The sequence below is a fragment of the Leucoraja erinacea genome, chromosome 23 (assembly GCF_028641065.1).
Source record: "Leucoraja erinacea ecotype New England chromosome 23, Leri_hhj_1, whole genome shotgun sequence".
NCBI lineage: Eukaryota > Metazoa > Chordata > Chondrichthyes > Rajiformes > Rajidae > Leucoraja > Leucoraja erinaceus.
In genome coordinates, this window is record NC_073399.1 from 8,905,798 (window position 1) to 9,040,000 (window position 134,203).

Sequence of the window (134,203 nt, forward strand, 5' to 3'; positions counted from 1 at the left end):
TCTTGAAAGCATCCAGAGAATTGGCTTCCACCACCTTCTGAGGCAGAGAATTCCACAGTTTCACAACTCTCTGGGTGAAAAAGTATTTTCTCATCTCCGTTCTAAATGGCCTACCCCTTATTCTTAAACTGTGTGAACCCCTGGCTCTGGACTCCCCCAACATCGGGAACATGTTTCTGCCTCTAGCGTGACCAAGGAGGAAGTAGTCCAGGGTGGGTGTTGGGAGGAGTGACAGAGGGTGGGCGGGGGGGGGGAGGGAGATGGTGGCGGAGTACGCGCCTGATCTCATACCTTCCTCCGTGACCTGCAGGCGTTGAATCAGCCACTCGAACACACGTCGCTCCCTGCAAGGAGAAATTGCAGTCACCTCCTGAGGGCAATCCAACCGCATGAGCCGTACGTCAGATCGAGGTCAAGCTGAACGTCACTGGCTTGCCTGGAGTCTTCCGAGTTGTAGAGCATGGAATCAGACCCCTCGGCCTATCCATCCCTGCTAGCCATGGACCTTCCTAAGCTAGCCCCGAGTAGACAATAGACAATACGTGCAGGAGTAGGCCATTTGGCCCTTCGTCTTTTTCGTCGAGTGGACTATCTTGCTCGCTATAGGATCTTTGATGAGGACGTCGCTGTTGAGGGAAGGAACGGAGGACCCGACGTGGGGTGGAAGAGCCGTGAAGTGGGGGGGTTGGTGGGTGGGGGGGGTGGGTGGGTTTAGAATAATGGAGTCCCAACGTGTGGGAGGGGGAAGAACAAAGGGGAATTTGTAACTTTTGTAAACGCCCTTTATAGGTGACTGTTTGTATACCTTGGCAAGAATTTCACTGAGACTTGTCACATTTGACAATAAAGAATTGTATTCGTTTCACTCACACAAGGAAGATCGCCAAGGAGATAAGATCAGGGACTTGTGCGTGTTGGAGTTTGTATGTTGTATAAGGCCCGTGAATTTTAAACCGGGTAACCTAGCAACAGGCCGAGCTAATCCAAGGATGAGGTTGCTCTGAGCTGATTGTGCTTCATCCTGGGAGGGGCCTGAGGGGGGGGGGGGGGGGGGGGGGCAGGAGGCGTCGAAGTGGCCTGTGTGTGGGGGGTGGATCGGAGCGGCGGGCACAGCCAGGACCCCTGATAAGAGAGCGGGGTCAAAACCTCTCCGACACAAGGCCCTCATGGCTGATCATCCACAATAAGTATCCCGTTCCTGCCTTCCTCTCCCATATCCCTCGTGACTCCGCTATCTTTAAGAGCACTTTAGAGCCCTTATAGTACCTGCCTCAGCTACTTCCTCTGGCAAATGTTCCATGTATCCAACACCCTCTGTGTGAAACCGGGGCGGCACAGTGGCGCAGCGGTAGAGTTGCTCCCTTACACCGCTTGTTGTGCTGCAGACCCGGGTTCGATCCCGACTATGGGTGCTGTCTGTGCGGAGTTTGTACGTCCTCCCCCATGACCTGCGTGGGTTTTCTCCCGAGATCTTCGGTTTCCTCCCACACTCCAAAGACGTGCAGGTTTGTAGGTTAAATGGCTTGGTAAATGTCAAAAATGTCCCTAGGTTGTGCAGGATAGTGGTTAGTGTGCGGGGATCGCTGGTCGGCGCGGACTCGGTGGGCTGAACTGAACTAAATAGTTGCCTATCAGGTCCTGCTAAATCTTTCCCCTGTCACCTTAAGTCCTCGCCCACTAGTTCTTTTTTCCCATTTCCTGGGGAAAAGACTCTGTGCATTCACCCCATCTATTACCATCATTATTTTATAGATCACTCTACAGGCTTCTGCGTCCCAGCTCTCAAGTCCCAGCCCGCTCAACCTCTCCCTGTTGCTCAGGCCTTCGAGCCCTGGCAACATCTTCCGTAAATCTTCCTTGCACTCTTTCCCAGCTTAACGGAATCTTTCCCGCTGTCTTCTTGAAGCTTTGCAATCCATCTTTGGCACCACGTGGTCTTACCTGTGATGGCGTGAGGAATGGTGGTGATCATCAGCCTCTGTGTTTGCGTCTTGATCCCGTTCCCAGGGTCTTGCATCTCGATGATCAGCGGCTCGATCTGCGGAGAGGAGGGAGGATCAGAGCACAAGTCGAAGCACAACGCGAATCACAACTGCAGCTGAACGAGACCCGTCATCCAGCCTCAGACACCAGTGATTCACATGGGGCGGAAATCCCGGGGGGGGGACACGTCCCCGCTCTGTTTTGACAGGTGGGGGACATCCCCCCCCACGGGTGACCAGCGAGGTTGGGTGTCGGACGGGAGCTGTGCCCCCAGGCCCACAGCCAGCGCAGGGAAGCAGCGCTAAACCCAGCTCAACTCTGCCTGTCCCGCCAGGTTAACCTAGAGCCCTGCCTGGACTTGCGAGAAATATGTCCAGTGCGGAGAAGCAGCGCTGATGTCCCGTCAGTCCAGGCAGGGCTGTAGTTAACCCGGCGAGACAGGCAGAGTTGAGCTGCATTTAGCACTGGTATGAGCCTCCGAAGCCTTAACATGTTTGTGTGCGCGCATACGCGCGCGGCCGCCAAAAAATTGAGTCTCCCCCGTCCCCTCCATATTTTGATAGTGATTTCCGTGCCTGCCAGTGAACGAGCGCTACTTTCCCGAGATAGACACAATGAGCTGCAGTAACACAGCGGGACAGGCGGCATCTCAGGAGCGAAGGAACGGGTGACGTTTCGGGTCGAGGCCCTTCTTCAGACTGAGAGTCAGGACACACCGCTGACTGCAGGAAATGTTTCTCTGGATTAGCAGACCAGGCAATAGACAATAGACAATAGGTGCAGGAGTAGGCAATTTGGCCCCTCAAGCCAGCACCGCCATTCAATGTGATCAACCCTAATCAGTACCCGTTCCTGCCTTCTCCCCATATCCACTGTCTCCGCTATTTTTAAGAGCCCTATCTAGCTCTCTCTTGAAAGTATCCAGAGAACCGGCCTCCACCGCCCTCTGAAGCAGAGAATTCCACAGACTCACCACTCTGTGTGAAAAGGTATTTCCTCATCTCTGTTCTAAATGGCCTACCCCTTATTCTTAAACTGTGGCCCCCAACATCTGGACTCCCCGAACATGTTTCCTGCCTCCAGCGTGTCCAAACCCTTAATAATCTTATATGTTTCAATAAGAATAGTAAGATTAAACGAGTACTTACCAGTATGAAGTTTGATCTGTATTTTATGAGGAGTTACGGTGAGGGATTAAGTGAAGAACCCAGCAGGTACTGCGCATGCGGCATACTTCGAAGCAGCGGTGTGAAATCACAGAATAGACACAATATTTGAAGTAAGATAGTAAAGATCACGAGACATCAGTTTATTAGTTTGATCTGTATAATGAGGGTGGGAGCGGCGGGCACTTAATCCCTCACCGTAACTCCTCATAAAATACAGATCAAACTTCATACTGGTAAGTACTCGTTTAATCTTACTATTTTACTTCGGAGTCACGTGAGTGATTCCGTGAAGACTTCAAAGGTCTGTGATTTCAAACCGTGTAACAGTTTTTATTCACTCACTGCCGAAGTTTATGAGGGAGGAAGTGTTATCGTAATCAACCAGTGGATCTGCTTTCAAAAGAAACAGAAAGGTATTTGTTAACAATAACAACATAAAAGAGCTCCTCTGAGCTTAAATTAATATTGCAGTTTGTAATATTCTCCTGCAAATTAAATCAGGTTTATCAACGGTTTATAATAAAAAATGTTCTGAACGCCGTTCCCTTGACCATTCTGCTGTATTGAAAATGTGGTCAACCGGGATGTCCTATGTCCATTCGTTCAGCCGCTGATACCAATGCTGCCCTAGTGGAATGGGATTAAATGTATTATTATCTATTCCGGCAGCTTTCAGTACCTGTTTGAGAGCCACCTTGGAGTGGTTTGGCTCGTACCCGTCTTGGGTTACTGTGGTTGACCCCATAGGCTTTCCTCTCCCTCTAAGATTGGGGGTTGTGTCTATATATAGTAGTAGATGGTCACCACACTCAACCTGGACTCTGGTGGGTAGGCCCGGGAATCCCACCAGTGAATTGGGCGTTTCTGGTCCATATAGCCATATAGCGCTCACGACTACAGCACGGAAAACACAGGCGATCTCGACCCTACTAGTTCGTGCCGAACTCATAATCTCGCCTAGTCCCATATACCTGCGAGTTAGATTTTACCAGACCTAAATATGAACGTGATGCGTCTGGGGTAATCACCATGTATCCAGTCTGGTTTATGGAGTGTGACCGGACTCTTTGAGCGTGTGTACGAGAGCCATAAGCATGAGCGTTTTTTAAAACATAGATTAAGCAAGCTGAGGGATCTGGCTGGTGCCATTCTCTGAGATATGTCAATATCACACCAATATCCCATACATGGGTATATACCTGGGTGTTTGGGGCTTATATTATAGTTGCCCTTCATAAGTTTACCTTCAGTGGATGGGATCCCATGCTCTGCTGACATGCTGTTTTAGATAAGCAGATAAGGCGCTCCATGCTGTATTTACGGCACTGTAACTCACCTTTTAGTCATGGTGTAGATGTTCCAGGAACTCCAATACATCAGTGGTTGAATAGTTTGTTGTCCCTGCGTCGTGGCAGTATTTTACCCATGTTAGCTTTTAGTGACTGTTCGCAGGGATGCCGACATGGTGGTAATGGTTCCTTTGGATAATCCCAGTCCCTGGTAAGGTCTATTCAAAACCTGCACCCAGGAGTTTGATGTTTCCCTGGCATGGGTGGCTTGTGCCTGATACTGGGTTGAGTCAGCAACCATGGTCCACTAGGGAAATCCATAGGTGACTCGCCCACCGTGTCGTGATGAACTGGGAACCATGGCTGTGTAGGCCGGTCGGGCACGTTCAATATCTCGGAGACAGATCCCATCTGTATTGCGAAGTGCCCGTCTGATGAGGCAGAAGGGAGGAAGGCAAAGCAGAAATTCCCCCTTCCAGCGTATAGGCATCTATCGCTGCTGCCTCTAATCTGGTTCCTAAGTCACATACATGGGTTACTGGTGATTCCGTCTTGTGCAACCAAATTGATATCTGGCTTTCAAACTGCTTAATAACTTTAGCAGATATTTTGGGTTTGACATCTATTCAATGTAATCATAAATTTTACCCCGTGACATGGTGTCTCCCACTGTGTTCTAGCTTCCTAGGACATAGGCAGCTGATAGTTAAAATGTCTTTTGACACACCATTGCCAGATTTGTTTGACCAATTTGTTGCACAATAATGATTATTATGCTCCCCATATGGTTGATATAAGCCACCACCACCATAGTATTATCAAATCCGTAACCACATATGTACGTGCTGCATTTGAAATGCATATGCTTTTTAGCCCAATAGGCGATCACCAATCCCAAATAGTTGATGCCCGGTATGTGTAGTAACGATGTTTGTGAATTGGTCCATCTGTTACCTGTGCTGGATATGGAGTTTAGTTGCTCCCCAGCCTAAAGTACTGGCATCGGTTTTTAATAACCAAGTTGGGATTGGTGATGATAATAGGGCTGAAAACTATGCCAAATATATGTCTGCCCACCACCTTAATTGTGATATAGCTTCAGTGGGTACATTCATGATTTGATTATAGTGACCCAAGTACCTTGGCAAAGTAACAGTCATATGGACGGAATTATTATTGAAGCCCAGATAATCCTTGGTAGTTAACGCTTCAATTCTGGTTTATCTGGGCATGGGATAAACCTCAGCTTTAGGTAGCTGTTTCGTAGCTAGAACTGCTGCCACAGCTAATTCCTTTGTTTCCCCTAATATGAGGATATCATCCAATATATGCCATGATTATGCTTGTTTTCTTAATATTTTCATGGCCATTTATAATAGTTTAGGGCTGAGGTTAGACCATAGGGAATGCTATATGCTCCCATGGTTGCCCTAACCGGGATATCCATTATCCAGGTAAAATTTTTTAGGTATCTATAATGATCCTAGTGTATGGGTATAAGATAGTTAGCATCTTCCATATCAATGCTCCCCATAGGTATCCTTGGGAGATCAGATGTCTGGCAGTGACAAAAACCTGTCTCCATCTTAAAGTGTATATACTCAACAGATTTATTTAGTGATATTAGATCAATGATGATGTTACATTCACCATCTTTTGTAGTTTTGGTGAATATATTCGATACAAATTCCAATTGCTCATGTTTACTCCCATGATCCGTTTAGTAATGAGCCTTTCTAGTTCAGCTTGACCTTCTCACTTCTCTTTTCTTAGAGGGAGAAAATGCCCTTTGGGCGCATTGCTGAACTGGCGGTAATATGCCCAATTTGAATTCGTTTTTATCCTCTAAGACTGTTGAGTATATTTTAGTTATTTGTGACAGCATCCCATGCTTTATCCACAAGTGTAAATGCCCCCCCACGCAGTTAGTAGAACACCCTTGTTTAGTGTAAACTGGGAGGAACCAGACTACCTACCTCCATGTTTGTTGTTTTTTCATGAAGGCGTAGTTTGCTGGTATGCTGGTGCTGTCGGTGGGGCGGCGCATCTTCCCACGGCTCCGCTCTGGGCCCCGTCTAAAAAGAACTTTGGGGGTAATGTGAAGCGGTCGCCAGGCTTTCACCAGTCCTTGTTTGATATCGCTGGTGGATGCCGAGGGGTGCTGCCAGCTGGGTGTTGGATGCGATGTCCTGCTCGTTCCATGGCCTGCCTTCATGAGGCGCACAGGTTTAGCTGCCTCTCTTCCCGCAGCAGCGGTTTGCATAGCCCCATATATTTGGGGTTGCGGGCAGGTCTATATGCACCATAGTTCAGTCGAGTATCCCAAATTTGGGAACATCTTAGGCGTCAGCACCCTGGTAGTGCAATGGGATAGTCTCATCCTGGGAGAGTATAATCCGTGGAAAAAGGCGAGCAAAGGCGGCGGTAACATCTTGACCCTTCTGTAGAATTCGCTGCTTGTCTGCGAGTCTGCTGACCCAGCTGCCTGCGGATTTGCCTCTGGAAATGCCTGCTCCTGCAGGGCTTTTGTTGGGAAGATGGTCGCGTGGAGGAGCCATGTAGTGGCCCACGACACCCAGTAGCTCTTCCTGATCCTGCTCCCCTGGCATACTGCTGTTCTCGTCCGCCTGCCCAGCGTTTAAGCCAGCCCAGCCCTGGCCTCCTTAGCTAGCCTCAAAAGAGGGAGCAAAAGGGTGTGCTAAATTGGAGGAGGCATAGCTCAAACTCCGCTGTTGCATCAATCCCTCGACAAGGGAGATGGCTAGTGCAATAGCACTGGGGTAGGAGTCAGCTCCCTTGGCATTCAGCCAGTGCCCCTTTTCTCCTGGAGGTGAACTCCATGACCTCCTCTGGCTTGGGGAGACAGACATACTTATTTTTGCCTTCTCCAACCTGTTCCAGTTTTGGAGGAAGTTGGCTCCTGTAGAACCTGTAAATTGGGAAGATTTTTCTCTTACCTGCATGTAGAGGCTGCCTGCCGTTTTCCAGGCGGCATTGTGGCGGTTCCCGGGCGGTGATTCTCCTAGTCAGGAGTCTGCAGGGCTGCCGGTCGGGTTTTTAAACTTCCCGCCGGTTCGCTGCTGTTACCAAACAGCTGTTCAGCGGACCGGCATTAGCGCAGCTCCTTGCAGCGGTCCGCAGCGTTTGCGGTCCGGGTAGCGCTTTTTCCCCGTCCACTGTCGGCTCCACGCTGGAGTCGAAACGGGGCCGCTCACCATGCCTCTCTACTTTGCTCCCCCTGGAGCAAAAACCACAAGGCCCGATTAAGGTAAGTACTTACCTCACGTTCCTTGGATGCGGGAGCTAGCCCGACTCCCGCTGGCCGCGTTCTGCACAGCTGTGCGTAATGCCGCATGCACAGTACCTGCTGGGTTCTTCACGGAATCACTCACGTGACTCCGAAGTAAAATCCCTCTCATCCTTCTAAACGGCCTTGTAGCCAGTCCGGCCACGGGGCACATTCCTACCACAACCAGAGAGCTCTTGATGGCCCTTGGGAATATCCTCCACCAGACTTTGCTGGCTTTACCTTGCATCAAACGCCATTCCCTTATCATGTATCTGTACACTGCAAATGGACCAATTGTAATCACGTATTGTCTTGCCACTGACTGGTTAGCCCGCAACAAAAAGCTTCTCACTGTACCTCGGTACACATGACAGCAAACTAAACTGGCCGACCAGCAAAAGCAGACCATGCAGTCTACGGCTGGGATGCAATGAACCGAATAAACTGGCTGCAGGGAGAGAGAGGGAGAGAGAGAGAGGTCAGATCGGTACGATACAATACAATAGAGTTTTATTTATCCTATTGATTGGAAAGGATTGGGGGATGTGCAAAGATTGGGAATGGTGGTGGGTGAAGGGGGGGGGGGGTGGGGGGGGTGGAGGGTGAGGGTAGTCTGTCTACCCCACGACAGAAGGGGGGAGGAGATGTACAGTTTGATGTACAGACACAGGGAAGAAGGATCTCCTGTGGCGTTCTGTGCTGCATCTTTGGTGGAACCAGTCGAATACTGAAGGTGCTCCTCAGGTTGACCAGTGTGTCAAATCAAGTCAAGTTTATTCGTCACGTACACATACGAGATGTGCAGTGAAATGAAAAGTGACAATGCTCGCGGACTGTGCAAAAAAAACTACAAAACAGAATAGAACAGAATCACATATTACATATTTGTGGGAGGAAAAAAACAGAAAAAAACAGCTATTTTAAAAAGACACCGCACAACAGTAAATTGATACATTAAAGTTAGTCCCTGGTGAGATAGGAGTTTACAGTCCTAATGGCCTCTGGGAAAAAACTCCTTCTCGTCCTCTCCGTTTTCACAGCATGGCAACGGAGGTGTTTGCCTGACCGTAACAGCTGGAACAGTCCGTTGCTGGGGTGGAAGGGGTCTCCCATGATCTTGTTGGCTCTGGAGTTGCACCTTCTGATGTATAGTTCCTGCAGGGTGGGCAGGTGTAGTTCCCATAGTGTGCGTTCGGCCGAACGCACTACTCTCTGCAGAGCCTTCTTGTCCCGGGCAGAGCAGGTCCCAAACCAAATTGTGATGTTTCCGAACAAGATGCTTTCCACAGCCGCTGAGTAGAATCACTGGAGGATTATGGAGGGAGCGAGCTGTATTGTCCAGGATGCTCCTGCAGTTTGAGGAGCATCCTCCCCGCCAAGGCCCCCCAGACGGAGCCAGTGGTGGTCACACCATCAGCTGGAACAGCACCAGCTCCCCTAGTCATCCAGAGCAAGGGGAAGAAACAGGCCGCTCTTGTCTGGGACCGCTCTCCGTTCCTTCATTACACCACCCTATTTCACCATTTGCTTGTGCAGAACCAGATACTGAATTGAACTTGAACTTGAACTTGAACTTGGTCGCACCACAGGCGCTGAGGATTGCAAAACATTCTCAGAAATTACTCTGAATGAGGAACTGACTCATGATTATTATTATTAAGATCATGTGATAGGAGCAGAATTAGGCCATTCGGCCCATCAAGTCTACTCCACCATTCAATCATGGCTGTTCCATCTCTCCCTCCCCAACCCAATTCTCCTGCCTTCTCCCCATAACCTCTGACACCCATACTTATCAGGAATCTGGTTATCTCTGCCATAAAAATATCCACTGATTTGGCCTCCACAGCCTTCTGTGGCAAGGAATTCCAGAGATTTACCACCCTCTGATTAAAGAAATTCCTCCTCATCCTCTTCCTAAAAGAATGTCCTTTAATTCTGAGGCTGTGACCTCTGGTCCTAGACTCTCCCACTAGTGGAGACATCCTCTCCACATCCACTCTACCCAAGCCTGTTATTGTTGTTTGTTTTTATATGTACATATAGGTGTATATGTGTTGTGTGTGTGTGTGTGTGTGTGTGTGTGTGTGTGTGTGTGTGTGTGTGTGTGTGTGTGTGTGTGTGTGTGTGTGTGTGTGTGTGTGTGTGTGTGTGTGTGTGTGTGTTTATGTGTGTGTGTGTGTGTGTGTGTGTGTGTGTGTGTGTGTGTGTGTGTGTGTGTGTGTGTGTGTGTGTGTGTTAATGTGTGTATATGTGTATGTGTGTATATGTGTATGTGTGTGTGTGTGTGTGTGTATATGTGTGTATGTGTGTGTATGTGTGTGTGGGTGGTTATATATACACACACTGAACTTTTTTTTCTCGGACGCCATGGGCATATTGGGCCGAAGGGCCTGTTTCTGTGCTGTATGACTATGATTGCGTGACTGTATGATGCTAAATGCAATGAGAGACTGGTGAGAAGGTGGGTGGGCAGAGTGACGAGATGAAAAGCCAGGGAGGGGGGCAAAGATGAGGAGATGCTTGTGGTATCCACAAGGCTGCAGAGGCAAAGTCAGTGGAAATGGTTATGGCAGAGATAGATAGATTCTTGATTAATACCGGTGTCAAGGGTGAAGGGGAGGAGGCAGGAGAATGGGGATTGAGAGGGAGAGAAAGATCAGCCATGATGGAATGGCGGAGTAGACTTGATGGGCTGAATGGCCTATTTGTGCTCCTATCTCTTATGAGCTTATCGGCGGGGTGCTGTGACCAAACCAAGCTGGAAGATGCCGAAAAAACCCACCCACAGCAGTGAAAGGCCTGGATTTCACTGGATAACTCTCAGAGCCAGCACACTCTCAAAGGTTAACACAAAATTCTGGAGTAACTCAACAGGACGGGCAGCATCTCGGGAGGGAAGGAATGGGTGACATTTCGGGTCGAGACTCTTCTTCAGACTTCTCAAGAAGGGTCTCGACCCAAAACGTCACCCGATCCTTCTCTCCAGAGATGCTGCCCGTCTCGTTGAGTTACTCCAGCTTTATGTGTCTATATTCTGGACAAATTCTTGATCAGAACAGGTGTCAAGGGGTTATGGAGAGAAGGCAGGAAAATTGGATTATGAGGCAAAAGAATCAGCCATGATTGAATGGCGGAGTAGACTCGATGGGCCGAATGGCCTAATTCTACTCCTATAACTAGTGAGCATGTGACGTTTCAGGTCGGGACCCTTCTTCACACTGATGCCGGCTTTATTGTTATTCAGTGACGAGGAAACATCAGCTGAATGCTAAGACGATGGGCTCGATGCAGCGGCCAATCTCTCCGGAGGCCGACTTCATTACCCAGCTGAGGATCGCCTGGGTGATTTTGAGGATGAGCGTAATTAAAGGCTGCGAGTTCCTGTTTGACATCTCCGCTCGTCGTTCCCCCATCCGAGGAATAAAATAATTGTCAGGTGGCTGCGATTACAGAGTGAAACAAAGTACTGGGCCAGAACGCCACCAACCAGCTGAGACTCGGTGAAACTAATTGGACACAGACCGGTCGCATCATGTAACAAAACGTCAGCCCTCCCCCACTGGGAGTTTGACCTCCTGTTCCAAACTGCTTCCCCACCAGCGACCGTGACAATGGCGAACTTCCTGTGGAGGTCTCGGCAGAGGCAGCAAGCCGTGTAGTGTACCAGCAGTTATAGACGGTGCCAAGGCAGTCACGCAGAGATACAGGGACAAGTCCGCTGCCAAGTCCCACTGTGATCAGGGAGGGGGAGGGGGGGGGGATAGATTGTCCTGATCCTAGCCAGGAATTTAGAGTCATATCGAGTGACACAGCGTGGAAACAGGCCCTTCGGCCCAACTTGCCCATACTGGCCAACAATGTCCCAGCCACACTCGTCCCACCTGCCTGCGCTTGGTCCATAATCCTCCAAACCTGTCCTATCCATGTACCTGGTTAAGAAGGAACTACAGGTGCTGGAAAATCGAAGGTAGACAAAAGTGCTGGAGAAACTCAGCGGGTGCGGCAGCATCTATGGAGCGAAGGAAACAGGCAAAGTTTCCGGCCGAAACCCTTCCTCAGACTGAAGAAGGGTTTCAGCCCGAAACGCTGCCTATTTCCTTCGCTCCATAGATGCTGCTGCACCCGCTGAGTTTCTCCAGCACTTTTGTCTACTATCCATGTACCTGTCCAACTGTTTCTTAAACGATGGATAGTCCCAGCCTCAACTACCTCTTCCGGCAGCCTGTTTCATACACCCATCACCCTCCGTGTGAAAACGTTACCTCTCGGATTCCTATTAAATCTTTTCACCTTCACCTTGAACCTATGTCCTCTGGTCCTCGATTCCCATATCATCGTTCCTTACAATGCTACGTAAGACAGTGATCGCAACTTCTACTGAAGTGTGGATGGCCGTTGGCTCGCGAGGAGCTCATCCGTCCTTTGACAGGTCTTGTTTGTGTTCCTGCTGGGGGTCCACAGCCCCCTCCTCACCTGGCAAACCAGGTGGGGGAGACGGTTTAGTCGCCAACTATGCACCAGGTAGTCTTGGAGTGGAGTTTATAGTCCGATCATTGCTACATATAACCGTGTGTGGGAGTGTGGATTCTAAAGTTGCAGAAATGTGCAAGTTTGCCCCAGGGATGCTGTGCATCAAACAACTTTGACTGGCTTTGTGCAATGTTGCACTTTGATGATACCAAACGGCTGTGGTATTTTCATGCAGCTGCCCCAGTGTTGAAAGGAGGTGATGAAATCTACGGAACCGAGACCCCAGCAGCATGGAACCCGCCTGTAAAAATAAACCCGCTTCGACTCCGGGTACTGGTTGTAAATGATAGGAGGAGGAGGAGGAGGAGGAGGAGGAGGAAGATAGGATGAAGAGGAGGAATAAGACTGAGATGAGGAAAAACCTTTTCCCACCCAGAGAGTTGTGAATCTGTGGAATTCTCTGCCACAGAAGGCAGTGGAGGCCAATTCACTGGATGTTTTCAAGAGAGAGTTGGACAAAAGACAAAAGACAATAGGTGCAGGAGGAGGCCATTTGGCCCTTCGAGCCAGCACCGCCATTCAATGTAATCATGGCTGATCATCCACAATCAGCACCCCGTTCCTGCCTTCTCCCCATATCCCTTGAATTCACTACCTTTAAGAGCTGTATCTAGCTCTCTCTTGAAAGCATCCAGAGAACTGGCCTCCACTGAGGCAGAGAATTCCACAGACTCACAACTCTGTGTGTGAAAAAGTGTTTCCTCATCTCCGTTTTAAATGGCTTACCCCAGAGATGCTGCCTGTCCCTCTGAGTTACTCCAGCTTATTGAGTCTTATCTAGTTTAGTTTAGTTTAGAAGTACAGCGTTGAAACAGGCCCTTTGGTCCACGCCGACCAGCGATCACCTGTACACTAGTACTTTCCTACACACTAGGGACAATTTACCTAAGCTAATTACCCTAAAAAAACTGCACATCTTTGGAGTATTCTATGGGAGGAAACCAGAGCACCCGGCGAAAACCCATGCAGGTCACGGGGAGAACATACAAACTCTGTACAGGCAACGCCCATAGTCGGGATCGAACCCGGATCTCTGGCGCTGTGAGGCGGCAATTCTTAATACCCTCCAGCGCAAGGGACCTGGGTTCGATCCTGACTACAGATGCTGTCTGTATGGAGTTTGCACGTTCTCCCTGTGACCGAGTGGGTCTTCTCCGGGTGCCCTGGTTTCCTCCAACATTCCAAAGACGTGCAGGTTTGCAGGTAAATTGGTTTCTGTGAATTGCCCAGAGCGTATAGGATAGAACTAGGGTATGGGGCGATCGCTGGTCGGCGCGGACGCGGTGGGCCAAAGGACCCGTATCTCTAAACTAAACTAACCTGAAGATGCTGCCTGGGTTACTCCAGCACTCTGCACAAGATTCCAGCATCTGCAATTCCTTTTGTCTAAGTAAACCCTTGATATTTCCATATCACCAAGTGTGGAGAGTTGACATGACAAACAACAATTTCTGAATGAGGAAAATGACATACCAGATTATAAGATCATATGGAAAAAAATGTTATTCAGCAATAACCAACGATAGCTAAAATAAAAATTAGATTGCTTTAAATTTCTAACAGTACAATTATAGAATATCAAACAGGGGAGGCAATTCCAAGCTCGCTGTTTAAAATGTAAAGCTATTCATAAACCACTGGAAGCCTCATCAATTTTCCATTCAATATTGTTTGTGCTCTATTAGATTCAAACCTGGTAACCGTTCTAGTACTCAGAATAGGATTTTTATAAAACCGTTCATTAATACAGCAATCTTGTGAATTCTTCCTTGGGTCCCTTGGTCCATGTCTTATCTCAATTTGGTCATCGAGTAGCTGATTTAGAAACTAACCTCGCTATCAATTTATTTTTACCTTCTCCATTCTAAATGCCAGCTGTACTTCAATCAGTAGCATTCGAGCCTCTGAATCACAAGGGGAGATTGGACTTGGATTGCTTTCTCTGGAGCATCAGATACTGAGTGGAGACCTGACAGCATTTTATAGCAAAGATACTAGAGCGGAACAAGATGGTCGACTCCTGCAAAATCCAATGGACTGACGTGTAGTACGCAACGGAGCGGGACGTCTGCCATTTTAGTAGGTTTATAGAGCTATGAGACGCACAAATAGGATAGAGCCAGGTAGACACAAAACGCTGGAGTAACTCAGCAGGTCAGGCAGCATCGATAGAGCCAGAGCCCCCCCCAGGGTGGAATGTCAAAGATCGGAGGGACGAGCTTTAAGGTGAGAGGGGCAAAGTTTAAAGGAGATGTGTGGGGCAGCTTTATTTTTTACACAGACAGTGGTGGGTGCCTGGAACGTGCTGCCAGAGGTGGTGGTGGAGGCATTTCAGAGGCTCATAGATGGGCTCACAGATGGATACCTGCAGGCAGAGGAGTAGCATCGTTCCGCAAGGACATTGTGGGCTGAAGGGCCTGTACTGTTCAATGTTCCTTGAGATTGAAGACTCGTGGCTTCACCTTTTCTTTGTCGATTCTTTCTTTTAAGGAAAACTACTTGCACGAGAAGCTCAATCACAAATGGGATTTTGTCATCAGTGGGATAGTCTAACAGCATCTTGTTCAGTGGGGACATTATGGGCTGAAGGGCCTGTTCCTGCGCTGTAGCATGCTGCTATGTTTTGTAAAAGTTTACATTTGACAAATTTGGGGCAGGATTTTGTTTTCTGAAAGGCAAGTAAGGGTGAGGGTTTCACCGGCAGGCTTGTGCCTCACGAAGGAAAGGTCTTAACAATCATGACATGAATAATAATGCGAATTAATATCATGAGAAATAAAACAGGAGAATAACGGCAGTGCAATAATGTGGGCGGCAAGGTGGCGCAGCGGGTAGAGCTGCTGTCTCACAGCGCCAGAGACCCGGCTTCAGTCCTGACTACGGCTGCTGTCTGTACAGAGTTTGTACGTTCTCCCCATGACCCCATGGGTTTTCTCCGGGTGCTCCGGTTTCCTCCCGCACTCCAAAGACGTGCAGGTTTGTAGGCTAATTGGCTTCAGTAAAATTGTAAATTATCCCTAGTGTGTGTAGGATCGTGCTGGTGTACGGGGATCGCTGGTCTGCACGGACTCGGTGGGCCAAATGGCATGTTTCCGCGCTGCATCTCTGAACTCTAAAATAAATCTAAATGCAGTAAAGAACGAACAGTTGGAAGATGGACACAAAATGCTGGAGTAACTCAGCAGGACAGGTAGCATCTCTGGAGAGAAGAAACGGGTGACGTTTTGGGACTGACGAAGGGTCTCGACCCAAAACATCACCCATTCCTTCTCTCCAGAGATGCTACCTGTCCTGCTGAGTTACTCCAGCATTTTGTGTCTATCTTTGGTTTAAACCCGTATATGCAGCTCCTTCATTAAAAAATATCTTTTTCACCCAGAGAGTTGTGAATTAGTGGAATTCTCTGCCACAGAAGGCAGTGGAGGCCAATTCACTGGATGAATTTAAAAGAGAGTTAGATAGAGCTCTAGGGGCTAGCAGAATCAAGGGATATGTGGAGAAGGCAGGAACGGGGTACTGATTGTGGATGATCAGTCATGATCACAATGAATGGTGGTGCTGGCTCGAAGGGCCAAATGGCCTCATAGAAACATAGAAAATAGGTGCAGGAGTAGGCCATTCGGCCCTTCGAGCCTGCACCGCCATTCAATGTGATCATGGCTGATCATCCAACTCAGTATCCTGTACCTGCGTTCTCTCCATACCCCCTGATCCCTTTAGCCACAAGGGCCACATCTAACTCCCTCTTAAATATAGCCAATGAACTGGCCTCAACTACCTTCTGCGGGAGAGAATTCCAGAGATTCACCACTCTCTGTGTGAAAAACGTTTTCCTCATCTCGGTCCTAAAAGATTTCCCCCTTATCCTTAAACTATGACCCCTTGTTCTGGACTTCCCCAACATCGGGACCAATCTTCCTGCATCTAGCCTGTCCAACCCCTTAAGAATGTTGTAAGTTTCTATCCCCCTTCAATCTTCTAAATTCTAGCGAGTACAAACCGAATCTATCCAGTATTTCTTCATATGAAAGTCCTGACATCCCAGGAATCAGTCTGGTGAACCTTCTCTGTACTCCCTCTATGGCAAGAATGTCTTTCCTCAGATTAGGAGACCAAAACTGTACGCAATCCTCCAGGTGTGGTCTCACCAAGACCCTATACAACTGCAGTAGAACCTCCCTGCTCCTATACTCAAACCCTTTTGCTATGAATGCTAACATACCATTCGCCTTCTTCACTGCCTGCTGCACCTGCATGCCTACTTTTAATGACTGGTGTACCATGACACCCAGGTCTCGTTGCATCTCCCCCTTTCCAAATCGGTCACCATTCAGATAATAATCTACTTTCCTGTTTTTGCCACCAAAGTGGATAACCTCACATTTATCCACATTATACTGCATCTGCCATGCATTTGCCCACTCACCCAGCCTATCCAAGTCACCTTGCAGCCTCCTAGCATCCTCCTCACAGCTAACACTGCCCCCCAGCTTCGTGTCATCCGCAAACTTGGAGATGTTGCATTCAATTCCCTCGTCCAAATCATTAATATATATCGTAAATAGCTGGGGTCCCAGAACTGAGCCTTGCGGTACCCCACTAGTCACTGCCTGCCATTGTGAAAAGGACCCGTTTACTCCTACTCTTTGCATCATCCTGCATCTTACTCATCCTGCATCTATTTTCTATGTTTCTATATACGAACTGTTGGAAAAACTTGTGGCATGGTGGCGCAGCGGTAGAGTTGCTGCCTTACAGTGCTTACAGCGCCAGAGACCCGAGTTCGATCCTAATGTTTGTAGGCTAATAGGCTTGGGTTTGTATACTTGGTATAAGTGTAAATTGTCCCTAGTGTGTGTCGGCTTGTGTTAATGTGCGGGGACCGCTGGTCGGCGCAGACTCGGTGGGCCGAAAGGCTTGTATTTCCGTGCTGTATCTCTGATCTAAACTAAAGTCGACGGGAATCTGTAGAGGGGTCGGGACTCCCTTCGTCGGGACCGAGCGTGCCCGCAGGCACACCTCCGACTTGTAAAACGTAGGAGGAATCAAAAGAGAACAGTCGCCGACAACTCGTTCAATTCCGCCCACTCCCTGCGTGTCAAAGATGTAGCCAGGACCACCAGCATGAGTCATTCTTTTTGCTACATAGAACACTCCTCGCTCCAAACCTAAGGGGAAAAATACAAAGTGCTGAAGTGACGCGGTGCGTCAGGCAGTAACTACAGAAATAACTGGTTGAAATGCTGGTTTAAAACGAAGATCGACACAAAAAGCTGGCGTTAACTCAAGAAGGGTCTCGACCTGAAACGTCACCCATTCCTTCTCCCCAGAGACACAGTTTAAGAATAAGCGGTAAGCCATTTAGAACGGAGACAAGGAAACACTTTTTCACACAGAGTTGTGAGTCTGTGGATTGGCCGGTTCTCTGGATACTTTCAAGAGAGAGCTAGATAGGGCTCTTAAAAATAGCAGAGTCAGGGGATATGGGGAGACGGCAAGAATGGGGTACTGATAAGGGATGATCAGCCATGATCACATTGAATGGCGGTGCTGGCTCGAAGGGCCGAATGGCCTACTCCTGCACTTATTGTCTATTGTCTCCAATGAGGCAGATAGGAGGTCAGGACTGCTCTCTAGCAGGTGAGAAGATGGTTCAGCTGCCCAATAACAGCTGGGAAGAAGCTGGGATATTTTCAAGAGAGAGTTAGATTTAGCTCTTAGGGCTAAAGGAATCGAGGGATATGGGGAAAAGCAGGAATGGGGTACTTATTTTAAGATGTCCAGCTATAATTATATTGAATGGCGGTCCTGGCTCGAAGGGCTGAATGGCCTACTCCTGATTATGTTTCTAAGAAACTCCCTGCTGAATCTGGAGATGTGTTTTTTCATGATCATAAGATCATAAATGATAGGAGTAGAATTGGGCCATTTGGCCCATCAAGTCTACACTGTCGTACACAAAAATGCTGGAGAAGCTCAGCGAGTGCAGCAGCATCTATGGAGCGAAGGAAATAGGCAATGTTTCGGGCCAAAACCCTTCTTCAGCCCTCCAAAAATGAAGAAAGTCTACACTGCCATTCATTCATGGCTGATCTATCTCTTCCTCCAAACTCCATTCTCCTGCCTTCTCCCCATAATCTCTGACACTCGTAATAATCAAGAATCTATCTATCTTTGCCATGAATATATCCACTGACTTTGCCTCCACAGTCTTCTGTGCGAATAAATGCCACAGATTCACCTCCCTATGACTAAAGAAATTCCTCCTCACCTCCTTCCTAACAGAACGTCCTTTAATTCTGAGGCTGTGACCTCTAGTCCTAGACTCTCCCACTAGTGGAAACATCCTGTCCACATCCACTCTATCCAGGCCCTTCACTATTCTAACTTCTGTACCTCTTGCTTGATGGGAGAGGGGGACAGAGGGAGTGTCTGGCCACCCTCTTGACAAAAGAACAGATTCTCCTGGACGTACCTTTTACCCCACCTGCCCCCCCATTCAGCAAGTCAACCTCTGTCAATTCCACCAGCTCCAACGAGACCTCGCTACCAGCCTCAGCATCCTTTCCTCACCCCTCCACCTTTCCTGCTTTCTGTGAAGGGGACCACTGTCTCTCTGTGACTCCTGGGTCCGTTCACCCCCTTCTTAGCCATTCATCTCTGTCCTCCAACGCTCTCCCCAGCAAAACCTGTCCGATCACCAAGATAGACACAATAAACAATAGACAATGGACAATAGGTGCAGGAGTAGGCCATTCGGCCCTTCGAGCCAGCATCGCAATTCAATGTGAACATGGCTGATCATCCCCAATCAGTACCCCGTTCCTGCCTTCTCCCCATATCCCCTGACTTTTAAGAGCCCTATCTAGCTCTCTCTTGAAAGCATCCAGAGAACCTGCCTCCACTGCCCTCTGAGGCAGAGAATTCCAGACTCACAACTCTCTGTGAGAAAAAGTGTTTCCTCGTCTCCGTTCTAAATGGCTTATTCTTCAACTGTGGCCCCTGGTCCTGGACACCCCCAACATCAGGAACACGTTTCCTGCCAATTTACACGTTTTACCGAATCCTTGGCGTGTGGGAGGAAAAGGAAGATCTCGGAGAAAAAACCTAGGCAGGCCACGGGGAGAACGTGCAAACTCCGTATAGACAGCACCCGTAGTCAGGATCGAAGCGGGGTCTCTGGCGCTGTCAGGCAGCAGCTCTACCACTGCGCCATCGTGCCGCCCTGCTGTCTATGTGGAGTTTGCACGTTCTCTCTGTGAGAGAAGGGTTTCCTCTGGGTGCTGCAGTTTCCTACCTATGCCTCTCATTATTTGATATGCAACTTTCCAGCGCCTCCACATCCTCCCTGCAGTGGGACGACCAGAGAACTGCACGCAATATTCCAAATGTGGTCGAACCAAAAGTCCTATTGATAGCCATTTTCAATAGCTGGGAGCGCTCAACCTGAATTGGACTCTGGGCTTGATTTTTACTGCCCACGCACACAAAACACCGGCGGCAAAGGCGATCCAGAAGCGGCAAAGGAGGAGAGAATATTAACGGTAGATCAGGCTGAGTTGGATTGTTGGGACTGGAAGGGTAGACATCTATTCACTGATGAAACTAATCTCCAGTGGGTATAGACTATTTACACAAAATGACCGAAATAAAAACAGAAAACTCTGTAAACAACGACTTAACATTGTATGGCAGACATGGTTACTGAACGGAATGGGGTACAACGTTGCAAGGCGGGCTGTTAAAAAAAAGTGCCCCGTCTCGAAATGTTATAATTGGTATTCTTTAATGTATTATTTCCAGAATCTGTCAGTTGTCACCTCTGCTTTTGACATCCACGGATTCGGACCGCTTCGGGTATTAGATGCCCTGTCACTTTCAATACAGTTAAATCCATGGACGGGATAAAGTGTTGAGAGGAGTTTGTCTCCTTCGCGCTTGTCGCCCCACGCAAACTCCGGGTTTTGATCGCCGCTTTCGTCGGATTTCTGACATCTAATTAGATTGAAACGCGTAAATAATCGAGGAATTAAATACATCCAGGAGCGCGGGGGGGGTTATTTGTAACAAAGCCCCCAACAAAATCCACAAACTGAAAATTAACTGCGATTCCCAGGTTTTTAAGACATTCCCGTTTATAACTGGGCTGGGTGGAGAAAACACATTTATTCGGTGTACAGAATGACCCTGTTTTTTGTATTGAAATTAATTTGCTAAACAAGTCCACAGAACGAGTAAACAAATCCTGATTAAGACTTGCGGGTGATACTGTGTGTGTGTGTGTGTGAGAGTGAGAGTGAGAGAGAGAGAGAGAGCGAGAGAAATGCATGTTTTGCGACTCGTTTTTACAAAGAAAAGATGTTCATCTTTGTTCAGATTGAAACAATTTGCACTTGTGGAGAAATCTCCGTTTGCCGAGGCAGCCCGCGGTTTGATTCTTTCTACCTGGGCGCTTTCCACATGTTAAATGGGCGAGCTGTGGAGTTGCTGTTGTAATTCACCGGCCTTACCTTCCGCAAGAAGGCCATTCGTGGCCGGAATTGTTGTCCCTGGGTGAAGCTTTTCACTGTCATCTTGTCCGCCGCCTTGTTACAGGAGCAGCGGCTCTCGCCGTGAAATGTATCCGAGTGTTTGGTGTTGCAGGCGTGCGCGCCCCCGCTCCCTGCGCGCCCCGCCCCCCCCCCCCCGCCCCAGCCCCCGCTCCCTGAGCGCGCCCCCGCCCCCGCCCGCGCGTCCTCGTTACCCCGGCAACCGCGGCCCGGGCACCCGGCGAGCTGTCAGTCAGCGCATTCGCGGACACCCAGTTAACGCGGATGCACAAAGCACGAATGCAGGAAGCGCGGAACTATTAACCTACAAACCCGCACGTCTTTGGGATGTGGGAAGAAACCGGAGCACCCGGAGGAAACCCACACGGTCATAGGGAGAACGTGCAAACTCCACACAGGTCAGGATTGACCCCGGGTCTCTGGCGCGGTGAGGCAGCAGCTCTACCCTCTGCGCCAGTGTGCCACCCACATAGGTCGCACTGCATACTTTAGCTTACACTATTATACTCTAGATATCTAGTATATCTATTATATATTTAGAGTTGTTGCATTAATGTGCCGGTAAAGCTGCAGCAAGTAAAACATTAATTGTTCCATTCCTGGTGCACATCGTGTCTCTCGAAATTACCTGGTGAGTTTTTCTCAGCCTGGATACTAAAATATGATCAAGGGAGAGATGAATCTGTAGTGGTTTTCATGATGGGTAGGAGTGTGGTTGATAAACACCTTGAAGTGTTTATCATGCTTACTGGAATAAAACAAGAGTGTTTCAGCAGTGAAGTTCCATTCACTAAAGATTGTTAAGGGCTTGGACACACTAGAGGCAGGAAACATGTTCCCGATGTTGTGGGAGTCCAGAACCAGGGGTCACCGTTTAAGAATAAGGAGTAAGCCATTTAGAATGGAGATGAGGAAACACTTTTTCTCACAGAGAGTGGTGAGTCTGTGAAATTCTCTGCCTCAAAGGGCGGTGGAGGCAGGTTCTCTGGATGCTTTCAAGAGAGAGCTAGATAGGGCTCTTAAAAATAGCGGCGTCAGGGGATATGGGGAGAAGGCAGGAACGTGGGTACTGATTGGGGATGATCAGCCATGATCACATTGAATGGCGGTGCTGGCTCGAAGGGCCAAATGACCTACTCCTGCATCTATTGTCTATTGTCTATTGTCTAAAAGGAATTGGTCTGGAAATGATCCAAAGGAGACGGACTTGATGTCTCAAAGATACAATTTGAATTATTGTCACCGCGGAGAAGAAAGAGGGAGAGATTGGACTTTATTGCCTTCCATCATAGTGAGGAATGTGGGGAGCCGCTGTGATGGATGTTTATGTTAACATCTATTTTATGTGGTTGTGTGTCTTACTGCCTCTCACTTGGCGTGGCTGTATGGTAACTCGAAATTCACTGTACCTTATGGTACATGTGACAATAAACCCATTTAGAATCTTGAATGTGACACGTAATGATCACATTGAATGGCGGTGCTGGCTCGAAGGACCGAATGGCCAACTCCTGCACCTATTGTCTATTGTCATAAGTCACAGTGAAACTTTTTGCCTGCACAACCAAGGTATGCAACGAGTCGCCACATAAAGGCCGCCGACAAGGTTACAAAATTAGCCCATGCCCAGTCCACTTTTGTCCTCCCCTCTCCCGTCTGTCCCCCACGCCCGATCCTCCATGGTTCTTCACTACATCACTCTTGCCGGACTATTTCTACAATCTCGTTTTACTGTCCAGTATTCCTGAGCCACGGAACCCAAGCTGGAGCTGCTTCTATACTGATGATGATCGAGGAGGAAGCGTTGCTGCCAAGTTGTACTGATTGCGGTCTGTTGAGGATCCAGTTACACAGGGATCAAGCAGGGACCCAGTATCTTGGGAGTTTTTGCACGCATGTTGTGGTTATTAATTTTCTGAATTATTGGTTACTATTTATTATCTAAGTGTATTCTTCCCATGGATTGTCACCTTGTCATGGTGGAGAAGCTTGTGTGGGCCTGAGATCCTGAGAGCGATGCCGTCTGGAGCTATGCTCCTGGTAGGGCCACCCATGCCGGTAAGGTCGAGGGGGAAGTCTCTGACAAAGAGCAATCCAACCAAGACCTCAACGGTGGAACAGGCGGAGGACGATGGCTGACTTTAGTGGAGCGTCACAACGGCTGGGAAGGCGGATGAAGGCTGCAGCAGAAAAGGGTCCCCGGTCGTCTTGGACTCCATGCCACTGGATCCTGACCCAGATCTATCAAGGATCGTGTGGTGGCTATCTGTGCACCAGTCTCCCCACGTTAAACAAAGTCACGCACAGGCATCCTCCATATAGGGAATAGCACCCTAGAGACACCCATGCTCAGCCATGACCGAAGGAGGCCCCAGAAGATGTGTATTACATTCATGTGCCTGATTTGCTGCTGCAAGAATGTTATTGTTTTGTTGTCAATACATATGACGATTTGCCACACTCGACTCCTAATCTTGCATTTTGCACATCATGACCTTTAGAGTAATACACTAGAGAAAGATACTAACAAAACTCCAATGAGACAGACATGTAGAAATTGTATACTTTGCGAAAGATAGACACAAAATGCTGGAGTAGCTCAGCGGGACGCAGCATCACTGGAGAGAAGGAATGGGTGACGTTTCGGGTCAAGACCCTTCTTAAGACGAGTGTCAGGAAAGGGGAACGAGAGATAGAGACGAGGATGTCGAGAGATTTGGAACTAATGAATGAATACTTTGCCATTTGCCAATTCATTAGTTGTGCCTGACATATTTCATTACCTCCTGTGGTGACATTTCTGTCTGATCTCATCTGTGAAATGTTTCATTTCCTGGTTACTTTTCCATGGAGAATAAACATATCCTTCCTTTTAAACTTAGACTGTATAAAATCTCAGTGTGGCCTATTAAGAGATTGTTCTGTCTTCGTAATTATCCTCTCTGCCAATTAACAGATTTCTTTGTTTATAACTGAATATTTTCTCTGGCAGAATCTCTTTTCAATATAGGGGAACTTGAATCTAGCATTAATAGTAATAATAAATACTTTATTGATCCCCTCAGGGAAATTCAGATGCTAAAAAGCCAACAACCAACAAACCCACACATTCAGAACAAAAGCAGACAAAAATACATAAAATACAATATGGACAATACATGAAAGACCAAATAATTAACTATTAAAAATGCAAAGCATCCCCCTACAGCCTAGCAGTCAATATTAGAAAATCTAATGGCTGCAGGGGTGAAGGATCTCCTGAACCGCTCCGTTCTACAGCGCAGGGAGAGGAGCCTGTTGTTGCTCCGTGTGCTCTTTTGACCCTCCAGAATTTCATGGAGGAGGTGCCCGGAGCACTATAACTGCTGTAGGAAGGAACTGCAGGTGCTGGTTTAAACCAAAGATAGACACAAAGGGACAGGCAGCATCTCTGGGGAGAAGGAATAGGTGATGTTTTGGGTTGAGACCCTTCTTCAGACTAAAGAAGATATGTCATGGGGTAGACTGACTCCCCTCCCCCCCCCCCCCCCCTCCTGCCCCCTCCTCAATCTTTGCACATTCGCAATTATTTCCACTCGTCACTTTAATTTCATGTTTCATGTATCCTGTGTTTTATGACTGTTTGCAGACTAATTTCCCTCCTGGGATAAATAAAGTTTTATTGTATTGCATTGTAAGTGCTGGAGTAACTCAGCGGGTCAGGAGGGAAATGGATAAACGGCATTTCGGGTCGGGAACCTTCTTCATACTGAAGACCAAACATTATTAACATTTATCATTTGACTTGCCACAACAAGACTACTGTTGAAGAACATATAGTAGTATAACTCGTTATCACCTAGCCCACAGCCAACAATGAACCATTGTGGGCTCTACCCGTGATCATCGTAACCTTTTAACTTTTTTACATATCTTTCATTCATTTGTTCTATGTCGCCGTCTATATCTGTTGTTTCCTTTTCCACTGGGATAGGCAGCATTTCTGGAGAGAAGGAATGGGTGCCGTTTTGGGTCGAGACCCTTCCTCAGACTGAAAGTCACAGGAAAAGGAAACGAGAGATATAGACGATGACGTGGAGAGATATAGCACAAATTACTTAAAGTTATGCCAAAAAGTAACATTGATAGAGGAAGCAGGTCATTGTTAGCTGTAGCTAGGTGAGAACGAGAAGGTGGTGTGACTTGGGTGGGGGAGGGATGGAGAGAGAGGGAATGCAGGGGTTACTTGAAGTTAGATAAATCAATATTGATACCACTGGGCTGCAAGATGCCCAAGCGAAATATGAGATGCTGTTCCTCCAATTTGCATTTAGCCTCACTCTGACAATGGAGGCTAATAGTAACCAGGACAGAAAGATCAGTGTGGGAATGGGAGGGGGATTAAAGTGTTTGGCAACTGGGAGATCAGGTAGGTCCAGGCGGACTGAGTGCCAGAACAGGATTTATACATGTGTAAGAAAAAACTGTAGATGCTGGTTTAAATCGAAGATAGACACAAAATGCTGGAGTAACTCAGCGGGACAGGCAGCATCGCTGGAGAGAAGGAATGGGTGACATTTTGGCTCAAACTAAACTAAACCATACAAAATGTCCATTGGTGTTCGGTGCTGTGATAACATTGTGGTTAGGGTTGTGGACTGTGGTTCAAGCACTTGATGGTTGACGGGAAGAATCTGTTCTTGTACTCTAGAATTTGACTTTAGAATCCTCTCAACAGCTGGAGCGCAGTCCTGACCTCTCATCCACCTCATTGGAGACTTTTGAACTTTCTTAATTGGACTTAATCGGACTTCACAGTCATAGAGTGATACAGTGTGGAAACAGGCCCAACTTGCCCACACCAGGCAACAATGTCTCAGCTACACTAGTCCCACTTGCCTGAGCTTGGCCCATATCCCTTGCAGTCTTTGCTCATGTGTCCTGCCTTCAAACATCCAAAGCAGACTCTCTTCTCCTTTAAGCAGTCTATCCTTTCTCTGTACCCCTTGGCCTTGATCTGACACCACCTCAATGTGTGCCCACTTCTTCTTGATCTCTTGGCCTCCAGTATATTGATCTTTGCATTGGCTGCTGCCAGCTCCGTCTCTAGTTCCAGCATTTTCATCTCTCTTTTCAATTGCTCCTTCTCTCTATCCAATTGCTCCTCTTGTGCCTGTCTCACTTTTCAATAGCATTTTGTCTTTTCAACGCTCTTTTTCTCTATTCATCTGTTTTTCTTGTGTCTCAAGCTTGTGCCTTTTGTCCATGGCGGCAGCCCGTTCCAAAAGAGCAGCCTTTTCTGCCTGAGCGTTCAAGCGAGCAGAGGCCATTGAAGATGCACATGATGAAGAACTAGATTTGTGGCTTGATTTTGAGACATTTGAAACACTGTCATCCGGTCCAATTTCTTCTAAGTTTACAACACTCCGTTGTATGGTATTTCAGCAATTTGCTATCCAACATTGACACCTTGTATCTGAGCTTTAGTATTAACCACAGACATACCAGCTAATTTTCCCTTTAGGACGTGTTGAGGTAAAGCCGGATGCCTGCAGGCTGGTATTTCAAACAACTGATATCGCTCCGATTCTCAAGGTCACTTCTCAATTCTCCATTTTAGTAGCTGTTTTCCAATACAGCTTATCATATATAGCTTCTCCAATAAAACTTAATGCTGTACTTTTAGCTGTACGTACTCACTCTCTTCTTGCGCATTGGCTTTCGAAGTTTCCAATCTTCGTTAGTCAGATTAGCACAGGTGGCGACCTTGTCCAGTTGATCGGGAGTGGCAGCGTCAGGCTTGTGAAATAAAATAATCCTTTGTTCCGTTTGAATGATTCACAAGCTGCAGTTTCACTCATAGAGTCTTCTTTTTCATTGCCATTACCACAGGTAAGTAGAAGTGATCTTATGCAGACCAAAAAGAACAGTCGTTATTTTCAGTATAATTGGTTCTTTATTGAAGCAGTTGTACAAACAAAGGGATGAACATACAAGGTTCCCAAGATGGCCGCGGCGCGGGCACATCACGACACCCTGTGTCTCACGAGAATCAGCGAACTAGCAATCATTTCATATATATATTTTACTGTTCCATTATTCTGTGTTCGCACTTCTGGGTGAGAGGCTAACTGCATTTTGTTGTCTCTGCACTTGTACACTGTACAATGACAATAAAGTTTGAATCTGAAATTTATTCTCATACAAGTTGTAGCTTTCTGTTCTCCCCGATCTGGTGAGAACTGTGTACACTCCACTTCCTGTGCCTGGTCTGAATCACTCCCTGTCCCCCAAGCCCCTATGTTATGCCCCTCTATGCATCCAATGACCGCCCCCAAGTCTCCAAACTAATACTGCTAGAAATATCGAGACAAAGTAATATAATATGCCAACAGTAGCTAGCCGAAACATAAATTGCTCCTACATAGACAATGATAGAACAATGATTGAAAGATATGCAAGCATTGATAGTATTGGTTAGGAAGGAATTGCAGATGCTGGTTTACACCAAAGATAGACATAAAATGCTCGAGTAACTCAGTGGGACAGGCAGCATCTCTGAAGGTAGTTGAGGCAGGGACTATCCCATCGTTTAAGAAGGAGTTAGACAGGTACATGGATAGGACAGGTGTGGAGGGATATGGACCAATCCCAGGCACGTGGGGCTAGTGTAGCTGGGACATGTTGGCTGGTCTGGGCGAGTTGGGCTGAAGGACCCGTTTCCACGCTGTATCACTCTATGACTCCATTCATGTAACAAAGCACGGGCGGGAGAAACACGCGGCCCAGACTTTGTGAATGGAAACGTAGAAAATAGGTGCAGGAGGAGGCCATTTGTCCCTTCTCCCCATATACCTTGATTCCGCTAGCCCCAAGAGCTCTATCTAACTCTCTCTTGAATACATCCAGTGAATTGGCCTCCACTGCCTTCTGTGGCAGAGAATTCCACAGATTCGCAACTCTGGGTAAAAAAGTTTTTTCTCATCTCAGTTTTAAATGGCCTCCTCTTTATTCTTAGACTGTGGCGTCTGGTTCTGGATTTCCCCAACATTAGGAACATTTTTCCTGCATTTAGCTTGTCCAGTCCCTTTATAACTTTATATGTTTCTATAGGGGGGTTGCACGGAAGGTTACTGGGTCATAGGGCTCGCGCATGGAGCTACTAAATTCAACTGGAAGACATCCGTCACTTCCGGTATATGCTATTAACGATTAAGAAAAACTAAGGTAAAGAGAAGAGAGAGCTGAAGGGAAAATATAGTAATGTTACAAAATTTTGAGATTTAAAAAATCAAGTCTGCAATTTATCCCATCAGATAAAGCATAACAATAAGTTTAATTTGACACCTAATTCACTTTCATATCTCAAGTAATAAAAAAGTTATGGCCATTTTCATACTCGGAAATTAGCATCTTGTTCCCTATTGATTTTCTATGGACATAACAAAAAAGCTGTGATCGTGGACAGTCAAAAGCCCTTAACCTTCTTAAAAATTAAGAGAACTGAATGAAATTTTCAGTTATCATAGATTGAAGCATTCTGAAACAAATATAAAATAATCTTACTTGGATGACCTGAAATTAAAGCATATAATTAGTTAGTTACCCAATTGTAGCTAATTTCAAACTTCACTTACTAGATCTAAACATCTATCCATTTCTTAATAAATGATTAACATTTTTAAATAGCCCAAGTGTCCAAATAATATTCACAAATAATTCACAATAAAACATGATTTTTAAATCTCATTTACATCAATTTATAGGCCAAATGGAAGGAATTTAGTGTTCAATTGCTGTAAATTAAAGTCAATTTAAATCGGCTTTCTAGTGGGTTCCTGTGAACGCGCTGGTTTAGAACGTTCACATCGCGCTGGATTTGTGCCCTCAAGTGCCCAGAAAAATACTGCGGGATATAAAGAGCCCAAAATGAACTACTCGCTATAGAAAACTTTATATACAGGGTTATATACATGCCCCATTTATGTAAAAATAAGGTACATACCTTTAATTGTTTGCTTTATAAAACCCTGGGGCTGCGAGAGGTTGCGGAGTGAGAGAGTGATTTTTAAACTACTATAAATATTATACAAGGCCATAAAAACTAATAATACCTTTTGCGACGGGGTCTTTCAGCGATTTTCCGTTAATGATTTACTAGGCTGAACATTTTCGATTGGAACAGCCTAGTAAAAATCGCGTTTTAAACCCGCCCCCTCTAAACAGCGCCAAAATCACACACACAGGGTGGGGGCAGATGGTCAGCCACGATTCAGGTAGGTTTTGTAACATACCTAGAAAATAACAGCGGAAGTTGTTGGCCGTGCAGATATAAAGATAGATAATATCGGGAATTATCGCGTTTGCTCAATGCATTTCATCAAAACATCAATAATGCCTTAGTTTTGATGAAATGCAGTGAGCAAACGCGATAATTCCCGATATTTTCTATCTTTATATCTGCACGGCCAACAACTTCCGCTGTTATTTTCCCTTCAGCTTTCTCTTCTCTTTACTTTTCTTAATCTTTGGAACTCTAAAGTAGTATAGCTGTGTCTCACGGTCACCCAGACTTGCACAGTTATTTACAGCGCGAAAACTAACCGTTTTCGCAGTTTTTAACAGGTTTGAAAGTACGCGTTTCTAGCATGAATAACATGTACCAGAAGCGACGTATGTACCCCAGTTGGATTTTGCGGCTCTGTGCGTGAAGACCTATGACCCAGTGACCTTTCGTGAAATCACCCTATAGGATACCCTCTCATCCTTCTAAATTCCAGTGAATACAAGCCCAGTCTTTCCAATCTTTCCTCATATAACAGTCCCGCCATCCCGGGGATTAACCTCGTGAACCTACGCTGGACTCCCTCAAATTAGGAATATTGCACACAATATCTCGGTGTGGCCTCACCAGGGTCCTGGACAACTGCAGTGGAGCCTCCTTGCCCCCAAAGATAAGATCTTTGCTTGCCCCTCTCGCAAACAAAGAAGACCCGCCCGCTCGTAATAATGAGGGGCGTAGTTTAATGACCGTGAAGGGGGCGGAGCTGGTGGCGTTCTTGTCTAATGATGGGGCGGGGTCTGTGACGTTGCTGCATAATGATGCCGAAGGTGGGTGGGGCCTGTGACGATTGTGATTGAGGGGTTGGAGCCAGTGACGTGCTGCATGATAATGTTGATGGTGAAGGGGCGTGGCTTGAAACGTATCCGCATAATTATGGCGAAAATGTGTGGCAGGTGATGTTCGTGCATAATGATTGTGAACGGGGGTAGAGCTCGTCACGTTACTGCATAATAATGAGGGGTGAGTCCCTGACGTTAATGCATAATGAGGGGTGGGGCCGGTGAAGTGAGAGGAGCTGTATAATAAGGCAGGGGGCGGTGACGTTGCTGTATAATGAGACGGGAGGCGTGACATTGCTATATAATAAGGCGGGGGGGGGGGGGGGGGGTAATTGATGTTTCGGTATAATAAGGCGGGGGGGCGGGGGACGTTGTTGCTGCATAATAAGGCGGGGGGGGAGTGACGTTGCTGCATAATAAAGCAAGGTGCGGTGACGTTGCTGCATAATGAGGCGGGGTGCGATGACGTTGTTGCATAATGAGGCGGGGGGCGGTGTCGTTGCTGCATAATGAGGCGGGGTGCGGTGTCGTTGCTGCATAATGAGGCGGGGGCGGTGACGTTACTGCATAATGAGGCGGGGGCGGGGCCTGTCCCGGGCCGTCCGTCCATCCGTCCGTCGGGCGCCCAGAGCCGCCATTACCGAGGCGAGGGACCACCTGACGGACGTCTTTCTATCAAGGTTTTAGCGAGGAAAGGTGGATTAAAACTAAACCTCGCCCTGAACAATCTCCCGACTTTGTTTATTTTCTTTTTTTTGTAAATTTAATTAATAAAGCCTGAAGCCGAAAGTTTGGATCTTTACATAAGAAGAATTTGAGGTGAAAAAACGGAAAAAATGGGCGACAAACTCGACATGTCCCTGGACGACATCATCAAACTGAACCGGCAGAAAAGCCCGGGCGGCCGCGGAGGAAGGGGTGGCGGAGGCCGCGGCGGAGGTGGCGGCGGCGGCATGGGCCGCGGATCAGGGCGAATCGGAGCGGGCGGCCTGGCCGGGCGAGGAGCGGCTGGAGTCCGAGGCGGCGGCGGCGGCGGAGGGGGCCTGGGTGTAGGCCTCATGCGCAACAGACAGAGCGCAATGCGAGGGAGAAACCGACCAGCTCCTTACAGCAGGGTAGGACGCGGCGACCGCGGTGTAAACAATGATAACCAAAAAAAAAATGTGTTGATTTAAAAACCCAGAGAGGAAAGGAAAAACAAATCTTTGTAGAGGGTTTACTCTTTTTTAAAAAAATAAGGAAAAAAACGAAGTGATTTTTTTTTTAAAAACGGTTTAAATTTGGAACCGTGACGGAGCGGCGCCATATTGGCGGAGCCGTTATCGATTCAATTTTTTAAACAAGATGTAGTTTGTTAGCCCGTTTAATGTGTGCGAGGAGAGAGGCGGCGGCGGGGGCGGAGAGCGCGAGCAAGGGGTCGCTCCGGGATCGATCCGTCGTCGGCAGCGCCGGCCCCCCCCGCCCGCTGCTCCGAGATAAAATGGCGGCGGGCCCGGTCTGGCCCTGGATCACCTTCCACATGGAGCTGCTCGACAACTAAGGCAACGGATGCAACCCTCATCACTCTCTGCAGGAGAAGGTCTACAGACTTGCTGTGAGCAACATTTGACACTTCTTCGTAAACACGTTCTCCTGAAACGTTCTGTAATAACGTTAGCTAACCGTTTGTTGACACGAAATGAACTTTACACAAAGAAGGACTCGTTCTTTTGTACGTTTCACTCACTCGGCCATCGGAACTGCTACAGAAAGCCACCACGGTCACGAAACTTTAAAAGAAACCCACATGAATTTGTAAACGAAAACGACAAGAATTTTCATGGACATGAAACTTTTATCTTAACGCGCAAAGAAAGCACATTCACGAAATCTTGTATTCACGAACTATGGCAATCCAGCTAGCATTCTGGTTGCGGACTTAAGACATTCAAGGCCGTTCTTTGGGAGTTTGCCAAGCAAATCCTCGGAATCGTTGTACCACGAAGGAATTTAGCGGAGAAATGGAAAGCATCTTTTTGCCAAGAGGCGACTTTGTGCAGCTGACCCCGTGGAGGAGGAATTTCCAACAGGGAGGAGGAGGAATTTCACACCAATAATCTGACTAGTGGCTATTAAAAGGAATCCAGGCTTTAGTTCGAGATGTGCTGTGGAAACAGTGGTAGGATAATAAGCGAATTCATTTTTCACCACGTAACAAGTTACATCAGATTCTTTGTTTAACTTTTATTTGATTATTATTGTGTATTCTCTAGAGCACTGTGATGTTACTAATTTTGTGGATTGAATATAATTAGCTACCAAGTACATTCACTGCATCTGTGAACATATTAAATAGTTAATCCATCTCAGGTAAGGCAAACATCTTAATTTATAAAGAAATTTACCTTAAATTAGCAACTGATAATTCTTACCACGTGTAATTTAAATCAGGGAGAGGGTGTTGCGATGGCAGTAAGTAGACATGGATTAACCAACATTTGGGGTAACAAATGTAGGAAGTCAGCGAGGTGTATTTGTTTATTTTCTTATAGCCGAAGCAACTCCCAGACAAGTGGCAACATGACCTTTTTGACAGTGGGTTTGGAGCTAGCGGAGGTGTTGAGACTGGTGGAAAGCTCTTGGTGTCGAACTTAGACTTTGGCGTGTCTGATGCAGATATCCAGGTAAGTGAAGCACAGGATAGTGGTCACTTATTAATGTATACAGATGTTGTGTAGTGGATTGAAAATGTTTGTTCGGTGCTTCTCGATCTGTTAAGTTTGGGTTTTGGTGGCAGCAACATTCACCACCCTGTGAAAAATATGCACTTAAAACTTCAGAGGATTTTTGTGGACAGACTAACCATAATTTGGCCTTGTAACTCTTAAATGTATACTCAAACTGCTATTTTAGTCATTTGTGACATTGAGGTGTGCCAATGTTAGTTATTTAATGTTATCTCTGGATGTGTGTGCCTTTTATCTACTGGTTATGATTGATACTTGACTTCTGAATGTGTGTTTCGGGAAAATAAAACTGCCCATCATGAAAATCCTTGAATAAGGCAACATCTTGTGGAAGGTGAACGTTTCTGGTGGATTTTAAAAACTGAATTAAAAAAAAAAAAAAAAAAAAATGATCTGAGTAGTTGACTTATCTCCCAGTAGATACAACCTAGCCCCATTATTTCCAACATCTGCAGGTTTTCTTTCACTTTTGGAAATGTATATTGTTACGTTTGCACTTTTGAAGTGGCAAGTGTGTACCACTGTATAATCACCCTAGCTATAGCTGTTATAGACTACCTTGTACATGGTTGTTCATCTGAATACAGGTGCACAACCTTTTATCCGAAAGCCTTGGGACCAGACACTTGTCGGATTTCGGACATTTTCGGATTTCCGAATGGAACATTTTTAGCGTAGATTAGGTAGGTAGCGCGGGCGGCTTGAAAAGTCTGGAGCAGCTGCCTCCTCCCCGGAGACCGGGAGAATCATTGTAAATCATTGCATAAATGTTAGTCAGTTAGTTTGGAGGGATTTTATGTGGTGGAGTAGGGGTGAAGGGGGAAACTTTAATTCTTAGTCCCCTACCTGGTCGGCAACTCCCAACCTCGCGGAGCTGGGGGCTCCGTCCGGCCGCGGGCGGCGCCGGTTGGAGCTCCGACCCCGGCAACTCTACCCCTGGCTGCGCGGCTCCAAATCCAGCGATGCTCCTCAGCAAGCTCAATGCCCCAGCTCCGGAGCTTGCCGCACGGCGACCCGGTAAGGCATTGCTATCCCAGCGCTGCGACGCCGCCGACTCCCGACATTCGCGGAGCTGGGGCGTCCGGCCGCGGGCCGCGCTGGATTTGGAGCGCCTCGCAGCCAGGGGTAGAGTTGCCGGGGTCGGAGCTACAACCGGCGCCGCCCGCAGCCCCACCAGCCACAGCGCTGCGGAGCTTACTGCACGGCGACCCGGTAAGGCATTGACCACTCCCCGCCACTCCGACCAGGTAGGGGACTAAGAATTAAAGTTTACCCCTTCACCCCCCCTTCACATAAAAGCCCTAACTGACTAACATTTAGGCAATGATTTACAGATGTTTAAGCGTCTCCTGGTCTCCGGGGAGGAGGCAGCCGCTACAGTAGTACAGACCTGGGTTGACCGTGGGTCGTTTCGGGTCAAGTTTGGCGCCAAACGCGAGCTTTGGTGCGCAGACGACATCTGGAAAAAATGGCCGATTTTCAGAGTTTTTCGGTTTCCGGAACACTGGATAAAAGGTTGTGCACCTGTATAACCATTCAAGTCTGCATTCTTGAACCACAAACATTGGATTGAACCTGCTTGATCTGTTAAAGAGTTTAATGATAATAGAATATTTCATTTTGGATTGATACATATCTCTACATTGTGCATGGATTCTAGAATCTGCATCCAAGAGAATACTACTAATTTTGCAATGTATCTGACACCCCCATGAGAACATTTACTGAAGCTACTTGGTTTCTTTCACCCATGTAATACCCTGCCTCACTTAAAATCCCCATGCCTTGTTGCCTTTAGCCTGTACTGAACGGCCTCCCATTGTCTGCCCGTTGTAAATTGTTGGTGTTACACACTAAAGACACAGCATCTGTAAACTCTGCTCACTGAAATACATTGGCCCTCAGTTAACCAATCTTTTAAGATTGCACCCCATCTCTGAGCTTCTCATTTAAAATTTCCTCTAAACTTAATAGTCTTATGCTCCCACATATTTTTAATTGATTTGGGGATCACTGGCTAAATCAGCAGTTATTGTGTATGCTGTAGCTTCTTAAACTGGGTTGCTAGTCTGGCCATTCCAGAAGGATTCAGGAGTTGATCAATGGGTCTGAAACCACATATCTGGTAGATTTATCATGATTTTTACCTTAACATTTTAACAATTCCAGATTATTAACTGAATCTAAGTTCTCCAGTTGTCATGGAGGAATTTGGAGTCTGGTCTAAATGTACTATCAATTGATACTGTACATTTTTTTCAGACCCTGTTTACATCAACACCACTTTATTGCATTAGTGACAAAGGTTCTTCCATCTACCAATGACTTTAAAATTCCTCCCCCAGAACACTTCTTGAAACCAGCACTTGACCAAACATTTGGTCACCTGTTGTTTTTCTAACACTGTCGGCCTTTGTAATGGCCTGTAACATGAAATCTAATGTGATCCAATGTCATACAATCTCTTGCTCCGCATTGAGGCAATCTAATTAGTTACTTTAACATTATTTTTGGTCCTGTAAGGCAAAGGCTAAATGCACTTATTTGTATTGCTTGTGCAGGTTTCTATTTTTGATGTAGAAACTTCATTGCTCTCAGTGGTTCTAAAGTTCTAGTGTTGAGTGACTCCCAAATTAACGTTTAGCAAGCAGCTGCACATCCTAGATTGTTCTATAAACCATGGTTATTTCTTGTGCTTCACAGGCTACTTAAACCCAATGTCACATGCAGCAACAAATGGCGTTGATGTAAAATGTGCCGTGTTTTGTTATTTAAGTTAAATGAATTTATTTTGTCACCTTCTATTCCATACGTGTTGTTTTGATTATTCGTACAAGTCATTTCTACTGCCCTTTGTGCTCCCTTTATTCTGACCTCTTTAATTGTTCTACTTTGATGGCTGTGCCTTTATCTTCTAGATATTCTCTGGCTTCTCCTTCCAAAATCTTCAGATTTTGTGTTCTATATGTGTCTCTGTACTAATGTGAGGCTTGGCATCAGGTTTTCTAAGCCCTCAAGTGAATACCTTGGAATGTTTTGTATGTGAAAGGTACTAGTTCTGTGTTGTTTAACTTTCAGGAACTTTTTGCTGAGTTTGGAACATTGAAGAAAGCAGCTGTACATTACGATAGATCCGGTCGAAGTTTGGGAACGGCAGATGTACACTTTGAACGGAAGGCAGATGCTTTGAAAGCCATGAAGCAGTATAACGGTGTTCCCTTGGATGGTAACTTGAACTGGTGGAATCAGTGATGTGAATAATAAACTAAATTGAAGTATCTTTGTAAGACTAAATCCTGATCTGCATTTTATTCCAATTTTCACCAAGTTGAGCATTTTTTCACGCCATTGATTTTCATTACAAGACATACAGCATGAATGCAACTTCATTACCTATAAATTCTGAAATGTAACATTCCTGCCTCTTTGTTCATGCCTTTGAAATAAGCACATGCCTTCCAAATTCAGATGTTTCAGGGATAAGTGTATCCAAAAATGGTTACATTTACCCCAAAAGCCAAAGATGGCTAATCCTCTTCTTGGATTTAATTTCAGTGCCTTTTTGAGACCTTTTGAGATAAACACAGGAGACTATGTATAATCCTAATAGGAGGAACCGCAGTGACCCCTTAGCAGCTCCGTTTAATGTATTGCAATAGAATCAAATTTATTTATCTTTTTAATTTACCCAAAGAGCTTGGTCCCGTGAACATTTTTGAAACTTGGAGCACACAGCAACATTAGCAGATTGATTTAATTTTACATTTGAAGAAATCTATTGATTGGTTCTGAGTATAACATGGCCCATGTATAACTGGACAATATATTGACTTTAATGGAAATTAAATTCTTAAAATGGCAATGTCTAAGGTGATATGCTAGGCCACTACCTTGTATTGAAACCTGAATAGAAATGCAGTGATAACTCACAAGACAGCTTTGTTCACTGACTTGGTGTAGCAAATGATCAAGGTCTGTCACCTTACTGTCTTTTGCCTCCAAATTAAAAAGAAAGCCAAGGCTTAATTCACAAGCACAATGTCGAGAAAACAAATCTTTTCCGGGTAACTCCTTGCTTCCAGAAGTATGGCTTATGTTAGTGCCATCATTTTAAGGAAATGCAGTTCCTCTGGGTAGAAGGCATGGTCTTTTTTTAATATAGCAAGGAGTGTATTTTTGTTTGCACCAAACCAGTAATTAAAGCTTTCACCCATTTTGTCAACAAAGTCCCAACTAGTTTCAGAACATGATTTTCTTTTGCATTGTGATTATAGTCGACAACATTGATGCCAAGTATTTTATCCTTTCTGCTTGTGATTTAAACAGGGCGACCGATGAACATTCAACTAGTTACCTCACAGATTGATGCCCAAAGAAGACCCATAGTTGGGTAAGCATTTCTGCCACATTTTCTCCACATTTTCAGTTTTTAGATGTGGGTGCCTGACATGGTAGCATTTTGTGCCCATTCATAATTAGCCATGAAGACCTGCTTTGGGTTAAATGTAGCTCTGGGGAAGGAGAGAGAAGATAGATAGTCCTGCTACAGCACATGTTTCCATAACATAAATTATTTATAATGTGAGTGTTGTGTAAGGACATGATTTTCCATTACATGAGGTTTCTTGAGAGTGCAGCTATCATGTTGTAGCAGAACTGTCTGCTAAACTGTTCTTGCAGGATTTAGCCATTTAAGATTTTCTGGGAACGTGCTTTGTGCAATATTTTTGCCTCTTTAACAGATTTTCTTTCTTTGTTATTTCAGAGGAAACAGGGCCATAAGCCGAATTCGTGGTATTGCATTTGGGGGTGGAAATAGACGTTCCAGAGGAGGCAACAGAGGCGGAAGAGGTGGTCGAGGTGGAAGAAATTTGCGGCAGCAGCTTTCAGCAGAAGAGCTGGATGCCCAATTGGATGCTTATAATGCTAGGGTGAGGATTGAACCTGGGTCTCTGGTGCAGTTTTACCAGCAGCAACACTGTGCGCCTTGTCAGTTGTAAACTTCTTCGGCTGAAAGTGCATGTTTGCAATTGTTATTCTGAGGAATGTTGTGATCTCTTGATACAAGGTATATCAGCAGGATCAGTAATGAGGACAACCTGGGGTAGCTTTATAGATGAGTGGGTAAAAAAGCTTTTAAGTTGAGTATGTATAGGTTTGTTTCAAGATGTTAATGGTCAGCATAGACTGGGCGAAGGGTGTTTCTTTACTGTGTGTATAATATATGTATACACACACACACAGATATATATTAATAATAATATAAATAAATATCTCTGTAGAAAGTTTGGGGTGCAACCTATGCTGCAAACCTAAAAGGGGATAGTCACCATGCAGTTGTATCAAATTGTTCTGATCTGAATGTTGATTTGTAATTTGTGTTTCTTCTCTTTTCAGATGGACACAAGTTAAGCGATCTTGGATTTGGCATTTATTATTTTCCTTATGGGAGGGACATGAACAATAGTCTAGGAACTCCATGGAATAAGTTTTTAAATCTATGTAACTTTTTAAGTCACAGTCCTGTTTTGTACTGAATGTTTTCATTTTGGGGTATGTTTTATTGGTTGCATGTTTTCATGGGAGGATGGGCACCCCACCACCATGAAATAAATTTGCACTGTTAACTGAAATCTGGCTTTCTTGTCTCATTGCAAATTAGAGAACCATGTAACAGTTGGCACTGCGCAAAGCACAACTGAGGTTTTGTAATATTCTGCATTCGTTGAGAATACTCGGAGTGGGTTTGTCCAGTTGTTACCAAATAAGCTAAAGATTGGCTTTGGACTGAATGTGGAATTACTAATCAAAATAAAGTACGACTGTATTGTGCATGTTGTGTTCATTGTGGTACATCGGTTGCCGTGTTCATTTTTAAAAGGCTTCACCTTTTTACCCACTGGACCGCTTGAACCATTCCATGTTGGCATTTGCAGGATATGCCATTGCAAAAGAGTACAAGTTTAAAATTACTACTTTACAATTGAGAGGGGTTATATGCATTTCTGGCAATGATAAATATTAGATGTCAAGGAAATTTTCTTGATGTACCATGTCGCATTCTGGATTCAATTTGTGCATTCCTTGACCTGTGCAGAATCTTGCTGTTTAAAACACTGCATTTTTGCTTCACTGGTAACATTTGTGGGTTGTTTTGTGATATTTCTGTTTTGTGGCAAAAGCATTAATTCATCTTTTGTGAATGTCTACTATTGTATTCAATATTGGGTTTCTTGATTCAAAAGTGAACCCATCGCCTCCAGAGGTAGTGTCACAATGTAAAGTTATTTTGCCTTGAAAATGGGAGCGACAAAGTATAGTGCCTGCCAGCAAAAGTACAATGCTGGCACCCGCTGTACAGAGGTTGAACAAAAATCACACAAGATGTAGCAAAACCTACAGCCACTCTGCCTATTTGGCTTTTGCTCATATGCAGTGACTCTGGTTCATGCACTTCATAAATCTGGTCATTCTTAATATAGTATAAAGATAAGGATTCACGATAAAGATTGCTGCTTGCATTATGGTTGTTAATCTGTGAATGGTGTGGGAAGGGACGGGGAATCTGAGCTTCAAGTAGTATTTATAGAGGAGCACCTTCTAGTGATTTTTAAACTGAGTATTCTAAGGCAGTTCTCTGCCTTTTGTCATTGAATAGGATTTCTGTAAAAAATATTTATTAGGTATTGGATTTTGAGTTGGTGGAATTAAGGTTTTTTTCCCAGAAGATAGTAAACATTAGTACAGATATAGAAGGGGAAAATATGTGTTCTGGCTTCCTGTAATGATTCTTGGGGGAGGTGTACAGAGGTAAGGGTACAACTTATGGGGGATACATTGATTGGCATCAGTTTAAGGTGAGAGGGGGAAAACCTAAAAGGGACACAAGGTACATAGAACAAACTGCCGACAAGCAATGGAGGAGGATATAATTTGTGTTTAACAGTCTGAAATGGTGTTTAAATGGAATACAAAATGTTTGAATTAGTTACAAAAAACTTCAGCATTGGTTCACCTAACCTGCTAAAACACTTGCATGCCTGTTGTATATTTGGATGGTATTCCATTGCATTCTAGCTAGCATTGTTCTACTTTCCTGGTGAACTTAAGGCTATAAAAATACCAGTGCCTTGATATGTTCCTATCACTCACCCCGAGTTTAATTTAACTGGCTCCTGGTTAAGCAAAGCAACTCATCCTTACTTCCAATCCTCCTTTTTCTATTGCCTACAGCTCTCCTCATCTGTGCTCATCCAATTCTGGGCTGCTTGTGCATTCCTGACATTGATCTATTAGCCCTCCTTTCAGATGCTCATTATCTAATCCCTGAAATTCCATGACAAAACCGCTTCACTGTTTCTGCCACTAAATCATTGCATACCCCTCTTGTGCAAGTTGTTATTTGCTTGCTGTCATTTTTGTATTTGATAAAGTGAGTATGAAGCATCTTAATGTTCTACTAATATAGACACAAAAAGCTGGTGTAACTCAGCAGGACAGGCAGCATCTCTGGAGTGAAGGAATGGGTGATGTTTCGGATCGAGCCCCTTCTTCAGATAGGTCATTCCTTCTCTCCAGAGATGCTGCCTGTCCCGAGTTACTCCAGCTCTTTGTGTCTATCTTTGGTTTAAACCAGCATTTGCAGTTACTGCACATTAATGTTCTACTATACAGATGGCATGAAGAAACTGACATTGCATACCTTGGTGAGTGCCAAATTGAGAATGAACAATGGGCATCAAAGCCTTTGAACACCAAAGGTAACTGGGCAAGGTGAGTAAGAGGTAATTAGAAGAATACATGCCTTACTTGCAGCAAAGTGATCAACAATGGTTAAAGGTCTACACTGCAGGTTGCTCAGGCTTGTGAAAGCATTGATGGCTGTCCTTGAATCTTCATAGATTGAGCTGTGATGGAAATAATTTTCCAATTACTGCATTTGTGTTCACAGTTTTATTAAGGTGTTCATATAATTCACCACAGATGAGTGAACAGCAGAAGTGGATCCATTTGTGTATTTGCTGCTTTTCCCCTTAGTTGGATGACATTGCAAGAATACAATGTAATTGGTTAACTCTCAAACGTCCAGCCAAGGAAATCACACAATTCAAATCAACTCTTAGGATTTGGCATTGGATGAGCATGTTTGTCAATGTAAAAAGTAATGTGAACAGCTTTTGTATCACAAGAACTTGAGTTTGTCATCATGGGGTGACACGTACCTAAAAAAAAGAGATCTCTTCTTGCGTATGCCGTGCACAGCCTAAAGTTGTATGTCAACTTGTTCTATTTGATCTTTTGTTTGTGCATGTCGGGTTGGTTGCATTAATCAAAACGGGGAGGACCACGTGAAGGTTGCAATCTCCCTCCACGAAAAAAAAAGGATAAATATACGGAAGTTTTAAAAGAATACATGCCTTCTGTGGCAAAAAAGGGTTACTACAAGGTACTTCAACAACAATTCATCTTTTAAGAGATTTGAATTTGTCACTGCACCATTTGTGACAATCTGAGATTAAAGCAATTGTTCAAAAATAAGCAACGGACACTGAATAATTGTAAAAGCAAACCAATAAGTCCATCCATTGGTAAATGTGAGCTGCGAGTGGGTGGCAGAATTTTTATTCACGCTGTGTGGGAGTAGATGCCGTCACTGCTGTCAACATGCAAGTATTATCTCGAGGACCCAGAAAGGGTGATTTAACAAATGCTCACTGAAGGTTTGCACACAGCAATTTTCTTTTTTTTTAAGAGAATTGATGGGTCCATGTATTTATGCACAAGATTTTGTTTTGATTGAGAAGTTGGTTCATTATCTTGAGCATGGAGTTATTTAATGTCAATTTTATCTGTATGTCATCTCTGCTGCTCAAGATGAGAGCGTACTGGCCAAGACATCCTCCAAGTGAAATGTAGTCAAATTTGTTATTAATGTAAACATCTTCTGTGATCTGAAATATGAGTATCTTGTCACATGATGCTCCATAATGAAGTTAAGCAATTGTAACTGGGGTTAAGCCAAATTAGCATATCAGAAATGATCAAGTTTGGACTGGCAGATGTTTTTTAAGTTCAGCAAGAATGGACCAGTTTTCTCAATCATCATTAGTTACACTTTGCCAATGTTTGTAATTAATTGGTGCAATGAATGTATGTTAAATTTCCAAAGTAGGTTAGACTTAAGTCCAATTTTGTGTTGGATTTTTCATGGCTTTATTTGTGATGGGAATGCTCTATGCATTTATACACTTGGGGCTCTTGTGACATTGTTAATTTCTTGTCAATTTTGTGTCTTAAAAAGATATGCAGTTAAACTTGAATATTTTGTGGTCAAAGTGAATTGAGCCAGCTCTTTTATGTTATTGCTGTTTGTATTTCTCCACCCTGATCAAGGTGTTTCTATGACTGATCACAATACCCCAGATCTGTTCTTGGATGTTGAGGACTGTGCTGTAAATATAAATGTTACATCCCAAAACAAGTTCACAGTGAGGACTGGCAAGCATGCCACACTATCAATGAAACCTATTGATTAATGATACCAAGCATATTTTGATTCATCCCCATAACATGACATATGTGGTTCCTGTCCATCTTACAAAGGGCCTAGTTCATTAGATTCCATAAAGATTCTTCAACAAGATCACGTCAAGCAAGCGAGTGTTAGATTTTGGTGAGTTGCACTTTATTCTGTACATCCCAGGTATTGATGATGTCTCACAGGGCTCTCACTTAGCTTTTTTTCCCTCTGTTGCCAGCAGGGCAACCTAGGCAGCTTTTTAGGTTGCCAAATTACAGTTTAGCTGATCATTTAAGACGGCTTGCATGACACGTGCGATAATGTGCTTGGACGAAGTGTGTTGTTACTAGTCAGAATTAGGGTCAATGAAGCATTCACATATTATTTATGCTTCAAATAAAGTCACAAACTAAACATATTCACCAATATATATATATACCACAATGACATGCAGCAAAATTACAATACTGTACTGTATCTCATCTCTTTTTACATGTTGCAATGAATGCAATTTCTATTATTTCTTTCCACTTCCAAACAAAAATCTGGTTGGATTATTCAGCGTATGATCAACCTCGGTGAGACAGGCTTGGCGATCGCTTCTGATTTCCCGGTGGCACCGTGATCTCTCGGTGGCACAGCACTTAAACTCCCCCTCCCATTATGAATTAGCCTCGATTCAAATACAATGTGCTGGAGGAACTCTGGGTCAGGCAGCATCTGTAGGGAATGGACAGGCATTTTAAGTTGGAACTCTTTCATCAGACTGATAGTAGAGGGGAGAAAGCTGGAAAGAGGTGAGGTCAGAACAAAGCCTCGGCCCAAAACATGACTCATTCCTTCTCTCCAGACATGCTGCCTGACCTGCTGAGTTACTCAATCATTTTGTGTCGTATCTTTAAGGGCCTGTCCCATTTGTGCGTCATTTGCACGTCACGCAGGTGGCGCGCAAAGATTTTGTAAATCCCGGGGCGCAGCGTGCGACCGCGCATCACTACCTATGCCACCACGTGCCATGCACGCGATGAGGTGAACGGGCCGCATCGCCGAGAACAAAGGGATGAATACTTTTTGTAACTGTCAGTGTCTTTGTGGCAACTCTTGTGTCCTTTGTATTAAAAAGCAACGAATTTCACTGCACTTAGCTAGATGCATGTGACAATGCAGTATCATCATCAGGGTTTGCTTGGCAGATGGGTGGAGTCAGTGCCTCTGGCTAGAGATGACAATGAGATAAAAGGGAAGCTAGACACAAAATACGGGAGTGACAGCGGGACAGGCAGCACCTGGAGAGAAGGAATGGGTGACATTTCCGATCGAGACCCTTTCAGATAAAAGGCGAGTAAAATGTACATGCACCAGTGGGGTGGAATACTTTCCCCTTAACTAGATATTGTAGCATTGCCACTTTCATTTCACTGCACATCTCGTATGTGTATGTGACAAATAAACTTGACTTGACTTGAGATATGCACACTCCCATAACACTTAAGAAACTTGGCACTGATTCAAGATAAAGGCAACTCGCCTTATTCATATATCACAGTAAACATTCACTTCCTCCACCACCAGTAAACTATGACTACAGTGTCAACAATCTTGAAATGCATTGCAGTTACATAGCCCCTTGAGCCACAGAATAGATAGACACAAAAAGCTGGAGTGACTCAGCGGGTCAGGCAGAATCGCTGGAAAAAAGGAAAAGGTGAGGTTATTCCTTATTCCATGTGGACAACACCTTCCAAACCCCATCCAGATACATAGACTGGTAGCGTTCGTATAGCTCGCTGTTGGCTTCTGTCATCGGCCAACATGTTGACAGAATGTTGGTGAATCTGGAATTCATTGCCACAGATGGTTGTGGAGGCCAAGACAAACCCCACCCAAATACATAAGGACTGGTAATAGGTGACGTTTTAAAGCAGCAATAGAGAGATTCTTGATTAGTACGGGTGTCTGGGATTATGGGAAAGCAGGAGAAGGGGGTTAGGAGGGAGAGATGGATCAGCTGTGATTCAATGGTGGAGTAGACTTGATGGGCCGAATGGCCTAATTCTGCTCCTATTGCTTATGAACTTATGGGAACACCACCAACTACAGGTTCCTTCCAAGTCACTCACCATCCTGAGGTCGACAAAATTGCTGGAGAAACTCAGCGGGGTGTGGCAGCATCTATGGAGCGAAGGAAATATGCAATGTTTTAAACTTTTTTTAAGTTTAGTTTATTGTCGCATGTGCCGAGGTACAGTGAAAAGATTTTGTTGCATGTTACCCACTCAGCGGAAGAACAATACACGGTTACAATCAGGCCATTTACAGTGTTAAGATACGATAAGGGAATAACGTTTAGCGCAAGGTAAAGCCAGCAAAGTCTGATCAAGGATAGTCCGAGGATCACCAAAGAGGTAGTTAGTAGTTCAGCACAGCGTGACAATTTGTATCTTGGTTATTCAAGTATATGGTGAAATGCACCTTTAATACAAATATATATTAAAGATTAAATGCAATGTTGTAAGTGTAACAAGTAGAAATTGACTGAGCAATGCCAGGATGGGTGGAAGGGCCTGTTTCTGTGCTGCATAGCTCTATGACTATGGTAAGTGCCAATAGAACATTGGCCCCTGTGAGTCACTGAACAGAGAGAAAACAGGAAATATGTCGTGGCTTTGTATGCCTGCTGTCAGGAAATGGCTGGGCCAGTGAGGTGGTGCTGCACTTAACTTACTGGTTACTGAAATGATGGAACTATTTTTGCTGTTTGTCAGTAGTTTGAATACTGTAGGATATGGATGGACACGAATATGGATGGACACTTACAACTCGTGCGTGTCTCATGATACAACTTTTGATGCAATATTGTGCAGGCCATGATTCCTCTCTTAAAGCTCTTAAAAATAGCAGTCAAGGGATATGGGGAGAAGGCAGAAACGGGTACTGATTGTGGATGATCACAGTGAATGGCCTACTCCTGCACCTATTGCCTATTGACTGAGTGTTGATTCCTTTCACTCAGAGGGCTTTTGTTGTTAGCTCTGTGCTTGTTTTGTGAACAAAGTATGAAAAAGTCTGCAGGCATCACATTGGTGAGGGCCACTTGTACTTGAGGGAACAGCATGCAGTGATCAAGTGGGAGGTAATAAGGGGGAGAGTTCTCTAGGTAAAGCAATAGTGGCGCAGCTGGTCGAGCTGCTGCCTCACAGTGCCATAGACCCAGGTTCCATCCCTACCTTGTCTGTCACACACACACATGCTGCCTGTGCAGAGTTTGCACGTTTTCCCTGTGACAGCATGGGTTTCTTCCAGGTGCTCCAGTTTCCTCCCACATCCCAAAGACTTGTGGGTTTGTAGGTTAGCTAACCCTCGGTAAATTGCCCCTAGTATCTAGGCAGTGGATGAGAAAGTGGCAAAATGTAGAACTAATGTCAGCGGGTGATAGAGATGATTGCCGTGGATTTGGTGGGTTGAAGGTCCCGTTTCCATGCTGTATCTAATTTAAAAAAAAAAAATGAATCCCACAGGAAATGATGGAAAGGAAGAAAGCTGCAATTCCAGTACTCGCAGAGACTAAAACCAGTCTGAATGTTTATGTGATTGTCTAGTTAATTATTTCTTCCACTGTGTGCACTTGATGATTGTTTTCCCAAATGTACATGCATGTAGGCAGTTAATAAGATACTTTACAGTAAACTACTTCCCAGCTAATAAGGTACTTTCGAGATATAGTGACTGACAATTTGTGATCAGCAGGCTATACATGCAGCAACAGGGTTAACAAGATCTTGAGTTAGTTAACATAATATCACAGTGTGCAGACATGTTTAATGAACTAGTTACCGACAATGGCCAAATAATTTGTTTTGGAAATGCTGGCTGCGAAATGAATTTTGGCCGGGGAAAACAACTTTGCTCGTTTTCTGGAAGTAGGGCTGTCGGCACGCTAATGAGCAGGCTGGGCTAGGCCGGGCCTCGGTTTAGCACCTTATTGAATGCATGCACCCGCTCTCTGAAGCGGGACTAGAACCACCAATCTGCTGATTGAAGGACAAGATTGCTCTCTGGTCGGCATGGTGGTGGGACGGTGGAGTGGCTGCCATGCAGCGCCAGAGACCTGTGTTCGATCCTGACTACGGGGACTGTCTGTACGGAATCTGTATGTTCTCCCCGTGACCAGCGTGTGTTTTCTCCGGGTGCTCCAGTTTCCTCCCACACTCCAAAGACGTGCAGGTTTGTAGGGAATTGGCCTGGTATAAATGTAAATTGTCCCTGACGTGGATAGGATAGTGTAGGAAAGAACTGCAGATGCTGGCTTAAATCAACGGCAGACACAAAATGCTGGAGTGACTCAGCGGGACAAGCAGCATCTCTGATATAAAATGCTGGATAACTCCTGTCCCGTTCAGTTACTCCAGCATTTTGTGTATAGGATAGTGTTAGCATGCGGGAATTGCTGGTCGGTGCGCTCGGAGGGGCAAAAGGGCGTGTTTCCGCGCTGTATCTCTGTGCTAAACTTAACTAAAGTCAGGCTCCAGCCTATACATAAGGCAATTACCTCCTTCCAACAGCCAGAATGAGTGAAACTGCTGCAGGCAATGCGGCATTATGGTTGAGCAAAAGCTGGCCTGGATCTTTAATAAACAAATATGATGAATAAATTAAGAATATATAATACAAACTTCAGGAAACCTATGCACATCACGACACTAGAGGATAAAGAAGTTATTTGACTATATAGCATGCTAAAATTACAGCCTTCGCTCCCCTTATGAGCCACAAAAGACAGTTAATTTTAAGATCAAGAATGCATCCTCACCAGAAGACTGATTTCAAAATTATATTTCCCTTTCGATTCATTTTTAGATGGTGAGATAGTCATACAACATGCATGCCGACCAAATTGCCTCATCTAAGCTGCTCCCTGTCTCAAGTACCTCGGAGGACTCCCACCACTAGCCACATCTTCCCATCTCCACACTTTTCCGCTGAGACTGTTCCGTCCGCAACTCCATGGTTAACTCGTCCCTTCCCACCCAAACCACTCCCTAACCAGGTACTTTCCCCTGCAACCGCAGGAGATGCAACACCTGTCCCTATATCTACCTCCTCGGCTGCGTCCAAGGACCCTGACATCTTTTCAGGTGAGGCAGTGGTTCACTTGCACCTCTAACTTCATCTACTATATCCGCTGTTCCAGGTGTGGACTCCTATATCACGGTGAGACCAAGCGCAGGCTCGACGATTGTTTCGCTGAACACCTCCGCTCAGTCCACTTAAACCCACCTGATCTCTTGGTTGGTAAACATTTTAACTCTCTCTCCCATTCTCACACTGACCTTTCTGTCCTGGGCCTCCTTCATTGTCAGAGTGAGGCCCAGCTCAAATTGGAGGAACACCACCTCATATTTTGCTTGGGCAGCTTACATCCCAGCAGTATGAATATTGACTTCTCTAACTTCAAGTAACCCTTGCTTTCCCTCTCACTCCATCCCTCCCCCTTCCCTGTTCTCCGACCAGTCTGACTGTCCCCGATTACAATTTCCTTCTTAAACATTTTATCTGTTTGCTTTTCCGAGCGAACAATGATTCTCCATTTTCCTTGATCTCCATCCCCTTTGATGTCTCGTTCTCACACTTCTTTATCTCTGTTTCTCCCCCTCCCCTGGCTCACAGTCTGAAGAAGGGTCTCGACCCAAAACATCACCCACTGAATTACTCCAGCACAGCCTTGGCACAAACACTGTGGGCTGAAAGGCCTGTTCCTGTGTTGTACTATTTTCTATCAAGAGTGTTTTATTGTCATATCTTCCAAACAGAACAATTAAATTCATCATTGTAGCAGCACAACAGATATGTAAAAACTGTGGCGCAGCGGTAGAGTTGGACCCGGGTTCGATCCTGACTACGGGTGCTGTCTGTACGGAGTTCGTACGTTCTCCCGGTGACCACGTGGGTTTTCTCCAGGCGCACCGGGATTCCTCACACACTCCAAAGATGCATAGGTTTGTGGGCTAATTGGCTTGGCATAATTGTCCCTAGTGTGTGTGTGTGTGTAGGCTAGAGGCAATGTGCAGGGATTGCTGGTGGGTGCAGACTCAGTAGGTTGAAGGGCCTGTTTCGGCGCCGTATCTCTAAACTTAAAAAAGTAAGCAGATACACATACACACATATATACATACATACACAGATGCACACATACAGATACACACACACATATATTTTTTGTATAAATACACACATATATATACACACAGAGATGCTGCCTGTCCCGCTGAGTTACTCCAACATTCAGAACACAGACAGCCAACCATGTCATCTCTGGGTGCCCGCTCTACCACCCACCAAATGGACCTCAGGGCCTGGCAGACATTGAAGCAGATACGACAACCTGGCTGCTCCAACACCCGGCTTGAAATCTAACTATTCCTTTGGTTTATGTTTCATTCGCAAGAAGAAGAAACCACTTCCTGGTTTGTATTTTATGTCTACCTTCGATTTAAACTAGCATCTGCAATTATTTCCTACACACAGATATAAAATAAACAATATATCAAACAAACAATAATAGTGCAAACAGACACAATCAATACCCCCAAGTCTATGTAGTTCAGAACTTATTTGGAGGTTGTAGTGTTTATTTGGAGGTTGTAGTGTTTATTTGGAGGTTGTAGTGTTTAATAGCCCGATGGTTGCAGGGAAGAAGCTGCTCCTGAACCGATACGTTACAGTTGTCAGTCTTGTAGTAGCCATTTAGCTGGCAGTAGTGGAATATGTGCGGTGGTGAACGGTCCGGAAGTGCAGGACCGACCGGAAGCGGCGGCGGTGTCTGCCCCGCTCGCCCCTCCCCTCGCGGGTGGGCGGGGCTGAGTGAGTGAGCGAGCGGCTCATTCGGCCGTGAGAGCAGCGCGCGTACAGACCGGGCTTCACTCCGTAGCTTACATATCGGCACGGTAAAGTACACGGTGCGGCGGCGTTGGAGTTTGTGGGCACGGCTGGGCTCCAGTGACACTTTGTGTGGGAGGGGAGGGCGAGTGGCGAGTGGATCGGGATCCGCCGTCGGGTCAGCGAAGGTGCGGCGACCGTTAATGGGGCGGGAAGGGAGCGCGCTCTGTGGACCCGGCGCGCGCAGGCCCCTTCGGCTTCCCCGAGCCCGGGGTCTTCGGCCTCCCCGAGCCCGGGGTCTTCGGCCTACCCGAGTCCGGGGTCTTCGGCTTCCCCGAGCCCGGGGTCTTCGGCTCTCCCTGAGAACCGCAGTCTTTGTCGACCCCGAGACCCTTCGCTTCGCCCCCACACCCGACCTCGCCGCTGTCTCCTTCGGCTTACCGAACTTGCACTTTCGGCGCCCCTGACCACCTTCGACTATCCGAGCCCGAACGCTTGACTTGACGCCCCCCCCCCCCGCGAGACCCTTCGGCCCCTTTTTCCAAATACCGTCCCGGACTAAAAGTAAGATACAAACCCGCTCCAATTCAATTAACTGGATGCGGGTGTTTTGTAAATGTAAACGATCCGATAGATTTACACGAGGTATAGTAAATTAACGGATTTAATTTAATCAGGATTGTGAATTCACTTCCTGGTTTGCAATTTTGGAAATAAAGCGCTATGATGTTTAATTACCATGCCCAGTGAAGATCAGTTAATAACTAAACTCTGCACCAATCCTCCGGGTATAGCCGTCTGTGCTACATAATTAAACGCCGTTTCAGTTTGCAATTTTAAATTCCATAACAAGCGTGCACTTAATTGGATTTTTTGTTGCTTTTTAAAAAAAAAATACATGTGAAAGAAACATTATATATTGCCCCATTTCCTGTCCTCGTCTCGAGTTCTTTCTTCGGCTAGGGCGGTGTCTTGGCTCCCGCTCTTCAGCGATGCAGCTTTTGCAGCGACCAGGAAGTGCGATTTTTCATTCTTAATGGCGGCGATTTGTCGTTTATAGCTTTAGAAATTCGTGCCCCTAACCTTTACACGGAAGTTTTCCTTGCATAAGCCTCATTGAGTGATAACACGAGAATAAAATAAAAGTATTCTGCACCACAGAAAGATCTACAGGCCTAGCCCCATTCGAAAAATACATCAACGTTAGGCTCGTGTGTTACTCAACATTTCCATTTGGCTTACAAGGAAAGCAGGTAAAATTGCACATTGCGGCATGTTAAATGGACGGCCATGTTGATCAGGCATGATTTTGAAATTACGTGCTGATGGTCTGAATTCAAATTTGGTGGGGAGTGCGCTTTTTTTTTTAAACCTTTCTCTCACCTTCCCTCTCCCTACCCGCCAACAACCAGGTGAAAATGCTGCTCTGTAATGGGTGATTCTTGCAAACAATCCGATACCTTCTTTCATGCCATGATGCATTCCCTCAGTTATTTTTAATATTATCAAATGAAACATGGGAACATACTAATTTGGCGTTGTGGTGATTTGAACACCAAGTCATGGTCTGCTTTGTTGGCTTTTTCGAGGCAATGCCAAATAGTCTCGATCTGAAACATCACCCATTCCTTCTCTCCAGCGATGATGCTCCAGCTGAGTTATTCCAGCTCCTTGTGTCTAACTTCCTCTGAACTTCCTCTAATAGGCCAGAACAATCTGCCAGAATATCAGTATTCGATGAACATTTTCCATGCTCAAGCAATAGTTCTTTGTTTTAAACCATTTCCATTCTTCTAGAACTGTCCTTTGCCTTTTTGGAACTAGTCTAATGTGTATGCTGATGCATTGTCTGATGTGCATGCAGATGCATTGTGTGACTGCATGCTACCCTGAAGCAGAAATGGTGAAGGGGGAAGTGCGAAACGAGAAGTATTTGCTGTGTGTCAAATTTATGCCTTTGGCGTGTAGTTAATGATAATAGCTTTGGAATGCAACAAACTTCATAAATATAGTCAAATTATGCTGACATTTTGCTGTCTGTGCCATTGAGTGCCAAGACCGAATAATTTATTTTTGAGTTTTTGTTGGTTTTTGAGTTATGTATCCCAACCAGGAAATGTACAAATAACTTTTACTAATCTTGTGCTATTAAAATGGATTGGCTCATGAAAACACCTGATGAGGGAACTATATTTTTGTGGGGGGGGGGGTGTTATATTGGGTAATGAAGAATGTGTTTCAAACTGAGATAACAAGCTTGGTTAAAACACTTTTTGTTAATTTGAAAACCCTGCAATAAATTTGACTGAAATTTGAATTTAATGTGTTGAAATATGCTGGCTTTACTGTGACATGCATTTCATCATATATTTCCTTTACTAAATCAGGTCTGTGTTTAGAGGCCAATTAATATATTGTTAAAGAAATAAAACAGTGGCTCAGCTCGTGGAGCTGCTGCCTCGTCTCTCCATTGACTCTGGCTCAGTCCTGACTGCAGTGCTGTCTGTAAAATTGGTGTGTTTGTCCTGTGGTTTCTAGTGGGCTCTCCCGTTCCATCACACATGCATGCCGAAGATATACAGGTTTTAGGTAAACTGGTTGGTGTAAATTGCCCCAATTATGCTGGTGAGTTGTGCAATCTAGGTGGGGTGATGACGGGGGAATTTGGGAAAAATAAAACGAGATTAGCGTAAAACGAGTACATCCTGCGGGGGTGGATTTAGTTGGGGAAGAAGATTCTCTCTGTTCTTTATCACTCCAACACCAGCATAGAAGGGCAGCCTATAATTAGTCCTTCAACCCTGTTTTATTAAAATATTTGTTGGCAGGGGTTGTCACAATCCCTTTTACAAGAAAAGAGGAAGTAGATTGTGCTGATTGCATTGAATGATAAAAGCTTGCCTTTAATTTGTGATCTGGGGAGCTATGAACTTTTCTTTTAACGGAGGACATGCAGATAAATGCTTCCAGTTTGCACTGCAAACCTGCATGAATTTTCTTTGCTGCCATCGGTGGTTTATAGCGCACCATTTTCCATTCTGCCACATGGATACGTGGCTGACAATTGAAAAGCACTTTTGGGAATTACAGTATGAATGGAAGCAAAATTTAGTTTGTAATTAATTCCTCATCTAATATTCCATTTAGATTGCAAAATACAGTAAGGAAACTAACCACTGGCCCATCTACGCCACACTGACCATCGACCCATCTTTCTCATTAGTTACTCCACTTTCTTATCCATTCCCTACACACCGGGGGAAATATACAAAGGCCAGTTACTGTACAAACCCAAATGTCTTTGGATGCTGCAGGAAATCCATGTGGTCACAGGGAGAACGTGCAAACTCCACACAGACCGCATGGCTGAGGCAGCGGCTCTACCAGCTACACCAATGTGCCACCTTTAAATCAAGCATATAAATACACACATCAGGCTTCATCATATTCAATATACTGTTAATATTTTTGTTATCTTTCATCCCTATCAATGTTATCAAAAAAAACCATTTAACACAGACAAATGAATCTTACTACGTCCTCACTTATTGTTCTTGTAGATTTTTGCCTCTTTGGTTCTCTTCAGAATACAGGGCTCTAATTTTAAATTGTTTTCAGTTAAAACTAATTATGTCCCCGTTTTGTAGGGTGGCAGATTAATGAAAGGGTAGGGTGATAATGAAACCGTGAAGATAAATTACTGGCCACAAATGTGACACGTTTCGGCTGCGCTCAACTCCCAAGTGTAGCACAGGAAGTGAAATGCCATGATGACTCGGGCTGTGGTATTCTGTTCTTGCGTGGTCCACTGGCAGTTATTTTGCATTGTGTTTTACAATGCTAATTATTCATTAGCCTGACAACCACTATCAGCAGTATTAGTGGCAGATGATTTGTTTAAAATGGCAGACAAAGCAATATTGTTTGAACTGGAACAAATAAAAATCTGCAGATACTAGAAATCTACAAAGCAAGCAATGCTGTAGTCACAAGGAATTGTAGATGCTGATTTACAAAATGCTGTAATCCTTCTGTGGCTCAAGATAAAAGAATGGTGAGAGAGAAATATTTCACGTCAAGAACCTTTCAAAACTGGAAGATGAGAAAACGAGCATGTCAAATTGCAGGGGGGGTGGAGCAATTTGTTCATGCTCTGGTGCAGATTAAATGCCAAGCCACTGGGTATGTTTACGTTGGAGATTGCCAGATACGTGATTGGTAAGAGTGGGAGAGTCTAGGACTAGAGGTCATAGCCTAGAATGAAAGGACCTTCTTTTAGGAAGGGGGTGAGGAGGAATTTCTTTAGTCAGAGGGTGGTGAATCTGTGGATTTCTTGGCCACAGAAGACTGCGGAGGCAGTCAGTGGGTGTTTTTAAGGCAGATAGATTCTTGATTGGTACGGGTGTCAGGTTATCAGGAGATAGCAGGAGAATCAGGTTAGGAGGGAGAGATAGATCAGCCATGATTGAATGGCGGAGTAGACGATGGGACGAGTGGCCTATTTCTGCTCCTATCACTTAAGACTTTATGAATAGTTCTCTAATGTGTAGGAAGGAACTACAGATGCTGGGTTATATAGAAGATAGGCACAAAAAGTAACTCCGCGGGTCAGGCAGCATCTCTGGAGAAATATAAAAGAAGGGTCCGAACCCTTCTTAGGACTAAATTGGCAGAAGCGTTGCATCCTGTGGATGCATGGGGCAGTGCTGCCGGCAGGGATGATACTAGAGTGGATGATGTTGTGGAGAAAACCACCCCGCATCATGTTGAAAGATGTGAGGAAGATGTCTGGTCTCCATCCCTCTCCCACCCTAGTTCTGCTACTAGTTTCACTGTCCTAATTAATTTTACTGTTTGCCTCATTGCCACCTTCCCCATAGCCAACAATCAACCATTGTACATTTCATTGAACAACATATGCTTTGATCAGTCCACTTCACACCGTGCATGCTTTTTGTACCCTTCCATATCTCTAGTTTCCCCCTCTCAGTCTGAAGAAGGGTCTTGACCTGAAATGTCACCCATTCCTTCTTTCCAGAGATGCTGCCTGTTTCGCTGAGTTACTCTAGCATTTTGTGTCTATCTTCGGTGTGAACCAGCACTTGCAGTTTGTTCCTACCCATCCTCGCGTTTCTGTTCCGGGCGTCCATTGCCAGGGTGAGGCCATATGCAAAGTGGAGGAACAGCACCTCGTATTCCACTTGGGTAATTTACAACCCAATGAAATGAACATTGAATTTTGGGTAACAACCCAGACCCACTACCCTCTTCCCATCCCTGCCTTACCTGTTCCCCACCCGGATGTGCTCTACCAATTCCCTCAATATGCCCCTTCTTCCCCCGTCTCTCCTTATCATGCAGGATTCCGCCTCTTTATCTCTGGCCTTTAGACAATAGGTGCAGGAGTAAGCCATTCGGCCCTTTGAGCCAGCACCGCCATTCAATATGATCATGGCTGACCGTCCACAATCACTACCCCGTTCCTGCCGTCTCCCCATATCCCCTGACTCCACTATCTTCAAAAGCCCTATCTAGCTCTCTCTTGAAAGTATCCAGAGAACCGGCCTCCACCGCCCTCTGAGGCAAAGAATTCTACAGTCTCGCAACTCTCTGTGTGAAAAAGTGTTTCCTCATCTCCGTTCTAAATGGCTTACCCGTTATGTTTAAACTGTGGCCCCTGGTTCTGGTTTTGTCCACCCATCTGCCAAACAACACCCCTCCCTCACCTGTACCCCTGTATCCACTTATCACTTGGTAGGCTTTGTCCTGCCCCCTACTTTTCCAGTTTTCTCCCCTTATTACAATTTGTCTGAAGAAGGATCTTAGCCCAGAACGTCACACATCCAGGTCTTCCAGAGATCCGCTGAGTAACTCCAGCACTTTTTTTTTGTAAACCAGCTTCTACAGTTCTTTGTGTCTTCACACAATAGGTGATAATGTTTTGTAAATGTCAGGTTTTTTTTAATCCAGTGTTTTGGTGGCAGAATTCCTGAAATAATATGTCTCGTGCAGGTATCTTATGGTTCAACGTTTAATACTGTCATTTGTTGATGCATCCCATTGAAGCTCTGGAAACTGGAATGTATAAGTGGATATACAGAAGCCGTCAGTCTGATGAAGGGTCTCGACTCAAAACATCACACATTCCTTTTCTCCAGAGAAGCTGCCTGTCCTGCTGAGTTATTCCAGCATTTTGTATCTATACAGAAGCCGTACCTGAACTGGAGCCAGCTGTAATAATATCAATGTTTAAACTGTGTACATTGTTGAAACTGATGGCTCCATTGACGTCAAAGGAATGTTTATTGCAGCCGTTCTAACCTCTCACTGTAAGGTACTTTTGTCAAAATGCTTTGAAAATGAAGATTGATATACACTAATTTCTTAATTAAGACAAGGTCCACTGAGTGAGCAATATAATGCAAGGAGCACTTGGCCTACTGGAACAAAGCAGATCTTTTTTGTTTGAAAAATGGTGGAAGCTCCTTGCTTGCATTCACAAGCTATTTTCATAAAGCTGTAATTATCTGCTTGGTATGTAGCGTTTTTGGTGTGCTTCCTTAGATCCATCTGTTCCTTCGCACTTGCGTCAGCTTGTTAAAACGTTAAAAATATTGACACTTCTGTAGCATTTACTAATGAGTCGTTATTCAGTTTAGTCTTTTGATAGCAGTTGTCGAGAATAGTGGCTATTTTATAGTCTTAAATGGAGAATGTTGCCAGGGAAAGAGAACTTTTTGTAACTACATCAATGATCCAAGGTGTTCCTTTGACTCTATACTGTAACTAACTTTAAGCTACTGAATAAAATTAACATTAGGCTTTAAATTACTGTATCCACAGCCCAATGAATACAGTAACACAAATCTTTGTATAATAGTGGATAAGATTAATTGCACTTTGTTTAAATGTAGACTTACAATAAGTCCTTAAAATTATTTTTTTTGTAATGCCTTGTAATGTGCTGAATTGCGTTAGAAGTGCTTTAATGGGCTTTGAGTTAGTCGCTGGCCATAATTGTCGAATTCAAAGACGCAACCATCAACAGAAGAACAATTCATGTTTGGCAGTTGAGATTTTTTTTACACGGAAGCCATTTGCATCACATCAACTGTGTTTGTTCCTGTTTTACATTTTTAACTTAAATTCCTTCCAGTTGACACTCTTTTCCAATGTAGTTTGTATTCTCCATTTCAAATATTGTACATTCTTGGACACAAAGCGCTGCAGTAACTCAGCAGGTCAGGCAGCATCACTGGGGAACATGGATTGGGCAAGATCCTACTTCAGACACTACATTCACTGTACTTCAGTATGAACCACTTAGAGCCATTAAGAGAAATGGGAGAAATAGTTGAGCATTTATAACTACTTATAACTTCTCCCAGGATGAGAGCTGTTTGAATTTTTGATCCAGATTGGGAGTAAGTGGTTGTAGTTATAGTGAAACTAGGTTTTAGGTAGCACCTTTAACATAAGAAAATATATCTAGATACTTTAAAGTGTTGATAAAGACAATTTTACACCAGTGCCCATGGTGATGTTGGGATTGAAGACCGAGTCTAAGTTTAGGTTTAAGAAAGGTCTCGACCCGCAACGTCACCCATCACCAGTCTGAAGAAGTGTCTCGACCTGAAACGTCGCCCATTCCATCTCTTCAGAGATGCTCCCTGTCCTGCTGAGTTACTCCAGCTTTTTGTGTCTTAGGTTTATTATTGTCACATGTACAATGAAAAGCTTTGTTTTGCTACCCAATCAGATCCATAGAAACATAGTAAATAGTTGCAGGAGTAGGCCATTCGGTCCTTTGAGCCGGCACTGCCATTCAATATGATCATGGCTAATTATCCAAAATCAGTACCCCGTTCTGGCTTTTACCCCATATCCCTTGATTCCCTTAGCCTAAGAGCTAAATCTAACCCTTAAAATGATAATACTACAATCGAGTCAAACCCAAGTATAATAGACAGAGCAAAGGAAAAGATGTGGTGCAGAAAATAGTTCTCAGCATTCAGACAGTGCCCTAGCTTATTCAGAACTATTCAAAAACCGGATAACAGAAAACGCTGTTAATGAGATAGACATAAAGTGTTGGAGTAACTCAGAGGGTTAGGCATCATCTCTGGAGAAAACAAAGATGACGGTTTGGGTTGCGACCCTCCTTCAGACCCTTCTCTGGAGATTAGAGAAACATTTTAAAATAGCGCGAGTCAACCATTCAGTCCACACTGCCCATCGAGCCCCAGTCCTATGTCGTACCCAGTTCTCACAACTGATTCCCATGATTTGTGACGCAAGTCAAACTGACTTCTGCGAGTGGAGGTGGATTTTGTCTGCTCGACACCTCTGGCGGATCATGATTGTGGAAAATTCTGTCCTATCTTCAGCACGCACCTATTGGGCTTGTTACTCCTGATCATTCTCCTTGTTGAGCCAGTTCTTCTTGTTCCAGTGTGAGGCTTCCCCTCAGTGATACAGAGCAGGCAGTAGTCCCCTCTGGCCATTTAACCCTCATCTCGCAGGGATGTTGCTGGGACTGGGTGGCTTGAAATACTTGGACAGGAGATGAGGAGGAATGTTCTTAGTCACAGGGTGATGAATCCGTGGAATTAATTGCCACAGATGGCTGTGGCCAAAGTGGTGAAGACTTAAAAGGTCCTTGGGGGGGGGTTCTTTCTCCCACACAGGATGGTATGTATATAAAATGGATAGGAAAGGTTTGGTGAGTTATATGCAGGAAAACGGGACTAGTGTAGTGGGCACCTAGGTCGACATGGATTAGTTGTGCTGAAAGGCCTGTTTCCTTGCTATAAAACTGATTCTAAATCGCAAGCTTCAGCTGTGTAAATATAGATGGCTGCATGGAAACTATGCCTCGGATGGGACACAGCAGGCCATCGCTGCTTCTGCTGCATGGGGTAAAAGTCCTGGTCAAATTATTTTGCCAGTAAAAGGTAATGAAGCCATTGGTAGTTTTATCGGCTGATGAGCTGGGGTGAATGTGGGAATTAATGATATTAGAGGGGAATAAAGCAATGTTAGCTGTTTTCATCGTTTATAGTGATACAGTCTGTACAGCATGGAAGCAGGCCCTTCGGCCCAACGCGTCCATGTCGGACTGGGTGCCACAGACCAGTCCCACTTACCTTGACTCCGCTCGTACATAGATAAAACATTGAAAATAGGTGCCTGAGTAGGCCCTTCGGCCCTTCAAGCCAGGGCCTACTCCATTCAATATGATCATCCAAAATCAGTACCCCGTTCCTGCTTTCTCCCCATATCCCTTGAATCTGTTAGCCCTAAGAGATATATCTAACACTTGAATACATCCGGTGAATTGGCCTCCACTGCCTTCTGTGGCAGAGAATTCCACAGATTCACAACTCTCTGGGTGAAAAGATTTTCCCTCATCTCGGTCCGAAATGGCCTAACCCTTATTCTTACACTATGACCCCTGGTTCTGGACTCCCCCAACATCGAGAACCTCTCTAAACCTATCCATGTACCTGTCTAAATGGCTTTTATACTTTATAATTGCGCCCACCTCTGTCACTTTTTATTAAAAATAAAACTGAGCTGGTTAAAAAATTTCAAACCACCGAATTGTTCTACTAAATGTAGGCATGACAGCACTTGTGTATACTTGAATAAGGGCTTCCTGATGGACAAATGGATGTATAATTTTAGTAGATATGTAATTGCTTTCGAAATTGCATTTAAGCACAAATAAGTTATTTGTCAATTTACTTCATTGTGTAAGTACATCCCAAGTAATTTTTGCTGTTTTTTTTTTCACTGAGGAATATCTGCTGTGACGAGTCAACGGTTGAATGTTTGATCAAGATAGATTAGTTGCTCATTTCTCTTCACTCTGGGGATTATCCAATCTAGTTATGAGTGTATTTTAATTAAATCAGAATTAATGCCTCTGACACTGTTCTCGAGGTGTTTGTCGTAATTTGCTGTCAATGGTATTTAAGAATTGGAGCTGTTGTCCCTAGCTGGGACTGATTTTCTCCGAGATTTATTATTAAATTTTTAATTTTGCTTCTGAAGCCAAAGCCTGCTCTAATTTTGGACTGTTTGCAGCAATGTATTTATAAATTTCTGACAAACGCAATATTGTATCCTCATTTCCCTTGATTAAGATCTATCCAAATGGCGCTCTGCTTTTCAAATTGAGTCTCATCTCAAAGCACCTGTAATCTCCTAGGTTTGTAAATGTTGAATGGTTTTTGTATTTACCGATGTGTGATTGCCAGCCTTGAGAGAACTTGTTAAATGTCAGAATTTAGACGCCCAAGTTGTCCAGCTAGTTTGTAGGTCAGTTGACTTCTGTGAATTGTCCTTCGTGTGTAGGATAGGACTAGTGTATAAGGTGATCACTGGTCAGTGCCAAGGGGCCTGTTTCTAAGCTGTATCTCAAGTCTTTCTACAGGGCTGTATTATTGAAGCTAGAAAGTTTTATCCACTTGGTTTCCCACGTATGAGCATAAAACTGAAATAGTTTGTAGTAATTAAAAATACATGGTCAGAACAGAGTTAGTTAAAAGTGACACACTCATAATACAGGGAGAGGGCATAACATGATTTCTTCCAAACTAAATCACTTGGTTTACTATAAAAATAGTTCGGTATGTTGAGAGCTACCTTTTATGAAGACCCAAAGAAGGGTCTTGACTCATTGTCACCATTCCTTTTCTCCAGAGATGCTGCCTGACCCGCTGAGTTACTCCACGTTCCTTGCTACCTTTTATTTGGTGACTGATGGTAATTACTTTATCAGAGTTATGGTCAATTATAATTCACTTCTCTGAAGGTTTGTTTACAATTCCCGTTGGATAGTGAATCTCGGTAGAATGTGCAAAATTGTTAAGGAGTCTTGATGAGGTAGATGTGCAGTTGATTTGTCTGCTGGGAGTCTAGAATTGGGAGTTTGGGGCCAGTTAAACAGAACAGGTGAGAAGAAATGTTTGCAGTCCTCTAGGACTCAAAGGGAAAAGAAAGCATTCTGTTAATTTTGGGGGTACATGCTAACCATTATTAATAATAATGTTCTCGCTGCCGATTCCAATAAAATAGTGCTTCTGCTACATTGGTGTTTCCAAAATAACAAAAAAAAAGTTAATGCATGCATCCGCTTAAAGAACTCAACTTGCGTACTTAAAAGAGAAAATGAGTTATGTTGACCAGTGTGCTGTGTTGTAGATGTCAAAACTTTTCATTAATAAATAGGTAAAGCCCAGAGGGTTTGGTTGCACAGGTTTTACGGTCAGTCGCTTGTCCTTCTCCATCTGGCTTGGAATCCGTAAATCTTTGTGGGCTAATATTCCCATGACCCTCAGAATACCGAAGGTTGAGCCACACGATCTACATTCTTTGGCCATTGCACTGCATATTTAAATTCGGTTCTTAGAATATTGCTCTGGTAAATAGGAAGTGCCAGGAAAACAATTCAGAACATGCGTGTTCTTTTTTGGTGTCTGCAAAAGAAATAAGAAGCTGGGCTGAGCACTGACTTGTCTGTGCTTACGAATTCGCATTCCATTTTAATGGGTTGCACAATATTCTAGTTAAAGTATTTGCAGGGATTGGTACTGGGAGCATTTCTGCATTAGAATATTTTACGGGCTCATTGGAAGAGTCATACAGCATGGACACAGGCCATTTGGTACGACTTGCCCATGCCAACCAGCATGCCCTGTCTACAATAAATAGCCCCACCTCTTGTGTTTGGCCCATAGCCCTGTAAACCAGTCCTATGTATGTAGCTTTTTCTGCCTGAACTACCTCCTTTAATGGCTCGATCCATATACCCACCACCCTTTTTGTGACATAAGTTACCCCTCAGTTTTCTATTAAATCTTACACCCCACCTTAAACCTATGTCTTCTGTTCGTTTACTCGGTAAAAAATATTTGGGATGGTTCAAAGTGGCAAATACCGTGATGAATGTGGTTATCAATGGAATTGAAAATGGTGAACATTCATTTTGAATTGTAATAGCAACATTTTTTTTACACTTTACACTTGTTGGTACATTGGCAGATTAAATCACTTTAGGTTAGTTTATTGTCATGTTTACCAAGATACAGTGAAAAGTTTTGTTTTGCATGCTATCCAATGAAATCAGATAATACTACACATAAATACAACCAATCCAAACTTGAGTACAAAAGGTAGATTGAAGGGGAAGATTTGATGCAGAATATAATTTTCAGTAATGTAGTGCAAGATGACGCAGCAGTAGAGTTGCTGCCTTACAGTGCTTGCAGCACCGGAGACCCTGGTTCGATCCCGACTGCGTGTGCTGTCTACAAAGTTTATCCATTCTCCCCGTGACCACGTGGGTTTTCTCCGAGATCTTCGGTTTCTTCCCACACCCCAACTTTTTTTGCATCATCAGCACATTTGACTGCAGCACTTTCACTTTCTCCTAAGTCATTAATGGTCAATTAAATGGTTCCCATTCCAGCACTGATCTCCGCAGCCCTCCTCTGGTTACAGATCGCTGATATTAAAATGCTCCCCTCATTCCTACTGACCTGCTGTTTAGCCAATACCCAGTCCATGCCAATGTATTATCTTCACACCATGAACATTTTGCAGTGGCCTTATTAAAAGTTTTTTGAAAATTCAAATGAATTATGTTGACTCTCGAAACCATCCTCCGTTCCTGTGCCGTGCTAAGAACATTAGCCAATTAGAGCATTTAAAGTACTTCAATCCATTAAACCCAATAATGGAGAGAACCAGCTGTCATTTATAATAGACAAACGGAGCAGCCAATGTGCGAATAACCAATGGCTCGGAGCCAAAGCTAAACATATGTACAGAAGACTTGCCTTTGTGAGTGACTTTTTACTGCGTTATTGCAGTTTGGAAAGTGTAGTTTCCTCATCGCTATCCTTGTTCAAAATATTTTAGTGGAGTTTAAATGTTTTCAAGGTTTACACTTTTTAATCATTAGATGAGTGCAGACGTTAGTGGCATTTGAGCATTGATTGGACTCTGTGCTCTACCAGTATTCAGTTGTATCACAACACTGAAGGAATGTTAAGCGGGTTACCAGTGTGCATTGGGAATTACCAACTTATAACATTTGTAATAGTCACATTTTCATATGCAGGCGTGTCCAAAGGGAAAAATAATTACTTGGTTTAAAGGTCATATATTTGATATTTTATCATGAATATGACGACAATATGCCAAACAATGCAATGATTTAAAGCAAGAAAAAATAGTGATTTGAATATTACTAAATAGTGATTTGAGTATTGCCTAGCATGTCCCTCTATTTGGGTAAACCTATAAATTTGAGATGAATAAAATCAAAGTAAATACTGAAACATTGTGGACTTTTATTCGGTGAAATAAATATGATAGAAATCTGCTTCTTGTTATTCACCCTGAAGAAGGGTCCCCGACCTAAAACAACACCTACCTATGTTGTTTGGAGGTGCTGCCTGACCCGCTGAGTTACTCCCAGCATTTTGTGTCGTTTTTTGTTATCGAGTGCTCTGGTTCAAACATCTTTCAAATCACATACAAAAATAAAATGATTTTACCTCAAAACATTGTGTTTTTTTACCAGTTTGCCTGTGGCATTATTAGGAAAAATGAAAATCTTTAGGTTTTTTGTTCCATTTTTAAATATCTGGTCAAATTATTTATTAATTCTGATTATTAACGATAGGAATGCTTTTGTTGATCTATGAAATTAAGCTGTCAGGCATTTCCTGATTAAAACTTGCACCCCGTTGAGCCCATCTGTAGTAATAAATCTGCAGTAAACGGGTAATGGAGTGGACTAATCTCAATGGCTAGTTTCCAGTAAGCCTCCTTAAATTTATTTTGGGCTGCACAAAACTTTGCAATACAAATGGTTTAAGTTAGAACTAATGCAGTATTTTGCAGCTGTTGTATTGCTTATGCGCATAGATTTTATTTTCTGAAGAGTTCTGCAGAACTTCAGTGTTGCCGAAGGATATGTGTATCCAAGAGTAGGCGATTGGTTCATCTTGGCATTGTGAATGGAAACATTTTAATTCGAGCCAAGCAGAAATTTGCTTCTTTCATATGCCAGGTATGTAATAGTAAGCCTATCTACTTGCCCGTTAAAGGGGGGAATTAACAAGCTGGTAGCGCTATATGTATTTTATTATGTACTATATTGTGTTGAGTGCAAAGCAAGGAACAGACTATAAAGAAGTGGTCTGGGTCATGTATAATTTTAGTTTAGAGATACAGAATGGAAACTGACCTTTCGGCCCACCGAGTCCATGCTGGCCAGCGATTCCTGTACACTAGCACTACATGTGTAAGCAGATCCTGACATTATGTTTGGTACAGACATTGTGGGCAGGACCTGGACCATTGCTGTACTTTTCTCTATCCCAAGAGTGTCTAGTAAATGGGCATGAATGTGGCAAGTGGAGTGTATTGTAAGTAATGAGGTTTATATTTTATATGGAGGAATAGGGGGAATAATCGTTGAAAAAGAGAAAGCAATGATGTGTCCAAGTTCCTGAGGTACAAAGAAAATGGATACACAGCAAGCAATTTGGAAGACCAATAGTGCATTGGCTTGTATTTCCACAGTGTTCAAGTCAAGAGTATTATTTTGATATATTCACCAGAACAATGAAATTCTTACTTGCTGCAACTTTATGGGCACATAAACAACTAAAAATAAGTATACAATGAATTATATTTAAAAATATTAAGCAGATATTCTAAGCAAACTAGACCATGATGGTGCAAAAATCAAAGTGTGTACACCTTCCATAGTAGTGCCTAGTTTAGAGATACAGTGCGAAATCAGGCCCTTCGACCCACTGAGCTAGGGTTGTGGTTGCGCAGGGCAGTTCAAGAACCGGATGGTTGATGGGTGGACACTGTTCTTGAACCTGAAAGTAATGGTTCTCAGGGCTCCTATACCTTCCTGGTGCTTAACAACAAGATGAGAGCATGGGCCAGGTGGTGTAAGTCTTTGTTAGCTTTGATCTTGGCTGCCATCTTGAGGTGGCACTTACTGTAGGCCCCTTTGGTGGTGGGGATGTGATGGATCAGGCAATGGACATCTTCTGCTGGCTCCTTTGTTCTTGAGCATTTGAGTTTCCTAACCATGCCCAGATGTAAGCATGTTCTTCAATGTACACTTGTAGAAGTTTGCTGGAGTATTTGACGACGCGCTGAACCTCCTCAAAACTTATGAGGAAGTGGATGTGTTATGAGGTTTCTTCATGATTGCATCAGTGTGCTTGGTCCGGACCAGATCATAGTAAGACTTGGAAAAGGAAGGACGTCTTGCTAAAATGGTATAGATCATTGGGATGCACTTAAACTGTTCTATTTCGCAGACTGGCTGAGCACTGAGCCTTATACCTACTTCTGCTTTGCTGTGCATTCTCTGAGCAAGTTTTTTTAATGTGATGAAATGCAGGCCAAATACAGAGTGGCTTTCTTTCCTCGTCCCATCTTTTGAAATGAGTTGGAACAGTTCATGGAACATCAGGGTGCACTGAAATAAATCTTTGGAATTGATGGATTAATTGAAGCTTTTGAAAAATGGAAAATGTTTAAACATTGTTATTAATTTATCATCTGTCTGGCATCCATTCCCTTAACTGTTTCAAATTGTAGAGCCAAGAGAGACATAACAACAGCCCTATATTGGTTTAACTGCATTTATAGTAAAAGGCTTGGATAGAGTGGATGTGGAGAGGATGTTTCCACTAGTGGGGCTAGTCTAGGACCAGAGGTCATAGGCTCAGAATTAATGGACGTTCGTTTAGGAAGGAGATGAGAAGGAATTTATTTCGGCAGATGGTGGTGAATCTGTGGAATTCTTTGTCACAGAATGCTGTGGGGGCAAAGTCAGTGGATATATTTAAGGTAGAGATAGATTCATGATTAGTATGAGTATCAGGTTATGGGGAGAAAGCAGGAGAATGAGGTTGGGTGCGACAGATAGATCAGCCATGGTTAAATGGTGGGGTAGACTTGATGGGCCAAATGGCCTAATTCCACTCCTATCACATGATCTTTAAAACGCTTCCATGGATATTAATTTCCACCATATTAAAAAAATTAGGTTTCTTTTAGGTTTTATTGTTACGTGCATCGTACAGGTACAGTTCTTAATTTTTCTTTGGATGCTTTCCAAATCAAATAATGTTCACAAATACAATTTTCCTGCCTTAAAAATCAACAGAAATAGCCATTGAGCCATTGGTTTATCACATTGACACCCTTTCTCCATAATTTACATGCACCAAATGCTGGAGTAACTCAGACTGAAGAAGGGTCTCGACCCGAAACGTTACCCATTCCTTCTCTCCAGAGATGCTGCCGGTCCCGCTGTTACTCCAGCTTTTTGTGTCTAACTTTGATTTAAACCAGCATCTGCAGTTCTTTCCTACGCACGAGAACACATTGTGTGACAAACTGTTCTCATTTTACTCAGTCCTTTGCATTTTTAGAAAATACAAAGTAGTTGCCTATTAATTCAAAAACAGATTTTTTATTTTTTACTGTGTCAATGCCAAACCCTTAGTGCTGATTTTTGAGTATGACTCGTTTGTGTTCCCTCTGACACGCGTTTTAGGTCAGTGTCTGGAATTGTGGCATAACTGCATTTTCAATTTATCCTGTTTTGCTAATAACTCTTGTTTATTGGCTTCTCGACATGCCAGCACATGGGATCATAAAGACTTGCAGGCTGTTTAGTCCATTGGCTCTGGAGAGCCACTGAGGACAATAATATTTTGCACATTACTTTATCGGTTATAATACTTCAAGTGCTCACCCAGTGTCTTTCTAAATGCAATAACATTTCTACTCCACCCTATTCTGGTACTGGGGTAGGGAGGGGGGGGGGGGGGGGGGGGGAATCCACTCATCCCTCGGTTGATAGCTGAGGAAAGTGCTTCCTTTCTGATAACTGAACTGATGGCAAAGATAGAAACGAAAAGGCTAGAGTAACTCAGCGGGTCAGACAGCATCTCTGGAGAAAAGAAATAGGTGACGTTTCGGGTCTACTCCAGCTTTTTGTGTCTATCCGGTTTAAACCATCATCTGCAGTTCCTTCCTACACATTGTATCTAGGGCTCTTTAATTAATCAGAAATTAATGTCCCTCAGATTTCAATGCTTTTTTGTTTTTTTAAAGGCACCCGTTAGTCGGGATATTCGCCATTGACATTTTCTTTCTCTGGCTACATCCATATCAATTTTCTCTGCACCTTCTTGAGTGCTATCATTCTCTTGGCTGTGACCACATCCTGTGCATGACTCGTGGTTAGCATATTTTTTGTCTTATTTTCCTGACCTTGTTTTATCTTGATTTGATGAAGGCAAGTGCCCTATATGTAATCTTAAACCAACTTACCCACACATCCTGCTGCTGCAATGGATCTCTGGACATTCAGTTCAGGATTCCTTTTCTCCTGCAGATTCCTAAATATATATGGTAGTGTTCATCAGCATTCTTAAATTTTCTCTACAATTAACCTAATCTCGAGCTTGATACTTTGAGCAATATTTGCTGTTATTTTTGTTGAATTTTGTGACTGAATTTAATAAAAGTCAAATGAGTTTAAAAATACAATTTACTATTTGCAACATATTTTAAAAAGGTGATAATCTAATCTCATCTGATTATTTTGTTATCGAAAGCTGTTCTTGGGAACTTCAGACCAACTGCTTGAAATAAGCTAGAAATACCAACTGTAATCTTTGCACTATGTGTGGGTTTTCATGTGATATGCCATAATAAACTTAAATTCACACCATTAACTTGTTATCAAATCTCTTTGAAACACTTCAATGCTGCACACAAACTGACAATATTGATTCATTGTCAATTTGTTCATGAGGAATTTTTCAGGAATGGTACCAAAAATGGGCCTTTTGGTCTGTATATCACACATGCTCTTCGCATCTTCTCTTAACAAATGTTAGCAATGCACCTTTCCATCTCTTTTGCTTCATACCTCTCTGGCTTCTCCTTGACTGTGTTAATGTCATTCACCTCATCTGTTCACTGAGATACCAAGTTTCAGGTTCCAAACAAAGAAATGTTCTCCTGAATCTGCTATTGGAACTATAGGTGGTGATCTTATTGATAGTTGCATTAGAGGCATTCAAATCCATGTCGGGCACAGATGGGGGACAGAATGGACAGAATGATGAAGAATCAAGCTGAACAAAGAAAGCAGTTTGAGCAGTGAGTGCTATGGGGCTAGGGCTGAAAGGGAGACAGACTGAGTTACAGCTTTCCAATCAACAAACATAATCTTCAAGCCATAAATAATTCTTGGTTCATCATTTTGACACCCCATCTCTACAATTACAGTGCACAAGAACACACCATTTGGCAGGTAGACAAAAGTGCTGGAGAAACTCAGCTGGTGCAGCAGCATCTATGAAGCAAAGGAAATAGGCAACGTTTCAGGCCGAAACCCTTCTTCAGACTGATTTGGCAAACTGCTCTCATGGTGGTAAGAATCTGGGACCCAGTCTCAAGAAGGGCCTTGACCCAAAATGTCACCTCTCCGTGTTCTCCAAAAATGCTGCCTGTCCCACTGCGTTACTCCAGCATTTTGTCGTCTTTAAGAATCTGGTAAAAGTGTTTGCACGACTATGGAGAGTTGTTCTTAAAAAGCAAACTCTGCACTGTTTTATGATCATGGCACCTAGTTCTGGTGTTGTAAATTGATTTGACTACTTGATTTTAATTTTAAATCAGTCACCAATTACTTTCAGTGTTACTTTCCTGTGTAATTTAGCTGCACGGATTTGTTTATCACAGTGAAGTGATTTCATTTTTATGATGGGAGGGAGCATTCAGAGTTTGTAAAAAGAAAATGTCATTGTAATGAAATGAAATAAACAATTAATTTCTCAGCAGATTTACACTCTAGGCCTATTATCAAATAACTTTGTTAAATAGAATATATTTTGGAGTGTAATGTGGAACCTACTCGGCTCAGCCATAGACAGTGTTATATATGAATGTGCATCATTTGGGGAAGTGGGGTCAGCATGGTGGCACAGCAATAGAGTTGCCGCCTTACAGTGCTAGAGGCCCAGCTTCAACTCTGATTATGGGTGTTTGTGTGTTCTCCTTGTGACCATGTGGCCTTTCTCTAGAAGCATCTTGCAGGGATGGATTTAATAACTAGATTACCAGTGAAAGCAATGGATTCTGTTTCATGTGCAGGAAGGGATTATAATCTAACCTGTCTAGATTTGTAGAACCTCATGATTGCTGAGTCCTCCTCCCCTCGCCACATTATTAGAAATAACTTTTTTTATCATCTGGATGGCATGCAATTTGTATTTAATGTTAAAATATTAGATTTGCCCTTTTTACAATGTAATTAAAGTTATGACATTTAGCTTTTCTGGTCTTTGCTTGAGTGAAATTATTAGGTCAAAATCATCTGTTCTTGAAACTCATTGTGAAACCATGCTAGTTCTACTGCCATATATGGAAGAATAAAAACTGAGGCTACTTGCATTGATGTGTAAGTTGTGTTCTACACTAACTGTATTGTTAATGCTGTCTTAGTATGTTTGTAATCTTTCTATTTTAAATCTGTAGACAATGAAGTATAATTGTAGGGGGAGGGAATGTTTGGTCCACAAATGTGGATAAGTTGTGCTTCCCCCCCCCCCCACTCTCCCATTCCCAGAAGCTTGGACATTTATTATGCATTGATTAATTGCCTCGTTAAGACACCCTGGCCAATTCATTGCGATTGTTCAACTGAAATATTTCATTATATCTCTGACGTGTATATTTATATTTACCTTTTAAAATCTATTCCATTTACTGCCTTTCTAAAACAAGCGCCGTCCTTTGTTTAAGGAGAAATTTTAAAACTTCTATCTTTAGTATAACAATCAAATTGCACTTCGCTACAAGATTTCCTTGGATTCAGAACTAAAGTGTGTGTTACAGATTTTCAAGCTCCCCGTTTCAAACCAAATTGTCAGAAAATGTTTTTAAGATTTGACTCTTAAGTTGTTTAGATCCTGCAAACAATTTAAGATTTGACTCTCTTAGATTGTTTAGATCGTGCAACAACAGAATGCAATTTTAATGGAGTTTTATGTCGGCGCTTAAACTGAATCTTGGAGCTTATTTTCTGTGTAAATATTTAGTGCTCTAGAGAATGCTTTGAACTCACACGCTGCACTATTGTTACAGTTGCGCGGAGAGAGATGGCAGAGCAGGAGCCAACCGTGGAGCAGCTAGCAGCCATTGCCGCTGAGAATCAGGAAGAGGAGTCTGCAGTGAGTTACAAACCACCAGCACAGAAAACTCTGCAGGAGATCGAGGAGCTGGACAAAGATGACGAGAGCCTCAGGAAGTACAAAGAGCTACTGCTGGGGAACCGTGGTCAAGTTCTTGGTAGGTCAAGCTGTTTTTGTTCAATTGAATTTCAACTGAGCTCTTATAATTTTATCTGGGTTATAGGTGTGCTGGAACCTGTAGCGTAATTCTGTTCTTTCCTTCATATACTTATGCAGCTTCTTTTTAAATGCACCACACATTCCCTTCAATGCTTCTCTGGTAGCAGGTTCAACATTCTTGCTGTTTATTTTTAGCTGAAGGCATTTCTAGTGCATTTCCTTACTAACAATCTTGTATTTCTGGTCTCTGGTTATCCTCTTTCCAACAATTGAAATAATCTCCGTCTATACCTGCTGAATTTGTTCATCATTGTAATGGCCTCTATTTAGTGACCTCTTTGGCCATCATTCCTCCAGACAACAGACAGTCTGTCTAACCTTTACTGGTGTGCTTATCATCATCTGATATCATCATCGCAAATAGACACAGATGATGTACATTGTCTCTGCATTTCTGTATGATTTGATTATTTTCATGTGGCTTATAAAGTGCATTTTCAGAATTACAGCTGATCCTTGAGTAGCATTACACTCAGTCATTTATGCTCTGTCATTTACTCTCCCTCCAGCCCCCACCCCAACCACATTGCCTTTCAAAACCAGTTCTACATGTTTTAAAAATCTTTGTTAACTGCAGGCAAATATTTGACCCTTCATTTAAAATATGACCCGTCATTCATTTCTACCCAATGAATTTATTATCTTATTGAGGTGTAGCAAATCATGAGAGGAATAGATCGGGTAGATGCACAGAGTCTCTTGCCCAGAGTAGGGGAATCGAAGGCCAGAGGACATAGGTTTGAGGTGAAGGGGAAATGATTTAACAGGAATTTGAGGGATAATGTTTTTACACAAAGGGTGGTGGGTGTATGGAACGAGCTGCCAGAGGAGGCAGTTGAGGCAGGGACTATCCCAACATTTAAGAAACAGTTAGGTGCATGGATAGGACAGTTTTTTGGGGGATATAGACCAAACCTCGGCAGGTGGGACTAGTGTAGCTGGGATATGTTGGCCAGTGTGGGCAAGTTGGGCCAAAGGGCCTGTTTCCATGCTGTCTCATTCTATGACTAATTTCTTCAAAGAGTGAAAACATGTTTGAAGAAGGGTCCCAACACGAGAACCATCACCTATCCATGTCTTTCTGAAATGCTGTCTGACCCGCTGAGTTACTACAGCACTTTGTGCCTCAGGCCTGGGCTGCAGTGTTTCTTCTGAATGTAGGGGCACCATTAACTATTAATGGGATGTCATGCTGAACATCTGTGGGCAGGCAGAATAATTGATCGAGTGTAATGCGACTTAAAGATTCGCTGTGGCTCAAAAAATACACTTGATAGCCTAGCATAAAAATAATCAAATCATGCACTGAAAAGACATAGATATAACATAGATCTTTACTTTACATTATTACTTTATTGTCATTGTAGTCGTGCATACAACAAAATTCAGGCGCATGTACAAGATAAAAAATGACAATAAAATAACAGCAAAAAAGTGAGAAAAATAAAAATTGTTCATACATTCACGTGCACATACTGTGACACATACTGTGACACAGACACACAGATTCACACACGCAAAGACATTATGCCTACGTATGCACCCATACCAGAATATAAGATATTGCACTCTAGAAGGTCATTGTCAGAATATAAGATATTGCACGGAATAGTATTAAAAAAAATATTATACATGAATATATCAGTATTGCAGAAAGGTAGGTATTGTAGAGTATAAATATTGACTATGGGAGGGGGGGTGCTTTCAGTGCAGAGTACAGTGTGGAGACGGCCTTAGGATAGAAACTGTTTGTTGGTCATGTGGTGTGCGCCTTGATGGACCTGTAGTGCTTTCCTGAGGGTAGAAAGGCAAACAAGTGATGTACGGGGTGAGATGAGTCCTTTAGGATGCAGGATGCCTTCCGCAGGCAACGGGAGCTATTCAGTGCTTCTTAAACTGGTGAATAGTTCACCCATGGGCGAATGAAATGATTTTGGAGTGAATGAAACTAGAGGGGTGAATGAAGGGTGAATTACTTTATTTATTCAGATATTATACACCAGGGTGAATGAGACGAAAATTACCCAAAAAACATAAAGAAAATTTAGTCGAGGGTGAATGAAATTTTGTGATAAAGACTCATGGGTGAATGACACTGAAATAGTTTAAGAAGCACTGCTATAGATGTCTTCCAGGGCAGGCAGATGTGTGTCGGTGATCTTCTAGGCTGTGGTGATGACTCTTCAGAGCCTTCTTGTCAGCCGCGGAGCTGTTGCCGTACCACATCAGGATACCAAGGATGGAAAACAGTCTTAATAATCATGTCTTGGTAATGTCCAGAGCTGCCTGTACTTTCTGAGGTGGCTCCGCTCGTTCAATGTCTGCAGTAAGATGCTGCAGATGTTCTATCAATCGGTAGTGGTCAGCGCCATCTACTTCGCTGTCATGTGTTGGGGTAGCCGGGCCAAGGCCGCGGACACCAACAGTATTAACAAGCTCATCAGGAAGGCTGGCTCCGTCCTGGGAGTGGAGTTAAATTAATTCGAGGGGAGGATGCTCCTCTAACTGCGGGAGCATCCTGGACAATACAGCTCACCCCGTCCATGACACACTGGTCAACCTGAGGAGTACCTTCAGCAACAGACTGGTTCCACCAAGATGCAGCACAGAACTCCACGGGAGATCCTTTTTCCCCATGGCTATCAAACTGTACAACTCCTCCCCCTAATGTCGTGGGGTCGACCCCAATCCTGGACTTTCCATTCGTCACTTTAATTTCATGTATCTTGTTGTGTTTTATGACTGTTGGCAGAACAATTTCACTCCTGGGATAAATAAAGTTCTATCATATAATGTGGGGTGGGTTTTATCACGTCAGTATCAAGGTAAATGTCTCTGATTGGATCTTTTGTGTCGTATAAGAAACCACTTTGTTTCAGTTTGACACCGATTCTTATTCCAGCTAACGTTTTTCATACAATTAAGCATGATCCCATAACTGGTGATGCAATAAAAATGATTTTCATTGTACCACGACTTTAGACGTCAAATCTGCACGTGTCATTTATGCTACTTCCCCTTTTCAAATCTCCTTTGGCAAAGGTTGGAGTCCATTTTGAGTTGCCTCGAGATATTTTTCTGCTTTTTAGAAGCTGGTTAAAAATGGTTTTGTTGTGTATTTCACAAAATGGTGCACGATTTAATCTTGAGTTGATTTGGTTCAAGATGAAAGTGAGTGTGATAAAGATCAACATGTCTTGCACCCCATATGATTCTAACAAAATAAAGCATGCTTGAGGGAGATTTTCCCCTGGAGAACAATCTGGTTGCTATGAATCTGAGAGTCAGCTGCCAAAACAGCTCATAAATATCACGTGTCAAGTGAACAAGACTTGTTGGGATCTGCATCCGTTTCATGTGGTGGGAAAGGAATTAAAATGATCAGCTGAGCTTACTGATCACTGCCGTGGTCTGTGATGGAAATAGGTCAGAACAAATGCTGATAGAAACAAGCTGGGTGGACTTGGTTCATTTTAGTCGAGAGATAGAGTAAGGAAACGGACCTGTCGGCCTACCAGGTCGGTGCAGACCATCAATCACTCACTCCCACTAGTTCTATGTTATCTTGCTTTCACATCCACTCCCAACACACTCGGGGCAATTTACAGGAGCCAATTAACCTGCAAACCCACACATCTTTGGGTTGTGGGAGGAAACCCACGCAGTCACAGGGAGAACATGCAAACTCCACACAGGCAACTCCCATGGTCGAGCTCAAACCCAGGTCCCTGGCGCTGTGAGGCAGCGGCATTGTGTCGCCCAACTAAGTTTTGGTTTTGTCTCCACTATCTCCCCCTTTGTGGTTTAGCAGACTTTTAAGGCCAAAAGGAATGGAAGTACATTTGCACAAACCAGCATCTGCAGTTCCTTCCTACACATAAAATCTAAAGTTCCCAGCGAATAACTCCAACCCCGTCTCGCCAAGTTCCATTGTAATACCAGATTTACCAAACATTACCACTGTTCAGGAATCCAGTATATTACTGTGGAATATAAACCACATTGCAGGTTTAGTCATTGCAGATTTGGTAGATTCAGAAGACAGCACTGTTTATCAGAGCTCAGAACATTAGGAGTTCCAGTCAGGGTGGAAATTGAAATTGAATTTTAATAAGTACTTTGAGGAAGCTTTTTCCACCATAAATTTATGAACAATCAGATGTAGTTTTTTTTTAAATATAGATCAAAATGGCATATTTTAATTCTAATAGGCATAGTTTTTCTGGCTTGTCAGTAGTGAATATCTCTAAAGCCAGCATCTATTGACCACCTTTCATCAGTTTTAAGGCAGTCAGCGAGTGCCGTAAACGGCTGCATTTTGGGAAGTGAAATAACTCATAAGGTGCTCTGAGTTTCAGGATGTCAAAAGGAGTGTTTCAAAGATGGGATGATAAAATGACACTTAACGCTTTCATTTCACTGCACATCTCGTATGTGTATGTGACAAATAAACTTGACTTGACTTGACTTGAACAGGAATCAACAACAAAAAAATGGAATAAAGGTTGAAGTTGCAATGTAGGATGGCTGGGTCGGTGAAAGGTTGGGGCAAGGTTGCTGTGGCAATAAGGTGCAGTCAGACATAATGATGGCAGTTAGTGATAATACAGAATGAGGTGTGTATAATATTGTGAAATACAGGCTGTCAGATTGCCCAGTCAGTCTATACTGATGGAGCGAGAACAGCCAGTATCACAGATAGGCACAATGCTGGCATAACGCAGCGAGTCAGGGAGCATCTCTGGAGAAAAAATGATGTTTCTGGTCGAACCCCTTCTTAGTCTGAAGAAGGGTTGTAACCCAAAATATTACCTGTTCTTTTTCTGGAGTGCTGAAATTATGGAATGCTGGAGTGATTTAGCTGGTCAGGCAGCATCTCTGGAGAAAAAGAATAGGTGACGTCTGCAGAAGGGTTCCAACCCAGAATGTTGCCTATATTTCTCCAGAGATGCTACCCGACCCGCTGGGTTGCTCCACCATTTTGTCTATTTTGGTATAAACCACAAAGATCAAAACACAAAGTGCTGGGGGGTCCACGGGCCAGGCAGCATCTGGGAAGGGAATGGACAGGTTATGTTTTGGGTTGAGAATGTGATAAAAAAGCCTGGAATGCTGCCATGTGTCCAGATGGAAGATGAGGTGGTGAATTTATTTGTATATTTCTTTAGTTTGGTTGTTGGACTGGATAAGGTGCCAGACTGCCTTATCAGAGATTCTCCCTCACTCCAACCAAGTTCCTTTCCCAAAGCAGTAGAGTTGCTGCCTTCCAGCGCCAGAGACTCGGGTTCGATCCTGACCACGGGTGCTGTCTGCATAGAGATTGTACGTTCACCCTGTGACCGCATGGGTTATCTCTGGGTGTCTGGTTTCCTCCCACATTCCAAGACATGCATGTTTGTAGGTTAATTGGCTTCTGTAAATTGTAAAATTGTCCCTAGTGTGTATGGGATAGTGCTAGTGTACGGGATGTCTGCTAATCCACGCGGCCTGTTTCCTCGCTGTATCTTGTCTAAAATCAGTCTGCCATATGATTGTTACACTCATAATCTACTCGGTGTTTTATACTCTTCACTAGATCAAACTTTTACATCTCCACTTTGAAAGAGAGATCACAATGATGATCCTTAAGAGCTTTTATGGAGATGGGTTAGGACTTTCAAGTTGAGTATCCTTGTAATACAATTGTGGGTCATTTGTCAGGTGACTATTGTCCCAGCTGTGGTCCATGTCTCTTAGTCGCTGAATTTTTAGTTTGTAAATGCTTGGTGTATGCCTGCTTTGAATTTTTTTTTAAAGAGCTATTTTGTTTGGATTTTTAAGGGATGCAATGTTATGTTTGAACATGAATCACTAAATACAAGTTGAACCTTGAACATTATCAGTCGGACGACTCCCAATGGTTCAAGATCAGAATCCTTTTGTGTTCTTGAACTCAACACCCTTGAGAATGCGATACTTCAGAGTTCACCTGAAAGTTAATGGTATATAAATGTCAACTAGATTTTTCTTGGTGATTTCAATTTGCGATGTTGTCTGGAGACACCGCGTTTGGAAAGCAGTTTCTTATTACATTTTTTTGTTTACTTGCAGATCCTAAGGTTCCAAATGTTCAAGTGATCCGTTTATCATTGATGTGTGCATCTGCACCTCATCCCTTAATTCTGGATTTAACAGGTGAGTCAAACACCCTACATAACATTTAATGTGCAGAACAGTGCATGTGCAAACCTCAAAACAATGCACAATATGTTCAGTTGCAGCTTTATCTGTGGTGGCATGGTGGCGCAGCGGTAATGTTGCTGCCTTACAGCACCAGAGACCTGGGTTCGTTCCTGACTGCATCTCTGGAGAAAAAGGATAGGTGATGTTTCAGTTCGGGATCCTTCTTCATACTGCAGAGGGATCCCGAACCGAAACGTCATCTATCCTTTTTCACCAGAGATGCTGCCTGACCCACTGAGTTATTCCAGCACTTTGTATCTACCTTTGGATCACCCGTTCGCACTAGTTCCATGTGATTCCACTGGGGGCAATTTACAGAGTTCAATTAACCCATAAACGCGCACGTCTTTGGGGTATGGGAGGAAACCAGAGCATTTCATAGGCTGATGGCCAGAGGGGAGAGATTGAAGAGGGACGTCAAAAGTAACATTTTCATTTGGCAGTTCTTTTTTGGAATGAGCTGCCTGGAGAAGCTTTAGAAGCGGGTACAATTATGACTTTCAAAAGACATTTGGCCAGATATATGGATGAGGCAGATGCAGGCAGATGGAACTGGCCCAGCATGTCTATTTGGACAGCTTGGATAAGGTGGGCCAAAGGGATGTGGGAGGAAACTGGAGCACCCGGAGGAGACCCATGCAGTCACAGGGAGAACGTACAAAAACTACACGCAGACACAGACACCCCCCACCCCCTCCCCGGAATGAAACCCGTGTGTCCGGCACTGTGCCACACTTTAACAACTTTCTAAAGTACTACTTGGTTTCTGGTACACTTTAAAATGCTTTTGTATATTCCTGTGCGTCCGAAGGCGTGTTTAGCCGAATGTCCCAACTAGTGAGGTCCATCAGTATTTCTTGGTCTGAGTTTAACCAACTGTCTTTAATTTCAGGTGACCTTGACAACTTTAAAAAGAATCCTTTTGTACTGAAAGAGGGTGTTGAATACAAGATAAAAATTAGCTTCAAGGTTTGTTTTTGTTTTTAGAAATATCTTACTGACATTTTTGAATATACAGTCAATGCTCGTTGTAACAGACCATGGGGTCCATTATTGTTGATTGTCCGCTATAACTGAGTAAAGGAATGTCTCCAATTCCTAATGGTCACGCTGTGAAACACTGTTGTTTTCTAATATAAAAACAGCTAAAAATGTATTTCGTTACTGCAAGCTAAAGTCACTAAAGGTTGTTTGTTACATTGTTTCATTGGGTTAACTGTTGATCTAAGCAATTCATTGTCACATTCAATGCCTTGTCACTTTCCATGGCTCCGCAATGTAACTCGCAGCCTGAAAGGATGGACCGTTCGAAAGAAGAGTCTCGACCCGAAACGTCATCTATTCCCTTCTATCCAGAGATGCTGCCTGAGTTACTCCTGCATTTTGTGTCTATCTTTGGTGTAAACCAGCATCTGCAGTTCCTTGCGTAGGAAATAATTTGGAATTCTCTTCCACACAAGGCAGTGGAGGCCAATTCACTGGATGAATTTTAAGAGTTAGATAGAGCTCTAGGGTCTAGTGGAATCAAGGGATATGGGGAGAAGGCAGGCACGGGTTTCTGATTGTGGATGATCAGCCATGACTCACAATGAATGGCGGCGCTGGCTCGAAGGGCCAAATGGCCTCCTCCTGCACCTATTCTCTACGTTTAACTGAAGATGCTGGTGTAAATCGAAGGTAGGCACAAAATGCTGGAGCATCTCAGCGGGACAGGCAGCATCTCAGAGAAGGAATGGGTGACGTTTCGGGTCGAGAAACCATCAGTCTGAAGAAGGGTCTCAACCCGAAACGTCGCCCATTCCTTCTCTCCAGAGATGCTGCTGGTCCCGCTGAGTTACCCCAGCATTTTGTGTCTATCTGCAGTCCGCTATAACTGAAACCCATTATAACGTGGTCTGTAATAACAAGGGTTTACTGTAATTACCATTTTCTGTTCCATACTTGGTTTCCAGTATTCAAGCAATCCCCGTTGCCTCATCCTACTTACATTATTCTGGCTGCTCGAAATAGCACAGGGAAAACCACAATTGTGGGAGCCATTATGCACGCAGTTCTTTGGATGTATTAATCAGCTCTGGCATATCATCAAGCATTGTGTTTGTGGGACTACATCCACTTCATTTGAACAATGCTTAGACTTTGGAAGAATGACTGTTTGGTTCTAATTTTAGACTTTTGTGTCAGTATCTCATTCCTGTGTTTTATGAAAGGGAAAATTTCAGGCTGGGAAAACTGGCAGAAAAGTCAGAGTAATCCAGTGGGGAAAATTAGGAAGTTGGCAAATTAAAATGAAACTGACTGCTTTGTTGTAGCTACAAAGATTATTTTAATATCTACCAGTCACACCCATATAGACTGAAGCAACGACTGCGCATAGGTTTGCATGGGTTGGTAGCACACCAAAGTGGAGTAAAACACAATGTTGGAGGAACTCAGTGGGTCAGGCAGCATCTACAGAGGGAATCTACGACAGGTGATGTTTTGGATCATTCATCCACAGATGCTGCCTGACCACCTGCCCCCTGCAGAATTCCTCCAACACTGTAGTACTCAGGATTCTAGTGTCTGCAGTTCTTTGTCTCCATTTGGCAGTCATGGATACCTGTTCTTTGTGGCTTCATTTATTTCCGCTGACTGCAGCCAGTTTGCTGCTTTGCCTGTAAGTTGTGGCCTGACTTGCTCACAGGCCAACGATAAGCCAGAGGAGCTATTGCAAAAAACAGCAAATTCTAGTGAGCAGGTGAACGGCAGACGAGGATCTTCAGATGCTGGTTTTCAAGTGAAGACACAAAATGCCCCAATATGGATCAACATGGTCTACAACTCTTAGGGTAGGCGTGAAAGTCGAACTCTTGCACAGCACATGTATGATGGTGCAAGGTTAATGTGTGAGTGTAACATGTATGTAAGTGGGAAGATAAACATGTGAGAGTGGGGTGTATCACACGCACGTGTGTTGGTAACAGGCATGAACATGCAGAAACATGGAACTGCAGGTGCTGGTTTGCACAAAGGGACACGGTGCCGGAGGGAGCCGGCCATGCAGCATCTCTGGAGAATATAGATCGGTGTTTTTTTTTTGAGGCAGGACACTTCTTCAGACTGGTGAGGGGGGGGGGGGGGAAAGGTGGAAAGCTGGGGGGGGGGGGGACAAAGCCTGATAGGTGGATACAGAAGAGAAAGGTTTTACAAAGGCCAGGGATGAAAAGACAAAAAAGTGTGAGATAATGATAGAAAAGGTAGAAACTGTGAAGCCAGAGGAAGGAATATGGGGGGAAGAGGAGAAATGGATGCGCATCCAGGTAAGAGAGCAGGGGTTTGTAAGTTAGTTACCTACAATGGAAAATTCAATGCTTGTACCATTAGGTTGTAAGATACCCAATTTTAAAGAAAGACCTCAACCTCGCGGAGAGAGAGATGACTTGAAATCCATTTTTGTATCCACTGTAGACAAAAGTACTGGAGAAACTCAGCAAGTGAGGCAGAATCTATGGAACCAAGGATCTAGGCAACGTTTCGGGCAGAAATCTTTCTTCAGACTTGTATCCACTGTGCCTGGTGTATAGTTTTAAAATTGTGGATCTTTTTCCTTGTGTGCAATGCAACTTCATGCCAGTAGGAATTGCACGGTGAGGTAGATTGCTAAATGCAGACCCTTATTTCTGAGAACTGTGTATTTCATGCAAGTGATTAGCCATCCAATCTACTTTCAACCTCTCTATTTCTCCAGGTTAACAAAGAAATAGTTTCTGGGCTGAAATATATTCAGACAACGTCTAGGAAATCAATAAAAAGTGAGTACATGGGGCGCAAATGTGTTATGTGATCTCAATCTAGCCTGTCTAATATGTTGTGAGAACCTTTACAGTTGCAAATTCCTTGCACCCTTTTTGTCCTTTAGATTCTAACAAACAGGTCAGATGCTTCTCAGTGAAGTATTTGTTTTAAGGTAAAGGTTTAGTAAGACAAGTTTGGAGATACAGCATGGAAATATGCCCTTCGGCCCACAGGGTCCATGTCGACCATCAGTCGCCCGCAATGTTATTCTACACACTTGGGCCAATTTATAGAAACCTGTAAACCTACACGTCTTTGGAGTGTGGGTGGAAACCGTAGCACCCGGAGGAATCCCACGCCGTCACAGGGAGAACGTACAAACTCCCTACAGGCAGCGCCCATTCTCAGGATCTAGCCCGGGTCTCTGGCGCTGTGAGGCACCAACTCTACCACTGCGCCACCATGGTTGAGTTTAATATGTACAGGAGTCAGTAGAGGGTGGTGCAAACTTTAATACAGTATAGCCTACTGCCAACCATCCTGACCTCAGTTGCAAGTTAGCGTTTTTAAACTTTTATATGAAATATTTCTCATTCTGTTGGGTCAAAAGATTCTCTAATCGCCCCTGACTATCAAGGCAAAATCATGCTATATCTGGTTCATAAGTTAAAGATGGCTGCAATACCGGCCTGGCAGAGCATCCATCACCAGAGACGACACCCAGCAACTGGTGATGTCCATGAATCACAGACTTCAAGCAGTCATTGCATGCAAAGGATATGCAAAAAATACTAAACATGACTACTTTCATTTACATGACATTGGTGTCCCAAACATTATGGTATCCTGAAATGGGGGGACTATGTATAAACACAGCTGTAATTTCTACATTGTGAAATGTTTAAAAATGGTCTTTATTAAAATCTGACAATGTGCACTTTAACCACATGTGATTTTTTTTTTTTTTTTTGTATTATAAAACTAAAATTATGGAGTACAGGGGCAAATAAATAAATGATGGGTCTTTGTCCCAAACATTATGGAGGGCACTGTGATTCTGCATTAATCCGGAGTTGAATTGAAATTCTTGTCACTGGTTTGATGAGTACCAATAAAATGTAGAGTACAAAAATATATTTTTGGTCAGACTGTCTTTGTGCAGGCACTCTCATTTAAATTATAACTTCCAAGGTGTAGAGGACTTGCATATAATATGTATGCAGTATTTTGATTTTGTGGTCATTCTGGCTCTTTAGATATTCCTGCCCATGAAGCTAGAAGTGGTGTGGGATCGATGTGTGTTCGCAGTTGCTGCCTAATCCACAAAAGGGACACAAAGTGTTGGAGTAACTCGGTAGGTCAGGAGAACGTTGATGAGTGACGTTTCAGATCAGGACTGTTCCTCACAGACAACATCTGAAGAAGGGTCAAGCCCCGAAACGTCAACTATTTCGTTCTCCAGAGATGCTGACAGGCCTACTGAGTTACTCCAGCACTTGGTGTCCTTTTGTGGATTAGATTAACGTAGGATTAGGGTAAATGAGAAATTGGTGGACGGCATGGGCTCTGTGGGCCAAAGGGCTTGTTTCCATGCTATATCTCTCTAAGTAGAATTGTTTGTGTGACTTGAGATGTATAATGGAGAGTTTATTAAAACATTGGACTTGTTTTGTTTCCTCTTGTTCATTTTGAACAGTTGATAGCACTGATTACATGGTTGGGAGTTACGGCCCGCGGGACACCGAGTACGAGTTCCTCACAACACAGGAAGAAGCACCAAAGGGCATGTTGGCGAGGGGCAACTACGTGGTCAAATCCCAATTCACTGACGATGACAAATTCAATCACCTCTCCTGGGAGTGGCAGCTCAACATCAAGAAAGACTGGAAAGAATAATCAATGCCAGGCTGGCTGTAGTCCCATCCGATAGTTTAAAAAAAAATCACAAAAATACACCTCCTGTACCAAAGTTAGCTTTTTTGAAACAAAACAAAATCATATTAGATTTGTACTGCACAGCGCGATCATTGGCAAAATAAATCAATTTTTTTTTGGTAAGACACAGGTCAGATGCATGGCTACGTTCCATTCTCCTGTCTCATTTTAATTCTTCCCCCGTTTTTTTTTTGTTCTGCCAACAGCTGCCTTTTGCAGGAGGGGAGAGAGGGGAGCTGCAGTTTTATTTTAAAGAGAAAATGATGTGTAAATCAGGCTTGGCTTGATGCCCCACCTTGGGGGGTTTTGACTGCTGCTCTGTTGCATTAACGCAGTGCTAAACCTTGGAAACCTACGTGGTCACAATGTTTAATCTAGGCGGAAGAATATAATATAAAGCTTTAGAGGCTGTTTTTTTTTCTTCTCAGATTTAATAAATCCTGTAATTTTTATTGTGTAACCATGTTGCCTTATGTACGCTAAAATTGTTTATGGAAATCAAAGAGAAAAAAAATCATGAATTTCTTAATCGTCTTTTATACCAGCATGGATTTAAAGCCCGTTGTTTTTCTGTCTGGGAATTGGTGGGCGTGCTTCCACAATAAAGCTAGTCTGATCAGTGATGACATTTCTGAATGAATACACTCCTGTTTAAAAAACAAACAAAAAATAGTGCTTGTATATAATGGAGTATTGAAGGCGTATGTTTGGGAGGGGTTATTTTCTGCTGTCTTTGGCATGTTGTGGGGAGATATGGTGAGGATCTTGTACTGCTTTGCATGTTGTAGCGGATGCAAAATGGAGCTGTGTGAACATTTTGAACAGTAGATGGTGCTGGTAATATATTGTTTAAAAAATGCTCTTTTTTTAAACTTGTCTTGAGTGTTTGAAAGAGATGGCCTGGATAATGTTATGTCTCTTTGTATTTTTGTGCCACACATCAGTCTGCCTCAGTATTTCATCCGCTCTGGATTCTCTGCTTTGTTGTCCAGCTAATTTTGACTAGTTCTCGTTTTTGAACTTGGCATATTTAAGAAATAATGTTCTAAGCAGCCGGCATACATCATTGGTAGCCATTGTGGTTAGAACTGGGACCAAAATTGATTTTTTTTTTTTTAACCTGTTTGTCTTGCCATTGCCATGCTCTTCCCCTTTTCAAATGGATTTTTTTTTTTTTTTTTTGTTCTCTGACTCCTGTGTAGACTGGACATTAGCAGGTAAAAGAACAATACCATCATTTTCACAGCAAGAATAATAAAATATTCAGACTAAAAATATTTGGGTTTTTCTTTTTAACAATCAAAAAAAAAAAACAACTTGCGTTTATGGAACACTTCTAAATGTATCATCAAGGTTCCTCCACACGGGGCTGTACCGAATAGGATTATCCCTGTTTGGTTCATTATTGTATATAGGTATATTCCACAAATAAGCTCTATTCCGATTATTGGAAAACAAGAACAGTGCAAAAACATTCTCCTGACCCTCTCGGCTGCTATACATACATTCATTAGTGTTATCTTTGGTAGGGTCATAAAACTATCATTATACCTGGCATCCTTGTCACTCATGTGCCCTCCCTAGGGTGATATCCCTTCCCTCGCTTCAGGGGAGTCTCCACCACAACCTGCCCCCCAAGGGCTGGGGAAGGACCCTAGACTGTGTGGTCCTCCCCTACAGAGCCTTGGCGTTGGTTGCACCGAGCTTCAGCGCGTCCCTCAGCACTACTCTGGTGGGGTCACAGTTTAAGGATAAGGGGGAAATCTTTTAGGACCGAGATGAGGAAAACATTTTTCACACAGAGAGTGGTGAATCTCTGGAATTCTCTGCCACAGAAGGTAGTTATGGCCAGTTCATTGGCTATATTTAAGAGGGAGTTAGATGTGGCCCTTGTGGCCAAAGGGATCAGGGGGTATGGAGAGAAGGCAGGTACAGGATACCGAGTTGGATGATCAGCCATGAGCATATTGAATGGCGGTGCAGGCTCGAAGAGCCGAATGACCTACTCCTGCACCTATTTTCTATGTTTCTACTCCTGTAGTCTGGAGCGGGCCACCATCTGCAGGCGGCTGGACTGTTGTTCGTGCAAGTCCTGTGTACCTGGAAGAGTTGTACAGCAAGTGGAGAGATCACATTCCCACTCCTTTGCAAAGATGCCAACTGCCGTACTGCAAGTGGCATCCCTTTTGTTTTTTATAACTGGTCTGAAAACCAAATAGCAGTTACTCTGAGGATATGATCGGTAGAGTATTAAACACAGAAGCAAGGGCTGGAGATTCTTGGCGAATTCTGACTGAATTCAGGGTTTACGGAGCCTCCATTACAAAATCAGCAGCTCTGGGTGCAATTGTCAGGACTACCTGCAGGTGGTGGTGTTGGGAGAATATTGAGAGGATAACCAGTGGAGTCGGCAGAGTGGCACTGCTTCCATTGGGAGTGGGGCAATCACACAGGAAGAGCCTTGAAATGCTGCAGCAAGCAAGATGTTCATTGTACCTGTACCTCGCCACACGTACATGTGACAATAAACTTGACATGACATAGACACTCAAGTGCTGGAGTATTAACTCAGTGGGTCAAGCAGCATCTCTGGAGAAAGAGGAATAGATGCGGTTTGGGTCAGAACCCTTCTTCAAACTGAGGAAGGGTTCAGAATTGACAGTCTGAAGAAGGGTTCTGACGCAGTAGTTCACCTATTCCTTTTCTCCAGAGATGCTGCCTGACCCGCACTTTTTGTCTACCTTTGGTATAAACCAGTATCTGTAGTTCCTACAAATTTTGACTAGACGTTACCTGCGCGGACTGATAATCCATAAATTAGGTGGTCAAACCTGCCCAGTAATCTGTGAAGAACGGTCTCGACACGAAAAGTCACCCATTCCTTCTCTCCAGAGATGCTGCCTGTCCCGCTGCTCCAGCTTTTTGTGTCTATCTCTACAAATATCCCAACACAACATTCAGGCTGGTCATAAGAGGTGAGTTTAAAGGGTCAGAGAGTCATCTCCTGAACACAGATGTCTGCTAGTGGATACACAAGAAGCCAGGGTGCAGAAGGAACTATAGGTGTTTCCCCCTGTGGCTATCAAACTGTCCAACTCCTCCCCCTTCTGTCGTGGGGTAGACTGACTCCCCTGCCCAATCTTTGCACATCCCCAATCCTGGACTTTCCACTTGTCACTTTAATTTCATGTATGAAAGGTTTCAAAGGTCTTTTATTGTCACATGTACCAATTAAGGTACAGTGTTATGTGACTTGCCATACGAAGAGAAAAAAAAAGCAACCAGACACACAACTACATAAAAGTTAACATAAATATCCACCACAGCAGATTCCCCACATTCCTCACTGTGATGGAAGGCAAAAAAGTCCAAACTTCTTCCTCTTTATCTTGTGTTTTATGACTGTTGGCAGACCAATTTCCTTCCTGGGATAAATAAAGTTCTGTCGTATCAAAACCTTGAGTAGAAAAACACAAATTAACCAGAGTGATTCAAGCTGCAACTGGAGGACATGGATAGGTGATGTTTTGGGTCAGGACACTTCTCTTCAGACCGATTGGTAGGGTTGAGAAAACTGAGAGTTGAAGGAGAGACAAAACCAGCCAAGTGATTGGACACAAAAAGCTGGAGTAACTCAACAAGACAGGCGGCATCTCTGGAGAGAAGGAATGGGTGACGTTTTGGGCTGAGACATTGGTACAGGTGTGTGTGAATTAGCGGATGGGTCGACAAAGGCCTGAGATGAACAGGAGGACCTGGCCAAGCTGGCCATCCGCGAGTTACGGTGCCAGGCGGAAGAGGGCTCTGCCCGAGCCAGCTGCCTGCCCCTTTTCCGAGGTTACGTCTGTGCCCGGGTGATAATAGAGAGGGACTACGCCCTTTCCATGGGCACCCTGGGGATTTCCAGGACCGCGGGGGTGGGTGGAATGCATCCATGACAAGGATTATAATATAGTTACATTGTAGTTTATTTAGTCTATTTGTTTGTCTTGTATTATGGTGGTGGGTTCTGTTTTGCTTTATTGTGTTAGAAATATTATTTTTAACAATTGAATAAATTTTTTGATTTAAAAAAAAGAGAGATGAACAGGAGACAGTAGCCTGTGAGATAAGGAGAGGGCACTTTCCCTCTTGTCGCCTTGACTCCATCCAAGGACCTAAGCAGTCATTCCAGGTGTGGCAGAGGTTCACCTGCACCTCCTCCAACCTCATCTACTGCACCCGCTGCTCTAGGTGTCAGCTGCTCAGCACTTCAACTCCCCCTCCCATGCAAATCCGACCTTTCTGTCCTGGGTCTCCTCCATAGCCAGAGTGAGTCCAACTGTAAATTGGAGGAGCAGCACCTCATGTTTCACATGGGCAGTTTACACCCCAGTGGTATGAACATTGACTTCTCCAATTTCAGGTAGTCCTTGATTTCTCCCTCTTTCTCCTCCTTCCCGGCTCTCCCACAGCCCACTGTCTCCGCCTCTTCCTTTCTTCTTCCCGCCCCCCCACTCCCACATCAGTCTGAAAAAGGGTCTCGACCCAAAACGTCATCTATTTCCTTCGCTCCATAGATGCTGCCTCACCCGCTGAGTTTCTCCAGCATTTTTGTCTACCTGAGATGAGGAGTGCTTTGTGATGCCAAAGGGCAAGGGGAGTGCATCCAGCTGGGGGGGGGGGGGGGGGGGGGGGGGGGGGGGGTACAGGGTAGAGATAAGAGGGGGGAGGGGGTTTATAGGTTAGTCACACAATTGGAAGCCAGGGTGTGTTGAATTGTAAAGGGCAGGATGTTGTTGGTACCTGTGGTGTTCAGCAAGGTCCAAGGGAGGGGGAGACAAGTTCTTGGCCTGGGTCCATCTTGCATGCATCATTGCCTCCATCATCTGCCCAACCCCTCTGCCCCTCAAGTGTTCATCAGCTGGTCACCTCACTGCAGGATGGCCTGTTTCCTTTATCATCGTCACTTTTTTGCATACCTTTCATTCAATGTTCTTTCTCTCCCCACGTCACCGTCTACAGTACATCTCTCGTTTCCCATTCCCGTGACTTTCAGTCTGAAGAAGGGTCTTGACCCGAAACGTCACCCATTCCTTCCCTCCAGAGATGCTGCCCGTCGCGCTGAGCTACTCCAGCTTTTTGTGCCTATCTTTGGTCACTGATGGTGGTGTCTCCCAGTCGCCACCCAGCCAGTCCCCACACTCAGTCCCCCCCGCTTGCATGTTGGGGCTGCGTCACCTCTCTGGCCAGAGACAGCACATCGCCGCAGTCTGACTGCCTGTGGTGTCCTGCAGAACGCTTCAGTCATTTGGGATCATATTTACTCTGCACAGTACTTTTCTAGTGCTTATTAGCAGCAAATGGACTTTGTATTATAGGACGGTTTAATTATTCCTTGTGCTTATCAGTGCCCACGTGTTTACACTTTGGACTGACGACTCTGCGAGTGCCAGGGTGATCACGTTTTGAGTAATGATTCACAACCGTCGCCACATTTCCCCCGTCACTGGCTCGTCCTGCCTCCCTCACCCACCCCTCTCCGTTCCTCTTCAATCCCTGATTGTTCCCTCATCTTCCGCTCACCCCCCTTCTACGGTTGCTCAACACTTTAACTCCCCTCCCATTCCCACACTGACCTTTCTGCCCTTGGCCTCCTCCATTGTCAGAGTGAGGCCCAGCGCAAATTGGAGGAACAGCACCTTGTATTTCGCTTGGGCAGCTTACACCCCCAACGGAATGAACATTGACTTCTCTAACTTCAAGCAACCCTTGCTTTCCCTCTCCATCCCTCAACACTTTAACTCCCCCAGTCCCCCCCCCCCCCCCCCCCCCCCCACCCATTCCCCCAGCCAACTACATCTATTCTACATTGTCCTTTTCTGCCCTTGGCCTCCTTCATTGTCAGAGTGAGGCCCAGCGCAAATTGGAGGAACAGCACCTTGTATTTCGCTTGGGCAGCTTACACCCCCAACGGAATGAACATTGACTTCTCTAACTTCAAGCAACCCTTGCTTTCCCTCTCCATCCCTCCCCCTTCCCAGTTCTCCGACCAGTCTGAATGTCTCCCAGCTTCATTCTTTCTTTGTTTGCTTTGTTTTTACCTTCTCCCAGCCAACTATGATCTATTCTACATTGTCCTTGATCCCTGTCCCCTTCACACCTTACGCTTCCTTATCTCTGTATCTCCCTCTTCCCTGACATCAGTCTGAGGAAGGGTCTCCACCTGAAACTTCACCCATTCCTTCTCTCCAGGATGCTGCAGGGCCTCCAGCCGTCACTGCCGCCTCTGGACATGTGGGTCAATCAGTGAACTCACATCCCTCTCCTCACCCATCCATCTTTGTGTCTCCTGAAGCCAACGTTGAGGGGCACGGTCGGCCAGAATGGACAAACAAAAGGCAACCGTGCAAATGGGCAGCACGGAGCCGGCGGGCCGAAGGGCCTGTTTCAGTGCTGTATGTGTCATCTGGGAGGCAGCCGTGGAGCGATGAAGGTGCTGACGTGTTCAGTGAGAGCGGTCAGGTGTGTCCGAGCAACACGGAGGAGCCAACTACTGTTGAAAAATTGTGTTTACTTTAGTTGCTGGAGAGATCTGATGATAAAGCTGCCACTGGACCGAGCTCTGTCACTGCCAAGTTGTACGGCCCTTCCAATCAGTTTTCACCAGCTCAGCGTTCCACGTGGAGTCCTAGCAGATGAGACATCCTGGTTCATCCCTGCCAACCAAGATCCCCCATCCCAGCTAGTCCCTCTCACTCGTATTCAGCCCATATTCCTCTCAACGTTTCCCGTTCAATGGCTCAACGCCGCTTTATTTGTCTCACATGCAGGCGCCGACAGTTTTCAAAGACCAAAATCAATAGACAATAGGTGCAGGAGTAGGCCATTCGGCCCTACGAGCCAGCACCGCCATTCACTGTGATGTTGGCTGATCATCCCCAATCAGTACCCCGTTCCTGCCTTCTATATCCCCATATCCCCTGACTCCGCTATTTTTAAGAGCTCTATCTAGCTCTCTCTTGAAAGCCTCCAGAGAACCCGCCTCCACCGCCCTCTGAGACAGATAATTACACAGAAATCCGGTCGGCCCGCGAGCTCCATGTACTGGATCAATTCCCACGAACCAACGTCCCTCTCCTCTCCTCGCCTGACCTGCAGCCGACCTTAAAGATGCTGGAGGCATTACCCCAGTTCACCCTCTAACCGTTACATCTCCAGCTCTTCATGACATCTCCAGCTCCCACCCACTGAAGCCATCCGATGAGCCTTTGGGCGGGTTCCTGGTCCCTCCGACCGACAAGACCGATGATACCTGTCCAAGTATCTTTTAAATGCCTCAACTCCCTTGTCTGGCAGCTCGTTCTGTATTCCCACCTTCCTCGAAGTTGAAAACGTTGCCCCTTGGGTTCCTATTAAATCGTTCCTCTCTCACCTTAAACCTATGCCTGGTGGACAAAATTGCTGGAGAAACTCGAACAGATGCGGCAGCATCTATGGAGCAAAGGAAATAGGCAGTGTTTCGGCCCAAAACTGTGTCTATTTCCTTCGCTCCATAGATGTTGCCGCACCCGCTGACTTTCTCCATCAATTTTGTCTACCTTCGATTTTCCAGCATCTACAGTTCCTTCTTGAACATTAAACCTATGCCTTCTAGTTCTTGCTCAAAGATCAACACTCTATGATCTTTGTTCTTGATTCTCTTATTCTGGGTAAAAGACTCCATGCATTCACCGTATCTATCACACTCAGGAATTTATCCAGTTTAAATCCCACCCCCTAAGCCTCCTGTGCTCCTGGTTCCAGTTCCACGTGGATGTGTGGAATGAAGTTACCAGATGGTCAGGAATGCTGTAAACGTGTGGCTTGTTGCAGCTTCAGCCCTTGCTCAGTTGCCAGGCGAGATTGCAGAACCCACAGCGCTGCCTCGCCAGTGCCTCTGGTTGTCCACCAGCCAAACCAGGGCCTACCCACGTTCTCTCCTCGACAGGGAAGCTACGGCGTTATTGCAGGCGTGTCCCCTCCTCCCCCTCCGGCGTGGATTCGGAGGGCCGAATGCTTCTGCACTGTATCTCTGAACTAAACTAAACTAGACGGAGATGAGGAAACACTTTTTCTCACAGAGAGTGGTGAGTCTGTGGAATTCTCTGCCTCAGAGGGCAGTGGAGGCAGGTTCTCTGGATGCTTTCAGGAGAGAGCTGGATAGGGCTCTTAAAAATAGCGGAGTCAGGGGATATGGGGAGAAGGCAGGAACGGGGTACTAATTGGAGATGATCAGCCATGATCACATTGAATGGTGATGATGGCTTGAAGGGCCGAATGGCCTACTCCTGCACCTATTGTCTATTGTCTAAACTAAATGTGTTGAGCTGAGAGTTTGACCATGGCCACCTAGATAGGCAATCAGCCTGCTCGCCTTGGGAAGAAAGAAGATTAAGAGGAGATTTGATCGAGGCGTTAAAGCATAAATAATGTAGACAGAGTAAACAGAGATAATGGGTTGGTAATCAAAGGGAAGAATTTTAAGGTGAACTGGGAAAGGAATACACAGTATTCTGAAGAAGGGTTTCGGCCCGAAACGTTACCTATTTCCTTCGCTCCATAGATGCTGCTGCACCCGCTGAGTTTCTCCAGCATTTTTGTGTACCCACACAGTATTTAGAATTTGATTTCACTCCTTAAATTGATTGGACTGATCCAGGATGGGGAGGAATCTGCCTACAGACAGGAATTGACACAGTTGGCATCCTAGTGCCATCACAACAACCTGGAGCCCGCTGCTCTGAGAATGACCCCCTGATGGGCAACTTCGGCACGTTTTAATACGAGACAAGGGCGGTCCCGTACGGGACAAACCAATTTAGCCCAAAATATGGGATGCCCCGGCTAATACGGAGCAGTTGGCAAACCTAAGTACGTCCTCTGTTGGGCCTTTTTGACTGTGGAGTCGATGGTGGCCCCCCCCCCCCATTTAAGGTCTCTGGAGATGATGGTTTCAAGGAACTTAAATGACTCCACAGATGTGACTGTGGTGTTGTTGATGGTGAGTGGGGGGAGGGGAAGGGGAGCTCTCTTAAAGTCCACAATCAATTTCACTGTCTTAAGAGCATTGAGCTCCAGGTCGTTACCACGGCACCAGGACACCAGCTGTGTCACTTCCTTGACAAAGTGACTTGACAAAGGCCTTCTGTACTTTATGTCCGTCGGGAATTTGTTCCTTATTTGGGAGAGATAAAGTTGGACACCCTAGATGTACTTCCTGCGGCAGCTGAGAAAACACAATCCGCCACAGGCAATGATGGTCCAGCCAAACGCTCATCAAATATCAACACCATTGTGCCAGAGCTACTACACTCCAAACTCTCCCAGTTGACTGTGCCTGAACCCCTCTGTTAGTGGGATCACCAACTTCCTGACAGACAGGAAGCAGCATGTGAGGCTGGGAAAGCACATCTCGGACCCGCAGACCCTCAGCATAGGCGCACCGCAAGGCTGCGTACTCTCCCCTCTCCTCTAATCTCTCTAAACCAATGACTGCACCTCCACTGACTCCTCTATCGAGCTTCTCAAGTTTGTGGACGACACAACCCTGGTTGGACTGATCCAGGATGGGGAGAAATCTACCTACAGACAGGAAGTGACCCAGCTGGCGTCCTGGCGCCTTCGTAACAACCTGGAGCTCAATGTCCTTCAGACAGTGGAATTGATTGTAGACTTTAGGAGAGCTCCCCCCTCCCCTCCCCCCACTCACCGTCAATAACACCACAGTCACATCTGTGGAGTATTTTAAGTTCCTTGGAACCATCATCTCCAAGGACCTTAAATGGGGGCCCACCATCGACTCCACAGTCAAAAAGGCACAACAGAGGATGTACTTCCTGCGGCAGCTGAGGAAGCACAATCTGCCACAGGCAATGATGGTCCAATTCTATACTGTCATCGTAGAGTTTGTCCGCACCTTCTCCATCATGGTCTGGTTTGGCTCAGCCACCAAGCACCACATCCGGATGCCTCCTCCATTGTCAGAGTGAGGCCCAGCACAAATTGGAGGAACAGCACCTCATATTTTGCTTGGGTAGTTTACACCCCAGCGGTATAAACATTGACGTCTCTAACTTCAGGTAGCCCTTGCTTTCTCTCTCCACCCCGTCCCCCTTCCCAGTTTTCCCACTAGTCTTGCTGTCTCTGCCTAAATTCTTTCTTTGTCCTGCCCCCTCCCCTGACACCAGCCTGAAGGGTCTCGCGCCGAAACGTCTCCAATTCCTTCTCTCCAGAGATGCTACATCACCCGCTGAGTTACTCCTTTTGTGTCTACCTTCGATTTTACCAGCATCTGCAGTTCTTTCTTAAACACATTAAACCCATAATAACCAATAGAACATTTTCAGTGTTCTTTTTTTTTAAACAGACAAACAAATAGACAATAGTAGTGCAAAGTAAAAAAATAACGCCCCCAAGTCAATATAGTTTGGAGGTTGTAGTGTTCAATAGCCTGATGATGTCAAGTCAAGAGTCAAGAGAGTTTTATTGTCATGTGTCCCAGATAGGACAATGAAATTCTTACTTGCTGCAGCACAACATAGTACAGAACGGGAGATAAAAGTTCAGTGTGTCTATAGACCACAGACACATAATAAATAAATAGATAAAGTGCAATAGTAATAATAGACTGTTATTGTTCAGAGCTTATTTGATGTTGTGTTTAATAACCTGATGGCTGTGGGGAAGTAGCTGTTCCTGAACCTGGATGTTACAGATCTCAGGCACCTGTACTTTCTTCCCGATGGCAATCACAATACGCTTGTGGGCAGGACTGTGGGATTCTGTAAGATTAGTGAGGGGATGGGGGTCAAGGAAAGAGCGTTCACGTCGCGGCCCTGTCTCCACCACCACGCACAAGAGGCACAAGAAGCGGCAGGACACCATTGTATGCGGATGCCGGATGCCGAGTAGTGTGTTCAGCTCTGGCTGAACAACTTCTAATCTTGTGTGTGGACTCGATAAGAAGTATTGAAGGGATTAGAGAGCCTAGGGCTGGTGTATGGAGACGGTTTTGGTGATGGCAGCCAATTAGTGCAAATTGGACAAGATGTTAATCGACGTTAAAAAATATCTGGGGATATGGGGAGAAGGCAGGAACGGGGTACTGATTGGGGATGATCAGCCATGATCACATTGAATGGCAGTGCTGGCTTAAAGGGCCGAATGGCCTACTCCTGCGTCTATTGTCTAAAATACAAAACAATACTCTCCACCATAGCACCAAGTAAAACAGATATTCTTAAATAACAATACGCTGAAAATTAAACAACCTTACAATCCTTGTCCAGGATGCATTCCACCCCCTGCGGTCCCAGGAATACCCCAGGATGCCCGTGGACAGCGGGTCCCTCTCCAATACCACCCGGGCACGGACGTAACCCCGGCAGAAAATAGAGCCCAGAACCGGAATGGACGGTGGTCATTTGCTTGAATTAAGGTTGGCAGCACAGTGACACGATGGTAGAGTTGCTGCCTCTCAGCGCCAGAGACCTGGGTTCAACCCTGACTACGGGTGCTGTCTGTACGGAGTTTGCACGTTCTCCCCGTGACTGCCTGGGTTTTCTCCAGGGTGCTCCGGTTTCCTCCCGCACTCCAAAGACGTGCAGGTTTGTAAGTTAATTGGCTTTGGTAAAAAATGAAAATTGTTCCTAGTCTACTTATCGAGTCCACACACAAGATTAGAAGTCGTTCAGCCAGAGCTGAACACACTCCTCGGCATCTGCGTACAATGGTGCACGTCTTGTCGCTTCTTGTGCTTTTTGTGCGTGGTGGTGGAATGATTGGTGGAAACAGGGCCGCGACGTGAACGCTCTTTCCTGTGTTTTGATATAATCTCCACATATATAGACTATACAAGAGCTTTATAGACAATAGGTGCAGGAGTAGGCCATTTGGCCCATTGAGCCAGCACTGCCATTCAATGTGATCATGGCTGATCATCCCCAATCAGTACCCCGTTCCTCCCTTCTCCCCATATCCCCTGACTCTGCTATCTTTAAGAGCCCTATCGAGCTCTCTCTTGAAAGTATCCAGAGAACTGGCCTCCGCCGCCCTCCGAGGCAGAGAATTCCACAGACTCACAACTCTCTGTGTGAAAAAGTGCTTCCTCGTCTCCGTTCTAAATGGCTTACCCCTTATTCTTAAACAGTAACCCCTGGTTCTGGACTGCCCCAACACCGGGTACATGTTTCCTGCCTCTGGCGCGTCCAAACCCTAAATAATCTTATATGTTTCAATAAGATAACCTCTCATCCTTCTAAACTCCAGAGTATACAAGTTCAGCCGCTCCATTCTCTCATCATATGACAGTCCCTCCATCCCGGGAATTAACCTTGTAAACCTAACCTGCACGCCCTCAATAGCAAGTATGTCCTTCCTCAAATTAGGGGACCAAAACTGCACACAATAATCCAGGTGTGGTCTCACTAGGGCCCTCTTTGCTCCTCTACTTTGGGATGGGGCCTAGATAAACAGGAATGGTGTGTACGTTAGTCAGAGATACAACGAACTGCAGATGCTGGAATCTTGAGTGAAACACAAAGTGCTGGAGTAACTCAGCAGGCAGGCCGCATCCGTGGAGGGTGTGGGGACTTTTTGAGTCGGGATCCTTCTTCTGACTAATTGGAGGAGGGGAGTGGGGTGGGGTGGAAAAAGCCGGAAGAGAGGTAGGGGCAGGACATAGCCTGGCAAGTGATGGGTGGATAGAGGTGAGGGGGAAGGGAGGAGGATTTTGCTTGGCAGATGAGTGGACAAAGGCCGGAGATGAAAATGAGACAAAAGTGTGTCAGAGATGGAGAGTGAAGTGTAAAGGCTCACTGCACAACCCTACCTCAGCACTGACCTATCTGGCCTATGTCCTACTAATGGTACATGGTGTATCCTTGCTCGCACCAGCCTGATTTATCTAGAACAACGGATAAATTATTTATATTTGGTTAATATGCCTGTAAAGCTGCAGCAAGTAAGAATTTCATCATTCTGTTCGCCTGACACTTTCACAATATTTTCAAGGAACATATCAGGAAGAGGGTGCTGCCTGTGCAGAGTTTTCACGTTCTCCCTGTGACCGCGTGGGTTTCCTCCAGGTGCTCTGGTTTCCTCCAATTTTCCAAAAAGGTACAGATCCGTAGGTTATTGGGGTTTAAGAAGGAACTGCAGACGCTGGAAAATCGAAGGTAGACAAAAGTGCTGGAGAAACACAGCGGGTGCAGCAGCATCTATGGAGCGAAGGAACTAGGCAACGTTTCGGGCCATCGCTCCATAGATGCTGCTGCACGCGTTGAGTTTCTCCAGATCTGTAGGTTAATTGGCTTCTATAAAGGCTTCAAACACACACACACACACACACACACTCTCTGTCTCTCACTCTTTGGACTTTAGAGATACAGCGTGGAAATAGGGCATTCAGACACCGAGTCTGCTCCGACCAGCGATCGCCTTGTACACTAGCACCATCCTATATATCAGGGACAATTGTACAACTCACCGTAGCCAATTACCCTACAAACGTGCACGTCTTTGGAGTGTGAGAGGAAACCAGAGCACCCGGAGAAAACCCACGCGGTCACAGGGAGAACGTACAGATTCCCTACAGACAGCACCCAGAGTCATAATCGAAGTTCATACTAAAGTTTCTTTCTCCCTTTTAACTCCTGAAACTTTACGGGGTTAAAAAATCTCTTTGCCCTCCACTGGTTGATTGTGTTGCACCCCAGGCACCATACGTCATTGGAGTCTCTCTCTTAACCCTTTCACGGCAAACTTGTCCCCTCTTTCCTCCAAATTCCTTCAGGATTCCCGCTCTGCATGCCCCGTGTGGCGAGTGTGGGTAAACTGAGTCTCCACCTCAAGCTCAGAGCATCCAGCACGGAGTGTTTCAGAGGGAAGGGGCTGAGGATGCTGGAGGACACGGCTGAGTCTCTCTCTGCAGCACCTTCAGTGACAGATTAAACAGGTGAAGCCACATGCTTCATCATTGTCTTGAGATTGATTGAACCAAAGTTTGCCTCCCCAGTCAAACCGAGCTCCCACTTGGGACCAAAGACATCTCAGCGATACTGGGTCACCTCAGTTTAGGGACGCACAGTGACACAGCTGCTAGAGCCGCTGCCTCACAGCGCCGGAGATCCTGTTTCAATCCTGACCTCGTTTGCAGCCTGTGTGGAGTTTGCATGACCAGGTGGGTTTCCTCCGGGTGCTCCGGTTTCCTCCCACATCCCAAAGACGTGGGGGTTTGTAGGTTAACCGGCGTCGAGAGTGGATGAGAAAGTGAGATGACAAAGAAATAGTGTGAATGGATGATCGATGGCTGCCGTGGACTCGATGGGTCGAAGGGCCTGTTTTCATGCTGTACCTTTCAATCAAATCCAACTCAATGGATAAAAGGACACAACATGCTGGAGTAACTCACAGGGTCAGGCAGCATCTCTGGGGAATGTGGGATAGGTGACATTTTGGGTCAGGACCCTTTTTCAAACCAAAAGGTCAGACGCTTCTTTCTGACTTGAAATGTCACCCATCCATGTTCCCCAGAGATGCTGCCTGATCTGCTCAGTTACACTTTGTGTCCTTTTGTGTAAATCAGCAGTTCCTTGTTTCTACATACCAACTAAGTGGCTCATTGCTGTGGTTGTATATTCTTCCCCCTCCACATTTTTAGTTTAGTTTAGAGATACAACGCTGAAACAGGCCCTTCGGCCCACCAGGTCCCCGCATATTATGCGTTTTGTTGTCTCTGTACTGTACACTGACAATGACAATTAAAATTAAATCTGAATCTGATATTAACACTATCCTACACATACTAGGGACGATTTTTACATTGGCCAAGCCAATTTACCTACATACCTCTTTGGAGTGTGGGATGAAACCGAAGAAAATCTCGGAGAAAACCCACGCAGATCACGGGGAGAAGGTCCAAACTCCGTACAGACAGCACCCGTAGTCAGGATCGAACCCGGGTCTCCGGCATTGCAAGCGCTGTAAGGCAGCAACTCTACCGCTGCGCCACCGTGACCGCCCATATACACATTTAGCTTTACTTGCCATTGTGGAGAAGCAGATCGATGAGATTGATAAGTTCATAAACAATGGAAATCTTTAGCAAGGCAGGCAACGTCTGATGAAAGAGAAGTTAACATATGAGTGTATAGGATCAGAAGAGGAATAGATAGAGTGAATGCACAGAGTCTTTTATGCAGATATGGGGAATCAAGAACCAGAGGACTTAGGCTTAAGGTGAGGGTGGGAAAGATTTAATAGGAACCTGAGGGGCAACTTTTTTACACTATGGTGGTTGGTATATGGAACGAGCTGCCGGAGGAGGAAGTTGAGGCAGGTACTATCACAATGTTTAAGAAACATTTGGACAGGTACATGGATAGGATAGGTTAGGAATCAGCAGTCGTGGCTGAGTGGTTAAGGCGATGGACTAAAAACCCATTGGGCTCTCCCCGCGCAGGTTCGAATCCTGCCGACTGGGCGTTGGTTCGAATCCTGCCGACTCGGCTCGGTGGCGCAGCGGTAGAGTTGCTGTCTCACAGCCCCAGAGACCCATGTTCGATTCTGACTAAGGGTGCTTTCTACACAGAGTTTGTACATTCTCCCTGTGACCATATGGGTTTTCTCCGGGTACTCCGGTTTCCTCCTACAATTACGTACAGGCTTGTAGGGTAATTGACTTTGGTAAATTGGTAATTGGTAAAAATTGTAAATTGTCCCTAGTGTGTAGGATAGTGCTAGTGTGCGGGGATCGCTGGTTGGCACGGAGTCGGTACGCCGAAGGACCTGTTTCTGCGCTGTATTTCTAAACTAAAGAGGAATATGGGCCAAGCACAGGCAGGTGGGACCAGTGTAGATGAGGCATGTTGGTCGGTATGGGCAGGTTGAGCCTGTTTCCGTGCTGTATGACTCTATGACAGGCCAATAAACTATTAACAGAATGTATTGAACTGGAGCATGAAGAATGACAGTGTTAGTTGGGGGTGTTGGTCTGCAGATGACAAATGCGAAGGTTAGGGTTAGGCAAGCTCAACCTGTAGCACTCAGCGGGTCAGGCAGTATCTCTGTAGAAAAAAGGATGGGTGACGCTTTGGGTCAGGACCCTTCTTCACACCCTTCCCGACCCGAAACAGAGATGTAATGCTGAGGCTCCATAAGGGACTGGTCAGGCGGCATTTGGAGTACTGTGAGCACATTTGGGTCCCATATCTGAGGAAGGATGTGCTGGCTCTGGAGAGGGGCCAGAGGAGGTTTACAAGAATGATCCCAGGAACGAGTGGGTTAGCATATGATGCGCGCCTCTACTCGCTGGAGTTTAGAAGGTTAAAGGGGGGGGGGGGGGGGGGGGGGGGGGGGGGGGGGGGGGGGGGGGGGGGGGGGGGGGGGGGGGGGGGGGGGGGGGGAGGGAACCTCATTGAAACTTACAGAATAGTGAAAGGCAGGGATAGAATGGATGTGGCAAGGATGTTTCCACTGGTGGGAGAGTCGAGGAGCAGAGGTCATAGCTTCAGAATTAAAGGGAGCTTTTTTAGAAAGGAGGTGAGGAAGAACTTCTTTAGTCAGAGGGTAGTTAATCTGTGGAACTCATTGCCACAGGGGGCTGTGGAGGCCAAGTCAGTGGATATTTTTAAGGCAGAGATAGACAAATTCTTGATTAAAACGGGGTGCAAAGGGTTATGGGGAGAAGGCAGGAAAATGGGACAAGGAGGCAGAGACCTGCCATGAGTGAATGGCGGAGTAGACTCGATGGGCCGAATGGCCTAATTCTCCTCCTGTACCTTGTGAAAGGTCATCCACCCTTTTTTTCCCCCAGAGACGCTGAGCAGAGTTACTTCAGCACTATCTTTTGACCTAAATCTCAGTACACGTGACAATAATAAGCTAAACAGATGGGAAATGTGACTGCACATTGGGACAGCTGTGTAGCGAGTTATTTTTGTGAGCTGATGATTACTTTCAATACTCTATTGATGATTTCACCACCACTTCCTGCGACTGTCGCTTGTGTTTGTTTTGATGAAACCCTGAATGGGGCTTCCCCAATGAATCCTCACCTCAAACCAAAGCCCATCTTTCTCTTTCAATTTTATGTGCATTGAGGACACGTTCAATTCCCTTTCTCTTCTGTATCGCAGTGGACAAAAGTGCTGGAGAAACTCAGTGGGTGCAGCAGCATCTATGGAGCGAAGGAAATGGGCAACATGGCCGAAACGTTGCCTACTTCCTTTGCTCCATAGATGCTGCTGCACCTGCTGAGTATCTCCAGCACTTTTGTCTACCTTCGATTTTCCAGCAGCTGCAGTTCCTTCTTATTCTGTGTTCGCAGTGGCAGCTGAACCCGAGATAGTGTGTGTTTGATGGTCTCAATGGGGGTAATTATTCAAAGAAAGGCTCTCTCTGAAGTGGTGACGTTCTAGGGACATGTTTGTAAGCTGTCGTGCTGGCGCAGGGAGAGAATCGCTCTCTCTTGCTGGGCTGGATGAATCTGCTCCCACAGTCTGAATCAGGGCTGGATGAGTTCACTCTCTCTTTCTCTCTCTCAACAGGGCCTGAACGAGTCCTCTCCCACACCCCTTTTCAGAGATGGGTGAAAATTATTTTTCTCTACGAAGGAAGAACAGTGCCAAGGATTGATCTCTCTGCCAGTCTAGTGTCACTGGTCTAGTGGAAGTGGCTCTTTCTCACATCTTACAGTGCAATGGAGTTGACACACTGGAGGCTTCTCTCTGATAAATCTCTCTCTCTCACTGCTGTGCCTTAGTGGAAGGTTTCCCCTTTCTGTCTACGAGGTTGAAGGGGACACCCTCTCTCAATGGAATGGACCAGGTCTGGAGCAGGTCACTTTTTCTCTTTATGAATGTTGGGGAAGTTTCTCTCTCTCTCTATGGCATCTTACCCTCCCTGAACTGGGACTGGGGGAAGGGAAAGAAGAGTAATGGACTAGGGAGGAGGTCAAAGTGATTTTTTTTTTGAATTAGATCCTTTATTCGTCATTCAGACCTTTCAGTCTGAACGAAATGTCAAAGTGAACAGCCTTATCCTTTCTCTGTGAATAGTGGTGTGGGACTGGATCAAGGGGTAGGGAGAGAAGGGTCATGGTGAAGATAGACACAAAATGCTGGAGTAACTCGTTGGGACGGGCAGCATCTCTGGAGAGAAGGAATGGATGACGTTTTAGAGTCAAGACCTTTCTTCAGACTGATGGAGGTGGTCAAGGAGACGTCCTTATCCTTTCTCTTTAAAGAATGGGGAGAGAGGGATGATGGAAAAGGGTGGTTAAACCACTTTTATACCCTCTCTCTCTCTCTCTCTATAATGGATGGAATGGGAAAAGGGGAAGGGAGAGAGGGGTCATAGTGCAGGGGTGGTCAAGATCCATTCTCTGGATGCTTTCAAGAGAAAGCTAGATCGGGCTCTTAAAAATAGCGGAGTCAGGGAATATGGGGTGAAGGCAGGAACGGGGTACTGATTGGGGATGATGAGCCTGATCACATTGAATGGCGGTGCTGGCTCGAAGGGCCGAATGGCCTAGTCCTGCACCTATTGTCCATTATTGTCTATTCCTGTCTCCTCATGAGTCAGGCCAGGGAGGGGGGGGGGGGGAGCTGCAGTCTCGCTCTAATGAGGGGGGGGGGCAGGGGGGCAGACACGACCTACCCACACCTACCACGTACCGACACACACTCACACTCTGTGGCAATAGACTCACGGGCCGCCATGTTTGATGCTGGCAGGCGGCCAGCCCGACCTTTGGCCCCCGGCTTTCACTTCCGGCGGCGGTTGCTCGGCCAATCGCGTCGCTCCACGAGCCGCTCGGCGCTCATTTAAGCGCCTGCGCAGTGGCAGCCTCCCTTCTGCCCGCTCCGTTCACGCCGCCGCTGCCACGTTCCCGGCCCGGTCCTCCCGGTCCTCCAAGCCCCCGGCCCGGTCCTCCAAGCCCCCCCGGTCCGTTCCTCCAAGCCCCTGCCTGGCCCGGTCCTCCAGCCCGGCCCGCCCTCCGCCGCAGACCACTCACCCACCGCACCTCAGCCCGGTCCGAGCCGCCCGCTCTCTGTCCCGCCCGCCGCCGCCGCGATGTGGGCCCCCCGCCTGCTGTGCCTGTCCCTGGCCACCCTGGCCCTGGCCGCCGACATCCCCGAGGAGGACGACGTGCTGGTGCTGAAGAAGGACACCTTCGAGGAGGCGCTGCAGCTGCACCGGCACCTGCTGGTGGAGTTCTGTGAGTGCGGAGCAGCGGGTGGCTTGGTGGTGGGGGAGAGTGTGGGCCTGGGGGTGGGGGAGAGTGTGTGTGGACCTGGGGGTGGGGTAGAGTGTGTGTGGACCTGGGGGTGGGGTAGAGTGTGGGCGTCGGGCCTCTGAGTGGGGGCATGGGGGTGGGGAGAGAGTGGCGGGGGGGGGGGGGGGGGGAGGTGGGGGTGGGTTGGGGGAGAGTGGGGGACCTGGGGGGGGGGGGATAGTGTGGGCCTGGGGGTGGGGAGAGAGTGTGGGGGTCGAGGGGGGGGGGGGGGCAGTGTGGGAGTGAAACAGGGTGGGGGGGGGGGGGGGGGGGGGGGTGGGTGTGGGCCTGGTGGGGGGCCTGTGGGGGGGGGGGGGCAGTGTTGGCCTGAGGGTGGGGGAGTGTGGGCCTGAGGGAGTGGGAGGATAGAGTGTGTGGGCCTGAGGGTGGGGAGAGAGATTATGTGGGCCTGGGGGCGGGGGGAGAGGTGTGGGCTTGGGACCTGGGGGATGGGGAGCTGAGGGGGTAGATAGAATAGTTTCCCTGGGGCAGGGAGTGTGTGTGTGGGGGTGGGGGGAGCTGGTTCCCTCGCTTTTTACCAATGTTACCATTAAAAAATCCGCCTTACTTTTAATCCGGCGACGAGGGTTAGGGATGGAGGCTGCAGTTATGGCCATGAAGTCTGGAGGAGTGGTCGTCCATGGGGTGTCCATTCAGTCTGTCTGGTTTTCACTGTTTAGGACAATCTGCTGGCGGGTCGATGGAAAGGAATTCTCAGATTATTAAAGAAGTATTTTATTCTGTTCCGATATTTGTTTACTTATTCTGTTGTGCTGCTGCAAGTAAGAATCCCGTGTTTTATCTGGGACACATGACAATAAAGCAGTCTTGACTATTGGCATTGTGTACAGGTCTTGGGACGCCAATGAGCTTTAGTTTTGGGAAGTGAAATAGTGTTGACACTTTTATAACGAGGCGTTCTGAATGTTAATAAGGCAATACTGAATATCATTTGTGCAGGCATTTTATAACAAGCCATAACTAATGCCAATAGGGCGTACTGCCTATGGCATTGAGAGTTAATGATATCTGAGATTTGTTTCTTAGTCAAGTTTTGTATTCCCTCAAACTCAGAATCTCAGCGCTTCGTGCATTTGCGCTAAGTTGCACGTACTCGAGGCAGGACAAGCTGTCGGGTCGGTGCAGACTGAGGGGATCGGGCTAATTGATGGCTCGAGTTGTCCACTCGCAGTCGGAGAAAGTGGAGGAGGCGGTCGTTCTGCGGTAACTTTAAGTTGACGTGTGCGAAAACCAGTGGTGCGCTTCCTTGTCCTGAGTTTCCACGGTGGGAGAGGGCGTGTCGCGATCGGCACCAACGTGTTCTTTAAGTCTAGTTATGCCAAACACTCTCTCCCAGAAAACCACAAGAATGACGCATTATTTGAAAGATTGCAGTGAGAGTCACTGTTGATTAGGTCGAAATTGATTTGCCGTAAACTATCCCGTTGGACTAAGGGAGGGAGGGGGGGAAGGGGAAGGGGAAGGGATTGATAGCATTACTCAGTAGAAGGGTCCTGACATGACCCGGAATGTCGCCTGTCCATTCCCTCCACAGATGCTGCCTGATCGCCTGAATTTCTCCAACACTGTTTTGCCAAGATTCCTGCAATTGCAATTCCTTGTGCCTGTACTCAGAAACTAACAATTGAACTATTTCTTTTGTGATAGAGACACAAGAGTGTTGTGCAGGATTACAAACTTTAACACAATATATTTGGTTTGTAATTGAACTGGCTGATTATACTTGAAGGTCATCTTCTTGCAAAAGCTGGATTTAAAGGGTGTGTTGAGCTCCTTGTCGGCTCTCTGTGTCTGTAAGCATGCATAAACTAAACATTTGCTTTGTATTCATTTGGCAAGAATTCCATGGGCTGCTTTGTGAGGTTTAATGCAGATACTGGGACATATGGTTACCACCTGGTCTCAGTTGGATGTTTCAGGAGTGGCGAGGTTTAGAGAGGTAATTTGAGAGCGAGATCATGGCCGCAGAAGCAAGTTGCCATTTGTGGAGAGATTTTAAAATTGGATGGCTAAGAGGTGAGATGTGGAGTGATTCTAGATGGGCCTGATATTTGCATGAAACTTGTTTATCTGCAATTGGGTACTGGACAAGCATTGACAAACATGAGACAGTGGAAGGGTCCAGAGATGGTGGAAATAGTTGTATTGATGAGCTGTGGTTATGTTTTTATAAACTGGAATAAAACCAAGTCAGCAATGCTCTCATATTGGCCTGCTGTGTTGCAGAGACAGGGTTGGTTAACGATTAGAAGTTAAGGATGATTCATCTGTTATTTGACCTTTCCTGGGTTAGAAATGGCCTTGATTGCTACACATTATGGAGAAAGATGGTGCCAGGAACACAGACTTTGACTTGGAAGATTGTGGCTATATGAAAAGAGCAGCTAGTTAATGATAAAGTTGATAAAACATTCTGATGGATCTGGGGCAGGTGGGAGGCATGGTTTGACACTGACCTGTTGGGCTGTATATGTAGAAAAAAAGTTGGTCTCTAAAGATTTTAATAGAATTCAAAGGAAATAGTTTACCCAGTGTAGTTGGAATGAGGAACTTGCAACTGCCTATTGAAGTGAAAATAGATTAATTTAAGGGAACTGGAGATAAGCATCATAGGTTAAGGCAAGGAGGTCTTCATTGAAAGCCACGATTAGACTGTCTACATTCCATTCTGCTTTGCAGGCTGACACTGGTCACAGCTTTGATTCTTTTGGAAGTCACAAAATATGGGAATGATTAGAGGGAAATGCTGCTGGGGTGGGATGGAGTTTGTACGAGAGCTGACATTGGTGAAGACATTGTTCTCCCTTCAGTGCCGATAGATCCTCCAAGGCATCTTCTGGGTGACAATGGGGCATTTCTGCATGCCCCCTCTCCCAGTCCTACCTCAGCAGTGGGGTCATGCAGAGCATGGAGTGTTGAGTAGACTTGCTTGCTTGGATGCCAATGCCAGCTGTTCTTCCTGTGCTTTGCTGTCTGCCTGTCTGTCTCCGCCTTTTCCGTGATCCACTACCACATCGGCGCACTTCATTTCCAACCGAGTTGGGGTGATGGACGGGCTGACGTTAATTGGAGACTTTGTGTCATTTAAATCAAAGTTTGGGTCTGATAATGGGGCCATTAGATGTCAGGAAAGTGTGTTATTGTTTTGAAAAATGGGAATTGAACAGTTCTCTTGCAAGACATTTATGTGGGAGAGAAAAGTTTGTTCCTGGGCTGTGTTTGGATGGAATAGTGGCACCTAGGTGGATATTAGATTCTCCGTTTGTGTGGTAATTGAACAAGTTGAACACAACGGCCGTCTCTCACGATCATTCTGTTTATCTTGGTTCCCGTGCATCAGGTGGCAGTGTGCTGTTACTGTGGGGGGCTACAACACCTTGGTGTGAATTTGAAGGGACACCTCGAGTCAGAAAGGTCCTGAGAATTAGTTTGTCCAGAAATTTTGACCCACTGAATGCCCAAAGGATATGAAATGTTGGTCATTTTTTTATTTGGTGCTTATTGATTGCAAATGGCCCCTGTGAAGGTAGGGTAATGATGATTGCCGGGTTCCAAGTGATGTGAACTGACGTGAGCTGACGTGAGATTTGATGACAGTACATAAAATGAAGGGGTTCAGTAGTGGGAGTCTGTCCTCCTTGTGGACAGGCGCACCGTTCAGTGGCCAATTACTGGTCCGTGGCTATTTAGATTGGGCAGATTGTAAAAGTATTCTAATCTGTCGAGGAGCCATCTGGTGTGTTGGCCCCATGATGACTAAGCAGTTCATGTGTACAGCTGATGAACGATGGAGAGGCATTCCCTACTTTAAACATGAATCTAAAGGAAAGCTTTGGGGGTATCAAATGTCTGGAGGGCAGACTTTACCAACCATAACTGCAGACTTATCCAACTAGCTTGTTTCTCGCACTGAGTGGTATTTTATGGTCATAATAAAGCTGCCAGTTGCTTGGAACCTACTGATTGTTACTTGGTTGCAACCACTTCCTAATTTATCAAGTACAGCGCACCACTTGTTTTGTATTGGCCAATGCATTTGTCTGGCCAGCTGCCTCATTACACTCTTCATTGACTGTTCTGTGCAGCGGGCTGGTGAAATGTTCTTGGCAACGGTATCTACCCAGCACAAGCCTGTTTGCGAGGAATTATTTTGTGTCAAAATGATGCTGCGGTTCCCGGTAATCAGATGTGCAATTTAGGATGAAGGGATGCAGATGCCTTGGCTTCTGGTTAGCTAACGTTTTTAGACTGCACTGCAGCTGCCTGGAATGTGCAGAATTTGGCAATGGTTCGGAAAGGCATTTCATGGTGTTATTGGGACGAATCAGTGCAGATTTTTGCAGGTGTTTAGTTTAGAGATCCAGTGCATAATTACCACATCGACCAGCGGTCACTGCACATTAAACATTATCCTACACAAATTCAGGACATTTTTACATTTTATACCAAGCCAATTAACCTACGAACCTGTAGGTCTTTGAAGTGTGGGAGGAAACCGAAGATCTTTGAGAAAGCCCACACGGTCACGGGGAGTACGTACAGACAGTGCCCGCAGTCAGGATGGAACCTGGGTTTCTGGCATGTAAACGCTGCAAGGCAATAACTCTACCGCTGTGCCCAGATGCTGCAATGTAAATCTGTAAATTTGGAATAAAAAATGGAAAATGTTCACAGAGTTGTGAGTCTGTGGAATTCTTTGCCGTATCCAGAGAACCTTGGAGGCCGGTTCTCTGTGGATACTTTCAAGAGAGCTATATAAGGCTCTTAAAGATAAGGGATATGGGGAGAAGGCAGGAATTGGGTACTGATTGTGGATGATCAGCCATGATCACATTGAATAGCGATGCTGGCTCGAAAGGCCGATTGGCCACCTCCTGCACCTATTGTCTATTGGAACTGGAAATATTTTGCTTGTCATGGTGTATCTGTGGGAAGAGGAATAAGATTTAATGATTTGGGTTGTTTGCTTCTGTTCCTGTGCACCAGAGTATCGGTTACGGTAGCTGTTTATTCAGCAGTTGCTACACTGATTGAAAGTCCTGTTCAGCCTGTTCTGCCATTTTCACTTTTGTCTTGTTGGAATGTTCCCCATTTCCGATTCACCAGCCCTGCATTTGGCAGCGATGGTAAACCGTCTAAATAATGCAATAGAGATGATTTTCCCCATAATCATTGGTGTCACGGGGCATGTTTTGTGGCCGCATCCTTTGATTATTCAAGGCGTTGACCAGTAAGCTGGAGACATAATTTTGCCAAGGAACTGGGTTGAGGAATTGGAGCTTCAGCTTCTTGTACCAGATTTCTTCAAATCCACAATACGGCAAACTTGCCTCTATGACCAAAGGACTGCTGTGCAGTAAAATCATAGTCAGACAGCACACAAACAGGCCCTTCAGCCCCCACTCTACCATGCTGATCAAGATGTCCCATCTAAGCTAGTCTCATTTCCTCATGTTTGGGCCATATCCCTCTACCTTTCCTACCCATTAACCCATCGAATTGTCTTTTAAACTACCCTAGCAGCTCGTTCTACCTAGCGCTCCTATTAAATTCTTCCCCAATCGCCTTAAACCTGTGCCCTCCGGTTTTTGATTTCCTGGCCTTGGACAAAAGACGCCGTGCATTCACCCTATTCATTCCCCCTTCCCCATGTTTTTATACACCCCTATAAGATCACTCCTACCGCCTGTGCTAGTCTGCCCAACCTTCCCCTTTATCTCAGGTCGTCTAGTCCTGGCACCATTCTTCGTGTAGCTGGGTGACCAAAACTGAGCACAATATTCTAAAAGCAGCCTCCCCGACAGTGTATGTCAGCTGTGAAAAGTGCTTAGTCGGTCTGGGCCCAAATTTTCTGCTGTTCCATATTGCTGCACGATGCCACAGTCCGGTTTCCCCCAAAAGATAACTTTTCACCTCAATGTTTAGCAGTGTCACTGTCAGTGAAGTCTTTCTTGAAATTTGGATTTAATTTGCAAATCAATGTTTAATTTTGGTTACATATTTGCCTCTGCCTTGCTCTGGAATGAGGATTAGGCAAATTAAAAATCCTGTGGCTTTTGACATGTTTACAGAATATCTGTATGGTTCCCCAAGTTGAATATATAGATTTTGTCGGTCCGTATGTATGTATTCCATCGTGTATCGTCTTTCCACTGGCTGGTCAGCTCGCAACAAACGCTTTCCGTTGTGCCTCTGTACACATGGCAATAAACTAAACTTTGATTAGTTATCTTGGACTGGGGGGTGGGGGTGTATTTTAAGGAGGATGTAAATCTAGCCTGGATGACCTTAAATTCTCACTGCATTTGCTGCTTCCCCCCACAGATGCCCCCTGGTGTGGACACTGCAAGGCCCTTGCTCCAGAATACAGCAAAGCCGCGGCAAAGTTGAAGGAAGAGGGCTCGGAGATCAGGCTGGCTAAAGTAGACGCCACTGAGGAGTCTGACCTGGCACAGATGTTTGCAGTCCGGGGATACCCAACCATTAAGTTTTTTAAAAATGGAGATAAGGACAGCCCTAAAGACTATGCAGGTATGGGTGATTTCTATTGTAATATTTCTCTGAATGCAGAATTAGAGTGGCTTTAGTAGAAAATTGCACCATCAGTGTATTTAAATACATGACAGAGGAGCTTATTTGACACACTCGGAGCAGCCCTGCTTCCCTGTTCTTGGTCTGTCTCGCCCCCTTGGTTTGCAGCCTGTCCAATGCTCATCGGCAATTTATTTTAAATGGTTACATGTCTTCTTCCATTGCTCTTTCAGCTCCTGGTATGGAAAACTTTATTTTTCTATAGAAAGCAACGTTTCCATAACTTACCTGATTGCAGTTATTGCCATCTCTAGATTAATCTTCTGCTGGGGGATTTGGGCCCTGGACGCCCTCTCTAGGTCTTCTATGCTGTGCTACGCTATGCTTCATTGGAACCTCCTCCCAAACTCCATGTGTTTCTGTTTCCAATCTAGTGTCTCTGAAAGATACAGGATGGAAAAGGGCCCTATGGCCCACCTTGTCCATTGTGACCTCGCAAATCAGCTACCTCCATGGGCAATAAGCATGTGTGCACCTTCACCTACATCTTGCCCATTCAAGTTCTGACTTGGAGATATATGGCTGTTTGTTCATTGTCCTTGATAAGGTCCTTATCAAGTACCTTGGATGAAATGAGCTGCCCTCATCGACTCTTTACCACAACATTCAGCCGTCAGTTCCACTTGACTCGTGTTGAATGTTGTTCTTTGTTCTATTTTCAATAATTTGTTGTCTGATCAGCTGATTATTGATAGGTAATTGGGTTTACTTTTCAGTTATGCAAACTATTGCTGAGAGGAAAGATGTGGCCTTCATTCTACCTGTGTGGTTTAATGTCTTATTGATAAATTGTGTACCAAAATGATCACATTTCCCCTGAAATGCATTTACTTTGGGATGTCAGAGACATCCCCTGGAACTTGCCGTCATGGGTGGCCCTACCAGGAGCATCGCTCTCAGGGTCTCAGGTCCACACAAGCTTCTCCACCACGACAAGGTGACAATCTACGGAGAAGCGTTTTGCTATCTTTGGATGGAATATCTAGTGTCCATGTATATTTCTGCAGATAGCTATGATACAGCAGGAATGATGAGGTTAATTCAAAAAGCTGATTATTGATAGAGTTAATTCAACTCACCAGGTCGGACAGCATCTCTGGAGAAAAGGAATAGGTAAAGTTTTGGGTTGGGACCTATCTTCAGATAGTCGGGGGGGGGAGGGAACGATAGAGATTGACAGTGATGTAAAGAGAGATATAGAGCAAATAACTCAAAGATATGCAAAAAAAGTAACTGGTGAAGGAAACTGGCCAATGTTAGCTTTGGCCTAGGTGAAAACGAGTATATAGTATGAGACAAGATGACTAGGGTGGGGAGAGGACTACGACTAGGGTGGGGAGAGGAGTGCAATGATTGCTTGAAGTTAGAGAAGTTTTATTCATACCACTGGGTTGTAAGCTGCCCAAGGGAAAAATTAAATGCTGTTCCTCCAATTTGCATTTGGTGCCTCTCTGTCAATGACAACGGAGGAGGCCTGGGCCTAGGACCGGAAGGTCTGTGTGGGAAGTGTTTGTCAACTGGGAGATCAGGTGGACTAGGTACAGGTGTTCAGGGAAACTATCTCCTAATCTACGTTTGGTCTTGCCGATCGATGTTGATAGTTTAGACTCTGAGACGTTGCCCCCAGTATTATTCACTGTGGGTCTCATTATCTCCCAAGTCACCATCTTCCATCGCCTTGCCTAATTTTTGATATGCGTTTGGTGCTTCCTTTTCATAAAGCCCACCATTCTTCTTTGTTTTTGCATCACACTCGTGGATGTGGACTTTTTCTAACGCTCCACTGTTATCGGTTTCCTCAATCTGAAAGCTTGGTCAGGTTTTAGATTTTAGCACGGAAACGAGCCTCTCAGCCCACCGCGTCCTACGCACACTAGGGACAATTTTTACATTTACCAAGCCGATTAACCTACAAACCTGTATGTCTTGTGTGGGAGGAAACCAAAGTTGTCGGAGAAAACCCACGCAGGTCACGGGGAGAACATACAAACTCTACAGACAGCACCCGTAGTCGGGATAGAACGCGGGTCTTCGGCGCTGTGAGGCAGCAACTCTACCAACATGCTGCCAAGTTGATTAATTTTGAATTTGGACTTCATGAGGCATTAAACGCACGACACTAAGTTGTATGTCAGTGCAATGTAATAAAAGCTTGAGTTTTGGGATGTGTTTGATTGGTCCTGGGTGGGAAACGAAACTTATTCATGCGGATTTCCTGTGGTTTGCATTGTATCTGAAACTGAAATTAACCCTTTGTGTAGAAAATAAATACTAAAACTTTCTTTATCATAAGTGGAGTTTTTGGGTGAAAGCTTCTTTTGTGGGATACGAGTGTAGTTAACCCACAGTAGCCTAGCAGTAGAGCTGCTGCCTTACAGTGCCAGGGGCCTGTTTTTGATCCTGACTATGGGGGCTGTCACGGGGAGAACATGCAAACTGTATAGACAGCACCCATAGTCAGGATCAAAAACAGGTTTCTGGCGCTGTAAGGCAGCAGCTGCACTGCTGGGCTACTGTGCTGCCCATTTTTGCAATAGCGAGATCAGAATTACCTTGTGCTTCTTTTCAAACACACAACCCTAGAATTAAATGTGAGGTGCCAGTAACTCATTTCATAAATCTGGTCCTGGGATCTTCTCTGGCTCGGCTAACGTGTTCCACATGTTCTAGTTTCTGGTATAGGTTTGTAGGTTAATTGGCTTTAGTAAAATTTGTAAATTGTTCTAAGTGGGTGGGATGGTGCTAGTGTATGGGGATCGTGGACTCAGTGGGCCGAATGGCCCGTTTCCATCCGGTCTCTCTGAAACCTGTCTAAATACCAGCATGTAAATCAAGCTTTGGTATTACCGGCACAAGTGTGTTATTTCAAAAATATATCAAACCTACATAGAAAACGAGGAGCTCTGTGACCCATCTTGCAACTTCAATACTTTTACTGAGATGTGCATTAGATGGTTGTTGTTCTGTAAGGCCATTTGAAGTTGAAGGTTCTTGGCAAGGTGGTTCCTGAAGTCCACGACATCCCCCAAAGTGCAAGCTGTCTTATTCTCAAACCTGCAATTATAAATAAGGTGTGCCATTTTTAAACCGGTCTTTAAAGTGCGTATTTAAATTTTGCTTTGGGCTTAACCAGCTAACTCCAGGGTAAGGAGCCACAAGAGCAGGACTGCAACTTCAGGAGCCCAACTCCACTGCAATAATTTTATGTATTGGTCACTGAGAACGGTTTGCTGATTGTAGAGATGTATCACGGTGGCGCAGCAGTAGAGTTGCCAGAGACCCGGGTTCGATCCTGACTACAGGTGATGTCTGTACAGGGTTTGTACATTGTTCCCATGACCTGCGTGGGTTTTCTCCGAGCTCTTCGGTTTTCTCCAAAGACATGCAGGTTTGTAGGTTAATCGACCGTTCTTCCCAGGTGATTCGGGCTGCTGTTTCTGCTCCTTGCGTGTCTTCCTTTAGCTGCCCTGGCAGCTCACACAAGTTGCTAAACACTATTTTGAATTCCAATTGAGCTCCGAAGCAGCAGGAAAGCCAGGCCAAAAGATACTTTGTTGTGTTCTGGATGCTGCCATGGATCTCGTCATCTGTTCGCCCTGTACCAGTGGTTAGTGCTAGTGCAGCTTTTTGTGTGATACACAGTGCTGGAGTAACTTGGTGGGTCAGGCAGCATCTCTGGACAACATGGACAGGCGATCAAAGAAGGATCCTGACCTGAAGTGTTGCTTATCCACTTCCTCCAGCGCTTTGTTCTACACAAGGTTCCAGCATCTACAGTTCTTTGTGTCTCCATAGTGTTGCTGATTTCCTCCTTTGGAGGTAGTAATAATAATGAGATTAGCAATTCCTGTGAAGGACGCAATGAGTTATTTGCTTGCTGCAGCAACGGCACCCCTTTGCTTTACCAGCAAGAATTCAGAACAAAACAGACAAAGAGGCAGGCATATTCAACTTGCTCATGTCTGCTGCCTATTAAAATCATGGCTCAGTTCCTCAGCTCCATTTTTCTGCACTATCTGCTTAGACAATAGGAGCAGGAGTAGGCTATTCAGCCCTTCGAGCCAGCACCACCATTCCATGTGACCATGGCTGATCATCCCCAATCAGTACCCTGTTCCTGCCTTCTCCCCATATCCCCATGACTCTGCTATCTTTAACAGTACTATTTAGCTAACTTCAGGGTAAAGAGCCAATCTTCCTTTGATTCTCTTCATATCTGTAAAACTATTTTGTTTCAAGATGCAGTGTGGACACAGGCTCTTTGGCCCACCGAGTCCATGCCGCCCATTGATTTGTTCACACTAGTTCTACACGCAAGGAACAAATAACAGCCAAATTAACCTACAAACCCGCAAGTCTTTGGTACGTGGGAGGAAACTGGTCCAGGGCGAACGTGCTAACTCCACGCAGACATCTGAGGTCAGGTCTATGGCACTGAGGCAGCAGCTCTACCAGGTGCGCCACTGTGCTGGCCCTAACCTACGAATCCGTTTTTAAAGGAGCACCATCTCTGTACTCTTTTGACTTTCAGCTGGAAGACAGCATGAAGATATCGTGAACTGGCTGAAGAAACGGACAGGGCCAGCGGCAGACACCATCACTGAGGCAGATGTTGCTGATAAGCTGGTGGAATCCTCTGAAGTGGTTGTCATTGGGTTTTTCAAGGTACTGATTATAGCTTTATCTTGCCCTAAACATTATCATGTATCTGTACAATGTGGACGTTTTGATTTGAGTTAAGTTGGTGTGTGATGGTCGGTGTAGACACGGGCTGAGCGACCTGCATTTGTGCAACGGCGGTACAGACTCGATGGACCGAATAGCTCTCCTATATCTTTTGGTCTTCTGTCTTTAGCTTGTCGAGGTGGGAGTCCAAGTGGGAAATGGACTTGGTCGTGCTATCTGTAAGAGTTTCTCCCTTTGTGTATCCTGGTGCTTGAGCTCTTGTCTACCCGAGTGAAGTGTCGACTTTAGTTCCAATCTGGGAGGTCTTTGGATGAAGTGAAATAGTGTTTATTTTATGTCGTTCTCTGGGACTGGTCCCAACTGCACCCCAACCTTTAGACTACTGCTGTTTGCAGTAGTTGAGGTACTGGCATTAGGACATTGATTTTGTTCAAGCCAACTGTAGCTAAATCTGCTTTACTGGAGACTGATTACTGCCGCAACACCTCCACCTCTTAAATTGGAACAACTAGTACTTGCCTGGGTTGTCTGTGTGTGTGCAATTGTCTGATGAAACCTTCTGTATTGCAGGATCTGGAAGGGAATGATGCCAAGACATTCTTTCAGGCTGCAGAGGCCGTCGACGAGGTGCCATTTGGAATCACTTCTAATGCTGACATCTTTGCCAAGTATGATATGCAGCAGGATGGAGTTGTCCTTTTCAAGAAGGTAAAAGGCACTGATCTGAGCGATTGGGCTGTAGCTTAACTTTAGAGGCATTCTGTATCTAAACTGCATCCTGCGGGCAATTTGGGATCTTGAATCTAGCACGGAATGCTATTGCATCCATGACGGCCATTAGTTGGCAGAAAGCTTTGCGATCTTCTGCCAATGCACAGCTTTATAAAGTTTCGCAATTCGGGTTTACAAAAGCATTCGGCTATAATTGAATGTCATACGGGATATATAACCAATGGTTAGTTTGCTAAAATGTGGGCATGCTCATCAGCCCAAACTTCTCAACTGCTGCTCAAAGTTAAGTGATCCTGTCTACAAAATAGGCATTTCCTTACTTCTGCAACAAATACCTGCTGTAAATCCTCGTAGCTGAAGCACATCTGGAATTTGACTCAATTGAATTTTTTCTACAAGAATGTGAGGAGAGGTTTGGACGTGGCTTTGAAAATTGGACGAGTCAAACATTTCACAAATATTCCGGGAATCCAGGGCACTCTCTTTCAGAATTGATATGTCGCAGAATTTGACGCTAAAGTGTGTGTAGGGAATGATTACATTGATTCGCGGAAGAAGGGGCTGTGACACCTCCCGCCTTCCCCTCTTTGACTAAATCTAGATGCAAGTTTCCTTCCTTTTCCAAGTATTCACACTAATTCTGATTCGGGTCCATGACTTCAGTGATGGGTGGCAGAGTCAATAATCCATTCTGGGTGTTGACTTTCCCTGTGGAGCACCACTGGCCTGAATCACTCTCATATATTTGAGGCGTGTTGTCTCAGTCCTGGACATGAGTTAACATGTTTGGAATGTGGCTGAAAAGCCACGATAATGGCCTGTGACAGTGTTGTCATTCCCTCTCCCTGCAACAGTTATTCAATCTAATACGCAGCTGTTAATGCAGGGTTACATTTGGCTGAGCACTGCAACCAGCAGATGGTGGTATTTGAATATCAGAGGTGCTGGTCTGCACTGCCTGCTGTAGTTTAGGAATTGTTACAGGCAAATGTGCAAAGTTTTGATTGCAGGACCTCCCCCCACTCCCTGGATTGTTCTCTGCTTGGTGGAGAAATTCAGCGGGTGAGGCAGCATCTGTGGAGAGAAGGAATAGACAACGTTTCGGGTTGAGACTGAAGAAGGGTCTCGACCCGAAACTTCGCCAATTCCTTCTCTCCATAGACCTTGCCTCACCCGCTGAGTTTCTCCAGCATTTTGTGTCTACCTTCGGTTTTACCCGTTGCAGTTCTGCAGTTCTTTTTTAAATAAATTGTTCTCTGCTAGGTTGGAACCGAGTCCAGAAGCTTGTCACGTTTCCACACTAATTTTGTACAATCTTTCTCGCCTGGTCTCGGCTTTTTCCACCCTCGACCTCGCCACTTCTCCCTGAAGTTGGCACGGCGACGACTCTTTCAAACGCTGTACATTTTGCAGACCTTGCTCGGACAGTGGATAATTTTTTGATAACAGTTTGTGATCCTAGTGTCTGGAATTTACTCCAGAAGGAGTGTAGCATGTGGCTCGCAGCAGACGACCTATCCCCGCTGCTGCACAACATTGCCACTCTTTATGGCCTCTTATCAATGCAAGGAGCAGCTTGTGAGAACCTCTGTTCCAGATACTAGGAAGCCTGGGGCTAATTCTCTAGTGCAGCTTCACTTATTGGGTAAGAGCATCCCTCCTGTGCTCTAGTACTATCTGGGGGATGCAGTGATTAGTGCGGCTGCCAAACAAGTGCCTGGATTCAATTCTGCCCGTGGTTGCTCTCTGTGTGGTGTTTGTACATTTTCTCTAACTGGGAGTACTGCCATAGTACTCTGGTTTCTTTATACTTTAGAGATACAGCGCGGACACTAGGCCCTCCAGCCCCACCAAGCCCGCGCCAACCAGCGATCAGTGTCCTACACACTAGGGACGATTTGAAATTGTACTGAAGCTGATTAACCTACAAATCTGCACGTCTCTGGAGTGTGGGCAGAAGGGGGGGGGGGGGGGATGACCTGCACAGTCACAAGGAGAACGTACAAACTCCGTACAGGCAACACCCATAGTCAAGATCGAACCTGGGTCTCTAGCGTGGTAAGGCAGCAACTCTACCGCTGCGCCACTGTGCTGTCTTCTCCACATGACCATTTATGTGTTCTGGCAGGTGTAGCTAATTAGCTGAGCGTTCATGTTTACTGAGTGCTAATTGCAGCTTGCCACGGGGCAATTAGTAGCGAGTTATTTACTCCCACAGTGTCTTCTTTTGGCAGCAGTTGGAACAGATGCCGCATGACAAGTCGGACCCGTTCCCTTGCCTGACCTCTGGTCTCTCTGTTCCTTACTGAGCTGGACACTGGCCCGCTGGGTCTCAGTAGTATTTTCAACCCTGCAATTGCATCATCATAGTTTAATGTTTCCCAGTAAGGTCTGAGCGATGGAAGGGGGAGAGGAAAGGGACAGTGAAGTCAGTACCCGTTTGCAGAACTTTCATTTGGTTTGACCCACTTGCTGATTTTATCTCTTGGTGCACAGATTTAGAGATGTGGACCACAGACTGCCTTGAGTCACAGGGCGGGCTGGTGTCATGAAGTGCACAGCCACAGTAGAAAGGAAACCAGACCTTTTTTTAAATTCCTGCAGCCAATATTACTTGAGGTGTCCTGTCTCTGTTAGCCACAGTTCTCACTTACTCAAACTTGTTAAATTAAATTTTTTTTTTTTTAAATAATCGGAACCTGCATTCGCTTCAGTTCCAAGATTAAGGTGAATGTTGGAATTAAAATTGTTCTCCCTTCTTCCCATTCTCCTGCCTTCTCCACATAGCCCCTGACACCCTTAACATTTGTGGCATAATGTGAAAGCGAGCGGTGTATCTACTAAAGCCGCTGTAGTAACATCCCTTAACCCGCACTGAAGATTACAGGCTTGTGTGCAAATCCGGCGCTCTGAATTCCTGTGGTGTTTTGCCCTCGAACCATGCCTGGGAAAGTGGCCGAAGTTCTTCAAACGTGCTAAATGCAGAACGCGTGGAGAGCCGATATCATGAGCGTTTATTTTTGGAGCTTCAATGAACCGTGTGCCATCTTGATCGCTGGTGCTAAATCTGGTGGTGACTGTCATGTGAAGCCTCCTTATGGATTTGCACCTTTAAAGCAGCCTGCTATGCTGCAAGGATGTGTTGATCTACTTCATATCCCTTACAAACTGGGTAACCAGAGCCCACTTGAGTACTATAGATAGAATGCTGTTTGTTTTTAATGGGCATGCTGTTTGGGGTGCTACTTAGAGGTGGCAGGTGATTTATGTTGGGCTAGGATGTTTTTTCCCTCTCACACTGCTGCACAAGCATGGGAAAGTCTATAATCATATTGTGGAGCATGGTTCCAAGGTTTTTCACCGTACCTCTGTACACGTGGCAATAAACTTCACCAGCCGATTCTGTAGTGACTCCTTTAGCAGAATCTATTAGGGCTGCACAGGGGTGGAGCTGCTGCCTCAGCACCAGAGACCTAGGTTCGATCCTGACTACAGGCACTCTCTGTGTGGAGTTTGCACGTTCTCCCTCTGACCACATGGGTTTCCTCCGGGTGCTCGGTTTCCTCCCACATTCCAATGATGTGCAGGTTTGTAGGTAATTTGCCCCAAATATGTGGGATGACATAGAGCTAATGTGCTGAAGGACCTTTGTCCACACTGCATCACTAAACTAGTAGTTGGTCTGAAGTTAAACTAAGTTGTAGTCATTGTAAGTGAATGTCCTGCAGACTTGCACCTGGTTCAGGCTTGAAGAAGTCCTTGGTGTTCAGGGTGTAGTACCGTGGGTTGCTTTAAATGTGCATGGTATAATCTGCTGCGTGCGGTCAGCCGTGCTTCCCCACCCACCCACACACACAGCTTGTCACCACACCCACCCAACCTGAAGTGACATTGGAACGCTGCCTAAAGTGATCCCCTGGGAAGTACGGCACCTTGTACTTGTCAACAGCTGCAGGTTGTATTGTAATGAAGGCAATTAATAGACTCTCGCCTTTACACAGCCCGTGTCCTTGTGTGCTCTCTTTAATATAATCTCGCCCACAACTACCGCTGCCTTCACCTCCTGACAATAACTCTCACCGTGAGATTCTCCATAATTCACTAGAATTTATTCATGAGCAACTCGTATCTGACCTAGCTTTGACTCCGGACATTAGATAGAGAGAGAGAGCAGCGTGCAGACGGCCCCTTCGGCCCACCGACTCCGTGTTGGCCAGCGATCACCCTGTAACTTTGGCCGCAAGAATTCAGGTTACCGGCCTCTGTCAAATGGCCGCCTGTGAATCCCTATCACAAGACAGTGCGGGAGTAACTCGGCAGATTCGGCAGCATCCGTGGAGCACGTGGATAGGTGACATTTTGGGTTGGGACCCTCCTTCAGACAGCTTGTGGGGAGGGGGTGGGAGAAAGCTGGTAAAGAGTAGGGGCAGGACAGAGCTGGCAAGCAGTTGGTGGATACAGGTGAGGGCTGATGGTTGGACAAAGGCCAAAGATGAAAAGACAGGAGGTGGTGGGAGGCAAAAGGATTGGAGAGTTATGAATTTATCATAATTTCCTTTAAGAGGCCACTGAAGAGGTTGGAGAGGGGCGGGTGTCTGTTTACGGGTGTCGTGTGCCGTTGTGTTTTTGGATCGTGATGGCCGTGCGTGTACAGTGATCGGAGACTGGGAGAAATTGTATCCTAGTTACTTGTGACTTTGTCCTGATGGTGCAATAGGTTACGGCTGGAATTAAAACCAATGGGGGGGGGGGGGGGGTGGAGAGGGGTCCTGGATGGTGTACAAACTGCAGTATTAGTTGATCAAAGAATAAGTAACATTTGGCTTTTGGGGCAGTGGTAATTTGGGTCAATTGAACTGAAACCCCAGGAGTAGGGCTGGTGATTTGTTTCCCTGGTGTCCACGTCAGTTTGTGTTGTTATTTGAAGGGTGTGCGATAAAGTCTCTGATCATTCCGTTATTCCTTTATCCTGTGCTCTGCAAACAGCTTGATTGTCATCGTGTGTAGTCTTTCTGCTGGCTGGTTGGCACACGACAAAGGCTTTTCACTGTACCTCTGTACACATGTCAAACTTAAACTGAGTTGGTCTGGTGCAATATCTATCCTCTGGCCCATCAATTTTAAACTTTCCTCTTACAGTAAGTTTGGGATCCGAAGCGTTGAATTTTTCATCCTCTCTTTTCCCATTACTTGACTTTAAATCCATTGTTTGTTTAAGAAGGAACTGCAGATGCTGGAAAAAATGAAGGTAGACAAAAAATGCTTGAAAAAACTCACCGGGTGTGGCAGCATCTATGGAGTGAAGGAATGGGTGACGTTTCAGGTCGAGACCCCGAATGTCACCTATGCCTTAGCTCCATAGATGCTGACTCACCCGCTGAGTTTCTCCAGCATTTTTGTCTACCTTAAATCCATTGTTGATCCCTGAACGACCTGCTGTTAGGATCCTCCCTGTCCTGTCTGTGAGCTCTCTAATCTCCTCTTTGCAGTAAAGAGGTAACTAGTCTCCACAGTGCAATCTTGTAGCTGAAGCCCCCCCCCCCCCCCTTTCCCCCAGTCCTGAAGTGAACATGACTGTTGACTCTTCAGTGGGATTTGTATTTTAACGTTCTTTGCTTCTCTTCCAGTTCGATGAGGGTCGTAACATCTATACTGGAGAGATGACTAAAGACAATCTGGTGGAATTTATCAAGAACAACCAGCTGCCTCTGGTTATTGAGTTCACTGAGCAGGTAGGCGAGCACATATTCCTGATGCACCGACTCCCGTGGCTCTGACGACATTGCAACAATGACTGCAACATTCTGTTTTGTTCTTCTCTTGCAGACTGCTCCAAAGATCTTTGGTGGTGAGATCAAAACGCACATGCTCTTGTTCGTCCCCAAGGAGTCATCCAGCTTTGAGGAAAAGCTGAACAACTTCAAGGCTGCAGCGGAGAGCTTCAAAGGGAATGTAAGTGGGCGCTGTGCTACAATCTCACCCCGCTGGCAAGATTTATCCCTGACTCAAAATGTCATCCTCAATGGAGGTTTTCAACACATGGCTGCATATTTTGTATAGAATCTAGACGAGATATGGCGTAGAAACAGGCCCTACAGCCCACCTAGTCTGTGCTAGCCAGTGCCCATGGTTGGGATCCGTATGATAGTCCAACCTCCCTCCTCCACAGTTCACTTCTGAATCTAGTTGGAGCTGCTTAACTGGTCACTTAAATGTCATTATTATAATGCCCCATGACACTTTCAATGCCTTGTAACTATCTTTTGACTGGTGGCAGACTAATTTCCCTCTGGGATGAATAAAGTTGTATTGTATTGTTCGGAGCCCTGCGGCATTGACTGATCCGAGTCTCCGCGTACAATTCTAGTCTTGAATTAACAAAAGCAGATTGCTTTTCACTAACTTTGTTTTGTCCGCCTTTATCTCTCCCGGCAGGTTCTGTTCATCTACATTGACAGTGAGGTTACAGACAACCAGAGAGTTCTGGAGTTCTTTGGTTTGAAGAAAGAGGAATGTCCAGCTATTCGCCTCATCACCCTGGAGGAGGAAATGACCAAGTACAAGCCTGAGGTGGAAGACATCACTGTGGAGAATGTCAAAGGCTTCTGCAACCAGTTCTTGGAAGGGAAGCTGAAGGTGAGGCATTTACTCAATTGATCAGTTGCAAAATGCTCTCACTGTGGCCTGAATTGCAAAAACATCTCTATATATGTAATGAAGTTGAGGCTGTTGGTGCATTTAAAGGCAAGCAGACAAGTACTCGAAGGAATCTAATGCCAGGGGTAGCAAGTGTGGGCTGGAACTGCTAAAGCTACAAACAAGAATGGTCCTCTCCACGAGAGCCCCCTCCCCCTCAGTGCAGGGGTGTGCTTTATGGTGGCACTGTGGCGCATCTCGGATGCTGTCTGTGGAGTTTGCACGTTCTCCCAGTGACTGTGGGCTTCCTTCGACGTCCCAAAACATGCGGGTTTGTAGGTTAGTTGGCTTCTATAAATTGCCTCCCTGGTGTATGAGGAGTGGATCCAGAGTGCCGCAGAAGGCTGTGGAGGCCAAGTCAGTGGATATTTTTAAGGCAGAGATAGATAGATTCTTGATTAGTACAGGTGTCAGGAGTTATGGGGAGAAGGCAGGGAGAGATAGATCAGCCAGGATTGAAAGGCAGAGTAGACATAATGGGCCGAATGGCCTAATTCTACTCCTATCAGTTATGACACAAAAGTACAAAACATGAAACTAGTGTAAATGGGTGTAGACACAAAGCTGGCGTGGCTCAGCAGGGCAGGCAGACTCTGGAGAGAAGGAATGGCTGACGTTTCCGGTCGAGACCTTTCCGTAAATGGGTGATGGTCGGCGTGGGCCGAAGGGCCCCCTATTTTCGTGCTGTATATCTTGAACGGTATTTCAGTGGTGTGCTGTTTCATAACGTTGACTCTCCAACCACAAACCAGGGCTAGAGGACAGTTTCTTGTGGCTAAAAACCTGAGGTCACCACTCAAATCAGTCACAGAAAATGCTGCTGAGTGCATCGATTTTTTGTAAATGGATTTCAATATATATCTGTGTCAATAGGGCTTAAGTTATGGATGTAGTATAAAATGAAAGATTATTAAAAGAAACGAGTGGCGATTTAAATTTGTTTTTTTAATTGCACATTGACTGGTTAGTTTGGAATGGGTCGTAATGGAAGCAGATTCAATAGATAATAGGTGCAGAAGTAGGCCATTCGGCCCTTCGAGCCAGCACTGCCATTCACTGTGATCATGGCTGATCATCCACAATCAGTCCCCCGTTCCTGCCTTCTCCCCATATCCCTTGATTCCGTTAGCCCTAAAGGCCAAATCTAACTCTCTCTTGAAAACATCCAGTGAATTGGCATCCACTGCCTTCTGAAGCAGAGAATTCCACAGATTTGCAACTCTCTGGGTGAAAAGGTTTTTCCTCATCTCCGTTCTAAATGGCCTCCCCCTTATTCACTTGATTATTTTTTTTCTGTGCTGTGAACCTTACTGAATATCTGGGGTGGGACATTGCAACCTTTCCGCCCTGTTTCGACGAATGCAATCAACCCGGCGTGCACAATCAAATATGATCAAATAGAACAAGTTGTCCTACAACTTTAGGCTGTGCACGCCATACTCAAGAAGAAGAGAAACTGAATATCTCTGTCGAGCTGTTGTAGACTAGATACGCCAAATGTGTTATAACCTTATTTTGTAACTTCTGTTGTATGTAAAATCTGAAATTTGAGAAATATTTCACTGTTATTAATGATAAATGTTCTGATATTTAGCCTCACCTCATGAGCCAAGACATTCCTGAAGATTGGGAGAAAACTCCCGTCAAAGTCCTTGTCGGCAAAAACTTTGAGGAAGTTGCCTTTGATGAAACGAAGGATGTTTTTATCGAATTCTGTAAGTCTTTTTGGAATTTCAATTTAATATCAATTTAATTTTCTAATCCTTGATCCTTGTGTTCAGTTTGCCCGTGGTAACCTCATGGCCCCCAAATGTGCTAATTAACTTTCCTGCCTACACCTTGTGGATCTCTTAAAGTGAAGAAAGCTAATGGCAGGTAGATAAAAATGCTGGAGAAACTCAGCGGGTGAGGCAGCATTTATGGAGCGAAGGAATAGGTGACGTTTCGGGTCGAGACCCTTCAAGCTAATGGCATGTCATAACAAGATGCATGTCATAACAATTGGCCTTCTTAACAAGAGGAGTTGAGTACAAGAGCAAAGAGGTCCTTTGCAGTTGTACAGAACCCTAGTGAGACCACATCTGGAGTATTGTTTGCAGTTTTGGTCTCCAAATCTGAGGAAGGACATTCTTACTATTGAAGGAATGCAGCGTAGATTCATAAGGTTAATTCCTGGGATGGCGAGACTGATATGTTGAAAGAATGGAGCGACTGGGCTTGTATACACTGGAGTTTAGAAGGCTGAGAGGGGATCTTATTGAAACATATAAGATTGTTAAGGAATTGGACACGCTAGAGGCAAGAAACATATTCCTGATGTTGGGGGAGTTCAGAACCAGGGGCCAGAGTTTCAGAATAAGCGGTAGGCCATTTAGAACAGAGATGAGGAAGAACTATTTCACCCAGCGAGTTGTGAATCTGGAATTCTCTGCCTCAGAAGGCAATGGAGGCCAATTCTCTGGATGCTTTCAAGAGAGAGTTAGATGGAGCACTTAAAGATAGCAGAGTCGAGGGGAATGGGGAGAAGGCTGGAACAGGGTACTGATTGTGGATGTAAGGCAGCAACTCTACCGCTGCGCCACTGTGACCGCCCCTACTGATCTATGTTCTAAGTTGCATGAGCATCATTGTGAAGGTGGTGCCGTATTAACGTGGGGTAGTGCACTGTGTAACGTGTGTGCCTCTTGCTCCGCAGATGCCCCGTGGTGCGGTCACTGCAAACAGCTGGCTCCGATCTGGGAGTCTCTGGGAGAAAAGTACCTGGATAACGAGAAGATAGTCATCGCGAAGATGGACTCCACCGCCAACGAAATTGAGTCTGTGAAGGTTCACAGTTTCCCAACGCTGAAGTATTTCCCTGCTGGCTCCGAGCGGAAGGTGAGCAGAGCCACGTGGTCCACCGCCCACTGGCTCCTCTACCGACACAAGAGTTGACTTTGGATTCCGAGCAGTTTCTGCACGGATCTATTTAAATCGTCATTCCAGCTGAGAATAGCCGAGTTCAAAACAGGATGTAACTGGCTGGCTTTACTGGAATGAATACTTTTTTTAGATTCACAAATTACTGCCCACCGATTCCGCTGCTGAATATTTTAAATAGAGACGGGAAATATAAACTGGCATGCTGCAAATGATGTGGTGAGCGGCACAGTAGAGAGGCTGGGTTTCTTCCTAAACTCGGCTGGTGTCTGTGTGGAGTTCAAACCTTCTCCCTGAGACTGTAAGCTTCCTCCGAGTGCTCTGGACTCTTCCAAAGCCCCAAAGATGTACGGGTTAATCTCCCCCCCCCTCCCCTCCCCCCCTAGTATGTAGGGAGTGCGAACAGGTAGGGTGATCGGTGGTCAGTGTGCATTTGATGGGCCGAAGGGCCTGTGTATCCATGCCGCCTTTTAATCACGAGTTAAACATGCTTTGCAGGTAGATGAAAGGCAGAATAATTCTGATATTTTGTACTATGATCAAATTTAGCTCAACGTTGGTGAAACTAAAGAGCACCCACCATCTGTTCAAACCTGCCCACTATACATCAAGATCATGGCTGATCCACGACCATGGTGCCATTTTCTGCAGTGTCTTCCACATCCCTTCATTTGATCGCGTCCTGGAGTCCATTGATCTCTTCTGAATGCATTCGTTGACCGTGAATAGGCTTGGTCTATTAGGATGGAGAAATCAAAAGATTTGTCACTTGGAGATGCAGCATAGAAACGGGCACTTCGGCCCGTCGAGTCCGCACCAACCATCGATCCCCGCACATTAGCACCATCCTACACATTAGGGACAATTTACTTTTATACCAAACCAATTAACCTATAAACCTGAAGGTAGATAAAAATGCTGGAGATACACAGCGGGATGAGGCATCATCTATGGAGCGAAGGAATAGTTGACGGTCCGGGTCTCTACCCGAAACGTCATCTATTCCTTCGCTCCGTAGATGCTGCCTCACCCACTGAGTTTCTTCAGCATTTTTGTCTACCTTCGATTTTGCCAACATCTGCAGTTCTTTCTTAAACCTATAAACCTGTACGTCTTTGGCGTGTGGGAGGAAACCGAAGATCTCAGAGAAAACCCACGCGGTCATGGGGAGAACGTACAAATTCTGTACAGACAGCGCCTGTAATCAGGGTCTAACCCAGGCCTCTGGTGCTGTGAGTGCTGTAAGGTAGCATCTAACCACTGCGCCACCCTGAAAGTAAAGCATTTTCTCGTGTGTTTTAATGGCCTCATTTGGCTCTAGACTTTTCAGACAGAATACAGTTGGCCTACAAACATCCTAGTGTCTCAATTTCTCCCACTGCCCCCTTTTCTCTCCCTCCATCCCCTTCCATCTATATCTCCCCATCCGCCTGGTTTTACTGTTCCTTCTTATCAGGTGACCTTTTGACTCCTTTTTCTCTCTGGCCTTTGTCCACCCATCTGCAAATCAAAATTCCCCCTCGCCTGTCGCTTGCCAGGCTTTGTTCCATCCCCCTCTCCCTTCTAGCTTTCTCCCCACCTTACTACAGAGTAGGTCTTTGCACTTCCCCCATGAGCTATGCCCCAAGTAAGGGAAATGAGTGTCTACATTTTAGTTGTTGTCTCACCAAGTTGCTATGTAGTTGCAGTGAGACATCTTCCTTGCTCTAAAACCTCACAATAAAGGCTTTACTACTTTGTCTTCCCATTTGTGTGTTTCACCTTGGGCAGCACGGTGGTGCAGATGTAGAGCTGTCTTACAGCCAGAGTAGACAAATGCTGGAACAACTCAGCGATGAGGCAGCATCTATGGAAAGAAGGAATTGGCAACGTTTTGTGTCGACACTTTTTTTACAATGCGGAGATCCAGGTTTGATCCTGACCAGGGGTGCTTGTCCGTACGGAGTTTGTATGTTCCCCCATGACCTGCATGGGTTTTCTCTGAGATCTTCGGTTTCCTCCCACACTCCCAGCGATGTAGGTTAATTGGCTTAGTATGATGTAAAATAGTCCTTGATGTATGTGTGTAGGGTCGTGTTAATGTGCAGGGATTGCTGGTCAACGAGGATTCGGTGGGCCGAAGGGCCTGTTTCCACGCTGTATCTCTAAGCTAATCCTTCTTCTTTTGTGTGGCGTGCACAGCCTAAAGTTGTAGGACAACTTGTTCTATTTGATCTTCTGTTTGTGCACGTCGAGTTGGTTGCATTAGTCGAAACAGGACGGACCACGTGAAGGTTGCAATCTTCCACCCCTAAACTAATCATGTTGGCTTTCACCGACTTAGTCGTTTGAAGGCGTTTTTTTCTACTCTATACATGATTCCTCCAATCATCATATGAAGTGCAGCAATGTCTGAAAATTCACAGACGTAAAGCTCTTTCTGATTTTATTTCTAGGTTGTAGATTTCAATGGTGAGAGAACACTCGAATCATTCATCAAATTCTTGGAGAGTGGAGGGAAAGAGGGCGGTGGTGCTCCTGAAGAGGTGAGTAGAACGAGGGATTATCGTGCTTTGCTGCCCAACGGTCATCATGTTACTGGCACTGGTGGTAGAGATGCTGCCCGCGTGCCGGGGACCCGGGTTCAATCCCAACCCACCTGTTTGTGCAAAGTAAAATGGTGCACTCAACGTTGTGGAACAGCGATAGAGCTACTGCCTTGCAGCGCCAGAAACCCAGGTTTGACCCTGACTTTGGGTGCTGTCTGTGTGTGGAGTTTGTACATTCTCCCTGTGACTGTGTGGGATTCCACTGCGGGTGCTCTGGTTTCATCCTACATCCCAAAGGTGTGTGGGTTTGTAAATTTGTCATTTACCCCTAGTCTGTAAATCTGTACATTTCCCCCTAGTGTGTAGGGAGTGGATGAGAAAGCTGGAGAAGATAGAACCAGAGTCAGCGGGTGATCAGTGGCCAGCATGGAATCAATGGGCCAAATGGTCTATTTTTCAATCAATTTGTCTGGCTGGACACAGCCTTTGTTGAGGTTTAGGGCAAGGAGTAAACAAAAAAAGTATATGTATCCTTTATTGTCATTCAGACATTTCAGTCTGAACTAAATTGTATACCTTGCAATCATGACATAGAATAAAATAACAGAACACACACTTAACACAGTTTAACATCCACAGCAGTGAATCTGCCAGGCACCTCCTCATTGTGATGGAAGGCAAAAGTCTTAAAATCAGTAGACAATAGGTGCAGGAGTAGGTCATTTGGCCCTTCAGCCATTCAATGTGATCATGGCTGATCATCCCCAATCAGTACCCCATTCCTGCCTTCTCCCCATATCCCCTGACTCTGCTATTTTTAAGAGCCCTATCTAGCTCTCTCTTGAAAGCATCCAGAGAACCTGCCTCCTCCGCCCTCTGAGGCAGTGAATTCCACAGACTCACCACTCTCTGTGATAAAAAGTTTCCTCGTCTCCGTTCTAAATGGCTTGCTCCTTATTCTTAAACTGTGGCCCCTGGCTCTGGACTCCCCCAACATCGGGAACATGTTTCCGGCCTCTAGTGTGTCCAAGCCCCTAATAATCTTATGTGTTTCAATGAGATCCCCTCTTGTCTCTTCCGTCCTTGTTCCTAGTAGAGGTGTCCCTGTGGTTACCCAGGGCTGACACGTGAGGCTCCAGAGCGGAGGTGTCTCGTGTTACTGATAATCTGTGGGAAGCAACTTGAGACGCTGCGGTTGTCTATTGTCCAAGTTGGGCGTGCTGACTCCCCTCCCCCTTTGTTTTGGAGTTCCAGCTGATGCCCCAAAACCCCTGCTGACACATTTGGAACGTGACTGCCTTGCTAGTGAAAATTAAAAAAATTATTAGCTCTCCACTGAGGTTCTGGCAAGAGCAGAGAAGCCTGACATGTCCCACAAGTTAAAGGCAGGTTCTGGAGTAACAGATGGGACATGTTGGTCGGTGTGGGCAACTTGTCATACAGTTTCCACACTGTGTGACTAATTCTATAACTCTTGCAGATAAGGCAGCATCTCTGGAGAACATGGATAGGTGATGTTTTGAGTTGGGACCCTTCAATCTGAGGAAGGGTCCTGGCCTGAAACGTCACTTGTCCATGAGTTACTCCAGCACTTTGTCTTTGTTTTTGTAAGCCAGCATCTGGAGCTCCTTGTGCTACAAGCAGATTAATTGCTTTCTGGTAGGTTTGCTTGGTTTAAAATCTGTTTGCAATGTGAAAACAATCCTTCTGTGCTGTGTGTACGCACTGGTAGTCATTGGTAACACTTGTATAAATAGTAGCCTCTCTATGTGAACTATGGACAGTCCCAGTTATTGGTCAGGCTACGAGGTGCAGTCATTGAGCTGTCTGGTGACCCACAGTGCTGATCTTTAGTATTATTGGTAAGTACAGTGCCCTCCATAATGTTTGGGACAAAGACCCATCATTTATTTATTTGCCTCTGTACTCCGCAATTTGAGATTTGTAATAGAAAACAATCACATGTGGTTAAAGTGCACATTGTCCGATTTTAATAAAGGCCATTTTTATACATTTTGGTTTCACCATGTAAAAATTGCAGCTGTGTTTATACATAGTCTCCCAATTTCAGGGCACCATAATGTTTGGGACACAGCGATGTCATGTAAATGAAAGTTCAGTATTTTGTTGCATATCCTTTGCATGCAAAGACTGCTTGAAGTATGTGATTCGTGGACATCACCAGTTGCTGGGTGTCTTCTCTGGTGAAACTCTGCTGGGCCTGTATTGCAGCCATCTTTAGGTTATGCTTGTTTTGGGGGCTATTCCCCTTCAGTTTTCTCTTCAGCATATAAAAGGCATACTCAATTGGGTTCAGATCAGGTGATTGACTTGGCCACTCAAGAATTTACCATTTTTTAGCTTTGAAAAAACTCCTTTGTTGCTTTAGCAGTATGTTTGGGATCATTGTCTTGCTGTAGAATGAACCGTGGGCCAATGAGTTTTGAGGCATTTGTTTGAACTTGAGCAGATGGGATGTGCCTATACACTTCAGATTAGGCTACTACCATCATCAGTTGTATCATTAATGAAGATAAGTGAGCCAGTACCTTCAGCAGCCATACATGTCCAGGCCATAACACACCCACGACCGTGTTTCACGGATGTTGGGGTATACTTTGGATCTTGGGCAGTTCCTTCACTCCTCCATACTTTGCTTTTGCCATCACTCTGATATAAGTTCATCTTTGTCTCATCTGTCCACAAAACCTGTTTCCAAAACTGTTGTTGCTCTTTTAAGTACTTCTTGGCAAACTGTAACCCGGCCATACTATTTTTACGACTAAGTAGTGGTTTGCATCTTGCAGTGTAGCCTCAGTATTTCTGTTCATGAAGTCTTCTGCGGACAGTGGTCATTGACAAATCCACACCTGACTCCTGAAGAGTGTTTCTGATCTGTTGGACAGGTGTTTGGGGATTTTTCTTTATTGGAGAGAGAATTCTTCTGTCATCAGCTGTGGAGGTCTTCCTTGGCCTGCCAGTCCCTTTGAGTTTAGTAAGCTCACCAGTGCTCTTTTTTTATTGTTTTTAATTTTTATTAGAAGTACAGTAAATTACAGCAATACACATCACATATCTTATTACATTTTGTTGTACCACTTCGTTTTTCGAGCTTTAAAAAAGGTAGAAATGAAAGAAGTAAGAAAAGTGAGCAAGAATCGTGAAGGTGCAGGAAAGTATTGGGAAAAGAAAGCCCCTTGGGGAAGAAATTAGAGAAGGAAGTAAAGAAAGAAAATAAGACCTTAGAAAGAAAAGAAAAAAGAAGGAAAAACAATCGCTCTATTGTAACACAAAACTCTGCAAAAAAAGGATATACCAACTCTTTCTTCTTAATGATGTTCCAAACAGTTGATTACAGTAAGCCTAAAGTTTGGCTGATGTCTCTAACAGTTTTATTCTTGTTTCTCAGTCTCATAATGGCTTCTTTGACTTTCATTGGCACAATTTTGGTCCTCGTGTTGATAAACAGTTATAAATGTTTCCAAGGTGTTGAAAAGCTGGAGGAAAGGCAAGGTGCTGGGAGCTCTTTTATACCTGCATTAAGGAGGCAATTAATCACACCTGAGAAATTACAAACGCCTGTGGAGCCATATGTCTCAAACATTATGGTGCCCTGAAATGGGGGGACTATGTATAAACGCAGCTGTAATTTGTAAAAATTTATTTAAAAATGGCCTTTATTAAAATCTGACGATGTGCACTTTAATCGCATGTGATCTTTTTTGATTTTTTTTCTACTACAAAATCTCAAATTGTGGAGTACAGAGGCAAATAAATAAATGACAGGTCTTTGTCCCAAACATTATGGAGGGCACTGTAGACAGGAGAGGTGAGAGTTATAGTGTGCATTGTCAGTCAGCTTGGTCGCTAAAATTGCTACTTGTCAGTTGGCATGGTCCTAATTTAGTAAGTGATGTCCACGGATGCCTTTCCCATTCCAGAAAGCTATTGATGTATTGCATGTATGGATGGGTGTGTGACTTTCCTGGAAGTGTGTTACGGGGGGGGGGGGGGGGGGGGGGGGAGAGGAGGCTGGTGTGATGCCATATGCAGCTTTGATCAGATTTGGGAGGCGCAGCGGGTAGTGCTGCTGCCTTGCAGCGCCAGAGACCTAGGTTTGATTCTGACTACGGGTGCTGTCTGTGCATTGTTTGCACGTTCTCACTGTAACCGTGTGGGTTTTCTCCAGGTGCTTCAGTTTCCTCCCACACTCCAAAAGGTTTGTAGGTTGATTGGCTTCTGTAAATGGTAAATTGTCCCTGGCGCGCGTTGGACACTGCTAGTAGATGAGAAGGAGTTTCTTCCCAGAGGCCATTAGGACCGTAAACTCCTATCTCACCAGGGGCTAACTTTACTGGACCATTTTACTGTTTATTTTTCTTTTTTCCTCCCACAAATATGTAATCTGTGAATATGTGATTTTGTTTTGTAGTTTTTCTCTCTTTTGCACAATCCGCAAGCATTGCCACTTTTCATTTCACTGCCCATCTCGTATGTGTATGTGACGAATAAACTTGACTTGACTTGCACGGGGTGATCGCTGGTCGGCGCGGTCTCGGTGGGCCGAAGGGGCCTGTTTCCGCGCTGGTTCTCTTCAATCTAAAGCCCACGTTATATTTTGACAGGACGTGGATGACGCGGAGGAGGAGGGAGAGGACGAGGAGACAGACGGGGAGTCCGACGATGATGACGATACCGACCATCGTAAAGACGAGTTATAAAGAATCGCAACCAAAAACACTACAGCTTTTTGTACAATTCAAAATGCAGTAAAACATGAAATATTTGACATTACGTTTAGGTTGATAAAAAAAAAAGCAGGGAATATCCAATTTTCAGTGCACGCTGTGCATTTGTCATCAATTTGTTAATTTATTAGGGATCATTATCCTTAATTGTTAAAGCCACAACCTGATATCTACACTTGGGAGTTTTTTTTTTTTTGTTTCCTGATACTGATTCATGTAATGTACTTTTGTACAGATTTTTAACTTGTTTGTATTAACATTGTGTCTTTGCCTGGTGACGGACGGTTTTCGTGCACTTGTCCGAGTGCCTCACTGGAGTTGACGGAACAAGATGCCGCTCTGTTTTTGGGCGGGGGTGGGGGGGGGTAAGGAGAGACAAAAATAGTGAGGAGGGGCCCTTTGCAATTGTTGCTGTGTTGTTGCTTTAAAAAAAAAAAAGAAGAGGCGTCTAGTTTTAAAACTCAGGGACTCTTCTGTATCAGTTGTTTTTTAAGAAATCTGGACCCAAGATTTTTTTTATTTTTATTTTTTGGTTCATGTGGGCGAGGAGGAGGGGGTACACCACGCGACGGACAGCGCGTGGGGTGATGGCTTCATCAGTGACTTGTGCAATTCTTCGAGCATTCCAACGTGCTTAAACTGAGGCAAAGACTTGGTGGCCAGGATGAAATTAAAGAAAGATTAAACTTTTTTTCCATTCGGAGACTTCTGTCTGCATTTTGTCACGCAGGTTTTTTTTGTTTTTTGTTGTTCCCGTGCTTCAGGTCATGGGTCCCCAGTCTGAAGAAGGGTCTCGACACGAAACGTCACCCACAGATGCAGTCTGTCCCGCCGAGTTACTCCAGCATTTTGTGTGTGCGACTGGTCATTTGTTCAATTTACCTTCTATATCTCTGTTCCCTCTCACCTGGCACTCAGTCTGAAGAAGGGTCTCGACCTGAAACGTTGCCTATTCCTTTTCTCCAGAGATGCTGCCTGACCCACTCAGTTACTCCTGTTTTTTTTGTGTCTTATCTTTGGTGTAAACCAGCATCTGCAGTTTCATGAAGGTAGACGCAAAATGCTGGAGTAACTCAGCAGGTGAGGCAACATCTCGGGAAAGGAGGAATGGGCGACGTTTCGGGTCAAGACCCTTCTTCAGGCTTTGCCATTAAATTATTTCTTCCACTTGCTACACGCTGATCAAAACCTGGTCCACTCCTGATCAGGGGCTGCTTCTTAGTTTTGTCTTTCTCCGGTCAATCCGTTTGAATGGACCCGTGTCAATTTGAAGATCGAAGTTGCATAGAAATTGCACAGTGAGAGTGTTGGCGATGCAGTGCAGAAACAGGACCTTCAGCTCGATGTCCCTGCCAACCAGAAATCACCCATACACTCTGCCCCACATTAGGGACAATATTGCCAGTGCCAGCTAACCTACAGACCTGTACATCTTTGGTATGTGGGAGGAGGAAACCACGGTTACAGGGCCAATGTAAACTCTGTATAGACAACACATGTAGTCGGGATCAAACCCGGGTCTCTGGCGCTGTGAGGCAGCAATCCTACTGCTGCGCCACTCCTAAGGTGATCTCTATTTCATCTATTCCCAATTTTAACCTGCATTATGATCTTGGGGTTTGAAATACCAAAAGCAGGTAGTGCACATTCCATAATGTAAAGACCATTTGGCCCATTGAGTTTCTACTAGCTCTTGCAACAGTCCTATTCCCCCCTCTGCATATTCTTAAAAGCCTATCAGCTCTTCCAAGGGTAATTTCCACATCATTGGGACGCAGGTCAATGCTCTAATGTGTGGGGAAGAGTCCTCACAGCGAGAAGATGCCAACAGCGTCACTGCTGGGATTATACAAGACCAGAAATAGGAGCAGACTTCACTTCTCACTGTAAATCATTGACACTGCACCCCTTGCCCCTCTGCCAATCCTTGGCATCAGTGCTTTAGCGAGCCGCCTCACAGGAGGGCATGTCACCCAGCTGAGCCCAGCCTCGGCACTTTGGAACCATCCAAAATGGGGGCAACTGGAATTTATTGAGTGGTGCTAGAGGCTAAGGCACTGGTCATGTCTCTTGCGCATGGGCTGGCTTTGCCCCATGCCCCTGTTAAACCGGTGAGAGAAAATGGCCAGAAGACCTCCAGGGACTCTTCCTTTTACCATATAAAATAATGTGGTGGGGGGGCATGCATATAATATGTGTGTGTTTTTATATGTGGATGGATGTATAGATGGGTATATATAGATATACATCTATATATAGGCTTTTATCGCTATATAGTGTGTGTATATATACACAGGAGGGTATATATGTATGTGTGTACATGTATATGTGTGTGTGTGTGTGTATATATATATATATATATATGTATATATGTGTGCTAATATATATATATATATATATATATATATATATATATATATATATATATATATATATATATATATATATATATACATATATACCCCCCCCCAGTGATAAAAACCCCCTTATGTAGACCCCCCCCCCCCCCCCCCCCCCCCCCCCCCCCCCCTATAAGGTCACCCCTCTGCTTCTTGTGCTTCAAGGAACAAAGCCTTAGCCTGCCCAGCCTCTCCTTGCCGCTATGATGAGCATGTAGTTGATCTGAGTTGTATAACGTGGTTGGCTGTGAGCTATTGCGATGGGAGTTCACGTGGGTCACAACAGTTGTATGTTGAGCATGCACTGGGTTCTCAGAAAGCGTTTGTAAAGTGATGTCAGGCGGTGGACAGCTGGGGTAAGCGAGTTCACTTGCCAACAGCCTGCCACCCCCGCACAGTGAGTGTGTACGTGATGTCTCTATTTCACTGCTCCCTGACAGACCGATCTGTGGAGTGTGGGAGGAAACCGGAGCTCCCGAAAGAAGCCCTGCACTGTCGGAGTGAGAAACATGCACTGTCTTTGGCCATAGAAATTGTCCTCTAGCCCTGGTTTGAGCTTTGAATGTCATGTAGTCATCGACTGATACAGTGTGGAAACAGGCCCTTCGGCCCAACCTGCCCACACCGGCCAACATGCCCCAGCTACACTAGTCCCACCTGCCTGCGCTTGGTCCATATCCCTCCAAACCTGTCCTATCCAAGTCACTGTTATGAATTGAACCCTGTTCCCCTTGTCCCTAACCAGTCTGAAGAAGGGGCTTGACCCGAAACGTCACCCATTCCATCTCTCCAGTCCTGCAAGAGTTACTCTAGAATTTCAGGTCTATTTTTGGTTTAAACCAGCATCTGCAGTTCCTTCCCACATATATCGAAGGGCCTGTTCATCAATGCTTAGACCCAAACTTTTCCTTTTTGTTTAAAGCTCTGACTCTCAGCCTGAAGAAGGGTCTCGACCGGAAACGTCACCCATTCCTTCTCTCCACAGATGTTGCCTGTCCCGCTGAGTTACCCCGGCACTTTATGTATACCTTTTGTTAACCAGTTTTTGTTTTTTTTTAGAAATAGGGAAGAGGGATGGGCAAGGCATGCGGAGTCAATTATAGGAGTAAATCTGCAATTGTACAGGGCCACAGTGAGACCACACCTGGAGTATTGTGTGCAGTTTTGATCTCCAAATCTGAGGAAGGACATTCTTGCTATTGAGTGCAGGTTCACGAGGACAATTCCCGGGATGGCGGGACTGTCATATGCTGAGAGAATGGAACGGCTGGGCTTGTATACTCTGGAATTTAGAAGGATGAGATAATCTTATTGAAACATATAAGATGGTTAACTTACAAAATTCTTAAGGGGTTGGACAGGCTAGATGCAGGAAGATTGTTCCCGATGTTAGGGAAGTCCAGGACAAGGGGTCACAGCTTAAGGATAAGGGGGAAATCCTTTAAAACCGAGATGAGAAGAACTTTTTTCACACCGAGAGTGGTGAATCTCTGGAACTCTCTGCCACAGAGAGTAGTTGAGGCCAGTTCATTGGCTATATTTAAGAGGGAGTTAGATGTGGCTAAGGGGATCAGGGGGGTATGGAGAGAAGTCAGGTACGGGATACTGAGTTGGATGATCAGCCATGATCATGTTGAATGGCGGCTCGAAGGGCCGAATGGCCTACTCCTGCACCTAATTTCTATGTTTCTATGTTAAGGGACTGGGCAGGGTAGAGGCAGGAAACATGTTCCTAATGTTGGGGGAGTCCAGAACCAGGGGCCTGTACTGGGCCTGTACTCGCTGGAGTTTAGAAGATTGAAGGAGGGACCTCATTGAAACGTACATAACAGTGAAAGGCTTGGATAGAGTGGGTGTGGAGAGGATGTTTCCACTAATGGGAGAGTCTAGGACTAGAGGTCATAGCCTCAGAATTAAAGGACATTCTTTTAGGAAGGAGACGAGGAGAAATGTATTTAGTCAGAGGGTGGTGATCTGTGGAGTTCTTTGCTACAGAAGGCTGTGGAGACCAAGTCACTAGATATTTTTAAGGCAGAGATAGACAGATTTTTGATTAGTACGGGTGTCAGGGGTTATGGGCAGGAGAATTGGGTTAGGAGGGCAAGAAGATCAGCCATGATTGAATGGCGGAGT

General features: G+C 45.1%; 4 protein-coding genes, 2 long non-coding RNA genes and 1 other non-coding gene across 8 annotated transcripts in view; 4 read left to right on the plus strand and 3 right to left on the minus strand.

The window, feature by feature from the left end:
- LOC129708184 (uncharacterized) overlaps positions 1-347 on the minus strand; it is a 2,107-nt gene extending 1,760 nt beyond the window's left edge. The window contains exon 1 of the long non-coding RNA XR_008725305.1: positions 292-347. This is a non-coding gene — a long non-coding RNA (uncharacterized LOC129708184). The remainder of the gene's footprint in view (positions 1-291) is intronic.
- LOC129708181 (regulator of G-protein signaling 9-like) overlaps positions 1-20,920 on the minus strand; it is a 77,931-nt gene extending 57,011 nt beyond the window's left edge. The window contains exons 1-2 of the mRNA XM_055653796.1: positions 20,774-20,920; positions 1,942-2,038 (exon numbers count right to left, since the gene is read on the minus strand). Of these exons, the coding sequence (XP_055509771.1) occupies positions 1,942-2,038; positions 20,774-20,836 (160 nt within the window). The 5' untranslated portion in view covers positions 20,837-20,920. The remainder of the gene's footprint in view (positions 1-1,941; positions 2,039-20,773) is intronic.
- Positions 20,921-30,537: 9,617 nt separating this feature from the next.
- On the plus strand, positions 30,538-38,472 carry alyref (Aly/REF export factor). Its single transcript, XM_055653798.1, has 6 exons — positions 30,538-31,029; positions 32,446-32,577; positions 35,719-35,866; positions 36,967-37,030; positions 37,406-37,571; positions 38,038-38,472. The coding sequence occupies exons 1-6, from the start codon at positions 30,751-30,753 to the stop codon at positions 38,050-38,052; spliced, it is 804 nt and encodes a 267-aa protein (XP_055509773.1). The 5' UTR covers positions 30,538-30,750; the 3' UTR covers positions 38,053-38,472.
- A 3,320-nt stretch (positions 38,473-41,792) lies between these two features.
- On the minus strand, positions 41,793-46,860 carry LOC129708187 (uncharacterized). Its single transcript, XR_008725306.1, has 3 exons — positions 46,710-46,860; positions 44,281-44,332; positions 41,793-42,880 (listed from the first exon to the last, which is right to left on the minus strand). It is a non-coding gene; the product is annotated as an uncharacterized LOC129708187 (long non-coding RNA).
- A 2,095-nt stretch (positions 46,861-48,955) lies between these two features.
- On the plus strand, positions 48,956-82,728 carry arhgdia (Rho GDP dissociation inhibitor (GDI) alpha). 2 transcript variants are annotated; one of them, XM_055653799.1, is made up of 6 exons: positions 48,956-49,104; positions 69,254-69,457; positions 75,610-75,693; positions 76,634-76,710; positions 79,472-79,535; positions 81,215-82,728. In XM_055653799.1, the coding sequence occupies exons 2-6, from the start codon at positions 69,268-69,270 to the stop codon at positions 81,412-81,414; spliced, it is 615 nt and encodes a 204-aa protein (XP_055509774.1). In that variant the 5' UTR covers positions 48,956-49,104; positions 69,254-69,267; the 3' UTR covers positions 81,415-82,728. The 2 variants fall into 2 exon arrangements, with proteins under 2 accessions (XP_055509774.1, XP_055509775.1); XM_055653800.1 differs by lacking the exon at positions 48,956-49,104 and adding an exon at positions 50,203-50,289.
- A 14,145-nt stretch (positions 82,729-96,873) lies between these two features.
- Positions 96,874-96,957, plus strand: trnaf-aaa (transfer RNA phenylalanine (anticodon AAA)). Its single transcript has one exon. It is a non-coding gene; the product is annotated as a tRNA-Phe (tRNA).
- A 3,372-nt stretch (positions 96,958-100,329) lies between these two features.
- Positions 100,330-130,374, plus strand: p4hb (prolyl 4-hydroxylase, beta polypeptide). Its single transcript, XM_055653802.1, has 11 exons — positions 100,330-100,693; positions 107,096-107,302; positions 111,894-112,027; positions 112,619-112,756; positions 118,408-118,512; positions 118,607-118,732; positions 119,216-119,416; positions 121,071-121,191; positions 122,172-122,353; positions 124,831-124,920; positions 129,549-130,374. The coding sequence occupies exons 1-11, from the start codon at positions 100,549-100,551 to the stop codon at positions 129,642-129,644; spliced, it is 1,545 nt and encodes a 514-aa protein (XP_055509777.1). The 5' UTR covers positions 100,330-100,548; the 3' UTR covers positions 129,645-130,374.
- Positions 130,375-134,203: the final 3,829 nt, after the last annotated feature.

Coding starts and splice junctions, on each gene's coding strand:
- arhgdia (XM_055653799.1), top strand. CDS start 69,268: ATGGCAGAGCAGGAGCCAACCGTGGAGCAGCTAGCAGCCATTGCCGCT. Junction 69,458..75,609: donor GAACCGTGGTCAAGTTCTTG/GTAGGTCAAGCT, acceptor GTTTACTTGCAG/ATCCTAAGGTTCCAAATGTT. Junction 76,711..79,471: donor AGATAAAAATTAGCTTCAAG/GTTTGTTTTTGT, acceptor CTATTTCTCCAG/GTTAACAAAGAAATAGTTTC.
- p4hb (XM_055653802.1), top strand. CDS start 100,549: ATGTGGGCCCCCCGCCTGCTGTGCCTGTCCCTGGCCACCCTGGCCCTG. Junction 118,733..119,215: donor CGGAGAGCTTCAAAGGGAAT/GTAAGTGGGCGC, acceptor CTCTCCCGGCAG/GTTCTGTTCATCTACATTGA. Junction 124,921..129,548: donor GCGGTGGTGCTCCTGAAGAG/GTGAGTAGAACG, acceptor ATATTTTGACAG/GACGTGGATGACGCGGAGGA.
- alyref (XM_055653798.1), top strand. CDS start 30,751: ATGGGCGACAAACTCGACATGTCCCTGGACGACATCATCAAACTGAAC. Junction 32,578..35,718: donor TGTCTGATGCAGATATCCAG/GTAAGTGAAGCA, acceptor TTTAACTTTCAG/GAACTTTTTGCTGAGTTTGG. Junction 37,031..37,405: donor CAAAGAAGACCCATAGTTGG/GTAAGCATTTCT, acceptor TTGTTATTTCAG/AGGAAACAGGGCCATAAGCC.